The 114,002-nt window shown below is 38.8% G+C and overlaps 14 protein-coding genes across 19 annotated transcripts; 7 read left to right on the forward strand and 7 right to left on the reverse strand.

Annotated features, from left to right (window-relative positions):
- Window positions 1–6,993: 6,993 nt before the first annotated feature.
- On the reverse strand, window positions 6,994–21,378 carry LOC116252677 (dol-P-Man:Man(7)GlcNAc(2)-PP-Dol alpha-1,6-mannosyltransferase). 3 transcript variants are annotated; one of them, XM_031627109.2, is made up of 20 exons: window positions 21,268–21,378; window positions 21,114–21,199; window positions 19,437–19,478; window positions 18,349–18,394; window positions 17,242–17,328; window positions 16,746–16,801; window positions 15,634–15,751; window positions 15,147–15,205; window positions 14,760–14,831; window positions 13,297–13,351; window positions 13,068–13,171; window positions 11,797–11,868; window positions 11,221–11,307; window positions 11,064–11,131; window positions 10,289–10,357; window positions 10,103–10,191; window positions 9,558–9,660; window positions 8,019–8,084; window positions 7,637–7,730; window positions 6,994–7,468 (listed from the first exon to the last, which is right to left on the reverse strand). In XM_031627109.2, the coding sequence occupies exons 1-20, from the start codon at window positions 21,338–21,340 to the stop codon at window positions 7,388–7,390; spliced, it is 1,527 nt and encodes a 508-aa protein (XP_031482969.1). In that variant the 5' UTR covers window positions 21,341–21,378; the 3' UTR covers window positions 6,994–7,387. The 3 variants fall into 3 exon arrangements, with proteins under 3 accessions (XP_031482969.1, XP_031482968.1, XP_031482967.1); XM_031627108.2 differs by having other exon boundaries at window positions 10,109–10,191; window positions 13,293–13,356; XM_031627107.2 differs by having other exon boundaries at window positions 13,293–13,356.
- Window positions 21,379–29,326: 7,948 nt separating this feature from the next.
- LOC116253404 (probable WRKY transcription factor 12) lies at window positions 29,327–33,706 on the forward strand. Of its 2 annotated transcripts, XM_031628205.2 has the most exons (5): window positions 29,327–29,923; window positions 30,074–30,138; window positions 30,467–30,637; window positions 32,525–32,619; window positions 33,467–33,706. In XM_031628205.2, the coding sequence occupies exons 1-5, from the start codon at window positions 29,717–29,719 to the stop codon at window positions 33,469–33,471; spliced, it is 543 nt and encodes a 180-aa protein (XP_031484065.1). In that variant the 5' UTR covers window positions 29,327–29,716; the 3' UTR covers window positions 33,472–33,706. The 2 variants fall into 2 exon arrangements, with proteins under 2 accessions (XP_031484065.1, XP_031484064.1); XM_031628204.2 differs by lacking the exon at window positions 33,467–33,706 and having other exon boundaries at window positions 29,329–29,923; window positions 32,525–33,406.
- A 9,704-nt stretch (window positions 33,707–43,410) lies between these two features.
- On the forward strand, window positions 43,411–45,119 carry LOC116252126 (nucleoside diphosphate kinase 1-like). Its single transcript, XM_031626203.2, has 4 exons — window positions 43,411–43,569; window positions 44,051–44,099; window positions 44,178–44,409; window positions 44,744–45,119. Exons 1-4 carry the CDS (start codon window positions 43,519–43,521, stop codon window positions 44,856–44,858), a joined length of 447 nt encoding a protein of 148 aa, XP_031482063.1. The 5' UTR covers window positions 43,411–43,518; the 3' UTR covers window positions 44,859–45,119.
- Window positions 45,120–47,532: 2,413 nt separating this feature from the next.
- Window positions 47,533–53,898, reverse strand: LOC116253713 (uncharacterized). Its single transcript, XM_031628683.2, has 9 exons — window positions 53,303–53,898; window positions 52,276–52,370; window positions 51,358–51,426; window positions 50,394–50,509; window positions 50,240–50,294; window positions 49,348–49,468; window positions 49,228–49,275; window positions 48,443–48,537; window positions 47,533–48,353 (listed from the first exon to the last, which is right to left on the reverse strand). Exons 1-9 carry the CDS (start codon window positions 53,388–53,390, stop codon window positions 48,252–48,254), a joined length of 789 nt encoding a protein of 262 aa, XP_031484543.1. The 5' UTR covers window positions 53,391–53,898; the 3' UTR covers window positions 47,533–48,251.
- Window positions 53,899–63,689: 9,791 nt separating this feature from the next.
- On the reverse strand, window positions 63,690–66,347 carry LOC116252072 (peptide methionine sulfoxide reductase A1-like). The gene is made up of 2 exons (XM_031626117.2): window positions 65,689–66,347; window positions 63,690–64,092 (listed from the first exon to the last, which is right to left on the reverse strand). The coding sequence occupies exons 1-2, from the start codon at window positions 66,190–66,192 to the stop codon at window positions 63,841–63,843; spliced, it is 756 nt and encodes a 251-aa protein (XP_031481977.1). The 5' UTR covers window positions 66,193–66,347; the 3' UTR covers window positions 63,690–63,840.
- A 4,147-nt stretch (window positions 66,348–70,494) lies between these two features.
- Window positions 70,495–75,161, reverse strand: LOC116253730 (bax inhibitor 1-like). The gene is made up of 6 exons (XM_031628704.2): window positions 75,004–75,161; window positions 74,729–74,878; window positions 72,483–72,574; window positions 71,256–71,442; window positions 70,926–71,081; window positions 70,495–70,796 (listed from the first exon to the last, which is right to left on the reverse strand). Exons 1-6 carry the CDS (start codon window positions 75,097–75,099, stop codon window positions 70,743–70,745), a joined length of 735 nt encoding a protein of 244 aa, XP_031484564.1. The 5' UTR covers window positions 75,100–75,161; the 3' UTR covers window positions 70,495–70,742.
- A 2,462-nt stretch (window positions 75,162–77,623) lies between these two features.
- On the forward strand, window positions 77,624–82,269 carry LOC116253706 (vesicle-associated protein 2-1). The gene is made up of 9 exons (XM_031628672.2): window positions 77,624–77,806; window positions 77,939–78,010; window positions 78,902–78,972; window positions 79,417–79,498; window positions 79,614–79,729; window positions 79,811–79,963; window positions 80,086–80,112; window positions 81,620–81,694; window positions 81,854–82,269. Exons 2-9 carry the CDS (start codon window positions 77,962–77,964, stop codon window positions 82,001–82,003), a joined length of 723 nt encoding a protein of 240 aa, XP_031484532.1. The 5' UTR covers window positions 77,624–77,806; window positions 77,939–77,961; the 3' UTR covers window positions 82,004–82,269.
- Window positions 82,270–83,990: 1,721 nt separating this feature from the next.
- On the forward strand, window positions 83,991–84,626 carry LOC116253507 (classical arabinogalactan protein 9-like). Its single transcript, XM_031628341.2, has one exon. The coding sequence runs from the start codon at window positions 84,017–84,019 to the stop codon at window positions 84,473–84,475; it is 459 nt and encodes a 152-aa protein (XP_031484201.1). The 5' UTR covers window positions 83,991–84,016; the 3' UTR covers window positions 84,476–84,626.
- A 3,131-nt stretch (window positions 84,627–87,757) lies between these two features.
- LOC116252133 (uncharacterized) lies at window positions 87,758–92,467 on the reverse strand. Of its 2 annotated transcripts, XM_031626212.2 has the most exons (7): window positions 92,137–92,467; window positions 91,457–91,545; window positions 91,250–91,325; window positions 90,108–90,157; window positions 89,636–90,016; window positions 88,765–88,803; window positions 87,758–88,269 (listed from the first exon to the last, which is right to left on the reverse strand). In XM_031626212.2, exons 1-7 carry the CDS (start codon window positions 92,255–92,257, stop codon window positions 88,081–88,083), a joined length of 945 nt encoding a protein of 314 aa, XP_031482072.1. In that variant the 5' UTR covers window positions 92,258–92,467; the 3' UTR covers window positions 87,758–88,080. The 2 variants fall into 2 exon arrangements, with proteins under 2 accessions (XP_031482072.1, XP_031482073.1); XM_031626213.2 differs by lacking the exon at window positions 88,765–88,803.
- Window positions 92,468–93,194: 727 nt separating this feature from the next.
- Window positions 93,195–94,877, reverse strand: LOC116253007 (uncharacterized). The gene is made up of 2 exons (XM_031627694.2): window positions 94,266–94,877; window positions 93,195–94,111 (listed from the first exon to the last, which is right to left on the reverse strand). The coding sequence occupies exons 1-2, from the start codon at window positions 94,701–94,703 to the stop codon at window positions 93,428–93,430; spliced, it is 1,122 nt and encodes a 373-aa protein (XP_031483554.1). The 5' UTR covers window positions 94,704–94,877; the 3' UTR covers window positions 93,195–93,427.
- Window positions 94,878–98,948: 4,071 nt separating this feature from the next.
- LOC116253246 (protein INAPERTURATE POLLEN1) lies at window positions 98,949–102,386 on the forward strand. Its single transcript, XM_050077661.1, has 3 exons — window positions 98,949–99,018; window positions 100,921–101,039; window positions 101,490–102,386. Exons 2-3 carry the CDS (start codon window positions 101,030–101,032, stop codon window positions 102,347–102,349), a joined length of 870 nt encoding a protein of 289 aa, XP_049933618.1. The 5' UTR covers window positions 98,949–99,018; window positions 100,921–101,029; the 3' UTR covers window positions 102,350–102,386.
- A 738-nt stretch (window positions 102,387–103,124) lies between these two features.
- Window positions 103,125–108,080, forward strand: LOC116253052 (monooxygenase 2). Of its 2 annotated transcripts, none has more exons than XM_031627781.2 (6): window positions 103,125–103,524; window positions 103,875–104,021; window positions 104,752–104,811; window positions 104,976–105,138; window positions 106,321–106,549; window positions 107,344–108,080. In XM_031627781.2, exons 1-6 carry the CDS (start codon window positions 103,304–103,306, stop codon window positions 107,883–107,885), a joined length of 1,362 nt encoding a protein of 453 aa, XP_031483641.1. In that variant the 5' UTR covers window positions 103,125–103,303; the 3' UTR covers window positions 107,886–108,080. The 2 variants fall into 2 exon arrangements, with proteins under 2 accessions (XP_031483641.1, XP_031483642.1); XM_031627782.2 differs by having other exon boundaries at window positions 103,385–103,524; window positions 104,742–104,811.
- An 808-nt stretch (window positions 108,081–108,888) lies between these two features.
- Window positions 108,889–110,137, forward strand: LOC116253662 (RING-H2 finger protein ATL29-like). Its single transcript, XM_031628597.2, has one exon. It carries the CDS (start codon window positions 109,140–109,142, stop codon window positions 109,950–109,952), a length of 813 nt encoding a protein of 270 aa, XP_031484457.1. The 5' UTR covers window positions 108,889–109,139; the 3' UTR covers window positions 109,953–110,137.
- Window positions 110,138–110,351: 214 nt separating this feature from the next.
- LOC116253661 (non-specific phospholipase C2-like) lies at window positions 110,352–113,061 on the reverse strand. Its single transcript, XM_031628596.2, has 3 exons — window positions 111,892–113,061; window positions 111,114–111,287; window positions 110,352–110,889 (listed from the first exon to the last, which is right to left on the reverse strand). Exons 1-3 carry the CDS (start codon window positions 113,018–113,020, stop codon window positions 110,555–110,557), a joined length of 1,638 nt encoding a protein of 545 aa, XP_031484456.1. The 5' UTR covers window positions 113,021–113,061; the 3' UTR covers window positions 110,352–110,554.
- Window positions 113,062–114,002: the final 941 nt, after the last annotated feature.

Here is a 114,002-nt window from a genome sequence, read left to right on the forward strand (position 1 = left end):
TTTCCCTTGGTACGAAGGTGGAACTGCGCCGGTTCGAGAACTCCACTCAGTCAGATCTACCTTTATTAGATTCGATGTTAGTTGGACCTTTCTTAATTGGGTTTGGATTTGGATTTGGATTTGGACTTCGACTTGTACTGGGATGTTAGCTGCCAACTTTGAATATATCCGGGTCGGATCTTGATCGAATTGGTCTCCCATCCAGATCCAGTTTGATTAGTGTTTAAACCCATGTTACTTTACCAGGTTCGACTAAACGGATCCAGTTCAGGTCAGTAATGGGATCTTACTGATCCGATGACGTTTGAGTTAATAATTAATTGTTTGGAAACCCATGTTTGTTCCATAACGCCACAGAATAAAAAGTGAGTCACAAATATTTGTTTTCGTTTGGTATAATAGGAGGAGTTTGAAAAAAATACGGTAAAGTTTTTAAGAAAATTAAAAATAATTAAGAATTAGGGAAAAGTAAAATAAATGGGAAATTAATAAGACGACATCGTACATAAAGAATAAATAAGAATTAGAAAATGGAACAAGCAGTTTGACATTAGAAAAACATGAAAAAATGTTTAATTGTAAAAGAAACTGGGAAAAACAAATGACGTTTAAAAAAAAGATTTTTTTTTTTTTTTTTGCTTAAGAAACTCTGGCATGGTTACAACTAAATTCAGATCTTCAACTGCAGTGACAATGTTGAGCATATAAAAATGTCGTTTTACAATGAAAAAATCATCGCAAAATCGACAAAAAAAAAATTCAAGTTCCAATGCATTAAGAAGCATGTTTTATGTTTAATCGGCAGGGGGGCAGATGTAGGAGTTTTTTGTTGCAGAGATTGAATTATAGATTCAAAATTTTAACAAGGGCCGAAATATAAATTTTTATATTTTGAATATAGATTAAACTAAATTTTTTAAAATTTAATCCTCTAAAAATCGGAGGAGAGGCCATGGCTTTATTTATGACGCAGAGACCTTAAGCATTAAACTTGTTTATTCCCAAAACAATAACATCAATGAGTCGTCTTTACATAGATGAATGACATTTTATAAGTAATTAAATGTTGGAATAATAGATATACAAGTCCTTTTGTGGGTTCAATTGAAGCTAAACTAAAAAAGGTGGAGATGTCTGTGAAAACTAATTAATTCCCCTTTTTTTGGGAAGAAATGAGAAGGCAAAATTAAGCTAAACAAAGATGAGGGAGACCTTTATGAAAATTAATTGCCCTTTTAAATAAATCATTGATAGGTTGGGAGCAATCAATTCTCACAACTATTCCCTCCATAGTTGGTAAACCCATGACTCGGACTTAGATCAGCACATGACTAACGGGTCACAGGGTCAGCGAATTGACTCATTGACTCAGTCGAGTTTTAAATAACCTGAATAAGGATGAGTTAGGGCCGAGTCAGGACAAGTTAGACCCAGTCAGGGGCAAGCCAGCCCAACTTTGATTCATGGCTAGGTTTTTTAGCGATCCGAGCTGACTCTGGCGATTCTTGAGCCAACTTGGCGAGTCAGCCAACTATGATTGCCCCTTCCCCATATAATACTGGAAATTGTGGACTAATTAAGTTGGAGGCACATGATGTTGGGGTCCAGCATCCCCTTGGTCACTCATGACCTTGCACTCTCAACGCCCTGGTTATTGCTATACGTGTTTGATAATTTAGTTGATAACACACATGATTTGTCCTTTCAGAGCCACCCATCTCCGTGTCCCCATTGTTCTCAATCAAAAGATTCTATCTGTTTGTCCATAGTGCCACCCCAAATAAGCACTGGAACATGTTTGGTGCGGAACAAACCTGTCCCAGTGGACCCAAAATATAATCCAAGGCATGCATATATGACTGAATTCAAATCTACCTATTAGAATTTTTTGAAAGAAGATGCATGTGATCTGGCAAATTTTCTTTGGGTTTTTTTTTTTTTTTGTAGATTAAATTTGCAATAATTCGTTATTGCAAGAAAAGTAAAAGGTTAGGAAATTAAAACAGTAAAGAAGAAAATTCCAAGTGTTCCTTCTGCCCTTTGACTGTCCATTTAGGACCATGCCGAGTTTGACTGGGTCAAGCATTCCACGGAGCGTTCGAATAAGTCAAGCATCCAGTTTTGCAGCCAATCACATGCAAGCTAGGGGCCAAGTGGACGGCCTAAGATGGACGTGACAGCAGAAGAAACAAATGTTGGCCGTCCATCTTTTGATGGCTTTATCTCGTGTCCACTAGCTGGGACACATGACCGGAATGGGCCGATCAAGAAAATTGACCGAGCCCACAGAGCATTTAATGTCTTCCTTGCTTCTTTTCTTTGTTTTTTTTTTCTAAGGAGGTTGACTTTGACCGGCTTAGACTAAGCCCACCCTTTTAAGCCAAGTGGGTCTGATTCAATCACGCAGATCTTTAAATACTTGGCAAAACCTCAGTTAAATGATCCGTATAAATATTTTATACAAGTTAAAAGCCAAGTATTTGAGCATGATAAGTTAAAAGAATGCCCATTTTCAAAATTTTCCTAGGAAAATAGTTTCAAGTATTTAAAAATTGATTGGAAACATAAAAACTTTGTCAATAAGAAGGTTGAATAAGATAAAAGAAAACGAGCGCTTCAATACCAAGAAGATGATTTTACTAGGAAAAGGTGATCAAGTAGTGGTGCGTTTTATTCGCTCAATATTTTACTTGAAAAGTTGTGTTCCCAGAAGCAAGTGTTTGATCTTGAGTGACAAAGTAATAAAGAAAAGCTTAATACGAGGGTGGAAACATTGGAGCCGTGTATTAAATGAGTGGCCAAGGGCAAACTCATCAATATGTTATTCGAATATTCTACATCAATAAATAAAAGCGACGAATTTTTTAAACTATTATTCATTTTGTACCTACCGCACCCTGACATGCACATTTTTTTGAGTGAACCACAAAGAATTTGGTTTTTCTTTTTTCGTAAAAGAAATTTCTTTAATATCTTACAAAAAAGAATTGTTTACATTGGTTTGTTGGAGATTTCTCTGAACCAGCCCTAGACCTTGAGAACAAGAGGAAATTATTCAAACACATTAATTTTGTTGGTGAAGAAGCACAAGGTTTTCTTGAGGGGCAGGCCGACAGTCTAACATCTGAATCCGAGTAGAGTCAAACTGAATTCAAATCTAAAAAATACATGATGCAATTAAAAAATTTTATTTTTTTCAATGTAATTTTTTTTTTCATTGACCGGAGTGGGGCCATGGCCTAGGCGGACCGCCCTTTCCCTCCACCCCTATGAAGAAGTGGGCCTGTTCTGGTTGCCCTTAGTCTTTCAATGACTTTGATGGGGTGATAGCGAGTCGTGCTTGTTTGATGGACAAACACGGGTTGTCCTAGACAAACGGCCAAAGCGGCCACCATAGGCTTGTAGTGAGGGGTATTAGATTCAAAGCTTTACATGGCTTATAATAGCTAAAAGAAAAACTAATAATATTATTGAATTTGAAAGTCTTAAATGAAAGAAAAACAAATTTAAGCATATTTATGTCATACAACTAAAAGTAAGGTGTAATTTTGTGAATTTCATTTTAATTGGGATTAAGCTGATCATTACCAAGTGTTACATGAAAATGACAAGATTCCATATTGATATATGGGAATGGGTAAGCTTAAAGCTACTTTGGTTGATTTGATTGTCCTTTCTTTCAAATTTTATCATCTCATAGAAAGCAAAAACTTGCCACCTAAAGAGCCACCAAATTGCACTCTTATTTCAACATTTTTGAAACAAATAGAACCTGATAGAAATCTAAGGAGGCGTTGGATGACACCTTCCTCTAACTCAGTTTCTTTTTTTTCTTTTTTCTTTTTTCTTTTTTTTAAGTTTGATTTTCAAAAACAAGTTTTTTAATGAGCTTTTCAAATTTGGTTTGTTTTGTTTGAGTGATACACTCAAAAACCCTTTTTCTTTTTTTTTATATAACCTGAGAGGATTAGGTTTTTCACTTCCTTTTACAAGATCAGATTTTGTCAAAACCAAGTTTGAGAAAACCCAATTTTGATAGCAAGAGAAACCCTTCAAAAACAGGGTTTTGGAGAGAAAAATCTGCAAAACTTGGTTTTGGGATGTCATCAAGACCGCAAAGTAACAACAGACAAGAGCTCAAGTTTTATATGACAGGTTAAGATCTTTCAATTGAACATGCCAAGAGCTCCCATCACTTTGATTGCAAATAAGAAACAATATAAGCAAGAAGAAGAAACTTCAAATTCGAAGTCAAATTACGCTAATTCTTTGGGATATAGTGATTCAGCATGGTTTTGAGTTGCTTTCTTTCATAACTCTTGACACTACATGTGCTTATGTTTTTCTCTGTGTTGGGTTCACTGTCTCTCATGAACCTGCCCATACTGCTGCAAGATTACTGCTAAAGGACTGCACTTTCAAAGTGAATCTTCTTCAATCTGTGCCCAAATCATCCACTTTGTGCTATATGTCTCCTTGCTTCGAACAAGCCATCGTAGCACGACGGTGATGCCCATTACTTCTCCCACTAGGAAGCCAATCCTCTGCTTCCACATGCAAATTCGTCAAAAGTGTAAGAAAAGTCGACCTTGATATTCCCACCCTGTGTTGGAGTAATCCACCTCTCTTCGTATACAAGTTAAAGAAGATGGTGCAGTTGATTCTTCTACTCGGTAATCTGTGCCAATGTGCAAATGAAATGTTCCAAAACCAGAATGATGTAATTTACTTTAGTACTTCTTCTTCTTAACTAGAAGAAGTCAAAATGAAGACATATACTTCTGGATTTTGGAGAGAAATTCCTTGATCTACTTGGACCTTTAAAGTTGCGTGAGATGGCTTCTGTCAAACGCCAACTTTCTGAAGTTATCTACTGACGTCCCGTCATCTTTCCCTTCTTAGAGTGCTCAAGTTTGACTCGTATAATCCATGGCGTCAAGTCAAATTCCTGGTAAAATCTTCTCTCTCTAGCTTGGCAAGTGAAATTTTATGAAGATTCTCAACAACTTCCCACAACACATGCACGATTATGTACTACATTTACTTAAAACGGACGGTTTGAATTCTAAAAAGATATGGTTTGTTTGCACTAGCAGTTTATGAAAAATTTAGGATGTTGATTCTAAAACTTTTATTGCATTCTTCATCAGATAGTCTGAGTTATTGCCTAGGGAGTGTGTATGTGTGAACAAGGTCACAGAAAAAGAGGAAGAGAGAGAGAGAGAGAGAGAGAGAAGTTGAAAAGGAACGGTCAGGTAGGGAAAGGAGAGAACTAGTTGCTGAAAAGTTATGGCTGTCCAGGAAAGTGTTCATGCTGTCAACCCACATCGGTCCACCGGGCTCACTCGTTAATTTTTAATCGGAAGATCTCAATGAGGATCTTTTGCTCCAAAAGGGCCAAAAGAGAAAGTTCTTCAACTTTCGGTGTAGTTTACAAAACAGGAGGAGTTTTGGAACATGATCTTGTTAGTTTTCGGAGCTCTGGGACTAACATAGATGAACAGATTGAAAACCACATGAATCACTAATTTAATTAACCTGCGCCACGAATGTAGGTTATGATCAAGCAAACGGACAATTTACAAGGATAAGATTAGATTTTCTTCAACATGAGACCATTTTCATGCACGAATTTCTAGGCAATAAAACTACTGAAATACTCGATCTGACTAGTGTAGATTTCCTGAATAAATTTATCTTTTATCATCCACATGTATTGGTTCTGATTTGTGAAGATTCAAGTTGGGTGGTGTAGAACCTTTAGATACAATCACCACCTTCGGGAAAAAAAATTTTACAAGTAGAAGAATACAAGAAGAAGAAGAAGAAAAAGTGTCATCTTTCCAAAAGCGAAAATGACAAATGCATGTTGGCTTTATGGGCCTGGAACTCGTGCCACTGCCCAATTATACTTTACATGAAACCAGGCACGGGATCCTAGAGAGAAAATGTACATCTCTCTTTCCCCACTCTCTCTCTCTTTCTCTCGCTAGATGTGTCTCACATTTTGTTTGTCTTTATCTACTTTGAACTCAACTCATGGGGCGAAAATTGAGCCTTTTATAGTTTCCATAACTTAGAACCATTAGAGTGCATTGCATATGTTCTTAAGTGGAGATGAGCAAACAATTCAGATATGGTTATAGGGCTTGCTTTTTAGCAGTACTAGTCCAATTCAAATCCGATTTTCATGTATTTGGATAATTTGATTTGAATCGAAGCCATTTGAACAATTGTTGTCTCTTATTGCCAGCGATTAAATTGCAAAAAGTAGAGGTGTACCGAGAGGTGAAATCTAACTCCCTGCACCCGGTGTTCAAGGCTGCTTCAGAACATGGGTGGCTGTGCATGGCAAATTTTGAAAAGTGACCAACTCCAATTAATCCTAAAAAGGCGTGAAAGTGCAAAAATATTCATATGGCAAAGAATATGTACGAAAAAATTTATCGTTGTGCGTATTCAAGTGAACGGCTAACTGGGAAAAAAGAAAGGGAAAAAGGTGGAAGACGAGAAACATGACACAAAAAAAAATCGGATAGAAAAATTTTCACCAATTTCTTTTGTTGGTAACAGTGAGGGATGACAGGCAGGCCAACTCCATCTACTAATGCAACAACCACGTCCGAGCTTGCTCTTCCATGGACATAGAAATTTACAGAGTTACGAAGTTATAATGGTGAAGATCCACCTTGAAACGGAAAGACTGCAAATGGAATCCATGGATTTACAGAAGTTCACTGTCGAGGGCCTCTACAGGCCAAAAATCTGGTCTGAAAAATTACTCAATTCCTGGACATTTTCATTTCCACGAGAATGTCAGGAAATAGTTAAAAATAGAAACCAACGGAAGGTAGACTGCCAATGGAAGTTATTTTTTTAATAGTTTGTGATACATTTTTTGTGAACAGTGGACTACTCTCGAACATGTTGGCATACACGAAAGAATCAACATTGCCTGATATTGCTATATAGAAACTAAAATAACCAATAATATCAGAAATTGAAAAAGAAAACCAATTAGCACTAATGTAGTTTAACATGTTTGCGATATAACAATGATTCAATCAACAATGTACCCACCCATGGAGTCACCAACGAAAACCGCGAACTTAATAATAGCGGGAAAGGAATTAAGTTAAACAATTCTATTTCTGTATCGCTCTCCAAAGACACCAAGCTCTCAGGCTTCCAATAACTTGATATTTTCAAGGTACCATATAGAAACCAACTGCTGATGTGCTGCTGTTTAGAAATATTCGACACAACAGTTTGCCTCCTCCGCAAACCATATCTAACCTTGTAATTTTTAACAGAAACAAAAAGCTGCTCTCTGTCGATATCGATGCTTGATTCTTGTTACTCCAGACACTCGGGCAGACATCCATGATTAAACGCAACCAGGCCAATTTTTCATTTCAACATCTTGGCATTGTAGATTTCCATGTACGTATACCTTCGGTTGCATCAACTGTCCAAAACATGCAAATAAATTCATACTTGACTATGACGTACAATTCCACAGAGATGAGACTGAACAACAAACAAGCAAGTTTTCCCAAGTCGCGCGCATTTTCAGATGAGGAAACACCATGATAACTGAACAAACTAGAAAACAAGAAAGTGGCGTGGACTTTACCAGTATAATAGGTGGTAATGAGAACTGAATCTGCAGCCTTGAGAAGCCATCCACAGCAAATAAACACTTGAACCCAGGAATGCTTGAATGCCCACTGTGCATAAATTAAATGGTCAAGGGCTTACAATAGAAAAGGAACTGCTAGAAAAAATATGTCCAAAGTTTCTCTTTTTTTTTTTTAATTTTTCTCCTTGATGCCAGGGTGACTCTTTAGGGTTGTTTAGTAGGCATTTTCTAAGTCACTGCAGCAACTTGAACAACCCAATGCTAAAAGAAAGCTACTCTTTGGAAAAGGAAAAAGTGAACACAAAAGAAATTACATTTCTTTTGCATATGAATTTGCTTGTCGAGAATAAAATGAAACAAGTAAAGCTTAACTCACTTCAAAAGATAGGTGAAGTTTCCATGTTGAAATTCTTCAATGGTAATGCCTTCTTCTTTTGAGTACCTTTAGTGAAGTACAATCCCAACAAAAGCACATGAGGAAAGTAAACGAACTACAGGATACAACATCTCCTCTAACATTAGAGCGTAAAACCAATTCCACATAATATCTACTGATAAATGAATGGGAAAAACATGTCGACCCAAAGGATTTCAGGATAAGGCCATGTGGGCTGGTTAGGAGAACAGAATCTAGAGTTGCATAAAATGTCAATGGCTGCAATCACCATACATCAGCACTAAGGTATGTAAGTATGTAACAAACTTCTGTTTTTTTAAGTGCTTTAATATGAAATAGCTCAATCATAAGAAATAGATTGTAAAAAAGAGTATAAGGCATTCAAAGAAAGTAGGGTAAAGAAAATTTTGATATGTAAGAGAAAACAGGAACAGAGGATGAGAGAGAGAGCAGGGGAAGTTTCAACATTGGGAGTCCACAGATTGCACAAAGGGGAGGTATGGAGTTGCTCTTTCGCACCTGATCTTCTGTACTTTACATTTTACAGTTCCTTTGAAAGGCTCACACTGAAGTTGGTTATTGCTTTCTTTACTGATTGTGAAGGGATTTTTTAGGTTACAATTAATATTGATCTCTTAAGAGATGTTCAACGTAACCATGGACAAATACTGTTTTTAGGTTAATACTATTTCCTCAGCAAGCTATCCTTCTCTAAGAAAACATAATCATGAATAAGTATTCTTCGTCGGTTAATACTATTCTTTAGGCAAAAGAGAGAGAGAGAGAGAGAGAGAGGGCAACATAAAATACTTAGAGATGCAGTCCTTCCATCTATGCTGAAACCAACTGTGCATGTTCCTTGATAAGTCTCAAGGTCCAAGCAAATACAGGCTCTTCAAAGAGGCTGCTTTGATACAACTTAGAAGCAGGTGCAGCGGTGCAGGTGTAGGTGCAGCAACTGACAATTTGCTTTCTTTTTTGCTGAATCATAAATAGAACCGTAATTTGTTAATGTTGTTGTTTGTGGACAATTATACAGTTATATATACATACATACATATATACATATATATATATATATATATATACATATATATATACACATATATATATATATATATACATATATATATACATATATATATATATATATATATATATACTGAAACCATGTTCTTTTTGGTAAATACCATACCCGCACTCTGAACCTGTGTGACATAGCTGAATGTAGAAGGAACAATTTTTGACATTTTATCATAAGCAACAAACGTTCTCAAAGACGAGTCATACAAGTTTCTTTTTATGATTCAAGCATCACCATATCCACTAGAACGAAGGGATACAAATTGATAATAAAAAAAATTCTATCAACACAAGGGAGATTTTCAAAGGATTAAAAACAATGAGGAATCCTTGAAAAATCCACCAAGCACCATATATGCAGCTTAATATTAAAAATTCATATTCAGCATAAACTTGGCCAACAAGGAATAAAACACCAAGAAAGACTAAATATACCTCCATGGAGACTTGTTCTCACAAAATCGGGAAATTCCATTCATTGCTGCAAAAGAGTCTACATGAACCAAGCAATCGGCTGCCTTAGTCGAGCCATCTTCCACTGAAATAGGCATGAATAAAGTGATTGGAGACTGATATGATTATGGAGAAAGTGTAAAATTCAAGAAACAACATTAATCAAAGAATTCACGTATTAAATTTTTACATTTTAAGAAGAAAGGGGACGGAATTGAACCAGAACAAGTGGTGAACACTTCCAACTAGATGGGAGCATACCCCCACAAGCAAGTATGTTTACCAAATATGGCAAGTGGCTCCTTCAGGCCCTTCTGGCCTTCTCCCTCCCCTCCCCACTAACCCACCCACCCACCCCCCCACCACAAAAAAAAACACACACACACACAAACAAACTAAATGGCAAAATAACTGTAGAGATCAGATTACAAAAATATCCTTTTTTTGAACATAACAGAAATAATAAATTTATAAACATGTCAGATTAAAAAGTGTAATGTCTCTCAATAAAATGTCATGCGAAATACCTTTACCTATCTTGTGTAAAGACTTGAGGGCATAAGCAGCTGGATAGTTTGAATATGAAGCCACACTTGTGATGACTGAACATCCTAGACTAGATTCATCTTAAAATGTAAGTGAAAGTGATGAATATAAATATAAGCCAACTAACAAGATCATGTTATCTAATTATCTAAATGGCACTAACCAACCTGACCAGCAGGGATCCAATCAACATTAGATAAAGCAACTTCCACACATTCTTTTTCCTATTGATATGGCTGCAAAAATCAACTCGTTAAGACTGCTTCACTGACATAGAAACATGGTTCAGTAAACAGAATAGAGTATGGATAGCTAATGTCTCCCTAAAACTTAACAAGATTAAACATGTGCAGGCATGTGCATGCTCACAACATATGCACGGAGACACAAAAGGACCACAGAAAATTAATGATGATATGGGATCTCAAGATGCCATTAAAACATACTTTGCATAAGATTACAGTTGAGTAGACAAAAGCACAAGAAGAAACAAGACACAGACCATTACGTTAAGATACACTACTTATGACAGTTTGTGAAACTCAACACAAGTTTGCAAAAGTTTCAGCAGCGTACTCATGATTAACCTACCAAATTGTCACAAAAAAGAACTACAGCCTCCACTGATTGCTCAATATTTGATTCAAACAGTCCTAGCAGGACATGTAGCAAACTATAAAAATAATTTGTGTACTATGAAGGCATTTCTGTCATTCTTGCAACACTCAGAATTTCCTTTTAGAAGAATGGTTGATTTTATGCAGAATGTCGGACTTAGGTAGTTCAACAAATCCTAGATGGAAACTTCTCATGAGATCTTTCCCACACCCACAATCGCAACTAGAAATAAGTGTGCAAGTTTGCAAAAAATTTACTGTAAGTTACAGACTTTGCAGCTAACAAAGTGCAGTAACCATTAACGAAGTTGAACTTTTGACTTACATCCTAGCAGCTGCAACGGCTGCAGACAAGTTGAACATAGGAACTGATGGGATGATGAAACGGAGCTCCTGCCACATATTATAATACATAAACCACATGTATATAGTACCAATACAACTCAAATTATCTCAAACCATGCCTCAGCTAGCAAGCAAACCTTGTGTGGGAGCTTTGAATACAGCATCACAAACAAAAGGACTGGGAGACCATATGGCAACAGTCTCCGGTCAATCAGCATCCCTACCTGCAGGAAATAACCATTTTGTCATACGAGAAACAAGATAGTAGAGTGCCATGTGAAGGTGCTCTGGGTGTTATCAAAGAGTACCCCTACCAAGTTTATCACAGAAATATGCAAGGTTCAGCATGCAGTGGCATATATATTATTTTTATTAGTCAATGGCATAGCATCCTTTCCTCCAAAACATAGAAAACTTACAAAATAAAGAACCGTCATACAACAGGCTGGTTATTGGTTATCCTTGCTGACAGCTGCCCAAAAATTATAATGGGAACCCTATGCATTACCATTCCCATGGACCACCTACTTTTGATGCCAAGGAGTCAACCAGACAGAGATGAATCCACCATGGAAGTTTAAAAGGTTTCATATGCAATTCATATGATTCAAGCAGATTATACCCCAAAATTAAACATACCAATACAGTAAAACAGAAGAAGAAAATAGTATGCAGAAAAGAGCTGAAAGGGTTAGCTCGTCACTTGAACTTACCAAGCATAGAGGATATGCGGCAAGCATGGACCGAGGAAGAGCTGAACTGAAATACCAGTAGAACACATGAGTCTGAATGATAGTCCATGTCAAAGAGAAACATAGCTATGGTCAACGGTGATGTCGTATTTGGACAGGATAACTTAATAAGGGCATGTTGTCCATTAGTAGGGGTAGCAGAGGAATGTGTTGTTACATAATCACTAATAACAACAATAAATAACAAGGGACTATTATTAGTGCAGAAACAGAAACTACAACATAAATGTGTTCTGCATTAGACACGAAGAATAAACCAAATCTGTTTCTATGTTATGACTTTGATCTAGACAAAGACCAAAAAAAAGTGCATCTGTATCATGCATCAAAAGCAAGTACAAATAACAGAGCACACGCAAAGAAAAGGTGCTTCCTGAAAAGAGCCAAGTGCACAATGGAGATTGAAGAGAGCAAACTTCATTGGATCTCCTCACATGATATAAGTGGAATCTTAACACAGGTCAAATCTAAGTTAGCTTATACAGATGAAAGTGCATAATCAGACACACATTTACATGCTTTCGATTTTTCACTTAGCATATAATATTATAATGTAGACTCCCTCTTGCAAATTGGAATGTCACCACATTCCCAGCAAACAAAGGAGGATCAGGCACAAGGCATATTCAGTCTCATGATACTGCAACAGAAAAAACTCAAGCTAGCTACCTACCCAAGGAGAAAAACCATAGAAATTTGGTATCATTAAAGGCTAAAACAAGAAATTTGGCACTCCTGGCACATTTATTTTCGGGTTCACTAAGACTAGATAGTAAGCTGACAGAAACAGATACCAGTGATGGATGACATCCAGGCAGAGAAGATTCATAAGGGAAGTAAAATTGCCTCCAGAAAGCATAGAATTAAATAGACATTTTTATCGAGTAAAGAACATTGCAACCAGGATCCACTTACTAGTCAAAGAAAATTGATATTGCTCAACAGACCAGGCATTTGGAAATCAAAGTCCTTTATGAGCTCTTTGTTGTTTTCCAAGGAAAACCTATTTTATAAAATGAAGAATGTTCTGAAAATGAAAAGGTATTAGTTTTTGACCTCCACATAAGGTAGCATATCATATTTACAGTTATGTGGCACCTCACTTCAGCAAAGACTTAAAGTACTTGGGAACAAAACTGGCACCAGTAATGCGTGTCATATGTTCTGAAGCAAGAGTATAGCTAGATCGCATCTCCTAATCACTTTTAATTCTGCATTTTCATTAAGGATACACCCCATTCAGAACTTTTATTTAAGACTGAGTTGAACCAGAGGACTTCAAATTCAGGCCAGACAAGTCGCTGCCACATTATTGAATCAACCAACACTGAGATACCTGTGAAATTTGAGAGTAAATGGAAAAAAAAAGAGAGAGAGAAAAGGACAATTGGTTACTTTGAAATGTCTAGGAATGGAACGAGAAAACCTTAAAGGAATATCATTGATTTGATAGCAACCTACGCACAAAAAGCTTGTGACGATACAGCATCTGAATGCTTCCCAGAAGGAAACTGATCTGATCTGCCAGAAAATGCAGACAAAAGAATTGAGCATCAGCTATGGGCAAGATAGAAACGACAGTTATATGTAGGGCTGCACAACGAGTCGAGCCAGCTCGGGCTCGACTCGAACTCGCCCGGTTAAACTCGGCTCGAGCTCGACTCGTTTATAAACGAGTTGAGTTCGAGCTTACAATGAAACTCGAATGAGTAAACGAGTCGAGTTCAAGTTTTAAGAACTCGACTCGTTTATACTCGACTCGACTCGTTTATACTCGACGAGTAAACAAATTTCATCCCACGTCATGAAATTTACTAGATATTTTAAAAAGAAGGATCATATTTTATTTAAACGAGCTAATCGAGTTAATCGAGTCGAGCTCGAGCTCGACTTTATTTAATCGAGTCGAGCTCGAGCTTGTGTTAGGTAGCTCGACTCGAGTTCGAGTCGAGTTCGAGCTCGAGCTCGTTGAGTCGAGTCGAGCTCGAGCTGGGCAAGCTCGAGCTCGACTCGGCTCGTGTGCAGCCCTAGTTATATGCAGTCCAGAAAACAATTTAAAATCATGAATTTGAATATTTAAGGTCAGAATTCTCATACACACTGGGAACTTCAATGCTTCACACCTAAGAAAAACTTCAAAGTTCAAACTACCCTTCCCCCCTCCCTTCCCCAAGCGCTATTCTCCTTTCTACTTTTCTCTTTGGCATTTTCCAGTTGGAACTTTGAAAATGTTTAAATAGGGCGAGAGGAGTCTTTGACATCCTCACAAAGTTAAAAATGTGGGCATGCCAGCATGGAGTGCCTGTTCTAAATTCATAGTCACAGAAAATGCAAAAAAAAAAAAGCGATAAATTAATTGGCCATTTAAAACTTTTAAAAAACACGTTTGTTGAAAAAAAAACGTTAAAAATGCATTAAAAACGCGTTTTTTGAAAAAAAAACGTTAAAAATGATTTTTTTCGCATTTTTCAGCTTTTTTTCACTTTTTTCATTTTTTCAGTTTTTTTAATGTCAAACGTTTTTTTTTTCATTTTCTATTTTTTATTTGTTGCAAATCTACTTATCTTTTGATGTTTGAGTTATTAGTTTTTCACTTATTTTATTTTTCCCTCCTTTTTAGTTTTTTAAATTTATTAAAAATTTACCGTATTTTTCTCCTTTTTTTCAAGCTCGTCGTATTATACCCGAAAAAAACCTCACCGTTTAAAACTTCGAGACGTTATTTGTTACTATATATAAAGGCATTGAACAACATTTAAATGAAATTAACATGAAAAAACAGAAATGAAGCGTCACATGGAGACAATGGTGTAAATAGAATAACTAATCAGATAAAAGAGTAGCTAGACTAAGCCTGACTAATGTCTTAAACCAAAGTTTAAAATGAAAATGCTAAATATGACAAGTAACATTTTATTTCATACCAAAAGAAACTCCAAACCAATTGGACCTAAAAGCAGCACGATATCACATCTAAATATCATTGTTGCACAGACCTGTTACAAAATGCAATAGAACAAAAGTTGAGACAAGTATATTAGATAAGTACTACAAAAAATATAAAAGCTTTCCTCAGCATAGCTTCAGAAAAACCTAGACCACCATCAGACTAATCCAAAAAATTTCACTTAACCATGCCTTGTAAACTGAAACAAAGACCTTGAACCACACAATAAAAGCAACCAAAATAGAATTAACATATAAAACCTTTGTATTTAGATCTCCTACAGTCACTTAATCAAAATCTGGTTTTGATCTTCAAATCAGAAAGTAAATTTCCCCAAAAGACTGTGATATTTAAACATACATACCAGACACCTTAAAGTAGCTTTGAAGTTCCTCTTTAACCAAAAAGCATATGCCAAATTCACTGCAAAGACAAGAGCTTGCACCTTCTCAGATAACACATACACATGATAAGCAATAGGATAAAAGGATAAGCAATAGGATAAAAGGTTGAAATTAAATATAATAAGACAGAAGGGCAATGTAAGCAAATTACAGTTTCAGCAAATGAAAATGGAAAACCAACATAAATGTGCTACAGTAACAACTAACAACAATACCTAGCTACAGAAAACCAACATAAATGTGCAGTCTATGAAACTTACAAAAGCAATAATCCCCTAAAGATAAACAGTTACGTAAAATTGGAAAAAGCTAGATTATAGTCCTGTGGTCTTTCATGTTTGACAAGCATAAAACTCTCATTTAAAGCACAATTAGCACACAAAGAAAAATACTATATCAAATTGTGTGGTAGAAAGACTTCAACAACAGATAAGCAAAATAACAGACCTAGACCAAGGGCAAATATATTTGGAAGAGGCCGGGTTGAGTAATATAACAGATGAAACTGAGAGGCCGTCAGTATTGCAAAAAAAGCTTCAACTTGACTACCAAACTGCATTTTCACCTGTTCACATAGTTGACTAGTTAGAAAAATGGCAAGGATACTAGCACAAAAGGAAGTGCTAATATATACATGTGTTTGTGTGTGTGGTATCAGTCAACAGCAAAATTTCGGCACCAATTTCTAAAATGCAAAAGAGAAAGCTTCTTATCAATTACAAAAAATCTTAATAGGATATTGGGCATCTGTACTGAATTTTCTATGGTATTACATGCACCCATACTTCTATTAGAATGTCCACAATCAATTGCAGAAAAAATTAAACATGCATTTTCTTGTACCATATGGAGGTCATGATCTTAAAACAGACGGAGAAAAGATGACAGAAAGATGCGATGGCAGAAGCATGTGCTCATAGGAACCATCTGTACTGAATTTTCTATGGTAGCACATGCACCCATACTTCTATTAGAATGTCCACAATGAATTGCAGAAAAAATTAAACATGCATTTTCTTGTACCATATGGAGGTCATGATCTTAAAATAGACGGAGAAAAGATGACAGAAAGATGCGATGGTAGAAGCATGCACTCATAGGAACCATCTGTGTGACAAATTGAAAGCTTAAAAGGATGAAAAGGAAATGGATACTTGCTTTATATATAATTAAATAACATAATTTAAGACTAGAAGCCACCTTCCTATGTTGCAGCAAAAACCATAAGCTATGAATACAGTACTAGAAATGAGGCCCAGCTAGAAAACAACTATCAAGTAACATAAGTTATATGGAGTCAAAATTTAGGTTGCTACTGCAACAAGCAGTTTCGCATAGAGCAGAAAAAAACCAGATCAAACAAAAGCATCCTAATCAAGCTAATTAACTTTGTCCAGAAGCAGAAAACATGCTTACGAGGAAGCATGCAAACTTGCTGAGTTATAAGGATGGAAATTCTCTTTCACATGTAGAGTAACTTATAGAAAGATAAACAGCAATCACCCTGGCATGCAGATACTAGTTGAAAAATGATTAGGTTAAAATACATTAGCTCTCACCTGTCGGCGGAAAAACCCAAGTGTTGTCAATATGAAGCTACCCAACATGAGACGAACTAGAAATAAGTCAGAAGGAATTATTAGCTCCTTTATAGGAAAAAGAGTTCTAAACATATCCAAGCTTTCCTGAATACAAAAAATGGAGGAAAAATAAATATAGCTTGCTTTATAAGCTGACACCATCTAGCTATAAGCCTATAAGTTTATCACTTTATCCTATTGAATTTAAAGCATAGAAAGGCCTGGAATCAAGTTTGATAACCTAAGGAAGGAACTGCTACTACTTAAAAAGAAAATATAATATTGGATTCACGGATTTCTTTTCAAGCAAAAAGAAATCAGGAGACAAAGTGTACCCTAGCTACTTTAATTTTAGGGCAGGTAATTATAGCCAACAATTTTCAGGAGTTCTGAACGAAACAAAGCTCAATCCATACAAGGCATCATAAAGGACAACATAACAGAAACGGCATAATGGACTAGTTGAAAAGCTTACCCACTATCAGCCCATAAAGCTTTGGAAAATGAAAGAACTCCATTGCGAGAACAACTGGTGATGCCAAGAACGAGACAAAAAGAGAACCTATAAAAGTAATAAATAAAAACCTTGACACAGGTCGAACTAATGATGGAGTTATTCAAGATTCAGGAATCTTCAAGAATTTGAAACTAGATAATTTTAAAAAATAATTGCAACAACCTATCTAGGCCTGCTTGATAGATTATCAGAAGAGAAATAGAGAACAATTTTACAGCTTGCCAGTTCAGCAATTTATCAGGTTGAGAAATACCCTGTGGCAGGATCAGATGCAGCATGCAGTCATGGGTGTAAACACACGAGATCTTCAATAAACTTGGGTGCAGGGAACCAGAAAGGGCACAGACACACACAGCATAATGCATTTATATTTTACAATTATTTCATAAAAGAAAAATAAGTTTATAACCATGCAGGTACAAATATTATTACGTCCACACATTAGCTATCTACCGAATAACTACAGAACAAACTATAGGGGTGTAAATGGTTCAGATGCAGACAGTAAAAATAAATAGCAAATTAGAATTGCATCAAACCAGTAGAGCAAAAGAAAAAAGAAAACAAAATTTAAGTATCATATCCTAACTGATCATATCCCTGTTTGATTGGATTAACAACTTGATCTCTCCCTCAACTTTGACATGTGCAACAAAAAATTGTAACATTTGTCAATCAAGAGTTGAGCTAGAGTTCAAGTTTAAGTCAAGGTTGAGCCAGTTTTTCTATCTTAAACAAACTAAAAGCAGCCCAATCATCAGCTCAAACTCGCCTCATGACTTAGGACTTCTTGGAAGGAGTTATGTCAAAGTTTTCCCCAGTTGGCCGCAACAATCTTTATCCTACTTTCCATGCTTAAATGAAAAAGAGATGAAGCTACTGATATTTAATGGAGAAGAGGACCTTCATTAAGCATAAACAGAAGCATCATTCAGTAAAATTTACAGTTCTATTAGTGCAATGACCAACAATAGCAAATATACCAAAAGAGAGAAACATGAATAAACAAAAGGCGAAGTTCCTAGGTGATGCTAATAAAAGCTTATGTAAAAAAAATTGACTTACCTAAGAATGTACGGGGCACAACTCCGGGGAATTCAAAGTGATCATACTGTTGAGAAGAATTGAAAAAGAATCTTAAAGCAGATATTCATTATTTTCAGATGCTATAAGATTTAGAACTTCCAAAAGCCAAATATATCACCTAAATCTACTAGATTTGTACTACCACATGAACACCTTTCTAGAAGGGCTTTTCTCACAACATTCTTATACAAGAGCCAGTTAATTATTGAATACTTTACATAATTTATCATGTCGAACGAAAAGGATTGCACAAATGGAACCATCATTTGACAGGATAAAGTTATAAACCACTCTTGGCATGTTTAACTGGGCATAAATATCATTATTAGGTGGTAAAAATCCATTCATGAGAAAACCCTTTCTCATGAAATAGCCTTTGCCTTATGGAAGGAAAATGCAGCGGTCATTTAAGAAAACTGAGATTTGAGATCTTCCAGTGAATGAGTTGGTCCCAGGTGCAGATGTAAATGGATCCAATGGGGTGTTTTGTTGTTTTTAGTTGCAGTAATTGCAACTGGGTCTGGTTCCAAAACTGCCAGATAATTTAATTACTCGAAATCTGAACCTCTTGCACCACCACTTCTTTTTCACAAGGATGCTGGATCAACCTTCTATGAACGTTTGCAGGGGCAGAGGCAGGGAGGCAGCAGGGGCATGCCCACCCCCCACTCCCTCTCAGATTTAAATAAAATAAAATAAAAAATTTACATGTAAATTTTAAAAAATTTAGTTTAACCTACATAAAAGATTTGAAAAATTATATTTTGGCCCCTGTTAAAAGTTTGAAACTATAATGCAGCCCCTGCAACGAAAAATTTCTAGCTCCACTCTTGAGAGTTTGCCTCCTCCATACGAAATAAGGCCTCCTTCTCATGGAAAGAACTGAAACAGATGCTCTTAAGAATAACTTGATGATGCAAACTAAAGGAGGTGAGCATACAGTTGTCATGTAGTTTAAGGTCCATGATAAGATAGAGGTTTTCTTTTGTGGTATATGCAAAAATTGTGGCACTTTCAAGGAACTTGTCCTAATTATGATACATAATTTAAAGATACAAGGAATGTACCTTCTCCAAGTGATGGTGATGATAAATAATGTCGTGCATTGCCTTCAAAAGTAGCAAGCAGAACCACAATAAAAGAAAAAAATTCGGTTATTTACATAACAAACAGTATTGGTGTTGGAGTAACATGCAAACCCATGAAAAGTAAAACATCTGCTAGAAAAATGAAAAGGGTAACATATATACCACAAGCAATATCAGTCATCAATAGTTGCCATATGACGTAAAAAATTAGCACAAAGGTCAAGTCTTGGTTTCTGTTAATTACTGAAATTTTAAACATGCACAGCACAAACACAGATGCAAGACATGTCGTGGTTCCATACATATAGTTCCGTGTTGCAATCATGCATATCAATGGATGTGTATAAAAGGGCACACATATACATAGATACTTGCATTAAGGAAAATGATCACATTGATTGGTAATCGTATATGTTGTTTCATGTAGAGTGTAAATATTTCAACTCACAAAGGTACAAAACCATTGGGTAGAATTTAGCTATTTTTCATATCTTAACCCTTTGTAAGATAGGCTATGCAAATACCATCTATATGTAGGAAATTGGCTTGAATCATGTGAAGGATCTATAATAGGTTTTTTCTAAGGGTTCAAAAATTGGCACCTTGAAGTCATGCTTTTACATAGCAGAAGTATGATCCAGGAGAAGCGATGGTGTTATAAACATTTTACACTGCAATGGCATGTGCACCCAGGTTCTTTTATATCTTCCATTTCTCGATTTACTTCCCTGTAAGGTGCAGGACAAAATAGCCTATTTTTTCCTTTTTAATTTCACTCACGTGATAAGTTAATTTTAGGCAACATAATTGTATTCCAAGTAGCTTCAAATAAGTTTAATGATGGGCACATTTTGGACACCTGTTAGACTATTTATTCTTATAGACAAGTAAGTTGCTTCTATTCCATAGCGCCGACACTTTCGTAGCCAAAGAATTAGTTGAATAGCCCCACGATACCTAAAAATTCCACAACCCCAAAAATAATGCTACTAAAAAACTCACTGCCTCCAACATAAAAATATCTTGTTCCAGTGACCAGCATTTAGTTCTCTAGTTTATTTGATTTCAAGTCTTTTAACAATGCTCCATCCACTACTCCAACTTAGATTTTCCTTCATGATCTCTTTAATTCCATCATGCAATATAGAGAAAATACGTTCCCCGTTGGATCATCCATATGACTAATCTTTTCCAATAATATGTGGAATGCATGCATCTACTTGATCTCAAAAAGAATTTCTCAATCAAATGCCACACGACGAGCATAAGCCAGATGACTGAAACAGCGATACGGCGAATTGCTAGTAAAGCTTCTCCTTCCCCATTGAACCTGAACGCACTTATAAACGTCAATGACGATTTCCCAAAATGGCACGTTTCTGGAATTTACTAGTTACTTGGTCAGTCATCTTTGTGTTTCACAAAATGACTCGCTAGTTTCCGCATCACGACGTGACTTGACAAGTATACGAAACACAAAGATTTTTCATGTACTGTTTAATTCTGGTAAAACACTGTACAGTGATTCTGATTACACGATAGCTGAAATATACTCAAAATCCCAAATACAAACCTGCAAATGACTCGATCAAACCAAAAAACCAGACAAGGATGTCATCCTTCCTGAAAACCGAACCCAACAGTAGGAAACATTACCTGGACGTTGAAGCTCTCTTCGACCTTGGTATAGGGCGCCATGAGCACATGGAACGCAGCGATTGACGCCAGCAATGCATCCCACCCTGAACCATCGACGACTTAGAGAAGCCAAGAACCGGGCGACAAAATCGCGGGGAATTGATGAGCTTACCATAGTTTTCGAGGGCTCTCCAGATCTTCGTCCTCTGACGAACAACGGATGTTTCTTGCTTCCCCTTAGCCATGGCTGCCCCAAAGAAACGGTCGAGCGCGGGGAATGCGATCCCGCCTCCCGTACATATACCCGCGCAACGTTTGACGAATCGGCATTCGAATCGCGTCGTTGATCGAACCGGAATTCCAAAGATTCGGTTATTGCAGTCGAGCTTGATCCTGATCCGACCCATTTCAAGAACCAAAAAAAAAAAAATTCGCAAAAACAGGCTTAAACTGTCGAGAAATAACAAAATCAAGCACATATTTATCACCCCGCAGTAGCGGAACCAGAAGGAGCTTCAAGGAGGCATATACTTCTATATATCGACAAACTTTAAGGAGGCTCCAATCATGTTGCACTACAAATTGCAAAGTGGCTAGAAGGATTAAAAAAAAAAAGAAGAAAATAAGTGGGTTTTCAGAATTTTTGAAAATTCAAAGAGGCCGGGCCTGTGTCCCATGTCTCATTTGGTTATGCCCTGATATTCCCAAAATATTAAAAAAAATCATGAGCCATATCTTGCTAAAATAGAAGGCCATTTCACAAATTTGAATATAAAACTTAGAGATGAAAGATCCCATCTTATATTTTATGAAAATTTCAAAAATTCTCTCAACCCGCTTTTGATGCGTGCACATCAATTGGTTTCTTATCGTTTAAGGCCTACTTCTCTTATAATTCCAAAGACATGCATCTCTTTTTCTTTTTACCTGTCGTAGGCTTCAACTTTCATCACAACCACCCGAAAAGGGGAGAGAAGAGTTTTGATATCCAACAATATTGTTCAGATCTTAAGCTAAACAGGAGCAAGTTAACAGGAGCAAGTTAAATGTTATGCATATAACAAAGGACTATGAGTTATTCATAACTAAAATGCTCAGGGGCGGAGTCAAGCTAAGGGCCCGCAAAGGCCCCTGGTCTCATCTAAAAAAAATTTACATGTAAATTTAAAAAAATTCACTTATCTTATATAAAATTTTTTAAAAATGATATTTCACAACAAGTCAAAATTTAGAAATTTTAATTATTCCTTCTCATAAAAAATTTCTAACTTCGCCCATTTCTCTACTTGGTTAAATAAAGAACCATCTCCCTAAAAAGACAAAAAATGAAACCCAAAAAATTTCCCCACAAATTACTAAAATATCTCAACAGTAAAATGTGGGAGTATGTCTTCCCAGATTAAATTAGTATAACATGGAAAGCCTCTCCTTAAGTAAATTTTTTTTGTTTTTTTTCACTTAAAAAAGAAAAAGCAACCTCATTTCTTTCATCGTGAATTTAGACATATGGTAGCTAAAGAATGAGAGGGTCCTTCGATGGCCAGGCAGATATAACATGGTGAATTTTTGTGGCATTGTTCTGTATTAGTTTTGTTGATAGTTAGCAGGAGATGATGATTTGTAATTTCTTTTGAAGTGCAGACACTCTTTATTCTTTTTCTTTCTTGAATAAATGAAAGGGGAACTCCCCAGCTCGCTTTCAGCAAAAAGAAATGGGCGATGGTCGTAACATATTTAAGAAACGTTTGATGTCTCAGAATTTTCTGAATGAAATTTCCATCTCAACATAGAATTGGAATGTCAAATTCCAGTTCCAACTCTTCTTTGAGTTTGATCATATGAAATTTTGATTGTAGAATTAAAAATAACTTGTTCGATGAAAAGAGAATTAAAATTATAGAATTTAAGGCTTTGAACTCTTGCGGCCCAAAAAGAGACAAAAAAATTCCACAAAATTCTAGAATCATAATTTCACCCTTAAGGTGGGATCATAATTCTAGCATATAATTTCATAATCAAAATTCTTTATTTGATACCAGAATTCCCAGCACCCGTTCATGGGAAAGAATGAGAATAATGATCCTAGAGTTATTTAGATTCCAAGCGAATCAAACGGCCCCTAACAGTTACCTGAGAAACTCTAGTCAATATCAAGAAAGTCAGAAACAGGAGGGCTGTATTTCGATTACAACCAAAAAGACAGTCCCTTAAACAGAAGATTTCCCTTTATTAGATGTCAAATCCTTTGCCACAGACTCCAAACACCTTCTTGCGCGATAGAATCATCCAGAACTCACTGTCTACTAAATAAAACGATATACAACAGTTACACATCTATTGCTTTGTTCTGAAAAAATGAAAAGCAACATTCTATGGTCATTAGTTCCTTCGTTAACAATTGGTACCAAATATTCTCCCAAGCTGCATGGAATAATGTTAGCTACCAGGGAAAGCACAGAAATCATAGAATGGAAACCCGAGTCCTATGAATTAGCTATATGTATATATACTGTTCTGAATATCGATAGGCAGAAGATGCATGCATTTAGTGAACATGGTTTGTATCTAATCCCGCAAGCAAGTCAAGTGGATTTGGTACTGTAGATGACATGCATGTGACCAAGATCATGGATGTACACATTATTCTCAGGCTGGTCTGCAGTGAGTTGAGTCAAAGTCCATGAGATCTGAAAATGAAGGTCAGAGCAGAGGAGAGCAGTACTACTGGGGATGGTGCAGGAAGGTGGGGGCAATGGTGATGATAGTGTTGGCAGTGAAAGGAGGTTGGGGGGGAAGGAGAGAAAGAAAAGGGTCATGAAGGGGTTGAGTTGCTCATGATGACGCCTAAGGGATAGAGGAGGCAGGAATCAAAAGGAAATTTAGGATTAGATGTTGGTGGGGGCAGCCAGGCTGCACTCAATTGCCTTCCTGACTCTCATGCTGAAATACACAAAAAGCTAAAAGCGAAATGGCCACATGAACATAGGGTTCCAAAGGAAAAGGACAAATGTTTAATAATTCCGTCTCACAGTACACATGTAAAATAAGATGAAAGGGAAAAGGTGATCAACTTTTTTTGACTACATGGGCAGCGGTCATGTGGCACAAAAGTGATGGTTCTTTTTGGGGTTTCAGCTTGATCCTGATGAGGACTTGGGCAAACTTGGTTTCTTCAATGGAAGTCTTGGGTAGTCATTTAGATCAGGTGAAGCTGCACATTTAAAAATGTATATTTCAGTCAAGAGAAGATACTTAAAAACTTGATGGGTACTGTCTCATCTTCCCCCTTTTCTAGTTTCTCACCAATGCTGCTTGACTATAGGTGATAGAAGCATAGACCCACAAAAGTTAGCTTTATATATGTGGATTGTGCTGCAAACAAGGTGAAGGTAGACTTGATGTTAATCTAAGCAAGTCAAGGTGAAAACTATGTTAAATTACAAGACATACAACAAAGGCCTATGCATGCATGGTCAGTGAAAACTACTCATGACTTGAATAAATGCATAGTGTGATATGTGTTTCTTCCCAGCTGTTGGTGGCATTTGTAGCTCGTTATGCATGGTTATAACAATCAACCCCACATTAAGGAATCTCCTTGGAATTAAAAAAAAATAAAGAAAAATAAAGAAAAGAAATCTGCCACCCCACTTTTAGGGCCCATTTGTATCAAGGACTTTCTTTTGGATGACAAACAAATCTATAAAGATCTTCCAACTTGACTTCCATTTGGAACACCTTTACAACAAGGTGTGAACCGTATATATCCTGAGACAAGGAAAAAGGTAGGCCCAGCACACGAACCGACATTTGAGTTTGCTCAGGATCTCTACCAGATATTGTACAATTATAAGACTGGACTCGAACTTTTGATCTTCTGCAATTTGAAACTCCAAGGTCTAACCACTTAGTTTGGTGAATAAAAATCATGTTGCCATAAATAAGAGCGGATGATGAATCATTACCAACAATGAATTTCAGTTTAATCCTTTTCTTATTGTAAACAACGGTAGCATGATAAATATTTAGACAATTGATGAAAATTCTTGGTCAAACTACATTGATGATGGTTGTCTGACAATTTTATGCATTTGAAAAAGGAATTGAGACCCTTTCTTCTTTATAGTTATGCTTATGCCTAATCTTGAACTTAATAATAAGCATCACCTCTGATAATGGTGGCAGCAAATGCAGGGTTAGAACTTAGAAGCTCCCGCATAATGATATTGCAAAGTGCATAAAACCATCCAGTACTAGTGCTAGCTCCAACGCATTAAATTATTTCACCTATGGCAGCAAAAGTTGGACCTGACACTTTCAGTCTGGACTTCTCATAAGCTGAGCGAGCGAGAGAGAGAGAGAGAGAGAGAGAGAGAGAGAGAGAGTTCTGCTGCCAACCCAGCTTTTCGCCTGTTCTTCAAAAGCTTCAAAAAGGATAGCAGTTGCGACATCTAAAACAAGAAGAGCAGGGCGTGCTTCCAATTTGTTCCTTGAGTGTTTGTGCCGGATGAATCATGAAAAGGAAGACACCTGGTCTTTCAAAATATAGAAAGAAAGAAAAGAAGAAAGAAAGGCCTCCAAAGATCGGAACGTTCACTTTCTAGTTCCCCCTTTACCTTTTCTCTTTTCATTCTTCTCTAGAATGGCTCCGCAGGCGGGAGTAATCACTGCTTTTCATATCTATCTTCAAGTATTTACTATTATGTCATGACTGTATATCTTGTCACATGAAGCATATTCATGGCATTCACGGATCAAGGGAACACTATTAGCTACAAGCTAGTTCTCTTTTTCCAAGCCCTCTGTGTGTGTGTGTTACTCCAAAGAGATCATGATTCATGATCAGGTTGTATCATTGCATTCACGTGCTTCCTGATACCTGCATGAAGAAGCGTATGTTGGCCAGAAACTATAGAGAAAATCATATGAAAGAGTCTTTCCTGTTCTATGCATCATTATTTTATAATTTTGTTGGTAGTCTATTTCCTGGATTCTCTACTTTTCTGCATTCCAAGAGAGAGAGAGAGAGAGAGAGAGAGAGACTACATGTAACGAAAAGTAACGACTGTGAGGGATTTGGGAATCAATCTTTCGTGTGCTAGAGGCTATCACTACATGAATACACAGAAGTTAGATGAACAAGGATGCTGCAATGATAGTTTGGATGATCGTGCAGACACTAGAGTTACGAAGTAAAGGAACTCCATAAGGACAACTTGATGGGCTTCAGCACGAGCAAGAGAGGGAGAGAAAGATCGATCAGAAAGTTTCGTTCCTGCTCCTAATACTAACTAGATGTTAAGATGGCGTGAACTAGATTCTATAATGATGCGGATTTCCTTTGTCTTTCTTTTCGAGAACGCCCACATATTCTGAACTGTGTGTTAGTGAATATGAACGGCATGCTGAAAGGGTCTGAAGAATCTGATCTAGAAATTCTCTTAAACACATTGATTAATCTGTCATAAGCAGACTTACGCAAACACACGAGAAAGAAGTGTGATGGCTAACCATGTGATTTTCATCACCTCTTGTTTGTATAGCTCTAGCTTGGCATCAAATAGCTTCTCCAACTGTCACCTTTAGGACATTAATTATAAGATTCAGAACTCGAAATACTGAAAACAGCTAATGGCTCATATGAATGAATACATATGGAGTTATTATTAGTTTTTGAACTTTAGACTGATGGGAATCAAGTGCGCCCGCACACACCCACACAGACGCACAAACAGACACAGGGCTAGAGCAGCACTTCTGGTTGACACCATAGTCCACCAGAACATGTTTTGGGGTCATTCTTAAACCATTTACCTTCAACTATTATAAGCTGTAGAATCATGGGAAGAAAGTAAAGCTGTAGATATTTCATGTCCTGGGAATTGATTGTTATGACGTACTGATTATGATTAACTAAAGTAACATTGTACACAAGCATGCTAAATTAATATGCATGATTAGACCAGAAATTAGTTTTGCTGCTTGATCAAAAGTATGTGTACTATATTATCTATGCAGTTCAAAAACTACAATCTCTCTCTCTCTCTCTCTCTCTTTGTCCCCTTCGCGCACACACACACACGTATACATTACACGTCCTATGCCATGGACGGCAGGGGAATATTTCCTGACTCTTCTCATTGGACTTCTCTGATTCCATAAAAAAATTATATGCACATACCTTGCTTAATCACAAGACAGCCAATGAGAAATGTCAGAAAATATTCTATTATTCCTGAAGCTGTCCATGGGATAGAGGAATATGTACCAGAGTACTTGTGTGATTCGTTCAAATAATGAACTGTCACAAAGTAAAACCATCTTTCCACTCTCAGGGACCACTAAATTGTAAACAAAGGACCATGGAAGAAGACCTATCATGTTTCACCTTCATTATGTATGGAGCTTATGGTTCCACTGACGCAAATCCGGTTGCTCTTAAGACGAAAAGCTATTTCTCATTAGAAGTCGAACCTCATATCCAAAGCAGGAAAATGATGATCCTGTTTTTTATTACAGGGAAGCCGGTGCCAAGGATCAGCAGTACGCTTTAACTCCACTGCTTTTCTTGCTATTGGAAGAACAGAATAGACACGATTGCATCTCGAATTCATACATCGGAACGTGAACCAAGCGTCGGTTTCTAGCTTTTCGACAATAATGATCAGATTGGTATGGTATAATTGGCAACCAAACTGAGATAAATGATTCAATAGTTAATTCTTAGTGTAATTGCATAGTCTGTGCACTAACTACACCCTATCAGGATTCCAGGATTCAAAAGCTCCAGTTTCATCGACGATGAAAACATTAAATTCGGGGACTTGATGAGGCGGCACTTATTGGCAGATAAGAGGATCGTAACTTGATCCAGCAAATTAATTAGGTCCTATAACGTTAGAAAAAAAAAAGAAAAATCATCAAATCCTTCTAGCAGCGAAACCCATCAACGGATCACCTTGGGCATGATGCAATTGTTCAACTTCGATGGGTTCAAACTGCCTTGGGATATTAAAGTGATAATGAAAATCTTCTGCTTCTGAGCATCAGACACTCAAACTTTTTGAATGAATGAACCAATGGTTATCGGCTCCGCCTTGATCGAGTACCCCATTGATGAAGGATGCAATGAACTCGCCGACAGCACGGCCTGATCAAGGCTCAGTTGAAAGCATCGTGGCAGTCGACGAGCAGCGAGGGATTATTTGGTTACGCTGATGCATGTGAATCCCAGTTAAATATATATTGGAAGATTCAAGAAAACGGTTAATTTTCATATGTTTATATTAATGTCGACCTTTAAATTTTGAAACCTGACCTCAAACGTAAACCACATACTGTAAGCAGTTGGAGTCATGGGCTAGAGAAGAAGGCCTATATCGTGGCAAAGCCATCATGCCTGACCAATCAAGGTGATGCTCGGCTCGGTCGGCTGCCGGTTCCGCCGCTGCCGCTTCCGCCACCGCCACCGCCACCGCCACCACCACCGCGACTGCAACCTTGACAGCTGGCCTTCGTGGCTGCATGCGTCCTGATCGCGTGAGATGCCCTGATGAATGACTAGAATGATGGAGGAGCAGGCCCCTATACAGGAAGGACATCCCTATAATCCATCTTCTGGACAAACAAAGACAGACTGTTATAAGGGGCGGGTTTCTGCGGAACCAAACGAGGGAACCATGATTTTATGTCAAATCTGAGTATCAGAGAGTTTTTAGAAGATGGGCATCCTTTTTTTCTTATATTTATTTCCTTTTTGCCCCAAAAGCGATCAGAGGCTAACAAGAAGAAGGGCACCATACAAGCACAAACAAATGCACCAGCACGCGGACACGTACACTCCTTTGGAACAATTATGTCAACCCGACCTGCTTGGTTTAGAGACCTGCATCCTCTTGATCAATGTCTCGTACGAAGGCAAAATGTCGGTTATCAGCATACCATCATTTCAGAAGCAGAGGGAGAGGGAGAGAGAGTACAGAAGTTATGAATGATTCAGACAGTCAAAAACCATGGCAACAGAGAAAGAGAGAGCGAGAGAGAGAGAGAAAGAGAGACTTGTCTATGTGCGCGATTTACTTCTAAAAACACACATGAACACCATCTTGGTCTAAGACCAAGATGGTCAAAAATGATGATAATGCGTTCAACATACAAGAGAGAGAGAGAGAGAGAGAGAGAGAGAGAGAGAGAAGGGTGATGATGGGCATCCGTAAACAGTAAGACGATGGACTACATGCCTGCAAGCTTACTGTTTACACCTGCAGATCCAGAGCATGTAAAATGGCAAAAAAATTGTAAAGAAAGATAGAAATGGAAAGCTGGGAGATGAGACGACTGACAGACGATGGGGGGGCAGAGCGACCAGAAAGAGACATAAAACCCTCCACACTTCAGCATCCACTGCCCTCTCAAAGTGTTTTCATTTGCTATTGATAGGTTAACCGGTAGCGTTAGGAAGCAACCGTCCCTTTCACTCTTTGATAAACAACAGCCACAGAAAAAGACCACCACCACCACCGGCACAAAATCTCATCCTGCACCCACTAAGCTTCTTCCAGCTGCACTCACAAATTGCACCTCCCACATCACAGACCCAAAGCAAAGGAAGAAGAAGTCAAATGGATACTCAATTTGGATGGGGAGAATTCTCCAACAACCCATTTTCAACAAGTTCAGAAGTCCGAGCAATGGATGATGATCTCGACGACTCCCCTTCCCATGCCTTCACGTTTCCTTCTCAGATTCAGAGCCATCCTCCTCAGTTCCTTGCAGGGTGTTTTCTTCCTCCAATATCTGCTGGCTTCAAGGGGAATAATAATTACATGGTGACCATGGATGGGTTTGGTTTTGTTTATTTGTGATCACATCTGTAACATATATATGTCAACATAGTAATGGGGACTATATTATTTTCTTGGTGTATGGTGGGGTTGTTGATCATTTTGCGTTGGATGGTGGTTTTGAACTTGAATCAGGTGGGTTGCTCGAATCAGAAGAGTGGTAATGATCACATCTTCAATGTTGGGGATGAAAATAATTGGTGACTCTCTCTCTCTCTCTCTCTCTCTCTTAGATGACCAGCTTTAATCAAGGGTGGGTGTCTACCATCTAGATTTGAGACAAGATTGCATTTTATCAGTATGGTAGTTACTCTTTTGTTGAACAGGTCCCCCAAGAAGGAACAGATCTTGATCAAGCCGGCTTTTTGCACTGATTTTTATGTGTTTTTATGATTTAAAAACCCTAACTTTCCACTTTCAGCTTTAGCAACTGAGCTATACCTGTATCAGCTTCTCTCTCTCATTTGTCTCTCTAATTTATCTCTCCCTCTCTCTCTAACTGCACATGCGTACTGTGGATGCATACAGGTGGGGGGGCATGCCGGCTGCCGGCGAGAAGGCCGGAAACGTGAAGGTGAGAAAGAAGAAGAGAGAGCCCAGATTTTGTTTCCAAACACGGAGTGACATCGATGTGTTGGATGATGGATATAAATGGAGAAAGTATGGACAGAAAGTTGTGAAGAACAGCCTTCATCCGAGGTATGTTTCTTCTCCCTTTCTTTCCATGATGCTATGCATCCGTACCCTGGAAATGTTCAGTTCTTATCTTCATGAAGAGTGATATGTAGCCATTAGCACACGGGTTAGATTCATGTGGCTTCTTGCTTTATCTCTGTGTCAATAGTCATCTGTTGAGCCAACTAGCCATGCACTATATATCCTATGCCTTCATGCTTCAAGTCTCTCTCTCTCTCTCTCTCAGCCCCCATAAACTGCAAATAACATGCAGTGCTCAGGGATTTATGGTTGATTGAGAGGAACTCAACCTTGCAGTTGGATACTTCTCTTGGGGAAGCTCTGCATTTGGAGTTACTATTAGCTGTCGATCGACACCTTTACAATATCTGGACCTCATGCTTAACAAATTATTTATGATATATTGGCTATACTTCTCATTCCACTTGAAAACAGAACGTATTATTTACAGACGATGGTGCATGGAGCATATTTTGATTGATTCAGTGATAAGATGCTCCCAACAAAAGAAATTGCCCTTTGTCATCTGTTGATAGTCTTTTAGCGTTCAAAGCTAAATGTGAAAAAGCAAGAAATGGTTATGCTAAAGAATGTCTGCAAGTTTGCTGATGATCGCTTGTATTTCTCATGGTATCATGCCTAAATGCGATGCTGACTTGATGAAAACAGTTGTAGTCAAAGCGACGAGCCATGTTCGAGAACACGTGAATGATCACCATTTTTATTCTTACAATAGCATGAAGGTGTCAGCTCAGTTGTGACCAGAAGAAAAAAAGTTCAGTTATTTGAGAAATGGATGCATTTTATTTCCCTGAAAGAGAACAGTGGTCTGCATGCATGTGTTCGGATAAGAGATGATTTCCTAGACCTGAATAATGAGAAAAAATAAAGAAAGTTGGACTAAGTTATGCCGCCGCATGCAATATTCTTAGATGTTAATTCACAGGTACTGCACATTGTGTAAACCAAATGGAAATTTCTATGCAAGTCAAACTTATAAAGTGCCATCAAGTAAGTTTCTTTTCTGCACTTCTTTCTAGGGATCTGACTTGCCTGTAGAGGCAACAACCTTTCCTCTAAGTCCACAAGAGCTACAGTACTCACGAGGCAAGAAATTACTATGGCTTACGTTAAGGCATTTAAATTCAAAGAGATCAAAGAGTTTGATGCTTAAAGCAATATAATATCTTTTTACTGCAAGGCTGAAGCAATATTCAGGAGATGCACCTGGCGAGCAAGAGTAATGGTCCCAAACGAGGCTTTTTATTTAGAGACAACTAAGAACAGAGAACAAGTATGTTCTAGGCCCCACAAGTTCCGATGCATTCCAAAAACTCAATAGTCAGCAGCCTCATTATGAGAGGTAAATAAACAAATAAATAATAAGAAGGCCCTGCTCATAATATTTTATCTCGCATTTTGTGCTTTTGATATCCATATTATATGTTTTAATTTTACCTCCCAGTCCCCACAAGTTCCAATGCATCCAGAAAACTCAATAGTTAACCTCATGATTAAAGGTAAGTAAATAAGGCCCTACTTCTAATGCATCTGATGTTTTGTGGTTTGATATAATTTATATTATATGTTTTAGTCAGAGTCCATCAAAAATCCTTTCAAGCAGTACTAATTACAGAAGTTTTACAGTACTGCATCTCTTCTCCCCATAAAACAAGTATGCATAAAAGTTTTGTGTAGCATCATTAATAAAGTGAACAGTTTTGGAGAACCAACTGTTGCACCAATAGACGGGAAAGTGAGAAATGAAGTTAATAATATTGGTATTCTAGTTCTAAATTCAGTTTTGTTCCACCTGAAGTTATATCAGATAGTTTATCATCCAGGTTTTGCACTAATTATTTGACCTTTTTTTTTTCTTTTGTGTGGCAGGAGCTACTATCGCTGCACTCACACAAATTGCCGCGTCAAAAAGAAGATTGAAAGGCTATCAGAAGATTGCAGAATGGTGATAACAACCTATGAAGGTAGACACACACACACTCCATGCAATGACCTTGATTCCACTAAGCATGAGTGTTTTCATTCTTTATAGAGACGCTAAGGAAGAAAACCTATTTTGAGGCTTAGGAAAAGCGGATGCTGACTTGGTGTACGTTCTTTGCTATTACTACCATTATGAAAACTCTCGACTTCTAAAACTCTCACGATCATGAAAGTTTTGTGGTTATAATAGCAACAAGTTTATATTTATATATATTATAACTCTGTTCATCATGATTTGACTGTTTTTTTTTTAAATAGCAGCAAGAAACTGCACGCGGAATGTGATAACTGCAACCTCTAGGGCATATATTTACTTAGGCCACTTGCGCAAAAGGTGGCGCCCGTAAGATCTTTGACTGCCAAAGCTCAAACCAAGAATAAGCTGTTGAAAGGATAGCATCGTTAGTGACATGGCCTTTTTTTACATGACTGAGTGCTATTTAATTAAGGTTGCGTTTGATAGCTTGGATTCTTAGATTCGAAGCTACATCTGAATGTGATAGCTTCTTAGATTCCAGACTGCATAAAAATGTGTGTTTTGAGAGATCTTCAGTTTAAATAAACTGAGAACCTAATACATGCTACATGTTAAAAGCCATGAATTTAAGGTCGAACGGAAGAGGATCACTGTAGTGAAACAAACACAAAGGCTATTACAAATTCCTTGTCTTTCTTTTTTATTTTCTATTTTTTCCGTTTGGAAAATTGTGGGAAAACCATTGCTCAAAGGCATGAAGACTTTTAAGTGCTTCAAGATTTTTAAGCTTTGCAAAAGAGTAGCACACCTAACTTTTAGCCTTGCAGTATGATATTTCCTCTTGTGATCAGATTGAACTCTTGGGGATTTGCTTGGAATCTTTTGCTCCACGAGAAGAGCTTGACATGCAATGTTTTACTGCAAATAATATTTGGCATATATATGCACATTTAGCTTTCATGCATCAAACAAAAGAAAGTTGTAACAGCTTATAACTGTGAGTGGGTGTCAGCGGAGGACATACTAATGTTAACTGAACCACGATATGAGCTAAAAGAGAGAAGCCAATCTGACACTTTTTCTTCACGTTTGTTTGACATTGTGGGTGTGCTTGTGTGCATGCGCACGCGTCTGTTCAAGGTTTGTCACTTTACTTATCATCTGTAGAGCAGAAACTAGTTGTTGCAGTATAAACTTGATTACGCATTTCTTCCCCAATGTGAAACAAATAAGGAAATTAGTTCAAAAGCAAGAGTTATGATCAATAGAATCAAGCATGTCTCTGTCATTACTGCTCTCGCTCGGCTGGAAAGAGAACGAGAACCGTGCAAGGTGCACAACCTTGAGAAAAGCTAACTCTACTTTGGCCCACTTTTATGAGTACATGTCAAGCATATATATAATACAAATATGCACAGACCTGTACATCTGCAAGCATGATCACGGGTTGCCAGCTTAGAAGCATGGTGATTATGTCCACGATATGTTAGCATGCACATACATAACAACTCTCTCTCTCTCTCTCTCTCCACACCCACCCACCCACCCACCAACAGATCTGAATACAATTGATGTGAAACGGATTCAATTTACATATAGCATATACACTTGATAATTGACAAGTGGAGTTTAGGTTCATTTTCCTTGATCTTACGTTGATTATCTAACACAAGCTGCATGGGGGAAGTAACCGACCCATGACCTAACTCCTAAAGGTGTGGTTGTGGTTGGTCAAACAGCTCATCAATTTTCTACATTCTTTAGTTCTAAAATTTTCTCTTTTCGTGATCCGTAGAAGAGTTGGTATTGTGTAAGAATCAATAAGTATGACAATTGCTAGGCTACTATAGTTGTTACAAGTGCTTGGTACCATAATTGTTTATATATATATGTATATGAAAATTGAACCGCTACACAGTCTATTAACCGTTTGATCTTAAGAGATCAGTGGGTGTTTGCGTTAAAAGAAAAAAAGAAAAAGGAAGAAACAATAGGCGACAACCTGCCACCACCACAGAGGGGAGGCCGTCGCTTCGATGCCCAACTGCCTGTAAAAAAAAAATTGCTGCCTGAATGGTAAATTTTTTACCCAGTGCCGCCATGGACAACCAGTGGCAAAATTTTTTTCCGTGGGGACTGGAGGGAGACCTTCGCAGTGCCGGTGATCCCTACCAACCGACACCGGCAGTCTAGGTCTGCTGGCGAGCCCTCGGCCGGGGTCGCCAGTGCCGCGATGGGGAGGCGACGGCCTCCCCATGCGGTGCTCGTCGACGTTTAATTTTTGTCTTAAGTTTTTCTTTTAAATGAAACGTTGAAACTTTCGATGTGCTAATGTTTGTTTCAAGTTTCCTCTATATATATATATATATATATATATATATATATATATATATATATATATATATATATATATATATATATATATATATATAACTAGTTATTTCATTTCAATATACGTAAGTAAACATATTTTGAGGCATGCCATGTGATATATTTATCTTCTACTTTATTATTAACCATGTAGAATTCACACGTTACTAGGTCGGCTTTCAATTTGTACTAGATATGTGCAGACACTATAATTCGAGAACAGGTTTGGCCTTGCCTCAGTCATCTGCACATTTATTGCCAAAGATATCAGCTTTCTCCTGTTAGATGATGCAATTTTATCGAACCATGGAAGGCTTAGATCGATTGCAGCATTGAGTTGTGCGTTATCTATAATATCATAAGAGAGGGTAGCTAAACCTAAATCTAGGCTGTATCTAATAATAATTGTTTTTAGATAACTGACCATTATGATATCATTCAATTAATACAATTGATCAAAACAATGTCATTGCTTTGAAACTGAAATCTCTTGAGATTAAATTCAAAATTCGCCAAGTTCACATTATAGTGCATTTAATCCAATTCCCCGGGGAGACAATTATGAAAAATCATGATGTATATTTTGAAGAAAAGACTAATAATTTGTGCTAATGAATGTCTGAAACCAATCGGTATATTAAAACAGGTACACATACACTAGTGAGCGATCGATGCGATGGGGTTCGATTCAGCTACAAATATCAAAACTAATGCGTGCAACCATTAATTGCCTACCCTTTGCCGCCACATCCTTTATGTTCTTTTGTCCCTTCATTTAGCTAGGAACGCTAGCCATTATCTTTAGTGGGCCTTCTACACACACACACACACATATATATATATATAGAGGGAGACACCAATAGTAACACAATAGTTTATTGTTGGATTGACCAAGTAGATGAACACAATTGAGGAAGTAGGCAGTTTGGTCATGGCAGGGGCAGAAGCAGGTGTGAGCAATTGCCCACGTTGACTCTCAAAAAACTTATTATTTTTATGTTGATATGTCCGAGCAATTGTTCTTATTTACATATTGGAGCCCTTTAAAATTTTATAATTTTATACCTATCAGTTAGTGCCTCTTAGCCGGAAGTTTCGTCGAATTTCATGTAAGTAAATATTATAGATATCATAGGCTGGACAATTGGCCACACTGTGCCTATACCTACATCACCCTTGCAAATTGGTTAAACAAAAAAAAATCTAAAATTGTTATTTACTACACTCAGTCCTGGGACATTCTTTTGTCTCATCATGTCTTAAGGCATGTCCCTTGTAATGTTGAACAATATATAGTACGTAGTTACAGACTATTTGCGAAAGCGCCTTCCGTAGATAGAGCATGGATGTCAAGCATGATGAAGCTACAGTTCCACCTCTAGAGACAAAGATGTACGTATGTAAAAAGTGCCATTGCCGGTTTCATTCGTTTCAAGTACTAGGCGGCCATAATAGCCGATGCATGATGCAGTGAAATATGCAAAGGCTTCTTCGGCTACTTTAGGCCTTCTGCTTCTTCTTTTTCTTCACGATCATTTGCAGGTAGAGGTAGGTTAAAATCAATGTGTAGAGGCTTATTTCTGCCCACATTGTTGGTCGGCTGCATATACATTGTCATATATCCACCTAGAGCCTGGCCAGTAGGGAAACGTCTAACGCAGATAGAGCACTCATGGATTCGGATTCCGACCTGGATACAAGTTGAGGTGGTTGTGAATGCTTGCACCTATATAAGCAACTCCTAGGTAGAACTCACAGTCTCGTCCCTTTCCATGTATCTCAAGCATGGATGCCAAGCACGATGAAGCAGCAGTTCCGCCTCCAACGACGATGATATACGTGTGCAAAAAGTGCCATCATCGGTTTCGTTCGTTTCAAGCACTAGGTAGTCATAATAGCTGATGCAAGATGCAGTGAAATGGCTTCTTCGACTACTTCACGTTTTTTGCTTCTTCTTCTACTTTACAATCACCAGCAGGTAAAGGTAGGTTAAAATCAATGTTGAGAGACTTTTTTCTGCCCACATTGTTGGTCGGCTGCTTATGTATGGTCATATGTCTACCCAGAGCCTGGCCAGTCGGAAAGCACCTTTCGTAGATAGAACACTTATAGATCTAGATTTTGACCCAGATACAAGTTGAGGTAGATGTCAATGATTGCACCTATATAGGCAACTCTTAAGTAGAACTCTCAATATCGTCCCTTTACATGCAATTCGAGCATGGATGTCAAGCACGATGAAGCTATAGTTCTGCCTTCGATGATGAAAATGTACATATGCAAGAAATGCCATCATCGGTTTCGTTCATTTCAAGCACTAGGTGGTCATAGTAGCCGATGCAAGATGCAGTGAAATATGCAGAGGCTTCTTCGACTACTTTAGGTCTTGTGCTTCTTCTTGTTCTTCACGTTCATCAGTAGGTAGAGGTAGGTTAAGGTCAATGTGTCAAAGCTTCTTTTTGCCCATATTGTTGACCGACTGTCTGTGCAAGTTTGTATGTCTACTCAGAGCCTGATCAGTCGCGAAGCGCCTTTCGTAATTAGAGCACTCATGAATATGAATTCTGACGTATATACAAGTTGAGGTGGTTGTGAACAGTTGCACCTATATAGGCGACTCCTAGGTAGAACTCCCGGTCTCGTCCCTTTCTATGCAACTTGAGCATGGATGCAAGTACGATAAATGTGCAGTTCTGTATTCGACGATGAGGATGTACGTGTGCAATAAGTGTCATCGCCGATTTCGTTTGTTTCAAGCACTAGGCGGTCATAGTAGCCGATGCAAGATGAAGTGAAAAATGAAGAGACTTCTTCGACTACTTCAGGTCTTCTGCTTTTTTTTATTCTTCACGATCATCAGCAGATGAAGGTAAGTTAAGATCAATGTGCAGAGGCTTCTTTCTACCCACATTGTGTTCAACTACCTCTACAAGGTCATATGTCCACCTAGAGCCTAGCTAGTCGAAAAGCTCTTTCCATAAATATAGTGCTCATGGATCTGGATATTGATCCAGATACAAGTTGAAGTGGTTGTAAACGTTTGCACCTATATAGGCGACTCTTAGGTAAAACTCCAATATCGTCCATTTTCATGCAACTCGAGCATGAATGCCAAGTACAATAAAACTGCAGTTCTACCTTCGGCAATGAAAGTGTACGTGTGTTAGTAAGAAGTGTCGTCGTCAGTTTCATTCGTTCCAAACAGATGTAGATTAAGACCAATGTGCAAAGGCTTCTTTCTACCTACATTGTTAGTCGGCATGGTCATATGTCCACCCAGTTGGGAAGCGTCTTTCGCAGAAAGAGCTCTCATGGATCCAAATTATAACCCAGATACAAGTTGAGGTAGTTGCGAACGCTTGCACCTATATAAGCGACTCCTACGTAGAACTCTTAGACTCGTCCCTTTCCTACAAACCGAGCATGAATACCAAGCACGATAAAGCTGCAGTTTTGCCTCTAGCGATGAAAGTGTATGTGTACCAGAAGTGCCATCACCAGTTTCATTCATTTCAAGCACTAGGCAGCTATAGTAGCAAATGCAAGATGAAGTGAGATATGCAGAGACTTCTTTGGCTACTTCAGGTCTTATGTTTCTTATTCTTCTTTATGAAGTTGGAGGTATGTTAAGATCAATTTGCGGAAGTTTTTTTCTGCCCACATTGTTGGCCGGCTGCTTGTGCATGGTCATATGTCGACCTAAAGTCTGGTAAGTCAAAAAGCGCCTTTTTGCAAATAGAGCTATCCTGATTCTGACCTGGATATAAGTTGAAGTGCTTGTGAATGCTTGCACTTATATAAGTGACTCCTAAGTAGAAATCTCAATATCGTCCATTTACATGCAACTCGAGCATAGATGCCAAGTATGATGAAACTGTAGTTCTGCCTTCGACGACGAAGATGTACGTGTACAAGAAGTGTCAAGTTTCGTTCGTTTCAAGCATTAGGTGGCCATAGTAGTTGATGCAAGATGCAGTGAAATATGCAGAGGCTTCTTCGACTACTTTAGGTCTTGTGCTTCTTCTTGTTCTTCATGTTCATCAGTAGGTTGAGGTAGGTTCAGATCAATATGCCGTAACTTTTTTGCCCATATATTTGGCCGACTGCCTGTGCAAGTTCATATGTCTACCCAGAGCCTTATCAGTTGTGAAGCGCCTTATGCAATTAGAGCACTCATGGATCCGGATTCTGATGCAGATATAAGTTGAGGTAGTTGTGAACGCTTGCATCTATATAGGCGACTCATAGGTAGAACTCTCAATCTCGTTCGATCTATGCAACTCGAGCATAAATGCCAAACACAATGAAGCTACAGTTCCGTCTCCAGCGACGAGGATGTACGTGTACCAAAAGTTACATCGCCAATTTCGTTCGTTTTAAGCAATAGGCGGCCATAGTAGCCAATGCAAGATGGAGTGAAATATGCAGAGGCTTCTTCGGCTACTTCAGGTCTTCTGCTTCTTCTTATTCTTCACGATTATTACCAAGTGGAGGTAGGTTAAAATCAATGTGCAGAGGCTTCTTTCTGCTTACATTGTTAGCAACTGCCTTTGCATGGTTATATGTCTACCTAGAACCTAGCGAGTCGAAAACTCATTCCGCATATAGCGTACTCATGAATCTGGATTCTGACTCGAATACAAGTTGAAGTGGTTGTGAACGCTTGCACTTATATAGGCGACTCTTGGGTAGAACTCCCACTATAATCCCTTTCCATGCAACTCGAACATGGATGCCAAGCATGATGAAATTGTAGTTCCACCTTTGGCAATGAAGATGTACGTGTGTAAAAAGTGTCATCGCATGTTTCCTTCATTCCAAAGCACTATGCAGCTACAATAGCAGATGCAAGATGAAGTGAAATATGGAAGACTACTACAGGTCTTCTGCTTATTCTTCTTCTTCATAATCATCAACAGGTACAAGTAGATTAAGACCAATGTGTAAGGCTTATTTCTGCCCACATTGTTGGCCGACTGTCTGTGCATGGTCATATGTTTATCTAGACCTGACCAGTCGGGAAGCGCCTTCCACAAATAGACCTTTCATAGATCTAGATTCTGAACCAGATACAAGTTGAGATAGTTGTGAACGCCTGCACCTATATAGGCAACTCCTACGTAGAACTTCCAGTCTAGTCCATTTCCATGTAACTCGAGCATGGATGCTAAGCACGATGAACCTGCAGTTCTGCCTCTGACGACGAAGATATGCGTGTGCAAGAAGTGCCATCACCGGTTTCGTTCGTTTCAAGCACTAGGTGGTCATAGTAACCGATGCAAGACATAGTGAAATATGCAGAGGCTTCTTTGGCTACTTTAGGTCTTCTGCTTCTTCTTCTTTTTTACACTCATCAGCAGGTGGAGGTGGGTTAAGAACAATGTGCAGAAGCTTCTTTTTGCCTACATTGTTGGCCAGCTGCATGTGAATGGTCATATGTCCACCCAGAGTCTGGCCAGTCGGGAAGCGTCTTCCGCAGATAGAACACTCGTGGATCCAGATTTTGACCCGGATACAAGTTGAGGTGGTTGTGAACATTTGCACCTATATAGGCGACTCCTATGTAGAATTCTCAGTCTCGTCCTTTTCCATGCAACTCGAGCATGGATGCTAAGCACGATAAAGCAACAGTTTCGCCTCCAACGATGAGGATGTACGTGTGCAAGAAGTGCTATCGCTGGTTTCGTTCATTTCAAGCACTAGGCGGCCATAATAACCAATGCAAGATGCAGTGAAATATGAAGAGACTTCTTTGGCTATTTCAAGTCTTCTACTTTTTCTTTTTCTTCATGATCATCAGCAGGTGGAGGTAGGTTAAGATCAATGTGTAGAAGCTTCTTTTTGCCCACATTGTTGGCCGACTGCCTGTGAAATGTCATCTTTAGTGGGTCTTCCACTATATGTGTGTGTGTGGGGGGGGGGGGGTGGAAGAGAGAGAGAAACCAATCGTAACACAATAGTTTGGTGTTGAATGAATTAAAGAGATGAACACAATTAAGGAAGTAGGCAGCTTGATCATGGACAGCGGCGGAGGCAGGAGTGGGCAATTGCCCACATTGACTGCAAAAAACTTATTAATTTTATATTGATATGTGTGAGCAATTGCTCCTATTGGCATATTGGAGCCCTTTAAAATTTCATAATTTTATATCTATTAGTTAGCGCCTCTTAACTGGAAGTTTTGTCAAATTTCATGCAAGCAGATATCGTAGATATTATAGGTTGGACAATTGCCCACATTGCGCCTACACCTACATCACCCTTGTGTAAGCAAACCAACAAAAAAAAAACTAAAATTATCATTTACTACACTCAATCCTACCACATTCTTTTGTCTCATCAGGTCTTAAGGCAGTTAACAGTAGCTTTGTTCGGAAAAAGATAATCTAATTCTTGGTGTATATGTTTCCAGAAAACATGATCTAAGGACACTGTGTTCTTATTCTACGCAAAATGAAGTAAATTGGATGTTGTTCTTGTCTTCAACGACCATGACAAAATTACACTAAACAAGAACATGGACGCATTCTTAGAATCAATGTTGAGGCAAAATGTGTTTTAAGAACACAGTAACTTATTAAATTCCCTATTAGTATATATAATAAAGCGACCAATTCGATCACCTTTAATTTGGTGTTCTCTTGACCGCCCATGTGTTCTCTCAAACCTTTAAATATTACGGAAGTGATAAGAAGAAAAAAACAAAAGGTTCCATGAGTTTTACAGTTAACTTACAAGTGGCTGTTGGGACGCTCTTTGATGAAGCAGGAGCGTTGGTGTGGGGAAAGTTTCTAAGCATTAATATAATGTTTGATGGTGTGTAAATAGATTGAGTTGCATGTGTACCCAACAAGTATGTAAAAGATAATTTCTGATTTTTTTAATAAAGAATGCAGACATTTTAGACTTTAGACATTTTTTACAATCCTTTTTTCCTTTTAGAAGTTTTTTTTTTATTTTAATAGGAGTATTTTGGTCGTTGTTACCTTTATTTCAAAAAGGTTACCTTTTGGTTGAAACAATGACGCAAAGAAAGATGTATTGGGTGTACAAAACCACAACTATACTTATTGTTATTCTTTGAAAATTTAAAATTTATTAATAATGCTTGTTTTGAGAGATATTTTTAGCTTTCACCCCTGGCTGTAAATCTAATAATCTCCTCGCTCATCAACAATGAGAAAAGCTAATAAAAAATAATTGGTGAACTATGGGCGAGGGCCAATTTTCTTCATGCTTCAAACCAACTCCACTTTTTATATCGTGAATGTGACAACAATTAAGGGACAAGTTGAACCAGTTGTGACATTTATCCGTGCAAACTTGTTCCGCCGTTCCACCGATGGACTTCATTCCGGCCTCTTAGTTGTCGGTATTCTTCATTTTCTCATTTCAGACAATAAAGTTTTTTCTTTTTCATTTTCAAGTGGGCCGGATTTTTTTTTTCTGTGGTCGGACAGAATCAGAATATGCTCTTGTCATTTACTGTTTGAGTTTTTTTCGTAGTTTTATTCATCTAACTCTTGGCAGTTCAGCTCACCTTTACTCGTAAACTATAATAACAATAAACAATAAAATGAACGGAAAATTGAAGAACGTATCGCCGGTTTTCACGAGCGGGCCACCAAGATAAATAATTTATTACGTTTTAGCAGACCCGTGCTCCGGCCCACTTGCGGCGTTATGGGCCGGCGCATAGATTTGGTGGCCGGACCCCACCTGCTCAGTCGGGTTTCTGAAAAGGAATTAAAGCAGAATCCGTGGTGTCATACTGAAATCATCAGAGTCAGATTTTTTTTTGTTTTATATTTCTGCCTCTTCTCGAACCATGCCGAATTTTAAAGTACAAAGCGTCAGCGATTTTTAATTCTGAAATTTCTCAACCAGGCGAACTTTTTAGACTTAATTACCCCGGGAAGCCTTACCTCTTCAATCTTTTTTTCAAATCAATATGTTGGTTGCGATGTAACTATCTACTTAAGACATCGGTTTGAAAGTGTACAACACTTGAGGTCTTTATTTGGTGATTGTCCTAAGAATAAGGACTACACGAGAAAAAGATCGGGAACGTACCGTTTATTTATGAAGTTATAATAATAAAAAAAGACACACGGACAAGATATTCATTTTTTTTAAAATTTTCTTCTTATTAGAAAATTGCGTGCAGGGAGACCCGAACAGGGGTCTCGGTCGGGTCAAGAAACTGCATGATTGACATGGGAGTGATCCTTGCACGGGACGTCAGAGTATCGAACCAGGCGGGCGGCCATGGTTGGGGTTGTGCTCTTGGTGGACTTAGGTCGAGGTTGGTTGCTCCTTGGTTTCGAGACGTGGGGCCTGGCGCGGGGACAAAAGGGGAATATCAGAAAAGGAATATTCCTTCTCTGTCTAGGGTTGTGTGGTATATAATCACGCTTCCGTCCTCTCCGTTTATCCTTGCCCAGGGGAAGAGAGACGAGAGACAGATTGAGAGTGGGAGAAGAGGGAGGTACCGGCCTAATTAGAGATAGTTTCTTTTGTGTGGTGAAGAGAAATGGAGCAGACCTTCATTATGATCAAGCCTGATGGCGTCCAGAGGGGCCTGGTTCGTTCCTTGAAATCTTCTCTTTTCCTATACACTTTTTAAAATCTCTTTTTTGAAGCTTTTTTTCGACCATCATTGTTTTTCTAGGAGAGGGAAGGATGATTTTTGTGGCTTTAGCTAGTTGAAAAGTTGTACTTCTTTGTTTTTGTTTTTTCTTTCTTTCTTGATATGGTCAGCGTTGAGTTTTTGTTTTGATGGTCGTTTTTGGTTCTGTTGGTTGTGTATTCTAAGGTTTAGATGCTAAAATATGGGATTCAGTTTTATGTTAGTCTTTTCATATTTAGATCAATGGAATGGTTTTGATGGTTTTTTTTTTATCTGCCAATTTCGTGATTTTGTTTGACGAGATGATGGGTGTGGGTGGTTTGTGACTCTCAGTTGCCAAATGTCGTCCAAATATTTTAATCCTTGATAGCATTTATACCGGGGATGTCGGTCCATTTAATTTATTTGATTATTCTCTCCTTTTTTTGTGTTCCAGGTGGGAGAGATTCTTTCTAGGTTCGAAAAGAAGGGTTTCTATCTGAGAGGTAGAGAGTTATCTTCCTTCTCATCTTCCTTCACAAAATGGATGGAAATTGATTGGTTTGTTTCCATTTGATGGTTAGGGTTGAAGATGACAACCGTTGACCGTCCTTTTGCTGAGAAACACTATGAAGATCTTTCAGCAAAACCGTTCTTCAATGGGCTTTGCGAGTACATCACATCTGGTGCTGTTGTTGCGATGGTTTGGGAAGGCAAGAACGTCGTTACCACCGGTAGGAAGATTATTGGAGCCACCAACCCGTCTGATTCCGCTCCTGGTACCATCCGCGGTGACTTCGCCGTTGAAGTTGGCAGGTATGGCTTTATTTAATTTAGTTCTGTTCTCGTACTAATTTAGTCCAATTTTATGTATGTTTTTACTCAAGAATATCATACATTATGAGGAGGTACCTTTTAATCTTGGCGGTGGTGAAAAAAATGGCCTTCTTTTCAATTATTGGTAGGTTTGGATGTATATGAGAAAGAAAGTTTCGAGTTTCTTATTATGTTGGTGGTAGGCAGCTAACAGAGTAGCTTTTTCATCCGATTGAACACCATTCGATTTAAATCTGCAACTTCTGTTTTAACTTCAACCCGACTTCTGTAAGAAGCGTTTGATGCAACTATTTTCTTGATTTTACTTCCACAGGAACGTCATTCACGGGAGTGACTGTGTAGAGAATGCAAAAAAGGAGATTGCTCTGTGGTTCCCCGAGGGTGTGGCTACCTGGCAGAGCAGCGTCCATCACTGGATCTATGAGTAAAGCAGCTAGAGGAGAGGGAGATTGTTCTTGATAGCGTTGAGGTTTTTTTATGGAACTCGAGTTTTGAGTACCCGTCATCGTATCTGTAGCCTTTGTTCTATTAGGGATGGACCCCTTATATTTGAGTTTCTTGTTGTTGGTCATTGTTAGTGATCCCCATGTCTCTGGCTGCTTATGGATGATGAGCACATGATGATTCCTTCCATTTGCATTCTTCTCAGAGACCGTTAATTTATAATAAAAGCAGCTTTTTTCCGGTGATGAACAGCTTCTCTTTTTCTCCTGCAAAAGAGGGAGAAAAATTCCACAGAGACGCCCTGAATTCGTGTCAAGCGTGTTCACTGCACCATTCACAAATGGGTTACGAACTGCAAAATGGTGGAACTGGGAAAAATAGAAAATCCGCAATTTGATCCGAATTTACGAGCCGAAGAACCCAACATCATTGGTCGTGAACTATCATAAATTCGACTTGCAATTTGGAGTTTGATGATTTTTTAGGGGCTTTGGCATTCCATATCTTCACATGCAATTGGATTGTGGGAAACGACTTTCAAATAGTAAAATTTGCCGAACGAGAAGACCGTGGATATGATGAAATTTAAGGCTTTTATTTATCATGGAGGGATCGTACAAAGGGCGGGCAAGAGACTCTGTCATAAGTTTGAGACATGTCTAGCTTCAATGACATCACTGGTCAAAGAAATGAGATCTTGGATTCTCCTGTCTTTAATAAAAGCACCCTGGGACTGATTTATGATCCTCATAAAAATGTTCTGCATCCTGCAAGCCATCAATTTAGAGATAATTTTGAAAAGGCTATTGCACATGGCTGTAGGACGAAAGTCATCAATCATATTAGCACCTACAAACTTCAGAATCAGCATGATGATATAGGTGCTGTTAATGGATTCAACAACTAACCTGCCACTGACAAAAAGTTGGACATAGCCATGCTAATCTCATCGCCAACTATATCCCGCATAGCCTGGAAGAAGTGATTCGAGAGGCCGTAGGGCCAGCAGCACTCTCAGAATCCATGCTCATAACAACTTCAGTGACTTCCTCCTTAGAAACAAGCCTCAAAAGGAACGCATTCTCTTCCGCCGACAGCCATCGGGACAGGTAGATTCCCAGAGGCACTTTCATCTCGAAGGAAGGAAGAGAAGTAACTAGTAGCCTCTCTGAGAATATTCTCTTGACCTTCAACTGAAATCTGATTTATGGTCCAACATGAGAGAAAATTCCTTCGAGATCTAGCATTAACTAGAGCTTGAAAAGAATTGGTATTACGGTTCCCTTCAAGGAGCTATCTCACCTTAGATTTGTTCTTTCCACATGATGTCCACCAAAAGAAGAGCTCGTTGTAGCTCCATTTTGATGGCATCGTTGGTAACTGGTTTAGACATGATGCTCATCACTTTAGGAATCTTATGACCCATTGTGAACAATTTCTATAGAGACGTCTCACTCGCATTTTTCTCTTCTCTCCTTTTTCCTTTTTAACTGTATAAATGAACTCCAACTCCAACTATACCGTGCAGTTCCCTCTCTTTCCACTAATCCTTAAAGGGCCTAGCATAATTGGTCTCTTTCCACTAATCCTTAAAGGGCCTAGCGTAATTGGTCTCTTTCCACTAATCCTTAAAGGGCCTAGTGTAATTGGTCTCTTTCCACTAATCCTTAAAGGGCCTAGCTTACAGACTGACTGATAGGCTGATGAAAGCTTTTAGTTTGATTTGTATGGATGCTAGTCCAAATGAAAGCTTTTAGTTCGATTCGTGTAGATGTTATTCTCTTGGATGCTAGTCCAAATAAAAGCTTTTAGTTCAATTCGTGTAGATGTTATTCTTTTGAACTGTAAATGGTAGCTGAGGGGTATCTGGTTCTCCATCTAAATTCCAAAACAGTCATGAACTTTAGAAAAAAGAAAAGAGATAAAGCTTCAGGGTATAAAGGTTGATGGGACCATAAGAATTCATAACCGAGATGTCTCCCTCCCTATAGGTTGATGAGACCATAGGAATCCACAACCGAGATGTTGGTAATGAGGAAAACTACCCATTGATAAAAAAAAACCTTTCGGACTTATTGAATAGTTCGATCGATGGCCTACCTCACGGCCCAATACGTATTTGTCGGACCAGAAACCTGGACTAAGATGCTTCCTTCTTTTGTTTTAAACCGGTTGCCTAAACCATGCTTTGAGCAGCAACCTGACAGTTCCATTATTATGGTTTGGTAGTTACGACTCGACACTTTCCCTTAGTGGTTTGGCAGAGCCGACACAGGGCGACAAAATTATCTGTCAATATGGGGCCTGAATTGATCAAAAACTAATTTTTATTTTTTTAATACAAAAGCATCTTACAATCCCATACCATAAACATTTTGGTTCTTGAGGCCAACTTGGACATCAGTAGCAGAGTCTGCAACTAATTTGAATACTAGTTATGCTGATAACGTACCAATGGCAATCAGTGCAGGTGGAACGGTAGGGATGAACTTGGAAAAGAACACAGCAGGGATATACTTATCGATTAACCATAAGTTGCCATGGGTAGAAGAAAAAGAAGAACTACCAAGAGAAGAGAGAGAAAGGATCGTGATTTGGTATCACTCGTAGCAAACTGGCAGTTTCGCAGCTGAGGAATCCGCCAATAAAGAGACCACGGACAAAGAGATAGAACTCAGGCTTGATTACCAAATATCCATCAACCTTTCCGCTTTGAGATGGAATCATGGAACCGTACACATACATCATAGATTCTTCCTTAGAGAATAAGCAAATCAACAGGCCTTCCTTTTCCTGTTTACTTTTTGAAAATAAGACACGTGAGCAAGCTTCAGCAATGAAAATCGGTCAGTTCCAGTTGCTCTAGTGGTGTCCTACACCATTGAGTTGAAACTTGAAGCTGCATTGGAACCCTGGTTTCTGCAGATTTTACGACTCAGTTCCGACATGACAGCTGCACGCTCTCCCGTTCTTCAACTGAAAGGTTTTATCTAGGTTTCTTGCAGATACAAATATACTAGGCATTCTGAACTCTTGGAATTATCCTCTACCCAGAGAAATGATGCTGACTCATTTAACCGCATGATCTCCTACACACGGGGTGTACCCGGCGCCTTTTCTAATCAAGGCAATCCCCTAGGTAAATTGTCATAGGAAAAGGGCATCACTTTTTCCTGTGTATGTGTGTTTGTGCTTGCTAAGAGAGAGAGAGAGAGAGACAGACAGAACATGTTTTTTCGTTTTTTTCTTTTCTCCTCTTCCAGGCAACTTTCGACAACACTCAAACCCCGGAAGGAACAAAGATTTCAGACTACAGAAGAGGCGAAAGGGAGTGGATAAAGAAGAGGCCTTCTTAACAGTTGACAGACTTCCATTTGTCACTGAAGTAACAATCTGTAAGATGGCATGTCTTCAAGACGTCCTATGTCTTCAAGCAACAACTCCTTTTCTAGCTGTGCACGTGTGGCCTTCATAACAGACTGCACCGATGCAGTAAAATAAAACATCAAATACTTAAAAGTCACACAGGTTGCATATGGACACGGAATTCAAAAGCAAGGAAGCTTACATTGAAGTCCATGTATGTAGCACGCATGGCAAGCCACTGCTCGTCCATCATCTTGAATGCAACACAATATAGCAGGTCAAATGCCCATTCGTTCTCTGTAAAGCAAGAACATTCAATGTTAGCTATAGATATAAAATTCATCGAGTTCCTCTTATCATAATAGTTATCCTCTATATCAGATCTTCCATCGTCATATTTCAACTGGTTCCTAGTCATGTATATTTAGTTCGGGCTGTCATGAACCAATGGATGGACTGCCTTAGTCCCTTAGGGGTCGTTTGACAGTTAGAACATTATGTGAGTATTCGATGAATCTACTCCAAAACTTAGGCAGTTTTATGGAATAATAGAACTAGGTGTCCATGAATCTGCCCCCATCTTGGGGTAGGTTTACGAAACACTCACAAAGTATTCTATTTACCAAACGACCCCTTAGAGGTACTTGGAGCTCAAGAAGAGCCTTGTAGCGTCTTTAACAACGAGGATAGTTCCTTGGAATGTTTCAAAAGAGAAAGGCGAAACTCAAAAAGAGAAAAGGAAAATGAACCATTTCCCCCTCTTCGCAGCTGGAACAGGTTGTAATCTCAGAAGAATGAGCGACTCAAGAATGATTAAGGCATACTTTACAATGACATATAGGTAGGTACATATAGGAAGAAGGTTTTAATCCACTAGTGTAAACAGAGTTTATGGACAAAATGGAGAAGGTAGCCAACTACGGGAAAGTTGGAGAAGCCAAAGCGAGGGAAAAAGAATAGGCTGAAGATGTGTCTCCACATACGCACCTGAGAGTAGTTTTGCAAAGACCAATCCCACCGTGCTCTGTGGCTTAGCTGCCAATGACACCAATTCTGCATCAGCATCTCCAAAATTTGAAAATTTACAACAATGTCTGTAGTACAAACCAGATAGGAGGTCAAGCATCTGAATCAGCATAAAAGTAATGTTTACACCAGCTACTGCAAATGGATACTCCCACATAGCTCGGCTTCCATCCTGCTTCCGCAGAAGATCTTGGAAAGATTTCTGCATAATTCATTATATCATAATCAATCATCACCATCATTTGGGTAAAAAAATAATTAACAATCAATTAATTGCTCTCAAGGCTCTCTTTAGATCTACCTAAAATTATTGTGTGCAGTAAACAAAGAAATAATAGAACCAAGTCATAACTATGCAATTTGCTAGTCTAATCCGTTTACACAATTTTTTGGTCTGAAAATCCAAATATATCATATACTTCAGCTACAGAAATAATGTGGATAGGTCCGATAGGATGGAAAATGAGCCAAGCGAAGCCAATCTTTTAAGTTTTCTAGATTTGCTTCTCTGTAAAATAATGAGTTCGAGTTCGTTTTGTTTCTGACCAGCAAAGAACCAGCTTGCATTGGTCATGTCACATGCTTTCTACATAGTTCAAGCTCACAAGACTCTGGACAGCACACATAGAATTAACTTGTGAATTATTGATAACAAGGGTATGCTTGAATTGTGACAATTTGGAATTGGAATGTTAGGCAAGACAAGCTTACGACACAAAGAGAGAGCTAAGCTATTTTCCACATCCTTGATAAACTCAGACAAAACCTGCAATGTAAGGTTTATAAAACTAAAAAGATTGTAAACATTTTCATTATAAAACTAAAAAGATTGTAAACATTTTCAACTCCGTTTTTCCATTTGTTTTTTAGTAAAAGGGTATGAGATAAATTGCACAATGACAAATGCACAAATATATACCACATATATGAGCATGACACATATAGTATAAAAGAAAAGGAGGTTTGCACATACCGGATAAGTCTTTCCAAAGAACAATAAGTTTTCCAAAGATATAAAACCCCCACCCCTGCATGTTCAGTTATAATAATTAGACAAGAAGATAGTTTCAAAATGATCAGGTATGAAGGAAAACAAGCAGAGAGTTGATTACATAACAATGAGCTACCTGAAATCTGTAGATGGATCTTTTCCCTGCCAACCCATTTGCTTCCATTGATCTGACACCAGATCACGAAGTTCTTCCTTGGGAAAGGCCACAGACCACAAAGCCCTTAAAGCTTCCTGGATTCATCATATGACACTAATAAGATATGCAGACTAACTTTACGTACCACTTGCAACAATTTCAACATGTAGTGCGATGCTACATCTTAACCTAACAGTGACATCTCTGAAGAAAACAATATTTATTAATTCAAATAAGTGATGACAATGCTTTGCCTTCCCCAACATCCATTACTCTTATTTATTAATTCAAATAAGTGACTATAATATTTTGCTTCTCCAACATTCATTTACTCTCTATAGTTATTTAGAAGATTTCAGGAAAAAGGAAAACTGAAAGTGACGTTTTTATCTGAACTAACAGGATCCCCAGTAACTGAAGTTTCAGATGACAATGACATGACTATCTGATAGCAAGCTCCCCCACTCATACAACTCAAACGCATTGGACCATTCTTATCATTCCTTCACATTGAATTACAGCAGGAACAGGTTCATAGTTCACCTTTTCAGTTGATGCATCTAAGCAGAGCCCAGAGACTGTTCCAGCAATGAGCAATTTTTCTTATTTTTGCACCCAAAATAGTGAGCCTGTAATGAACTTAGCACACTCCATTTTGACAAATTTTCAAGAAACAGCAAAGTAAAAAAATGCTGAAGCAGCATGATGACATCAACTGTAATGTATTATCTCTTAGGCAAGATGATCTTGAGTTTGAAAGAGGACTCTGACAACCTGGCAAGGGTAGGAAGGATACTTGGACATTCCATGTGCCCATTACAAACATCGAAGTGAAATGCATGATCATACCAATATGCATGATTGCAACAACTATAAATAAATAAAGAAAAGTAAAAGTCCCTTACAAAAGAATTAAATATGGAAACAAATAGAGATGGATTACCTGATGTTCGGGCCTTGAACTATCATAAGTAACTTCTATCCTGTTCTTCAACCTGTACAAACACCCCTCCTGACCCAAAACAGTATTGTATGTGGAAGAGGAGTCCATAAAGTATAAGGAATATGTCAATTTCATGTTGAAAAATTGCAAATTTATTTCATGACTAAAGCTTCCATCCAGAAAGAAGCAGACAAAAGGACAATCAGTCTGCATAGCACAGCATACACACACAAACACAGATCTTGGCTGCGTCTTGGCAAAGCAACATTCACATAATAAAGGTTGGTTGTTTAAGATCAGGAAATCTAAGTTTAAAATTTTCTAAAATTGAAAATAATGAAAAGCACCAGAAATGAATAAGCATAGATATATCCTCACTTGATATATGAAAATAAATTAGACATGTTTACTTGAAAATGTGTACTTACAAACTCAAGCATGTAAAGGACATTATTTTTTAGTCTTTCAAAACAAAATGAAATACCCTTGAATTTTCTACCTAAAACAACAGTATTTCAATACATACATACATACATACATATATATATATATATATATATATATATATAGTGTGTGTGTGTGAGAGAGAGAGACACACACACACACACAAAGACATATATGCATAAAGATGTGTTTCTCAAGCTTGGGAAGCAAATGCAGATAAATTATCATGAGAAGTGAGTAAGTCTTTTCACCACAAAAATTTCATAATATGATTTACAAATGGGAAGGTAAAGATTTTTGGGTAGAAAAATGCTTTTTCTAGAGAGAATATGCCATAAATTTAAAATAACCAGGGCACCCTTTAACTAGATTGCTGCACGAGCTAGAAATGAATGGCTTTGCAGGAAAAAGGAGATACAGAAAACTAAATTAGTGTGATTACACAAGGTAAATAATAAGATTCAAGCGAGAAACCTGTAAAGGGGTCAGGTCAAAGGAAGCACGTGCATCACTTTCTCTTCTCTGCGCACAAACACATGAGAGACCTCTCCCAATCCAAGCTGCCGACCCTGCAATCACCAGAGCAACAGTAAAAGAACAACTATTAAATTTGGAAATCAAAGCTTCGATAGAAAGAGAAGAAGGCCGCACAAAAAATCGATATTGACATGTACTATGGTCACAAAACATTATAGCCATTTGCGCTGCAGCGGATGACAAAATCCTTTTCTAATCGATCACAAATACAACAGTAAGAACAATCATAACAAACTTGCAACTACACGAAAACACAACCGCTGCCTCCATAAACAAGAGTACTCTCAAAGCCGACATGAGACATAAAAGTTCTGAAATGACCCCGCAAAATAAAGACACCGTGAGACGGATGATGAACTAGTGAAGAAAAATAAGAGAATGGTTTCAACATTCACAGCAGCTTTTGGATGTTACACTGGGACTATCAAGATTCCGTAATCACCCAAAAAAAAAAAAAACGCATCAACTCTCATATAACTTACTTCGTGTGGCATTCCTAAACTCTCCAAAGAATTTTTCTATCAAAAAAAGTTCACCAATCGATATCCAATCATAGTATCTCATCAATGGAACAGCTAAATTTTTTCTTACAACAAGTTACGTCGTTCAAATTCAATCTTAGTCGTCACCAAGAAAAGCATTTCCCAGCAAGATCCGAACTGCTAAAAATTTATAGGTCCAAGAATGGTAAAGCATTCACAAGACTAAATCAGCGGCTACACTTCTTCCTGAACAAATTCAAGAACAGAAATTACAAGAACCCACTGGAAAGTTAAGTGCTTTTTCTTAATTATAAGCAAAGACTTCCAATTCATTACATAACATCTAAGTCAACGGAGAGAACAGAAGAAGAAATGCATTCTAAATCCAGCAAAATTCAAGGAAACTGAATAATGATACATCAGGGACACCAAAAAAAATCTCCAAAAAAGGAATAAGAAAAGAACGTAATGCTCATCCATACCCGAAGTAGAATGGCAGCCGCCGGTACCACGGTCGATCCCTTGAGGAATCCTTCTCACCGCGACGAACGAACCCCCTCGCTCGTCCATTCTCCCCTCCACAGCATCACCAAAAACTCCAATGAAACGAAATTTCTTTATTTCAACACTCTTACGTCTAACAGCGACACCACTACCACCATCACCACCCTAGCCGCCACCGTCGCCACCACCACCAATAACAACACCCTTAGGAAAAATTCCCTCCCTTCTCCGCCCAAAGAAACGCAAAGAATGACTCTCTAGAACCACTACAAAATGGCACCAGAACCACCGTTTCGCTTCCCGTTCCCGCCACGACGACAAACCCGCAGAGACTCGAGAGGCTCCCCTCCCTCCCTCGAACTTGGATCCCCGATGTCACCGTTTTCAAGAAGAAGAAGTCGGCAAACGAAGAAAAGCAACAACGTCGAAAAAGAAGAAGAAGAAGAAGAAGAAGAAGAAGGGAAAACGTAATCCTGGGAATTGCTTTCTGTTTCAGTTTCCGCGTCCGAACCTCTCTCTCTCCCTCTCCCTCCCTCCTCTCTGCAAGAGAGAGCGAAGTTGTCGTCGTTTCTCGTTATATACATCCACGCGCGTAAGGTTGGCGAGAAAAGCAGACAGACAGACGGGGCCATCAGAAACAAAAGACGAAAGAAAAGGAAAAATAAATTACTAAAAGCCGCTAGCTAATTTTTTTATTTTTTTTGTAGCACCCAACATTTCGGTTCTTACTTTATGCTGCTTGCCATGCCATGAGATCGAGACTTGAGAGACACTTCCTCAGTAATTGGTTACTGAATTACGAACTTGTTTACTCCAAGAAAATGATTAAACTTCATCTGATCATCGACTCTTTTACCTATTCATAACTTGGCAAAGATGGTTTTGTGCAAGGCAGAAAATATTAATTTACATTGTGGATCTTTGTTGTACACCAACCTTACCGGAAGACAACCAACAATCTTTTCTGAAGAGGCAATATAATAGATTTAGAAACATCTTGAGCTATCAGGTTTCCCAGATAGGAATTCATTCATTAGATATTGCCTTAGATATGTCTTTTGATGGCCAAAGTTGATCGAACTCATGCTATTTTCATTTCATTTCCGGCTACCAACATGTTCGGATTTCATCTTATAGATCTTATTACATAAGAAAAGCACATATCAAATTTCAATTTGATTTCTGATTACATGTTTTACCCCACCACTGGAAGAAGACTCGAAGGCCTCCCATTCCCAATTGGACCTTATACTTTTTCATATTATCCAATTTTTGAAGTTTTTACAAGTTGTGTTGCTTAAAGTGTAAAATCTTTCTTATTGAAATTTCAAAGAAAGATATGCCCTGAAATTCTCTACTAATTCATTCAAACCCATGTTTTATTTTCCCAAAATTCTGATTAACGTGATTACCGTTTAGCCCGTGATGTCCATGACTAAGATCTGGAGGGGACTTGGCGGCTGGGTCAAAGTGGGGATAATTTAATATTGACCTAAGTAAGCGTTGAACTCCTCTCAGTGGACCAAGTCTCCGGTCTAAGGCGTCAACTTTGTCGACGGGAGAAAGCGGCGCATCTTTCCGTCGCTCAGTCCTGTTTCCAGACTTGGTCCGATGCACGGCCGGAGTCATCAATGTCGCTCCGAATCGCAGCGTATCGCTCAATTCATATTCCATTTGTTCATGCAATATAAGGCCGATACATGTTTCGTTTTAATCTAAGTTTTCAAAATTTTTTTTTAAGTTTTGAAAAGCAAGAAAATAAGACCATATAGGAGTCTGGTTAGCTGGTGAGAGCGGATTGTTGCTTAGATATTCATGAGCACTACTCTTTTGGACTGGACCACCAAAAGGTGGTATGTGTTACTTGCGAGTTAGAACGAAACAACTATAAACGAAACAACTATAAGTTTACCCAAGCTTCAACGTAGCTCTAAACCCTAAACCGATGAGAAAAGAATAAAGAGTTTTGGCATCTCACCCAGACAGTAGGATTCTCTCCGTTTCACTCGAATGAAAATTATAGGATTCAAGAGGTTGCCTCAATTAATTATTATCTTGATCCGGGGCTAACCCTAGAAGATTGTGCTTTTATGATTTTGATGAAACAGATGTAACTGCATATCGGCATCGACATGTTCATTCGACAATTAAATCGTTTTAACAAAAAATTTCATGGTCTCAGGGGTTTTGGTCTACGTGATTGGGGCTAGTGCCTGGTAGGCGGTTAGTCGCTAGTTTAAATCTCAGAGCACTAGTCTCTTGTAAAAGCCCGCAAGGAAATGTCACAAGTCTCTTAGCCCTAGGTAGTTCATAACTTTGGCCTCCTTTTTTTTGAGCTTGTCATTGTCTTTTATCGCTTGGCCACCACCAAAAAAATATTTGATACACACTACAAGCTCAAGTTCATCGTTTTCTTATTTCCAAGTATAAAAACAAAGCTTGTTTCCCAAATAATCTATTGAATAAAATCAGTTTATATTAGTTAATGAAGCTCATACACACCACTCCGGCAGTAACCTCATTTCGCTGGAAAAAAGAATAAACATTTCAATATCCTATCCTTTGGTGCTTTCTAAGCAAGTATTATAATAATAGTCGAATGTATTTTATATATGAGTAACATGAAGAGCATAAAAAACACTGAGGACGCGAGGACAAACAATGAATAAGAAATGGAAAAAGGAAGAACTAAGAGACAAGCTTTCTGTTATGTAGAAAATGTGCTTTCTAGAAATGGGCAACCAGCTTCTCCAAGCTTCCGCCTCTTTAAAATAATTCATAAAATCCATGGAGGTTTTGGCTTCTAAAGTACGCACTTTTGTTCGTACGATAACTTTTTTTTTAATTTAAATTTTCTCAACTTTTTAAGTGCCAAAGTTTATTGCCATTATATAGTCAAATGTGTCGTGAACTTACTATTATCGTGCAAATGATTTTTTTAGTGTTAAAACTTGAGTCAGGAAATGCACAAAAATATGAATCATGCGCACATTCTTTGCAAGAATTAGAACCTTACAGATATGAAAATGATACAGGTGTGTTTTCTTCTCCTTATTCTAGGAAATTATCTCTTAACATACCTGCAAGTTATATTTAAAAAGATTGAATCAAGCACTCTGAATTATGATTCTTATGATTTATACATTTGGTCCAGTGCTCTACTGGTTGATTCATATGAGAGACCCCATAAAATTGCATTTTCATATGTGTTATTAAATAATGTATTTAAGGTGGTGCTTGATAAAAGGAACATATTGCTTGTTCTCTAACATGCATCATGTTTTTGTTGTAGAAAACATACCGTGACTCCAGTATTTGATTGTTAAATATAAAAACAACGTCCACTATGTTTCCAAACAAAAAACATAGTGTTTTTTGGAACACAAGTTTTACAAATATCCTCTAAGACACCTAACTGTATGGTATCCAATGCATTATAACATAAATAAAAGAACTTATTAAAGTAATTAAGAAATATGGCCCAAATTGTCAGTACAATTAACAAGAACATGTTCAAATTTTGAATAAATTATATTTAACCAGCTAGTTTACAAAAGTTTTATATATATATATGTGTGTGTGTGTGTGCACGTACCACCAAAAGAGGCGTGCATTTGTGAAATTTTCCAAACCCAAATGCTAAAGGAAGAAGAACATATGTGGTAGGGATGGAAGGAAAGTTATAATGGAGACTTTGGGAATGCAGCAAATATCTCGTGAGCTGTCGAGTTTGGCAGTTTGCTACAGTTGCTTGAAATTGGATAGTCACCTCCCTAACGTATAGGGACTCCCCAGATTCCAAGATACGGCGTGTTTGACAGCCTTGGATTTCATATCCATGACTGAGGACTTGGAGAGTAAACAAACACCAGATTCCATCGTTATTGGAAAATGAGGATTAATGATACGTGAAACATGGATTTAAGGTCCGAATAAGTGTAGATCTTAAGTCCGACTTAAGATCGATGAACCATAAGGATCTTTTGTTACATCAGCATGAATTTCAAATATTTAATCAAACGCCCCCTACGTAGTAGAGTGTCTAAAGTAGTATAATACTAACAATCACTACAGTAAAGTTTCATATACAGCAAAGTGAAAGAACAGAGAAGTATACATAAAAGTTGTACATGGCTAGAAATTTGATAGTTTGAGAGAGAGAGAGAGAGGAGACTGCATTAAGAATGGGCGTATTTCTGAAGTTTCCGAGTGCAAAAGGAAAGATGGGTGAGAACTTATGGAAAAGAAGGTTCGCCTTCTCACAGAAGGGACACAAAATTTCGTGAATTAGAAGGCTTAGCTACCAACTTGGAGACGAAGATCAGAGACTGGAAGCCATGAAAGCACACAAACACACGCTATAACAACGGCGCATTCAAGAAGACAACAGGCCAAAGAAGAAAAGCAGACTGCTGCGGTAGGTTAGGTTGCACCACCACAGCCCACCCATGTGGAAGCAACAACGCGGAGAGCCTTTTGCGGCCGACAATTTTTCTTTTCTTTTATGATGTGGGCGTCCCATCTTTCAACCCAAACTTTTCTTTCGTTTTTCCAAAAGAATCATCCTTTTCTTTCTTTTCTTTATCGGCTGACAGAATCTGTGGCTTCCCCACACTGCTAAGCTCCCGAATAAGTTAACACCCACTGTCCATTGTTGGCCAGAGTAGGTCCAACTGCAACTTCCGTGCTCTTTATCCAAACACTCGGCTTTGCAAGCAAAGTCAATGTTGGCATTGACAAATGAAACTGAGAGAAGACAGCAGGGAGAGATTTTCTAACTGCTGCTTCTGAGATCCGCAGTAACTGAGAAGATACTGAATTGGTAGTGAACAAAGCAGGAGGACTTGAACCTGAAGCCTTCTTTGATGCTTTGGGCAGTCCGACCTCGATTGTTTGGTCTGAAAAGAAACAAAATATCTGTAAGTTGGAGGAATTCAAGACCATGTCATCAAAGAAGAAGGTCTGCAAGTAACCTCCATGAAGAAGAAAAGACTTTCTTCCCTTTCGAACAATTTTAAACCTATAAAAGAAGCTGGATAAGATCAACATACGGATAGGACAGGGCAACCAAGAGAGATATTTTTTCAGTATTAGGTAGGCAAGACCACCTTTTTTTCTTCTCTTTTCTAACTCCACTAGATGATGTTTTCTGCGCTATAGTAACGGATAAAGCGAATTTATAGGAGGGGGGAACAATCAACCGCTCATAATGCACCGAAGTTTGATTATAAGTTAAGCTATCACATCGAATTGGTGTGAGTCAAAGACTCGGTCTTCGAGTGTGCAATAACAAAAATGTCAACAGGTTTAGAACAAATCTAAAGAAGAGGGAGGTCAAAGGTCGAAGGAACACAGATACTGCAATTTTGCTGCCGCATCTGCGTCGACATGCTGATGCAGACACGGGTACAACGACACTAAAAAAGTAATACTATTTTTTTTGTCTTTTTTCATATTAATTTTAATGCTTTCTACAGTAATTTTGCAGATTAATTGTCCAAAATATATCTTTCAACCGTTTCACATTTTTCTCACATGTTTTTCATTAATTTTGATATATATTGAGTGAATGGTACCTCTAACTATGGATGATTGAAAGAAAAACATGAAGAAAAATGAAGGAATTAATATTATACGACCAAAATGACCACCATTTTCTTCTCTTTGTTTTTTCTTAACCGTCCATCATATTGGATTAGAATGTCCTAATTAAATTGCTGAATTACTCTAAAAGGTTAAAGTCGCCATTCAAATTTTATATTATAATTTTTAAAATTACCATGTCCATACCAACTTTTTTGAACCCATACAAATTTGCATGTGACTTAGGCTAAAGTGCTCGACCTCAATGTATTCACCTTTTAATTTCGTTCATTATATTGAAACTACTTGTAAACAACATGAATGATCTCGCATTTACTTTTTTCCGACAGAGATTTCGCAAGCCGTTGGAAAGGGGAGGAAGGTCACATGGGGTGCTTGGGATGTGGACCATGCATGCAGTTTGGCATGATGCATTCAATCTAATGAAACCATGGACTTGGATCCTCTTGGCCTGCATGTGATAGTCATCATGTCTTTTTCATGCTTCCTCATCTCACCATCATGCATGATTTAGGGCCAAGTGGAAGAAGGAAACAGCTCAAATTTTCAGCAACAAATTTTCAACATTAGTAGTATTTGGTATCATGAAGACCATAACATACGTTTTGTTTTGTTGTTTTGGTAGTGCCAATTAGTTTTCAAGGCTTTTTTTTGTGAAACAAGCAATGAGTTTATTTATTTAATAGAATTCATAGATATACCATTGATTGTGCTTTGCTTTGTCTATGTTTTACAGGAGAAGGAAGGAAAAAAAATGACATTTTTCTTGTCTGTGAAGTTACGTACTTTGAGAGAAAGTTGGAGAATACCAACTTGATCAGAGCTAACCGCAACTAATTAATATTTTAGTTAACGGCAACCTAAACAAGGTCTATTTTTGAATTGCCTAATGTTCTAAACGTGAATTATAAGCTTCTATTGCGATATTTTCTTGGAATTGGTGTGGTAGGTAATGGATCCGTAGATCTTGGGATCTGCCACTTCTTGCTTTTCTAGCAACTAGAGAAACCTACTTTTCTCAAAACAAGAGAAGCCACTTATAGGGTGGGAGACCAGGTTGGGCTGATTTCACCTACTGTGAATGTGTGAAGGTCTTATGAATCTCAAAAGCGTGTTATTATCTCAAGCGGTAGGGTTCGGCACCAAAGCTGGTTATATGCACATGCATGTGCGCTATATACAAGCCCATGTACATGACACTTACCCTTTAGAAGGGGGTCAGAAGAATACATGTCATGCATTGGGGGCGGTATGTATGGTGCACCCCCTATACATAACCACCTCTTGCACAGCCCTACAAGAAAGGACATTTTAGAACTCCAACCTTATTGTTCATCTGTTTATGAACACCCGTGTGTGTATACGTTTTTGTGTGCGTGTGTCTATAAGTGTGTGTATGTATGTATGTATGTATGTATGTATATATATATATATATATAACTCTTATTTAGTACTTAGGAAAAAATTAAGCTTATGTACCTCTCAAATGTTACTCAATTTTTTATCATATGGATGTTATCTATAACATTGTTAATTTTATGAGAATCAGCCTTGATGATTAATGATTAAATCACCATCAAATCAACCCCCCCCCCCCCCCCCAAAAAAAAAAAAAAAAACAACCAACCCCCAAAAGTTGCTAAATTTGATTACTAAAATAGCATACATTTACATGAAACTGTGAATCAAAAGTTAGTCCTCATGTAGATCAAATTTGCATGGTCGAATTTGATTAAAAGAACTTAAAAAAAGAATGAGATTCAAAAGATACTTGCACATAGTTTTGCCTCTATGCTTTTCAAAAACTATACATCAACAATTGAAGGATTTGGTACTTTGGGAAAAGCAAACTTTTATGATTGGAACTTGACGAAAAAAAGGCAGCCTACCTGTATAGCTGATCCCAATTTACTCAAAGTTGGTATGGTGGGCCATTGGCAATCTTCTCTGATGAAGGCCAGGTTCCAGCTGCAAATTGTGTCACAGTTTGGATCTAACTTGTAGGGAAATACAAACACGTCGAATTCATGATGGGTTTAGGCATAATTGATCTAACAACCTGCGGGTTCAGATTTAGAGTTGTATCGAACTAGATTAACAAATTAATCCGGATTCAATTAGCTTCAAATTCATTTGCATGTAATAGCACACATATTTCAGTTCTTGACATCCAATCCCACTAAACAGATCTGAATTCACACATATGTGGTCTCCATATCTAAACCACTTAGATAATTGGGCATCCCTCTGGATGCAATTCAGCCTCCTTCTCGCTTTAGGAGTTCAAACTTTTCATCTGTGACCAGAAAAATTTTTCTGCCTCAACTAGATTCACTACAATAATTTCACGCTTTAGGGGCACCAAAAGAACGTCAGTAAAAAGGGGGGGGGGAGGAGTTGTCAGTAAAAGTTTCACTGACACAGCTTTTGGTGGAAAAAACACCAATAATTGCATGGACTGCATAAGAGGGGAGGGTGGGCAAGAGGCCCCTGTCCCTTTTCCCACATAAAAGTCCCACAATTCCAAGGACATAATGAAGAGAAGGAACAGTATGGGCAACCCAACACTTCCACTAGCAAAGTTGCCAACCCTCTTGAATTATTTATTCATGCAGGTGAGTCCCAAGGGAATCATTCATGCACATTGACAAAAAATTTTGTGCATGAATCCACCACTTGTTTGTCTCTGTTTGTAATTTCAACACCGAATTTAGAGACCTGTGTCACTGGGACGCACCTTTTTGAGTCCGTGTCGTTCGCGGGGTGTTTCTGAAAAATGCTGTACATCAGATAGTATGCATAACCATTATTCCACCGTTTCTAATGATCGAATATTTCTCTGAAGATTGCAACAGAACTGCATTTTTCACATTAAGAACTTCAACATCTTAAGTTGGTTAAGAAAAATCTAATGCCCTGAACCATTTTTGGCGTTGAATTATGAAGATCTGCCATGTGTTGCAGTACCACTAATATTTGAAAGCTTATTCCTCCTATCTCCACTTCTGATGGCCAGCACAGGTACCATTGTCTTTCATTTGAATTGTTCGGGAGAACTGCCTTGTCTGACTTTGGCCTTTGCAACAAGAATGTGTGATGTTCCATTAATTTTCTTAGTTGCCTCAGTTTAATTTTCCTCAAGAAACAGCTACATCAAGTCGTCAACTGCAGAAAGTGCAGCAAAATATTTCAATTTCAAATGCAAAAAGACCTGTAGATTTTGCCCCCAAGAAATTTGGTATAGTTGATTGAGCAAGCGGCTGGTATATATGAAGTTGGGCATCGTTTTGATTCTCGTGAGCATCAACCCTCCGTGCAAACTGAAGCAACAGGCAGGAGTATTAGCTTGAAGATTTTATGCTACTAGAAGAGCGACAAAATCTCTCGACCCAAGTGCGATTTCCCCAGTCAGGAACGCTGACCAGCAAATTCCACAAACACCAAGGCTTCTTCCTCGGCCATCAGGCAATGAATTTGTTTCGAAAGCATGAACAAGTTCATATTGGACGCAAGTTGATGAAGTTGGTCGATTTAGCCTTTCGGTCCCATCGAAATTTGGTCGGAGTCCTTTTGCATGATTGACGATAGTACAACCATTGTAGATCTTGCCGCGTGGGTATCACCCAAAAGTCCCAACCATGCATATAACTAAACATTTGAAAATTTTTTATGATACGCAGGTTATTCATCTCCAACTTCAAGATAAAGCAGTGCTATACTATTTTTACAATTTTCCTCCTTTTCTTTCTTGGGAAAGAAACAACAAGTTCCAATTTGATCATGAAAAGGAAAAACATTTCAAAGACACCGTTTTGGTCTTACCTTTCACTTCATCCTTCCCTTTGTATCTAAATAAATTTGTTGTTATCAGTTATTCATATTCATTTTGATTTGTTTGATAGAAAAAAGAGTAACATATGAAGCAATCCAGATTATTGTGTACACCAGAACAAAATAAATGGTATCATTATTCTTGGTTGGGAGGATTTATATCTGTGGGAACAAAAAGAAGAAAAAGAGAAGAATTTATTTGTATGGTAAAGAATTCGCCCATATCCGTTATTTCACAAGAAAAAAAAGGGTTATGTTGAATTCCAAGTATTTCATTTTGCCAATAAGATAGGGAGACTTACTTCACATTTGGAACTGCACAAGTAAGACACTATCATAGAGGGGGGGATGTGGTAGAGAAAAGGGCCCTCATCATATATATGAAAATAGTTATAGGCTATTTCCTTGTATCTTCTGCAATGATTGACATACTTTAAACCTGTGATTATTAGTGATGACCTGTGGACTCTCACAATGACACTTGGAATACTTGGTGTTCCATATGAAGCGTACTTGAGCAGTGAAACTTGCTGGGCTGACTGGCTAGTAGTTACATCAAACAGCAAAAGTCCATTTCTCCCTCTTTTGCTCAGGCTAGATGGCGGTGCCCTGCCAATAGAACTGCTCAGATCCCAAATGGATGGCGGTGACTTGTGCGCACCAATAATGAACAGCTCCATTAAGGGAACCAATAATTCCGCCTATTCCACGTTGCATCGACCATGTTGCTAACCACCACAAAACTGTTTATCTCATGAAATTTTATTAAGATTTCCCTAAACGAAACAGCTATTTACGAAGTCAAGCACGCAAGGTCCTCTGAGATTGTCCCCAAGCCACATTCTTTTCAATTTATCATTGTACCGCAGGCATAGCCAGCCTCTTCTTTGGGCTGCCATTTGACTTGCAAGACTAATCCAAAGAACCATGAAGCTAAATCCTGCAGATGATTTATTTTCTGTACACCCCAATGCATCTTATAAAACAGTAATGCACATTACAAGCCAAACTACATAAAAAGGATAACTCATTGATCTACAGCCGTAGCAGATACAAAGAGATTGGGTGAACAAATTGTCACTCAGCCGTAGCAACGGATGGGGTCATTGCAGCCCTTCTCTGCAGACTGCCTGAAACCAAAACGGCCACCTTTAGCAAGGTACTGCTGGTGGTACTCCTCTGCCCTGTAGAATTTTTTCGCTGGCAGGATCTCGGTAACAATATTTCTGTTCAAGATTTTCTGCTGCCGCTCCATCGACTCACGAGCTGCTTTCTCCTGCTCTGGCGTATAGTAGTATATTCCAGACCGGTACTGTGTTCCCACATCATTGCCCTGAAGCCAAAACGAAAATTCACAGCGATGAGCTTTGGATATAATCATATAAAAATGATTAGCATTGTGGAAATACTGTTCAGCCATTGCAAGAATAATGACCATAGTATGACTAGGACACGATCACAGAGAACCTCCAGATCAGGACTTCTATCTCACAAGTGGGGCGGTGTCTTCCACCCAAAGTAATTAGCAGGACGAATAACTCTGTTCATTAACCATCTAAACATAATGGTCCACCAAGATAAGGTGACTTTGGAATTCTTTTAGCTTCTATCTATAACTCAAGCAACGCAAATTGGTCAACTTTATCTACTAAGTCGTTTCTTGTTTCCTCTTTTGAGTGAACTACACTGTGCAAAATGGTGTAAACCTTTAAATGCATAATGTTTTATCAATCGACACTTCTTTAGATGTAGATTTACAGGTAAAAGCTAATGCTTTGAGAAAAGGGAGACAACAGAAGATTGATCACACTAGAATAAGCATATGGGTAACTGGCTGCATGCGTTGGGGCAAATGCACAATTCGATACAGATAGAGTCGTGTTCAAGTCAATAGATACCGGCACAAGCAGGGAATGGCCCTGTAGCACATGCAACCATGAATATAAGTCCAGTATCAATAACAGGATTTCATGGAGGAAAGCCAACTCCCATCCAGTCAATGTCGTAGGACCAGGCTACCAGCCAAGAAAGATAATTCAAAGATCACCAGTCACGTGCTGTTATTTCCTCCCATGCCCAACCCAGATCAAGTATACAGTATGAAAAATGTGATCACACTCGTGGAGCCGCTAAACTGCCAAGGTCTTTATTCTGTAAGCGAAATTATTACTACTTAGTCTCTCTTGCAGCCAGTGTTGCACCGACCATGACAGTTGCAGACGAAAGCATCAAATAAGCCCTCAAAGTTCCAAACATATTCGTGTCTGCGAGTGACATATATTGTCTGGTAAGATGAACTCCATCAGATTGGGTATCCTAGGACATACAATAACGCATAGGTTGCACTTGGCTAGTCAAGGATAGAAATCTTTATAGTCACATCTTTTGATGACCAACGTCCATCAAATGAGAAATTCTTTTCTTATTCTTAATCTTATGAATCAGTTTTCCAGGTTCAATCAACTGTCAAGAGGACAAGAAAACAAAGATTTTCAGCAAGTGCCAGAAACTTATGAGATGAAAGTAAATTGAGAAGCCCAAATAGAATTTCATCCACCACAACTACCTAATTTTCGAGAGAACTCTAGAAACACAAGTGGATTTTACGCTCCCATGTCCAACATACACAATAGCTCTTCAAAATAGATTCAAAGCCGCATAGAGTAGTACCAATAACCATGGAACGATTGAAGACGACCAGCCAAATAAACAAAATTCCTCCAGCTTGAAACTTTGCCCAAGAATCGTAACCAATCAGAACAAAACAATCAAATATAAAATCAACACATCATACCCACAAAATAAGGAGGAATGGCCACTCGAAATGAAGCATCCTAAATCGAACAAGAAGAAAGGAACCCCGCGAACAAATTCCCTCCCCAAAACAGGATCAAAGAAAACCAACATAAAATGATCGCGCGAAATGTACCTGGCGATTGAGGGTGGTGGGATCGTGGCGAGCCCAGAAGACGTCGAGCAACGTGTCGTAAGTGCATTCCTTAGGGTCATACTGAACACGGACGACCTCCGAGTGGTTGGTCATTCCGGAGCAGATGTCGTTGTAGGTCGGGTTATGGGTAGTGCCCTGGGTGTAGCCGACCTCCGTGGCCGTGACGCCGGAGACCCTCTGGAAGGCGAGCTCGACTCCCCAGAAGCAGCCAGCGCCAAACTGAGCGAACTGCTGCCCCTTCCTCGGAATGTCGTCGTCGGGGCCCTGGGCGATCGCCGAGGAGGCCTCCGCCGAAGCGGCGGAGGCCCTGGGGCTCCCCAGCCCAATTCTGCCCAGCCAATTCATGGCCACAATGGTGGTGCTTCTGCGATGGGTTGGGGATGGGAGGAGGACTCTGGAAGCGCAAGGGAGAAGACGGGAGGAGGAGAAAGGGCGGCAAATGAAAGAGGCGCTAGGAGGGGCGGCCAGGTGAAGGGCCACCATCGTTTCTCCGTCGATGTGCTGGATGGGAATAAAGGGAAGGAAGGAAACAACGGAGAACGAAAAGGGGCTGTTTCTTCATACGACTGTTCTAGAAACTACCCAAAAAGGAGAGCCTAGAGTTTCCGGTGGTCTTGCAGCGTGTGGCTATCCATGCATGACTCGTTGGCGCAATGGTATCCAAATATCTTGTTCTGCAACATAGAACATTCTATCAAGGGAGAGATAATTTTCGAAGGGCGACTGCCAACTAAATTCTAGATAGACGTAAGTTTAATTTATCATGTTAGGGGGCATAAGGAATGTTTAGATCAAAGTAATTGAGAATGAATCTTTTGGGCGATTTGGAAGCCAGAGCTACTCAACAGTGAGAAATCAAAATTTTCTTTTATCCCCTGTTTCCAGAGTGCAAAAGAATAGAAAAACCTTAATGCCAAAGATTTACGTCAGGGTGCGTGCAGACGTACGAGGGTGTATGTATTGTTAGGAACAACACAAACACTTCTCTCGCACTCTTAAGAGGGGGTTAAAACCAATAAGAAAAAAGATAAAAATTTATGTGGTTCGGAGCAATAATCTCCTACGTCCACGATCGCAGGGATCTTTCACTATTCACTCACAGATAAACACAGATATTCACAGAAAAGAAGAAGAAGAAAACTGCGGCCCTCCTCTCAACATAAGGATTAGGGCGAAACCCGCATTTGTACAAAATAACATGAATGCCCTTACAGAAGAAAAAATCTATTGGGGGCTAACGCCTCCAAACCCCCAACCTTACGAGTGTTCAATATGAATCAAGTTTCATACACCAACATGTATGTGCTTCTCATAAGAGGGTGCTGGTGCAATATCTACCTGCAAAATGCTAAATATTCAGAACTTTCTTAAAATTAAAGCAAAAAGTTTCTAGACAAGGCATACGGTTCCCTAAATAGTATGTGAACCACTTAGAAGAAATTTTTCCTACAATTTGCAAGAGAAAGGCATATTCGAGGTGTTCCAAACCAAGAGACAAGCATAAGAAGGCTGAGTAGAAAAGCTGGACAGATTTCAAAATCTCTGTTGGAAAGAATGCTCTAATGCTCGCGAGTGTAATGAATTAGCATGCTTCTGTCCTATGTATGCCAACATATTACATCTTGCATGGCTCTCTATCGGGCCTACAAAGTATAAATTTGGAGGTCTGTGAGGTTCAAAATTTATGACGAAACCAAGTCATGGAAGATTAATAACATTTGACTATTGAGAAATGAACGAGCACGCCAACAACAGGAACTTATAGTCTCTAACATCTATGAATTCATATCCAAAGCCTGCACATGAAATATTGGTATGGGAAATTTTGCATTAATCACCAACGATCAGTTATTTCCGTCCGTCGTTGTCTTCTTGATGAAAGGGTCTAGTAGGGAAGTCTGGAAAAGGAGAAGCAAACCATAGGAGTAGTTCATCAAGTCCCACTGCTGTGACGACATGGAAAAATGAATCTGTGATTTTTTCAGCACAAACCCGATTGGATCCAACAGCAATAGGAGGAGAAATTCAAAGAAGACTGAAATAAATTTCTTGATTGGAATCAGTTCCAAAGTAGTCAGCAACGCAAGTTAGAGAAAGAATGAAAGAATAATGAGACGCATACTGATCATTTACATGCAATGTCCCCGAACTTTCATCTATCATGCTCAAGGGCCACACTACACAGGACAGGCGTACGTAGAACAAGTAGGCGTTTCAGGATTCTACAAAGCAGGTAGCAGACATCGGCGCCCATTGATCCCCGAAGCTGGCATCGCTGCCAGAATCCACCAGTGCCAGCCGACTCAGCCTCTGCCGACCCCTGAAAGTAGCCATTCCCGACGGTGTCAGTCACGGTACCAGCCATCAGGCTCGTTGACCACACCCGGCGGGGTCTGTGGTTCAGGTGAGCCAAGTTGAAATTTATATGTAAGTTGTTAAAGTTCTTGAAATTTGAGGGAGGCCCAAAGGCCCCTCCTCTGGCCACCCCCAACGTGACTGACCCAAAAAACTTGTGGTCATTTGAGTTCAGCGTGATACAACAAGCTCGAGTTTGACTTGTTTAACTTAAACATGTAACAAGTTAACTCGATTAGCTCATTTAGTTGCTACTTGTTTAACTATTCTCTCGTTATAATTGAACATTCAATGTATAGTCGAACCAAATCAAATTTATACAAGTCGAGCTCATTTAGTTGCTACTCGTTTAACTATTCTCTCATTATAATTGAACATTCAATATATAGTCGAACCAAATCAAATTTATACAAGTCGAGTTGTAAAAACTAGAATTTGACTCGTTTAATATTTTGACCATACATTTAAACTAAAAAAAACGAGCCAAACTTGAATCAAGTTTTGACGGGCAATGTCAAGCAGAACTGACTGGACTCATTGTGCCAAACCCATTCCGGAAATGCCGCTCAAATGTTTAGTAAAGGGTCCAAAACAAGCCGAGGGGGTCAGTAGTTGGTGGTTCAAATCTGTGGCATGCGCTCCTTGCAAAAGCTGACGCTTTCTCATGGGATCCAACCCATTCAGATTCAGATTCAGGATTTGGCTAAATACATGAGAAATCAGATCCAAATTGTATCCATCCTTACACAATGAAAACTCCATATCTTGCAGACCGTAGGCTAAAGCTTCTCTAGGGTACAAACCGAAACCAGAGGCGTTGACACATGAGGTCAGAGCATCGAGCCCTGACCTCAGCAGTAAGAGAGGAGGGGAGCTTTACTTTAGATCCACATTCTTTGCACTCATATTCTAACAACGTAGAATATTATATTAAAATATTTATAATATATAATTATAATAGATATCTTTATAACAAAGAGAAGTATCGATTAAATACCCCAAGGCACCGATTCTATGACAGATCTCAACTTACTCTCTATTTTTGTGTCTACAACAATTGCAATGGTTTCTTTATATGATGGGCCCCAGTCTCATCAATTTATTTCAATCTTTGGATCATAGTACAAATTTTCATTTCATTTCATGGGAATGGTACGACATGCGGCTTTGGACTTCAGACACAAACCACAAATGTCAGTAGATTATCAAATGGATAAATCCATGTTTTTGCATCTACAGCTCAACTTTAATTTCAACGGGCCGATTGGATATCTAGAATATATATATATATATTATGTATAATAATGATATATCGAGATCATATGAATGAGGGTGATGCTAGTTTGAATGGGAAGAGATGTTAAGTTTGAATGGGAAGAGATGTTAGTTCCATCTAACTGATTGGATGAATGAATCCTAATTGATGATTTACATCGTGATAGTATTAGCGGATGAAAGTTACTTCCGAAGCCAAAAAAAACTCATTTGATGATTCTCTCAATTCCAATAGAATGAAACTCGATCAAATCTAGTATAAATTGGCAATCAAAAGAATAGAACTCATAATAGGTTCTAAAAAAATAAGTAACTTTTGCTTTGGTCCGTATCCTTTTTTTTTAGATTTGCTAGGATTTTTATTGGTTGGAACTTCTAATTATTTTGGTAAGAATCTGATATCCTTATTCCCATCTCAACGAATCTTTTTTTTTTTTCCAACAAAGGGATCGCAATGTATTTCTACAGTCTATTCATTAGCTTCTATTTGTTGTGCACAATTTCTTAGCGTAAATGGCCGTTATGACAAATTCGATAGAATAGAACGAATAGTGTGCATTTTTCGTTGGAGTTCTCCTAAAAGAAATAGTCGCTTCTTCTTTCGGTTTCAGAATACAAGTGAAACTTTCGGTTTCAGAATACAAGTGAAGGAGAGCCTTTTTCCTCACCGTGTCCTTTATATGAAAATTAAGGGCCGGAAAGACATTCCATTGACGTGTTTCGATGGGAATTTAACTCCACTATTTTTTGGGCGTACCAATTGAAGTACTTTTGAAATGAAACAAAACAATCGAGGAATGATGAGACGAGGGCGCGGGAGGGAGCTCCTACCAATTCCCAGGAGGATCTCATGGACAAACATAAAGAGCCCCAGCGCCGAATGGCATACAAAAGGCTCGAAACATAGCATATGAACAATTTTCCCTTTTACCAGGGAAAAGCGATCAGGCTAAAGGCAACAGAATACTACAAGTGCTGGAATTTCAACCCGCGTCTCCAACTTGACACCCTTCGCATATCCTATACCAATACTTTGCTTAAATTGGAATTTTGCTTGTACACGCAGTCTGTTTCTGTCATACACGGAGCACTGGTCTCAGGAACAAACTTGGCAGCCTAAAGTGGCAAAAAGGGAGATAGATTACAGAGCCAGTCTCAAGCAGTGAACATTCAAATTTCCCAGCCAGTCTCAAGCAGCGAAGGTTCAAATTTCAAAGTGTTAAAAGCCTTGTCCATGATATACATCCTTGTGCTCCGAAACAACTACTGCACCACCAACTTTGTTCCAAACAAAGGTCTAGTCAAAAGCCAAAAGAAGAGAGGAAAAAAAAAACATTCATACACATCTACAAATGCTCTGTGATGACCGCATTGTCGCTTCCATGCAGAGACCAAGAACGCTTTTAAGATCTTCTCTTCTTCTTTTCCTTCTCAGATCTTTCCGACGCATTCTTTGTCTGCAAAATATAAGTCATAATCAGTAGAAGAAAAGACCGCATGCAGATCTGCAACTCAAAGTTGTGAAACTAATCAAATCTCTTCGGTTTCCCAAAAATAATGCTTTGCAATTGAATCATATTTCTGACCATGATAATGACCATGCGGACAAAAACAGCAACGAAATCCGTGAAAAGATCCAATGAGTGCTTCATGTAGTCCATGTCCCCTCGATAGGCCCTCTCAATGATCTTTTGTGTATCCACCACCATGTATCCAAGAAAGACAAGCAGCCCAAAATAGAGCTACAACAAAGGAAAAGCAAATACTAATCAAATACGAGCAACCCACCGAAATAGCAGAATGATCTGCAACCTCGGTAAAAAGAAACTTGAAGGCAATGCATCAAGTAGCTTTACTATTGGAAGCAAATGGGATGTGTGTGCACATGTGAGTTGGGTAGGAGAGAGAGAGGATACCTCAAACTTGAAAGTGGCTGTAGAACCGCCAAAAATTGATGAAGCAAACTGCAACCAGAGAAGAATTGAGACGCCAGATGACAGTAGACCTCCAAGGTAGAGGTATTCCCTCCGTCTGGCAACAATTGCTGCTCCCGAAAAACAAGCAAAAGCGATAGACGTTCCCACAAATGCGCTCACTAGAATGCTACAGTAACAAAACGAGGAAACATAAGTTGCTATGACATCATAACCTTGGTAGAAGTAGGACCACACTGCCAGGACCACAGAACCACAAGCAAGCTCATATTAACAGGGTAAGGCAACTTGTGATTGTTTTTGTAAATAATGTTTGCAACTAAGCAAAATTTACAAATGATGCAAATTTACAAAGTACTTGTGAAGACGAAATTGACGCACCAAAGCCAAGTTGCTCTTAGAAACTATACGAAGCATGGTGACTCAAAAGCTGAAGACTAGAGTACACTTGAACATCAAAAAAATTCTGTCATGCAACTTTAAGAAAAGTTTCATCACATTCCCTCGTGAAGTAAGAAAACTATGATCTAACAACAAAACAAGCAACTTTATGAAAGCTAGCACTTCCCGACAGGACAGAAATACCGCTCGTATAAAATACAAATCATCCTTTCTTTCATGCAAACGAATTCCATATTTGTATAATCAGAATTTCTTTATAAAAAAAGTTACAGTTATACATATGTCATTCAGCAGATCAAGAAAATCACCAAAAACTACAAAAAACATAATTTGACCTGCCAACCTCAAACACCAAAAGATGCACCACAACCAATGCGATGTAAAGAAAATGCAAAGCTGCATAACAAATTGCAGATATCACAAAAAAGTATCTTCCAACAACAAGAACCACATTTGGGACGAACTACTCTAGCACATGGATTAGTTTATACACGCAGCCGCAGACAGAAGTATTAGTTATCAACACCATGCAGATGAAATCCAAAGCGGAATTCAATTCAAATAGTTAAGATGACGATATAGTGTGTGATAAACCACTGACAACTTCTTTCAGATCTTTCATCGCACAGATTATAAACAGACGTCACGTGATTTATTTTCCACAGACCCTTCTACGAGTAATAGAGTATGTCTAAAACCCAGCACAAGCAACAAATTCATACCCGATTTTACAAAGCCTTGGAGAGCATTAGGAAAAGAGATGCCTTCGACATATTATATACAACAAATACGGAAGTGAAGACTTACCTAGGATCAATTTGGATGACCACATCAATAAGGGGACCCAGTGTGGCACCTTGACACATAGCAGCAACCATCAAAAGGCCAAACCTTTTCCTCTGCAGCCACAAGAAACAAATTTCCTTTATGAAGAAGATAAGAAATAATAAACAAGAGTCAACACGTTATCATCATGAACAACCACATGCATCTGATCGTGAGATAAGTTTTACCTGGATAACCTATCATAAGGTGAAAATGGTTCACTTCATTTTAGGAACCATTCTTCCGGCTCACTTTAGGGAGAAGGATGATAACTATACAAAGTTTTATGTGATAAAGACACTGAAAAGCTGAGTGAAATTTTATTTGCATGACTGCTTTTAGAAATGTAAGAAATGAGGAAAGAGATATCGCCCTTCTCTCTCATGTTACTTTAAGCTGCCCAAAAGCTTATAACCAAGACATGACACAACCAACAAGACATCATTCTCCAAATTTCAAACCGAAAAGAGAAGGATTCCTCGCTTCACGGCCTACCCCCCTGTTTGGATGGAGGGAAGGAGAGAGAAAGGAATGGAAATGATACCTTCTCATGTGTTTGGAACTTTGGATGGCCAATTAAAGAGGAGGGAAAGGAAAGGAGTAGGAGTTTTTGTGTTTGAATACAAAGGAAAGGAAAGGAGAGGGAGGGAAAAGAAAGGATTACAAAGTGAATTTTCAATCCCTCCAAAGAAGGAGAGATTGGGAGGGAAAGGAAAGGCCGTGTGTTTTCCTTACCGGTTTGCCTTTTTATTATTTTTTTATTCTCTATGCAAAGCAGTAGTGCTTCTCTCTGTTGCAAGATGCCGTAATAGCCTAGTGGGTGCACAGCAGGAGCTATGTATGTTCTGCAACTAGTTGTTGAGGCACGCAATGTTCATGTGACAGAGTATCTACGAGACTGAAACAATCAGCCAAGTCTCTCTATATGCAGGCTAGCAGGCATGCCAATGAGTACATCAGAAAAGCAGCCTAACAGGCTGCCAACGAGTACATGAGAACAAGGTAGAAAGTTGCCTCGTCTCTGTCCCTTGTGGTCTCATGCCTCTTTTTTTTAAATTTTTTTTTCTATGTTTATGTATGTAGTGTTTTGGCTTGTTTGTATTACAGTTTACTTTTCTGATAAAAGAAGTAATATCATTTGAATAATCTGTAGTTCACCTCTTTTTTTTGTGTACATGATGCATATTTTTTAGTTACCCTCAAATTGAAATTCATATACTTTGTAATCACAATATTTGAGTACATAGCTTCCGCTTCTATTTTCCATACCACTCGTACATGCCGTAAGTTTTTTAATGTACTATTTTATTTTTTTAGCCTCAAAGAAACCCCACAAACCCCCAAAAGGAAAGATAAAAATAAAGAAATCCTAGCTATTGTACTTTATAATCGTTCGTTGTTTACAATTCAACATATTTTACTTTCTTCAAATCGATGAATATTTAACACAATGCTTATCTAACCGTGAGTCGCCCAATTCAACTTGTTGGGCAATCCAAGAGTGGTAAAACTATTTTTTATGAACATTGTAAAGTTTTTATCTACAATTATATTTTAACATATTTATTTTTTTAAAAAAACTAAAATTTTAAATATATTTCACAATTAACTCGTAGAAGTTGGGGTCTAATTTATAGACGTTCCTTACATTAGTATACCATTTTAACCCCACCATGACAATTTTGCCTCACTATGCATACTGTGTACTTAGCTCTAACCTCTTAATAGTGAAACTATATGATTCATATAGTTTAAACAAACATGGCTTTTAACAATTCCTTTCATTTCCTTTCTATCCAAACAAGCTTTTATAATCATCCATTTCCTCCCCTTTCCTTTCCTCTCCTTTCCCTCGCCATTATTTTCTCTTCCCTTTCCTTTCTTTTCTTTCGTATGCATTCATTTCTCTCTCTTTCCCTCCATCCAAACAAGCTGTAAATATCAACTTGTTTAGAAAATGAAAAAATAAAAACACAAACTTCAAGGCCGAATTCTCACTCTAGCCCATGAAGAATAAATACAAGTAAACGGCGAAACAAGCTAAAGAAAGACAGTTCTTTCAAAGAAAAATACAAACACCGGAAAGCCCAAAATCGTGCATAAGAAACCTAATTGAGGAAACCGAAACAAGAACAGAAAACAATCGTAGCCACTGGGTTACACCGAATAAATCCAAGAAAGAGAAAAGAAAAGAACGGATAAAATAGGAGGAAGGACCAAAAGTATACCTCTAGAGAAGGATAGGGAGGAGTCGAAAGGAGCCAGATGATGCTTCCCGTACAACCAAAGAACGTCAAGATGCCTCCGATGTTCCACAGAAGGTGGAGATAAACCCCCACTGCCGAGGCCATCAACGCGCAGCATAGTGAAAGATAAACCTATTAACATACGCCCCCGAAAACAAACAAGAAACAGAGGATCAAGGGACGGAATTCTCTTCTCCACCAACGAAATGAGAAAAGAAAAGAAGGGAGGAGAATTCAGGCGAGTCATCGGACTTTACCTGCTTGAGATGATTCTGAACGACCGGTGATATCTGCCTGAGGTTCTTCAGCGAGCCGGAGGACCCCGCCGGAAAGAACGATGCGAACGTCGACATTCCGATCTCTTTTGGGTTCTGATAATTTCCTTCGAAAAGTCTCCCGCGGGGATATTTGTAGGGTCTTGGGGGTGACAATCATTTCCCATTTCTGACCTTATCGAGAAAATGATTCCCCTCCTTCTATTGACGTTTTTGTTTAGAATTAAACGGGACGAAGCCCCATGCTCGTCATTTCATGGTCATCGTGTTAATGGCGGTCCATGGAATTCCATTTCGTATGAAACGCTCTGGAGTTCTCTAGACGCTATCCGAAGGATCCGATCCAGAAAGGGCACGTCCCACTCCCTTCTGAACGAAGAAAACTAGAAAGCGCGGCATGGAAATCGAGAACCTTCCCACAACCCTTCCCAGACAGAAGCTCCAAGCCCAAACAAAATTTGGGATTAAATAGTTAGCCCCTCCGACCTACTGGTCAACGGTCTTAATCCAACAAAATCTTCTCTCATGATCCATGAAATCAATCAGCTGCTGTCACAAAATACACAATTTATGATGATTTTTAATGTTGCTAAACATGAAAAAATCATTCCATGATAGATAGAGGTTGGCTGGCTAATTTCAATATACATATATATATATATATATATATATGAAAAAAACTGAAATCTAAATAAAACCATATAATAAACAGTTAAAAGAAAAAAAAAAGATTATCAATATTTTCGTCATTTCTTATTAATTTACTTATTTTTTTCTTTGTTTTTCTTTTAACCATTTGTTTTAAATTAACAATTGTGACTGATTCTGAGATAACTAGAGTCGTCATTCACTCGTATATAAATGAGTTATCTCTCTCTCTCTCTCTTTATATATATATATATATATATATATATATATATATATAAAAGCTGAAATCTTCCAACCATTTTGAGTTTTGTCCTATCTAAGCTACGCTTAGATCTAAGAGGATGGGAGGTAACGTCTAAACTTACTTAATTAAAAGCATCTTTATTGGATGTGTCCACACTTTTTAAAATAAGTGGATCAGTTTAGAAAATTGCAAGTCAAAATAATAAATATGTAATACATCAGAATAGACTCGAATTAGATGCAACCTTTATCATATATATTCAATTTATCTGATGCTTACATGTTCGGATTTAAATACAAATGAAGAAATGTTAATGCTAAACCTAATTTTTAATTTCACAATTTGAGTTCAATCCAAATTCAACCTTCATTTTCACATCCAAATCCGAACGACATTATGATACCTTAAGGACCGAATTTCGAAACTTATGAATACTGGGTATACGATATTTATTTAAAAGCAGATCTAAATTCGACTGGTTATTTATCTAAACCCAAATTCAGATCCAATCTGTTTTCTTAGTTGGACGCATACCCAATATTTTTGAAGCAGTTTGGTCTGATATTCCACTTATATCCATATACAAGGTCAGGAGTGTATTACAAAAACACTAAGATGAAAGTGACTAATGTAAAACTTTGAAATTCATGTCAATCGTATCAATAGGCATATGAAAAGGACTTATTTAATGCTATTAAAAGCCAAGTCACTATTTTGATCCAACACAAAAATAATCATATTATTTTTGCAGTCCCAAAAAAAAAAAATAATGTGATAGCTCAACCCTAGTCGGGCCATCAATTGGGTTGTTCGAGTGGATTTAACTCGATTGCATGTGAGTTGAGGCACCTCAAGACGGCCGAGCTTCGATCCAAAGTCGTCAGATCCAAAATGAAGTATCCAAACCTAGATCCAAGACGATCCATAAGTGCTATTCCTTGACGTCCTGAGGGCCCCATCTTGTAGTCCAACATCGTATCTGTCATGCATTTGCGAGAATAAAAATCAAAGCAAAGTATCTAGAAATCCAAATCCAAATCCAAAAGGCCAGATCAGGTTCTCGAACTGCTTCCAAGCCCGTGGCCTTAGTAGAGGTGAACACAAGCCGAGTCGAGCCCGAGTTCAGCCAGCTCGAACTTGGCTCGACCCATGAAACCTCGAGCTCGATAATAGCTCAGCAAAAGCAACTCGAGCTCGACTTAGCAGTTATGTGTTGAGCTCGAGCTCAACTCGATTAAAGCTCGACAAACTCGTTTGAATATATGCCTATTACTTTGCCATAAATCTAGTTCGACTGTCGTTTAAATACATGGCCACACTCTAAGATTGATTTTATCTCCAGCCTAAATGCATGCAGTTAATTTGTCAAATGATCTAAGTAACATTGCTTGTTGAGTCTAAAACTCTAAATAACTTGAGTTGTACAAAGTCAAGGTAGAACAAGTTCAAACTTTTGCCAATAATGAGGTAGCCCTCGTTTTTTGATAGTTTTGAGAATTGTGGAAAAAGGGAGGGACCCAAACTGTAAATTAATTTTTGTCTGGTTGTAGTTATTCCGGAGGAGACCGTTAGCCCCGTTCGCGCGCGTCTCTACTTGTTGCAACTGCCAACTGGCAAGCTGTTGGTATCCACGAAAGCTCCCATCCAATAGAGATACGACACGTCGCGAGGGTCAGACATTTCTGACACTTCCTCCCTGGTGGCTCCTATTCCTCAGGGGAAGAAAAATTGAAAGAGAGTTCACCTTTTTTTCTCCTTAGAGAAAGAGAGGAGTCCTTCCTTTTTAAGGGTTCGAGTGCGAGGAGTGGCCGTGAATTCCGAAGCTGACCGCCGAAACGGGGGGGCGCTCCTCTTTTCCCTTACCTGAGCGGCGTCGTCTTTTTCTCCTTCTTCGTAAGGCCCCTTTTTTCTTGATTTTTCCGTTTCCTTCTCGGCAGTTTTTCTGTTTAATCGGCGATTTCTCGTTCAAACGAGCTCTTGAATGCGGAAAATGGTGGATTGACTGAAAGTCTTGAATTTGATTAGGGTTTTGACGCGCTTCTTCAGCTATGGGAAGCCAGATGGTCTCGATTTTCCCCGAAGAGCTTAGCTTTGCATGTAAGTTTTAATGTTGAAGAACACTTTGTCTGTCTTTTGCCTCTCTTTTCCTTGTTTCCCCCCGAACTCTGCGTATGTTTATCAAAGATTCTGAGGAGCTTTTGTGATATGACCTTTGGTGCATGGGCTTGATCGACGAGCGCCTTGCGACATGTAAATATTTTCGTAAAAGTAGAAGTTTGCTTCTAATGATCTTTTTACTGTAGACTCCTTTTGTGTAAAGATATGTTATTTCTTTGCCTAATTGAGCTTGCGTTTGTGAGACCAGATGCGCTTCTTTGTCCTATGTTTAGGTGTGAGCTTGAATGCTTCTGCATACTTGTGAAGCAAACAATTTGATTGATTGTCTTTTTTGGATTTGGCATTCATGAAGGACATTCTCACGGCCTTGATGTAAGACGTGCTATTATCAAATTTGAGGCATCATCAAAGTTGTTTACATGAGCTCCGATAAAATGTTCAGTTTGACGTGCCATTCGTCTAGGTAGTTCAGTTTGGCATGGACATGCACCGCACCCATTTTAATGTAAGACCAAAAGGAATTTTACGTCATTTACCAGCTTAGACTGTATAGCTTGAACAGAGTCTTGGTTCATTCTAGCGACTATAAACGATCTGTTATAGCTGTTGGATGAGTTGTAATTGTAAGAGAAATGCATAAATTCCTTATATCCTTTAGTATGGAACCCTTTGATTATCTAGGTTTCAGTGCCTGGTGCGTAGTAATTGGCAATGAATTTGCTAACTAGCCAAAGTTATGGCGCTTAAGTTCTTTCTAAATTATTTGGCTTACCATGGAGATACCTGAAATTCGGATGCTTTGATCAAAGGCATAAGCAGTATTTTATCTTCATGACTGACTGAGCTTAATCTCTAAATGGATATTGACAGTTGAGCTGGACAAGCAGAGCTATTGCAATCTAAAGCTAGTAAACAACAGTGAACATTATGTTGCTTTTAAGGTACTAATAAATCTACGGGTGAAGTAGATTGTTTCCTTTACTATTTGCAATTTATATGATCAATCTCTGCTATACTCCATCATGTTTACCTTCAGACACTAACAACCGGCACATCTGCTAATCAGAAGTCAGCGGTCATGAAGGTTAACACAAGCATCAAATTAGCTCTTTAGAATCCAAACTTTTTTGGCAACATGAAATATGAAAGAAATAGTGTATCTAGTATTTTCAATGCTTTGTAGGAACTAACAAGTAGAGAACATACAAAACATAGTAAATAGCATTTTCTCTCCAATTGTACAAACATTAATCATATAAACTTTTTTCTTGTAGCTTTTCAGCTTGAAAGCATCCAGTACTAATTTATGATGCTTCTCTTTTTGCTTATTATGCATAACCATTGCACTCTAGTTACGGATGCTAAATTGATTTTTTTTCCAACAGATCAAGACAACTGCCCCAAAAAAGTACTTTGTGCGTCCCAATACTGGTGTAATACAACCATGGGATACAGTTGTAATTTTAGGTAATGAAACTTAACACGGCAAAGATTTTGGTTGTCTTTTTTATTCTGGTTTCTAATAATTTTCTGTTGTTGCTTATCCATTCTTTTCATTTTGCTTGTGGCTTTCAAATTCAAGTCACTCTTCAAGCACAGCGAGAATATCCACCTGACATGCAATGCAAAGATAAATTTCTTGTACAGAGTGCGAGGGTGCCTCCTAATATAGACCCGGACGAGATTCCTCCTGAGACTGTACGCTGTTTCCTTCTTCCATAAAGACTCTGTTGCTGTTTTGTTTGTCTTTGCTGGATGTCATGATTGTGTCTTTTACAGTTCAACAAGGATAGTGAAAGAAAGGTGGAAGAATGCAAGCTTAAGGTTGTTTACACTGCTCCTTTGGCAAATGGTCCACGAAGCTTAGAAGACCATTTGCTATTTCATTCATCAATGTCACGGAGCTCAAGGCATACTGCTGATAGTAACTCTGTGAGTTCTACCTACTTTGACTTCACCATCTAGATGCATAGAGCCCCTTTCTCTTCTCTTGTATAAGTTTCTATGTACTTTGATTGATCTCATGACCTTGGCTTTCTGTTTCTCCATTCCAGATGCACAGTGTTGGAAGCTCTGAGGAGGTGACAATATTTTTTTTCTTGCTTGCCTTTCTTATTGGACGGATTTTTGTGCACTATTGGACTATTATATGTTATTTCTAAAGCTTTTGCATATATTGTTTCATGTGTCTGGATATTCAAGAACTACATATGGCTCTGTTAAAAGCTGATGATTGATTTGAAGGTGGTAGTTCTCAAAGTGTCCTCTTATGATGGTTCCTCTGGTGAAAGTGAAACTCAAACATGCAGTGAAGAGAACTTTCTTGTTTTTCATGCTTAGGTTGATGGTTGCACTTGATATGCCAGGCATAATGCAAACTTATCATTCTACTTCTGACTTCTTGATGCATCTCTATGTGATCTTACACATTGTAATACGGCATTCTCCTTTGGGTCCTGTTGTCTAGGTGGTCTTCCAATTTTAAGCTTACTTGTTTCCAAAAAATGAAATATGTCCATGAACTCGATGCACAACATTTGGATCTCCCAAGCACCCAAACTTTTTATTCAAAGATGAAGTGACTTTGAAGTCTACATACGGATGTGGACATAGTTGATTTACATGGAAGAGATGGAGCTTAATGTTTACAAGAATCCATGGCTTCAAACAGATGGGTCCTAAGTTCTTGGGACCTGATTTAGATGCTATGCTGCTCCCTTGCTTGGACCTTTGTTGTCAGAAGTTTCCACCTAGCTTGGAAAGTTGGCCCGGGAAAGCAGAACTAAGTTCTTCAGAAAACAATTTTTTGAAAAAAAAAACTTTTTTCGTTTTAAAACTATTCAAATTAACTTCCAATTTCCGCTTCATATCGACTCAGGAACTTTCTTTTTTTCTGTTGACTTCCTGCACCATTTCTTAATTATGCTTCCGCATTGCAACCTTGGTCTTGACAATGTTCACATTTTAGGAGAAATGAGTACCTACAAAGTGCAAGGCTCATGATTTCTAGGAAATGAGAAGTGAAATTGGTCATCAACCCCAATTACCTGGGGAAGAAGCCCAATTCACAAACTTTGGATTCCATCCATTGCATTGGCAGCCATTTGTTACACCAATTTCTAAGTGATTCTTTGATGACTTTCATGATAGCAACATTGAACATCTGAAAGCTTATATTAATGTATATGATATAGTTCCTAATACAGCTCTGAATTTTGTCCAATGGTCATTACTTCGTTGCACAGCATGCATTTTTTAGCTTCCACAGAATAGCAATTCATGCCTTTCGATGGTTGCTTATTTGCCTTCACTATGTTATGTTGCCATATCTATTGCAGACCACTAATAGCACTTACCCGTAACTTTATGTTTGTAGCATGATGTAAAAGAAGTTCCTGCATTTTGTCACAAATAATACGTGTCCCTCTGCTTTAATTATTGGGAGCCGTTAATTTTTAACAATGCAATTTCTAAAGTAGGGTACCGTTTGTTCTGTCACATTCCTTATGTATATACAACTTTTGGTCTCAATTTTCTTCATGGTGGATATTTTCTCTTCTATTTCAACAAATGCTGCTGTTTTTTCAGAGTCAGGCCATGATCCACTTGAGGGAGGAAAGAGATGCTGCTCTTCAGCGACATAGGAAGTTGCAGCAAGAGCTGGTATAAACATGATCCATTACCTTTCTGTTCGTTCCCTTTTTTTCATTGTCCAATTATAAGTCCGCCATACCATGTGATGAACTACATTTTCATTTTAGCAGCTAATTGAATAGCGTTTTTTTGCTCTAACAACTGACTCTTTATGATGGATAATTTTAGGAGATGCTGAAGAAAAGCCAACTCCAGAGAAGAGCAAGTTTCTCATTAAAGTTGATAATCATGGTCGGCCTTGTAGGAATTTTGATTGGGTATATATTAAGCCTTGCATGCTCTATACGTTCTAGTGAAAAAGCACATGATGAGCTATGAAGTCTTTCCAAGTTTCGAAATCAGCCTACATGAAAGGGGAGGTATCATACATCCCCCTTATATGTTTTTGGTTGCTTATGGTTCTTCCATAATGCAACTTTTTCTTCTTGTGAGCAAATGGGTTTTTTCTTTTTTTTTTTTTCTCACTGGATGTAAATTTGCGTTGTATTTGATTGATAAATTTGCTTCATTTATGTAAGTCAAATGCCAAATAACTTCTATTATGTAAAGGAAATATTTATGCGACAACAGGCGTCTTCTATACAATCTGGTTGGCATATCATGGTTCCAGGTTGTTTTCCTAATCCAATATGGTTCATGTACTCACCACAAATGCAAAATTTTGATCCTTGATTCATGTATTCTATCACGAAAATCATATTGGACTATAAAATGGTTCTTATGGCTGCTGTAAGCTGTTAAACCACCATGAAAGTGTTTCCTGAAAGATAAACACATTAGGCTAGGATGCAACTGCTGTAAGCCGTTAAATCACAAAGAAAGTAACCCAAAGAAAAAAAGGGATTTGTCCTAAAAGCTGCGGATTTGAAGGGTGCATTTGTCAATTACAGCAAGACGGGGACGACAATATCAGCCTTCTGTCGGTGAGACCTTTTCCTTTTTTGCACTTTTTTGTATCTTCAACAGACAAAGTTATCAAACACACAAGCAGGCTGCTTAATTGCCTGAACATGGTGCCTTCCTGACTTAAGTATGTGTACGCTTTTAAAAAAGGAAAATTAGAATGACAAACTTTTTCAAAAATTACAGATGATATCTAAAAATTCCTCGAAAGATGACTGGTCCCTTATACTGGTTGTGGTTTGCCTCTGTCCTTGACATGCCAAAATCTTCACACACACACACTCTCTCTCTCACACACATAACATATTTTTCTGTGACTTTTCTCCTTTTCAGAATTCAAGTTCTCTCTTTTTCCTTTGGCGCAAGCACTTTCTCTTTGATGAGATTTTATTTATGAAATTTTTATGAAAACATACACAAGTTTTGATAGAATAAAAAACGTGCTTACGTTTTAATTTGTATCATTTAGCCACATATATTGTATAGGAAATAGGTGGTTCAATCAAAGAATTCACGCCTAACCATATTTTCCTTATATCAATTAAAACTGGACCATGTTTTGCTATTTTAGCCCTGTGGCGAGCGACACAAATCCCTTCACCTCCTTTAATTTGGAGGCTTTAGGCCACCCACCAAGCCAGGCATTACATTCCCTTCTGGGCAGCCTTACAACACCCATTGCTAGCATCGAGGTACCTAAGATCATGAGCTCCAAGGATTTCAATATTTCATGAACTTGGGTAAACATCAACCTAACAAATAGCAAAATTGTTTGAGATTTTTATGACCTTGGTCACGAAGACAAACAGAAACTAGTTAAATTTTTATTCTTCAACAGTGGCCATACAAACAGAGGCAAGTGGCCAGAAGATATCTTATATATCTTGCTCATGATCAAAGATATATAAAGCTAATAGAACTGTCATGCATTTCTATGATTGTTGATATTTGTAAATTTAAAATTATAGGGGACCCCTGCCAGGCATGCATGACAAGAAACAAATCCTTGAGTCTGGAGGTTAGCTTGTCTCCACTAGAAGGTGTTTAGATGCAACATGCACCTTAGGTGGAAGAAACTCTTATTTCCAGCACTACCAAATTCCTGATCACCAAGATGATTAAAAAGAAACCCAAAAAAGGAGAATAAAATATGCTAAGAAATGGATTTAATGACTGGCTGACAGCAGACATGACAATGCTACAAGGAAAAAAAAAAGAGTCAAGAGGGCCAGCCTTTGGTAGCAATATCATTGTTAGGTTGGAAATTATTCATCTATAGGTGCATTATATTTTGAAAATCATAAAATATGTCATTTTGGTTAAAACTTGAATTCCTATTCCCTAGCTCCTTCCTATCATATATAACGCCCTCTGGCCTGTTCTCTCTTCCCACACTCCTGTTGAAACCATCCAAGTCTCTTCGTAGCCATGGCCCCGAAGAGTGACATGCTTGTGCTAGCCGTTTCACTGGCATTGCTAGCGTCTGCCATGGCTCAGTCCCCTGCCCCTGCACCAATTACATCCACTGCAAGCCCACCTTCTGCTACACCTCCGCCTGCTACACCACCGCCACCAGTAGCATCACCACCCCCAGCCACATCTCCTTCTCAGGTCCCATCACCAGCGCCGTCAGTTACACCACCACCTTCACCTCCTGCTCCCAGCATTGCACTTCCACCAGCCTCCCCAGCACCTGCATCGGGAGCTCCAGCACCCACTCCAGGTGGCCCTGCCCCTACCCTTGGCTCACCTGCATCCTCTCCTACGGCCACGGCTTCACCTTCTCCGGCGACGCCTGTATCGAACCCCGACAATTCTGGTGCCTTCGCACCATTTGCAAGCAAAGCAGTGCTGGTTCTAGCAGGAGGGTTCATGCTACTTGTCTAAGCCAAAGCCTCTCCCCCTCAATGTACTGCTGTGCGTTCTTTTTCTTTTTGGTGGCCTGCGTTTTCCTTGTGTACTTGTTGAGCTTCGGACAATGGGTGATGTAATTCTTGGATGTAACTATTTAGTTACTAATGTACTTCCCTTTCATTCATTTTGTTTCACAATCAAAGAAAATTGAGCAATTGAGGGCTCTCAAGAGGTCATTGTTCTAGCTATTATACTCACACCTAAGCCTGATGAGAAGGATCGATCCCCTACGCCTCTTACCTTCATATTCAAAATTGGCACTCATTTGAAGATTTGTTCTTTGTACATTGTTTCAGTCTCACTGATTCACTTTAGTCCACTTAGTTACGATCTCAAATTGCTGAAATCTTATTTACGTGCCCACATTTCCATTAACTGAAATTGCATGCGCGTGTTCTAGCAAATAGAATTAATGCACAAGTATGGATTTTTCGATATGCTTTCTCCTCTAAAACGATCTTAATTTTGTTGGTGCAGACCAAAGCGCAGTTGGACATTATTCACTTTCCTTGATCAATCTGCAAAAACAAGAAAACCAAAAGCTTATACCATGAACAGTGAACTAATGAACTGCACTTAGATCGCAGACCTCGTCACGCATCGATTGGTTCGCATTTCTAAATGGATTTGATGTCATCCAACCATTTTCAATGAAAGTGGTGCACCCAAATGGAAAAAAAGAACATTGTTGACGCTGATCACAATGGCAAGTGGCAACCAACATCCATTACCAAAATGGTGGTGGAGATTTTAGTTGGTTTGGCTGATTATATAATCTGCTGCCGATTTTTTAACAAGCCTCGAAGATTGTGAAGCCAGTAGGCCGGCGGCTTCACATTAAAGCCAGTATAAGGCTTGACGGAGAAAGACTATGAAGCCAGCAGGAAATTTAGAATCTTGTAGGATAGCGAGCGGAAAATTATTTTTCTTAATGTTTTTTCTTTAGGAGTTGTTGGTTGAGAGATATATTTCAATGGTGGAACCATGTGACGTTGATGAGTTGTGGTGAGGGTGGCGGGTAAATAGGGACAACAGAAAGAGGAAGGACAGAGAGAAGCACATGGTCCATTCCTACACCAGCCATAAACTAGTAGTGTTTTAGCGAACACCTTGGATCTGTCCTCTGAAGATCAAGCTACTTTAAAGGGCCAAAGCTTGAGATGCTTGATATATATATATATATATATATATATATATATATATATATTCTCTTGGTGAGGTATAGATTGCTAAGAATACGAATAAGGATTCTGATCTCATGTAGACTCCTCAATCTTTTAAAATAAAATTTGGGAAAATTTTCTTGTTTTCTGACCTACCATGCAGATAATTTGGAAAGGAACCGTATGTAATTATGCTAATAACAGCCACACTATTTGCAAAAGCTGTAACAAGGGCCTGAAGAAAACTACTCCCATAACCTGATAAAACTAAGAAAGTTAGCTACAACTGCAAGAAGATAATTTAGTAAAAGAGGGTAACATTGAAATAAGTCGCTATTTTTCAGGTTAAGGGAAGATCATTTTAGGCCCTTGTTGCTTCTGCTCTATACTTTATGTACAGTGAAAATGTAGGCCTGAAAATAAGATTTTCCTAAAATTTAGAGATAACGTATATGTATATACGTACATACGTAAATACTAGAGAAGCATACAAGTTCTCAATTCTCATTCATGTCGGTTGACATTATTGAAGGCTTTCTCTCCCAAGACATCAGCTGTCTCTCTCTCTCTCTTGCTTTTGTATATATATTTATATATGGTGGTTGCAGGAAGAATCTAGGTCGACTCTTTTTGTCGTCTTCATCTCGTCGGCATCTTCAATTCTTTAACTCGTCATTAAGGACGGATATTTGATCACAGTATGAAGAAGTCATGAAACAAAGGATGGCAGTAGCGATTTTGATTTATCAAACTGTGATTCTTGGTTGCAGAGATTTGTTCTTCCAGTGACATTTGCAGATCACATGCAGCAGCTATTTTGTTAGTGTAGCACATAATTGTTACTATATTGTAGTTACTACTTTAATTCAACGGAAGATCTTATAAAATGTGGCGATCACAAGGCAAAGCAAACATGCCATCAAGGATTGGTAAATTTTTTTGATATCACATGCTCGCACGCATTGCTCCAACGCACAGTTGATAGAGTAGAGGACCCATTAACATGATTGATCCCGTGCTGATATCGTCAACAGTGTCCGTCTTTGCAACTGATGGTACCAATGCATAATGGCGGTTTCTGCCATATATAATCACTAATTGCAGGGACCCTTACCTTGAGACCAGCTGGCGAAAGGCCCCTTTCGGTTATCGTGAAGAAATATACATAAAAATTTGAAGGCACCCACAGAGTTTTTTGTTCCATTTCGGGCGTTCATGGCGAAGGGCAGTTTTTAATGTTCTTGGCATCCATGTTTGACAGAGCATGCTCCACAGAACACCTTATTTTTATAAGAGGTGTTCTGCGCGACAATCAAATGATATATAAGAGGAACGTTTGATTTCTCGTTATTGGGACGCAGGAGGCAGGACGCTCGGGAAGACCGATTTCTGACGTCCCAAAAACAGGAAGATCAAACGTAGCGCCGTTATAGGGGCTGCTTTTGTGTCACCAGTGGAACAAGTGCTCCACTAAATGCATCCGATGTTCCCGTTATTCCACCATCAGATGTAAATTCCACAGGCGGTGAACCAAACGTCCGGAAGGAAGGTACCAAGCCATGGAGTGATGCATTTTGCCTTGAAGCAAAGACATACTTAAGAAACCACCTTCTATCGACAATCACAATGGGCCCAACTCTCCAGAAATTTTCTATTTCTGGCGATAATTTCCGGCTATCACCAACATTGCGAAGGACAACATGAAGCCTGATGTTATGTTTTTGTCCCCATACTTACCAGTCCCCCTCGTTTTCATGTTGCTCTTAATCAAATCAGACTCTATAGATAAGATTCTCAATTGGTAGATCTTAGAATAGAAACATATGAATTCGGGTTTTCAAATTTTGACAACAATAGAAGATTGTTAATTACGATAAATTTCAACCTGCAGGGTGGATTGCGGCCGTTTGAAGATTGGGTTTCACGAAATCAACTATGTAGGTAAGAGATGGAGTCCAATTTGATCAGCACAACCTGCAATAATGAAATTTTGAGAGCGGAAATAAAGATAGAACTGGTAACGGGGATGATTCAATCAGGCGCAGGATCGCCTCTGTGCTCAGTAGGTAATGGGGGGATCAACCATCCATAATGACACATGAAGGCAACGGTCCTTTGAATTATCTTTCTTACACAACAGCAGGAAGATGCTGCTGATCCTTGGAAGCCACAACGGAGGTTCAGTTGGACATTTTCTACATGAACGGCATCAAACCGAGCAACCTTTCTTATAATACATTTTCAAGACCTCATTGATCCTTGAAGGCCATACCAAAACAAGAGGAATATAGAGTACAACTTAGACTGAAATACCAAAATTTTTTTGTATAATAAAACAAAAACGGTAGCATGGTGCTTTGATGGTTGATCTTCTATCTGAAAAAGACAAAACCTCATATTATCATACACTTTGTTTCATCTGCTGGACCTCCGCCGTCGTCTCCGGCATTCAAAGCAGTTGTTACAGGTGGTATGAAGTTCCACTGCTCTATTTTTGCTTCCCTGGAACTTTTCTGGTGAAATATTAAGCTCTTGGATCAGAACTTGGCGCAGCTTCTCATTCTCTTCAGTGAGTTCTTCAATGAGTCTTTGGTGCTTCAATAACTGAAACAAGGTGCACAATATATTGAGAGAGAGAGTTTGATCTCAATAAACATATAAATGCTAAGACTCCAAAAAGGCATAAAAGATTTAAGGCACACATGATATACATGCGTTGCTTAAAGCAGCATTGTTACACCTAAAAACAACTTGAACATGCAAGCACGTTAATGATAAAGGCCTCCAGCCTAAAAAACAACAGAATGAGAAGCAAAGCATCAAAACAATGTTTGATGCACACAAAAGTTCAAGAATAAGATCATCACAGGCATCCAAGGGAAACCAAGCAAGGCAAATTAATGCATGCACAATGTGCTTACCTGGAAGAAATATCATTTTGATAGCCCAGCGATCAGGGAAATCAAATTCACGTTGAAATATGCATGAGATGAGGACTTGGATAGGTTTGCACGGTTTCATGCAAAATAGACTTTACAAACAGCAAAACTTAAGTTTAAGTTGGCAAAATAAACCGTGGAAAACTTCTGTTGAACTTACCACTTGAAAGGCATTGTTCTCTAACTGTAATTTACTTGCCTGCAAGATGCAGAATGCCTCAAATAAGTTATAAGAGCATATATCAAATAAGGCAGTGGAGAAAGGAACATATCTTCAGTTTATAGTACTATCATACAGAAGATCTAAACTTATCCGATGAAAAAAAGGTGATATAATCTATGGGAAAGAAGAAGATCAAGTTATGACATGAGCTCCAGGAATTGAGGCAAACAAAGAACAGCCCATCCTTACTCTTCTTTCCAGGAATTTCAAAAATGAACTGAAGCCTCAAAATCTAAACAATAAATAGCAACAGTTATGGATGCGGTAGCCTGCACTCCAGTTCTGCTGTCAGAAATCTATATTGCTACGCTATATAACTTGTGAATTATACATTCCTAATCCACCCCTATTAATTAGGCCAGCAATGTGGATGAGATTTACGTCACTGAAAGAGCAAGTCACATACACTCTACCATATTAATCTCACAATGCCTTTGCAGTTCAAATTTAGGCCCCAAAACAACGAAAGTCTGATACAAGATGATAAGTCAGGTCAGGTGGAGAAAATAAAGAATAGCATGCATTCTCAACCAGAAAAAGAATCACATAGCAGAAATTAAGAACAAAAATAAAAGGAATTAGCATAGCATCAGAATCATAGAAAGTAGTAGTGCTAGAAAATCGGATTCCATCCATACCTTATCTACCTTTACTACATAGCAGCAGTGAAATGTTTTGGCTGTCTGCTAATTTCATAATACCCTAATTAGGAGTTCGTTTTCCAAATTACCCCCTCCAGAATATCTGAGAACAGCTATCCTAATAAGGCTGCGTTTTTGTGGGCTCTACTTCTATCGATTGTGCTTACCAATTCATTGAGCGGCAATTCCTTATCATCTTGGAAAAGAGAATTATCTTGATAATTGCTGACGACTTTGCTAGTATTACCACCAAGAGAAGCTTTCGATAGATTGCCTATCTCATCTTGAAAAGAAGAATTATCTTGATAATTGCTGATGACTTTGCTAATGTGACCACCAAGAGAAGCTTTGGAGAGATTGCCTGTCTGGCCAACTGAACTTTGTTCTACATTTTCTGCAGCTCCAGAAACCATCTGTAAGACATTTCCGCTTCGAGTTTGACCTCCTAGATAACCCATATTGCTCTGCAATGCTTGTGAGGCAAGGTTTTGGCCCGCAGAAAATCCAGGAATACCTCCTGCACTCTTCATCATCTTAGCAATCATTTGCTGGCAAGTGGCAAAAACATCAAAATATGTTAGATAAACTGATAGAAAGAGTATGCATGCCACCATGGGGGAAGAGAATGCACTAATCTACCTCAAAACGAGATTGAATCTGATTGATCACTCCAGGCTTCAAAGCAATGCCTGTCATTCAGATACATGACTGTATTACAGGTCTATTATGCAAGAAGCACAATTGACACTCATCAATTAATGGCCTTATTAACTTCATAAAATAGGCAATTTTTAAGATACTGTGCAATCTTTTTAGTGAGACCATATGGAAACAGCTTCCCTCAAAAGATCAATATTTGGTCAATCGTACATATCTGAATGCTATGAAAGATTAGAAATAACTTGCGTGACTGAAGAAGTTATGAAAGGTTATATCTGCAGCTTTTCAGTTTACAATTTAACCCTTATTAGTTTGTGTGTTTATGTGTACAACTAAATTATATGGTTTCGATGTGTTTGCATGATGTGAACATGGTGCCTACAGATAATAATTTCATATTCATCAGCTTCCAAAGCACCATCCTTTCAGCCAAAAACAAAGCAGAGCACCAAGCCTTTCCTTTCTTGCTGCAATAAAGCTTGGTAACTAAGTTTGGAATAAGAAAATTAGCTCATATCAAGTTTGGCATTAACTCCTTCCAAATTTTCTCTAGTAGGAAAAAGATGGGGATAGGTCCCCATGTTTTATTCGAAATAATAAATAGCAAAGTATAAAAATAGTACTAAAATATGAAATAACTCAAAGAAGACAAATCCCAACTCTGGGGATGGTCTGGCACAGTAATGCAATCTGATTCTTGTTGTTGACAGTAACTAGGATTCTTACAGGTCACCCTACTGCAACACAACCAATCAACCTATATAGGGAAATTTTGCATTTCAACAACCTTTCTTTAGAACAATGAGGAGTTTTGGCTATTAGAGCTTCACCCCTTATTAATGGAGAAATAAAAGAATCTTAACTGAGGTTCCGTTGTCTATCCTCAAACATACAAATTTTATGCAACTGAACCAGTTTGGACTTCCAATGACAGCACAGCCACAAGTTAAAAGTGTCAAAAGGATTTAATCTCCAAAATTAAACATTCTTCCAGTAATTCACAAATGCTGTCCACTATATCAGAAGATTATACTTTCTCATGGCATTAATAAACCATCTACACCTCCATGAAAGGAGAACTATTAACGTGTAGATGCTAGAAGATTATCGCGGAGAAATACCAACACCAAAACCATGACCAATGCCAACTCCACAGCCCACGCCAGCTTCAATGTTCTTCATTCCCAACCTTCTCAACTGAATAACAAGGATAAGGACAAGTAACCACCAGTCAGATATGATTTTTTTCTTTTTGTTAAATGAATAACATAACAAACAAAAGGGTAACTTAAACACCACAAGGTCGGGTTGCTAAAAAGGTGTCTTACAGCGCTGTTCACATGAACACCAACGCCAGAAACGGCATCAGTTGCACCCCTCGTGGCGCTCATTACTTGGCCAACCATTGGAATTCCACCTGATACAAACACAAAAGATTAAGCTGTACGGATTTTCTAAATGCGAACATCTGAGTTCCAGAAAATGTCCCAGGAAAATGTAGTGAATAAAAAATGTGGAGCCATGGACGTCCATAGCTATCTATTTTCTTGACCAAAAAAACTATCTCTGCCATAGGAGTCTTCAACTCAGTATAAAGTATAAACACATGAAGTCAGAGTTTGGAACTTAAGAATGCAAGCAAAGCTCTAACAGAAACAACTTGCCAGCGAGACTCGCCCCATAGGTGATAGGCCATTAAATATATGCACATAGATCTGAAATACGGTTAAAAAGACGCAAGAAAAAATTCAACAATGAGTATAAGACACGCCGACGGAAGCATCACCACCATGCTGGGTTCACTAAACTTCCCATTAAAGAACCTACCAACAATTTTTTTCTTGCTTCAATACGTGCTAAACACATCCATAACCGCATTAGACATTAAAGAGCTATTTTCTTAGCTCACTCTTCCCAGATTATCTTTTTTTTCTCAAAGGAAGAAGAAAGAGAAGAACACTTCGTGCGCGATGCAGAAAAAGAAAAGAGAGAAACGTGAGATTGGTACCTAAGTTTATGGGACGCCCAACTCCGATACCAATCCCGCAGCCAACGCCGAAGCCTGTGAAAACCTGGCCCACTTTGAAACTGAAAGGATTCTCCAACACCAAGCCTCTTGAACCCTCCATTGGGGACAGAAAATAGTATCTGTTTTGCTTGTTTGCTTCTTCGTTAACTGACTAGTTCTGACCTCGCTACTAATGGCGGCGAATTCCCATGGCCGTTCCGAGTAAGAGCTACAGAAGCTATTTATTATCTGAGAAGGCCTCATCGCAACCGAAGGGGAAGCAAGAGGGAAACCAACACCTGAGCCGCTGCGCGGCTACCTAACAAAGACGCTGAGGCTCTCTCTCAAAGACCGTGCGGTTTGGGGATCGGTTGGTGAAACTGGTTCGGTTCGGTAGACCTCAACCGTATCGTACCAGTCAGGCCGGTACATCAACTTAGGAGCGTTAATAGTTTAGATTTAAATCAGAAACCCGATCGAGGTCAATAACGTAACTTTTCGCCACTTTGAGTCTCAAATGCCACAAAACAGCGTTCAATTGAAGCTGCAACAGATGGATGGCCTACTTGCTTTTCACACATCTAATCTTGTTTTTCCCCCTTTGAGGATGAGAAGCAGTGGCAATAAGAGAAGAACCTGAATCTATATTCCAGTCATGTCACTTAACGGCCGGAGCTTTCCATGTTGTTGTCTTAGTAAAGGATGGTTTTTACGGCTTGCTACTGGCACATTATGTCTTTGTGGGCATCCTCTATTGCATCCCAATTCCCAAGAATCAGGTGAAGTTTGGTGTCTCCTCTGCCGATGCTTTCTTCCTTCAACTTTAAAGTTGACAGATGAAGAAAGTTTAAGCTTTCTCTGTCAGGAATTTGATTGCCTGTGTCTAGTCATGTGGACAATCTTTACATGAGGTAAAGGTTATTCGGACGATATAATAACAGATCCAGTAAGCGATGTGGTCCTTGAACAACAATAACAAATACATATTGGTAGCTACACTTCCCAACCAATACCAACTAACGCGATGCAATATAAGTATCTGTGCATTTTCCACAATGGGTGCCAAGTTTTCGTTTCGATTCATCACTAAAATATAGTGTTCTACACAACTACCTTGGACTTACAGATCAGGAGAATACATGAAAATAAAATGATGGCAGGTGCACACTCAAGCTGTGTATTTGAACTTTGAAGCAACAAATTCTGAAAAGAAAAACCAAAGAAGGAATCCCATTCCATGACTCGCAGAAACCAACAAATTCAGGCCCATGCTGAACTTCTAAGTAAGCGTCTAAATCTTGTTTTGGGGAACAGTGACACCAATGAACCTATCAGAAGCACTGTCATCGTTGCTACCCATGATGATAACAACCCCTTCACCATGAAAAGGCTCTATCAGATATGAGACACGCACTGGTTTGCTGTTCCCCTGAAAATCTACTTCATAAGGGCTTAAGGCATCCCAATTGGTGGCTGTCAACCCCTTACTGATGTCGCTCTGTTCCTTGGATAAGCCTTCAGAATCCTCAGCAGTTAGGCACAAGCTGACTTTTTTACTTCTCTTGTCTTTAGAGCTGAATAATGAGAACGCTGCTGATGCTTCACCTGCATAATTCTGCTTAGCTTTATCATAACATAAAGAAGCAAGAACCTCCAAAGGATCAACATGGCCAGTTACACATCTGCCATCTTGCACAACCATAGATAGTCTCTTCATGTTTGCAGCAGACAGCTTAAAAACTACAGTTTCATAATGAGGATAACCGCATGGAGCATTAAGCACGTTGGAGAGAATAGACTTCCTTATGATTGGCCGGTAAAACAGTGGAAGTTTTGAGGGATCATTGCTCTTAGGAGCAAGCTTTAGGTGATGCTCTGACCAAGTTTTGACGAAGTTTGTGAGGATTAAGGGGTCTGCAACGAGGAGGCTGCAGCTAATCCCAATTGAGAATTCTTCTCCTTGGAAATTGGTCACCTGGAAAGACAGCAAAAGGTCAAACACCAAGTCAATTACAAGCAGCTCTGTAAAGCTTATGCAAGTCAGGCAGGAGCAAGGATCTTCAGAAAGTTTGTTTATCATTACAATTACCAGGAATTTGTCTATCTGTCTCACCAATTTGAACAAGTACCTGAACATAACACAGTGGGGAGTTCTGAGGATGATCATGGTCCACATCCTTCCAGTAAGCAAGTTGTGCTTCCATATTCTTGTTATTGGCCACACCCTCTTGCCAGTCCTTCAGCCTGCAGTTTGCCTGCGCAGACACAAGCCTAATTCCTGCATCGTTGCACTTCACAGCGTAGTGGTCCTCGGCATCAACCCGACCAGCGAGAACAGGCAAGTCAGGCAGTGCATTGGTAAGGGACTCCTTGATCCAACCTCCTAGAATCAATGCATCCTTGTCTGGCTCCCACATTTGTTTGTAATAGAAGATGATGCTTATGTGCTCTGTGAACAGCTCCCTGCTGCTCCTGCCACTGAGATCGATCAGGTGCCTTAGCCCGGGCTCAGTTGCCTTAGCCGGCACAACTGTTTGCATTGCTTGCATCTGCAGATCTCCTGCCATGGTGTTGGTCCTGAAACAAACAGCTGCTATACCTGCAAATTTCTCTGGTACTTGTTAGTGCCTCTAGTGTCCATGGGCCTTTATTTATTGATGTAAGGAGGGTGGGATTGAGCAATGAAAGGCGGGGTTGGATACAACTACTATGGAGAACTGCGGACCTACATTGTTAGCCAAAAATCAAGAAGAAGAATATGGGAAAAAACTCGTTTGGTGTTAATTTGGTAACCTTCTCCAATTGGCATACTAATTTCCAAAATAAATGCTCTAGTTGGTTGATGTTGGACCACAGCAAGAACATAGACCAACCCATAAATGATGCTCATCTACCCATAAAGTGATTTCCAATATTTAAAATCGAGCATTAAGCAGAGCTATCAATGCTTCAGATTTATGTCATTCGACAAAAACAGATGGGTAGAGAGAGATGAGCGCACGAAAAGCTTGTTCCATAAATTAGTCAGGTCGGTTGATGAACATTAATCGCAACCATTTTTGACCAATATCTCACTCTTAGTTAATGAGTTTTGACTAGTTCAGATTGAGTTTGATTGTTTAATTTGCTCGTCTCATTTACCATGTCCACATAAAACTTCAGCATTAACCAAATGAAGCTTGCTCTTCCGCAACAAACCATGACCTCGCACCCTAAACAAAGAAGAAACCCTCCATGACCTCATGCACAGAAAAGGAAGCAATAATTTTATTAATCAAGAGTATGGTTGGTTGATCTTCATTCTGGAAAGTTCACTGTTTGACAAATATATGTCTATAGTTAAGGAGTCAAGTTAGTTAGATCCCCAACCTTATCATGAATACGAGTCTTGTTATTATAGTTCTTCCAATGAATTTAAGGGACCTGGATATAGACCCAAGTGGGGTTTATACTTTCTTTCACAATTCATGTTTGTGGATCCAACTTGTCAGGTATAATGAGAGGAGACTACGAATTAATAATCCGAGAGCAGAAGAGGACCCACATCCCCGTCTTATCCTTGTCAAGGAAACGTGTAAGATTCATGAGCGCAGATTTGTCCTTCATCTAATCAGAAAATCTCCTCTCTCTCTCTCTCTCTTTATATATATATATATATATATATATATATATATATATATATATATATATTTATTTATTTATTTATTTATTTATGAAATGGGCTAGAGCGAGTGCGGGCCCCTTTTGGTTGGTGGTTTGGTAGACTTAGGTTTGAAAACATTTGAGGAAGAAGGGAGTCTAACACGCACAAGTAAATCCTCTTTGCTTGTGGGTTGCACCAATATGGATATACGTATATATACAGCGAATGGTAGAAACCAGATTAATACGTCAACGACAAAAACCAGGCCCTTTTAAATATGATATTTAATGTGCTTTTTTTTTTGAAATTTAACATTACTAATATGATCTTAAGGATAAGTTGATGCAATATATATTAAGTTAATCATTTTTTATGTTTTAATAGTGCTTTTATAATAAGAAAATATGAATGGCTCTCATAGCATCAAAATTCTGATAACGAAAAAATTAACATTTTTCATAAAACAACTTGATGTAAACTTTAAAGCATGTCTTATATCAAATTAGTTTTTATAAATATATTAGGATGTTTATATTTTATTTAAAATATTTTTTTAACAAAAAAATAATGGTTCTCGTTTTTATTTCTGACCTAAGTGTGGTGTGTGTGTGTATATATATATATAAGTGAGTGAATATGAGTGAGTGAACGATAACTAAGGCTGTTAGTGTAAGTAGATGGATGGTTAAGAGAAAAATAAAAATAAAAAAGTGTTAGTTAATATTAGATGACAAAAATAACCATCACTTTTGACAAAAATAACCATCACTTTTTTCTCATTATTTTTTTCTTAACCGTCTATCATCCGTCTATCATGTTGGTTTAGACTGTGTAGATTTGATGGCTGAGTGACTCTAAAAAGTTAGAGTCACTATTCAATTTATATATATATATATACCAGACTTCTCAAATTTGTGTTAAATAAACCAAGTGTAGGTAGCGGTTATGACAAATTCGATAGAAAAGAAGGAATAGTGTGTATTTTTCGTTGGGGATTTCATGGAAGAAATCGTCGCATCTTCTTTCGATTCCGTATAAGAGATATCCGTTCGATCAGAATAGAAGTGAAAGAGGGTCTTTTTCCTCGCTGTGTCCTTTATATGAAAATTGGGGGTCAGGGAGACATTCCATTGACGCGTACCGTACCGATGAGAATTTAACTCCACGAGAAATTGAACAACCTCCTAATGTGGTTATAAATACTAATTTAATATAAATTATATTTCAATTCAAGTTATTTTTTGTAAAAGAAAAATTTCTACTATCAAAAATTTTGATAATTATAAGAGCCGGTCATTTTTTATTATTAACAAACATTATTAAAATAAATATGACAAACTTAGTATACTTTATTTCCAAATCACTTTTAAGATCATATCTATAAGGTTGAATTGCAAAAAAACTACTTTAATAATTAATTTTTATGGCTGTCGCTGTTGTTCCTTACCCTAAGGTATGTATCAATTTTCATATATATATATATATATATATAATTCTGAAAATATTATTATATTAATATTGATTGAATCATATATTTATATGAAAGTCGAGAGTTGTTGTTTTTGTGTACATGTTTTTAGATTTGGCCTTTTTCACATTTTAAGTGTTCTTCTTTGAGATAACAGAAAATAAAAAATTTAAGGAAATAAGTGACAACTTTCATGGCTGAGAAATTGCTAAGTGGTTGCATAGTAAGCGAAATACAATACCTGCATTCCAATTCATGTGTAGTTCAATTACACACATAATTCACTTGTGGGGAACTTTTCCTTTCATAAAACACGTGGATTTGACAAGCGATAGCAACATACATGATAAAAGTTTTCTTGAGTAGAAGTTTCGAAAATATGACACAAAGAAAATTTTCTTGTCAAATGTGGATAATTGTCACGTTTGACAAGGGAAGTTTTCTTTTTTGCACACATATTACGTAAAAAGAGCCACATTCTTTCGAGCCCACAACCGCTAATTAGCTAGCAATGTAGACTCGAAAGATGCTTCTCATCTAAACAAGAAATTCTTATTGTTAGAGGGAAACAAGAAATTCTTTGTTGTTAGAGAGAGAGTGTTTGATGGTTTGGAATTTTGATTCAAGAATAAAAATTTTAGAATCATAATTTTTTCTTAAACAGGAATGGAAACAAAATTGGATGTTTTACTTTCCCAATTCTAAAGACAAAATATCTTGTTTGTTTAATAATGTTATTTTTTTTAAAAAATCAATATTTTGAATTTTAAAATTTCATCATCCTAGATATATTAAACGCCTCTAAGGGAAGCTTTTCTCCTACAACCAAACATTTAATGGTGTCTCTGAATGATTGACGTGTGCATTGATGGCTGGCGGGCTTGGACTCGAACCGTGCCTGGTTTCTATAGGTGAGGGGTCAAAGCTAGAAATTTCTGGCTAATAATAAATTTTAAAAATCAATCATGTAAATGAGTAAAATTGCCGTAAAGTGTCAATATTAAAATAATTGTTTAATCTCAGTCTAAGAAAATAACTTTCTTAATCTTCTTCTACATTGGAAAAAAAAAATTGCATGTCTTGCTCGCGTCCAGTCCTCTTGATTTTGTTTTCGCATGAAGTTTGCGTTTGACCATTCATTGTTTCAAATGCTAATTGAATAAAAAATGGGTCTGAACAGCTTGTTCAAGAATCATGGATCAGGTCAAATACTAATTGGCATATAATAATTGGCGCCACTTTTATGCTTAAACACAGTTGAGCCTGGTAGAAGTGGCTGGAACTCGGCTCATCATTTCCAAATGGAGTTAATTTGCAACTTAAGCTTAGTAATGGAGGAAAGGGCGAGGGTTTCGGCTTTTTTGGGAGGAAAGGGCGAGGGTTTCGGCTTTTTTGGTAGGCGATATTTCTAAAAAAATATTTAGTTTTTTTTTTTCTAAAAATGTAAAAAAAGGCAAGGACACTCCACTTCATTTTGATCTTGTACCACCATTAGAAGTCGCTTTGCTAACAATGATATGGGCGTGAATTTGTCTTAAACATGCTAACCAGAGAGACGAATGTATCAAACGCAATCAAGTCAAGATAAATTTGCCAATGACCTTAAATCTTTGGAATGCATTGGAAATAAGAAAACCCACAAATTTAACCTGAACTCTGATTGCAACTCGACCGCGGCACCAACTTCCTGACGTTATTTTTCTGAAGAAGCAACCGGCCCGTTACCTCAAGAACCTACCTCTCTCTCTCTCTCTCTCTCAACTAAGTCGAGGTACGATTTTCTTTCTTTCATTCTGAGAGGCTTCTAGTTTTCGTCCGTTTAAATTCCTGATTATTATTCGTGTCTGTTCGGTAATGGCTCTAGAGCTTGCATTGTATACTTTAGTTCCTTTTCTTTTCTCTTCCCTTTTATATTTATGACATTGGCTACGATATAGTTTTACATGTCTTCTCAGTTCTCTCAATGAACAAGGAGCTATCTGGTCTGTGCTCTAGTTTCTGTGATTTTGGGGGATTAAATAATGAATTATCTGACCTTTTTGGACGGTCACCCTCTACTCGAATGAATTGTTTAATGACTATTCCTAGATCTTTTTGCTCTGAGTGCTCCACCATGAAGATGACCTTTTTGCAAGATCTTGGGCGCTGGCATACGTGTCCCTTGACGATAGCAACTATGGTTTTCTGCGAATTAATCGGTAGTAGATGTTTTCTTGATCGTCATGATATAAAAAAGGAATCATATGGCTGATTATCGTCTCACTGGCGTAGATTTTCTCTGTTCTTGTTTCACTTCATGTTGTTTCTTTTGCTTTCTTTTTTTCAGCTCTTTTCCTTTTTATTTGTTGGCCATTGTTGGCGTTCCTGGAATCCCTCTTGAAATCTAGTATGTTCTTGAAATCTTTATGTTGATGAACTATGGAATCTGTTTTCCCTAGCCTGCCCATTTTTCATTGTTTGACCTGGGGCACCATTGAACTCAGTAGATATAGACGTAGCTGAAAAGCCAGTACTTGTATGTTTAAGCTGTTATTTCTATTAGGAACACGACTTTATTCCCCCTTTATTGATTTATCATAGTAGGCAACAACATGATGGCAAGCTCAAGCTATGACCTCTTTCATGCAGCATTTCTTCCGTGCATTTTAATTGATGTATTATGAATCATTTATGATTGTTTTCTTTTACTTACGTGCTACATGAGCATAAAGATGCAGGAAATCTTTTAGCTCGTACTTCCGCTGTATTTCTCAATACGACAAACTATCGAAAGAAAAGGCTTGAGGGAGTTGAACTGATTGTCCTCATTATTGATGTAAAGAAACGAGTGAACGCACTGCACTTTTTCTTTTTAAATATGATGAAAACATATCCAAACTTACAAGTTAGGAAAACCTTGAGCTATAAGAGACCATAGTTTTCATTCGTTACTTGCAGACTTGCATTAAGTTTAAAACTTACATTTGTTCGTTACTTTGTGTTTCTGTGTCATGTTCCCATTCGAACAGTGGAAAATTACTAACGAGGCAGAAAACATGATTTGAGCATACTCTGCCCTGAGTTGGAATCTACAGAGGAATTTCCAAAGATTCACTGCTCTTTAACTGGAAGACCGTCTATCCTGGGCAAAATTCTTGTCGTTAAGAGGGTTGAAGTAGTTGGTTAAAGCTTTTGTGTGTTAAAGCTCCTGGATTTTGTACGCATATTTTTTTGTCAAAACCATTGCCATCCTTTTTGGAGGATTTAAGTTGATAAATTTGATGGTTTCCTTGTTCATAGCGAAAAGGCATTTTTGCAGAACTCAGTCTCTTCAGAGATTATTTTATTCTTCGACTTTTCTTTCACCTAAATGGAAAATGGTCATATTAGATGTTTTCTAGGATGAGGAGTTCATGGTAAATTAAATTTCTTGATGCATGGAATGCTTACCTGTCGAATTTAGTAATACAAAGGAAGCAAAGTCATTTGCAGAGCTTTGAAAAGTGTATGTTTCGCCATTGAAATTTCTGTAATTTCTTTAGTAGAAACTTGCAAAGCATTTTTACTCATTTCTTTGTGCACTGCTAATCTTCCAATATTTTTTTATTTTTCTTGAGGATAGATTTGATTTTCTGATCTTTCATTTGGCTTTGCCCTTATTGCACGTAGAATAACTGTTGCTACCTAATGGCAGAGTGTCACTTTGCATATTTCTCCTTCATCAATTACTTGAGATCCAGTTGTGCCCAAGGGGCCAGCAAGAGAAACGAAGGGATCTCGAAGTTCATTTCCCTGCCCGAACGATGAGAACAGGTTCATTTATGTGCATCTTATAGAACTTACACTTTGCACTGAGATAATGTTTGTTACTTATTGCCGATACACTCAGATTTCGCCACTTAATTTGAATATCAGTTCCTGCTATTCTTATGTGGGGATGGCATATCTAGCTTGGGTCTCATAAAATTTATGACTCACTTCTTACACTAAAATATTATGCACGAGTTGCCATTTGGACAACTGTGTAACTCATACCACGGCGTGTATGATGGAATTATTGTCAAACACCAATAAGAAACAGCACCTGCACCTTCAAATTATGCTCTCTAGAGTTTTGCATGGTTAATGAGTTTCATCAAGGTAGCACCTTTGGAGGAGTAGACCATTTCTAATGGCACATGGTAGAAGCCTTCACTTGATAGGAACGGTTTTCGTCTTATGTGTGTGGGAAGGAAATTAATTATCTGCATTTGCAATGGGCAGGTGAAAACAGGAAAGCAAACTCATGCGTCTTCAAGGACTTTTACTTAGAATGGCTCCAGGACCTCAAAGCCCTCCTTCCTCTGCTACAGCAGGCCATAGATTCTGCTGTAAAACTTCTCAACTTTGAGGTACCAGTCACACACACTCGCTTCAAAGCAATGACATCGTCACCAACCGAAGCACTCACAACACATGTCCAAATGCTTCATCAACACTTCCAGGCCTACTTCAATGCCCTTGACCATGCTGCCCAGCAGGATGTCACCCAGGTTCTCTGCCCTGAGTGGCATAATTCCATTGAGACACCATTTCTCTGGCTCGGAAGTTGGCACCCAGCTGTCTTTTCTAATCTTCTCCGTGCATTTATATCTAAATATAACAACATGACCCATGGTTCTGTCAGCTGCATGAGCAGTTTCACACGAAGTGACCAAAAAAAGCAACAATTTAGTTTTGCTTGGACTCATCCTTCACCAGAACTCTTCGAGCACATGGAACAGATTGACCGGGGACTGCGGCTCATGATCCCAGCAATCTTGTCACGGATGAGGGATGTGCAAATCAGCTTTGTTGGACGCATAGGGTGTGACTGGGTGACCAGTATTAGCAGCAGCGGTGGAGAAGGAACTGTGCAGGAAATGGTTACAGATATCGCTACAGAGAAGCTGGAGGAACTGACTAGCATTTTCGTTGATGCCAATAGACAAAGGGGGAGCATCCTGGCCGAGATCATTGGTGCACTAGACATTTACCAATCAGCTCTCTATCTAGAAGGCCTGGCAAAGTTTATCATTGGGTTCAGAAGCCCAGAACTGGTTCATGACATGGAACACTCTAAGCTCCCTGTTTCCCCACATTGACGGCATACATTCTTTTCATTCTCCACTTCTTTTACGAGTCCACTGCGCCCTTTTGGGCCCGCCTTTCTTTTTTTTTTCTTCTCTGTGTTGTAACATTACTGCTTTTTGTATTGGACCAAGCCAAACCTACTTGCCTTCTATTTTTCCATCTTTTAGAGTTTCATCAGTATACACATGTATGCAGTGTTCCATCTTGACCAATCGACGCCATCTTTGGCTGTAACCTGCTAAGTGCTTCGTTCTACTTCCACCAAAAGCAGTTTTGCTAATGCCCATCAATGGCGAAAACTACATCTTCGCTATGGATATAAGACGTGCTTGTAGTTTTAAGTTTTTCTGATACTTCCGGTTGGTTCCCTTTTTCTGGATATTTAGTTCACTTAACGGTAACTTGGTTACTGGTAATTTGCCAAATGAGAATTGATTCACTTAGTTTTCATTAAAAAGATCGGCCTCTCAATATTCTGCGACCAGGACCTTAAATGCATCCTGGTCGAGGCCCATGGGATCTGCTAGGAGTTGGGCCGGTTGGCACCCCAAACTTTGGAAAGGCGGCGTCTCTGTGTTGCACCTGCTGGAATTGGATAGTCCAAATCTGGATCCGCGGCATCCGTAAGAATTGTTAAAAGAAACAGAGAAGACGGAAAATACAACGGAAATCGTTAATTATCTGCTGTCTCAAATTATTGATTAGTAGGTTTCCAAGTACTTGTCGTTTGCAAGTGAATCAGATTTTGGTGGCAATAAATCACCCCTGGCGGAGAACGCCACTAGAGCTTGAAGTAGCGAACTTGTGGCTATTCTTTTTCGTTTTCGTTTTCGGCTGCCTAGAGACGAAATGCCGTCGTAGCCACTTGTTTTTTATGGTCGGTTTGAAACCGTGCTTTTTAGCAATTGGCCTATCCGCCTTGAACAGTCTCTGCGAGTCGGCAGCGTGGTAACACGAGCAGCTGAATGGCAGCTTGTATCGCGAGGCCGTCGTCGTTCGCGCCCTCGGGCGGGACAGTGCTCAGGCCGCGGAGGAGTGCTGCTAACCGTGGAGGTTTCAACAGCAATTATGCAGGAAGGTCGAGTTTGGTGAGGGTGGTTGGTTCTTCCCAGGACGTTAGAAAGGAGAATGTTGTCATTGTGGGAGCCGGAATTGCTGGACTTGCCACTGCCTTGGCTCTTCAAAGGTCTCTCTCCCGCCCCCCCTCTCTCTCTCTCTCTTCCCCCTCCCCCAAAGCAGTTCATGTTTCTAATTTGGTGTTTGGATACTGGGGATTCGTCTCTCCTTGTGTCTCTATTCGCTTGTATTCGAGCATGTGGGCTGTTATATGCCTCAAGTGATGTGCACTGCCGTCCAAAGAAATTGAGTTTGTCTTCATTATCATGATAAAAGTGATTCGTAGGTGTATTTTTCTTCTCTTTTTCTTTGTTTGTTGCTCTTGCTTATTTTTCTCCCCTCGACTCAGGATAACAGATGATTCTTTGGTTTCGTTGGTAGTTCTTGAAATAGGGTCTGATTCATTTTCTGAATTTACAGGTTGGGTATCAGATCTTTGGTGTTGGAGCAGGGTGAGTCCCTTAGAACTGGTGGGACTTCCTTGACCCTCTTCAAGAATGGGTGGAAGGTTCTAGATGAACTGGGAGTTGCAGATAGTCTCAGAAGCCAGTTCACTGAGATTCGAGGGTAATGGTTCAAGAACATGTTTTCTTGATTCAATTCCATGGCTTTTCTACGTATTTCTCCTTTTCATGTTTTCTGATCTTCTAGGTAAACACAACCTTATCAGAATAATAAGCAGAAATAGCATGTGCTAGTGGTGACAGTTGTGAATGAATGATCAAAATTTAGATGAATAATGGATGATGTGATTTTATGTCGTAGGAACAATGCGTATTCTCATGAAATATCCTTTTCTTATGTGATATTTCAATGTGTACCGTTTCTCTCCTTCTGGTCCAGCTGTTGGATAAGCACAAGTCAAACTGGCATCTATAGTTACCACTTCAATTAAAGTGTTCTACTTCTTCACTATGGTGTGGCAGCAAGTGTGACATATGTGCGAGTGTGGATATGAAACTCTACTTTTTACAGTGTAACTTAGGTCATCTATGCTTAAATTCTTAGTCAAATTTTTTATTTGTATCAAAATTTGGTAAAAGGATTCCTATTTTGTTAACTCCTATATTTATCTGCTGGAAATTCTGTCCATACCCGAACTCAAATCCTAATGTTTCAATATGCACTGCTTGAAGTTGCTTTGGTTTTTCACGACAGATTCTAAAGGATAAATACCTCCCATTCCTATGTTCATTACCTTATGAAGCTAGTTTCAGTTTATTTGAAAATAGAAGTAGTTTTCATGATTATGAATATCGTTATTTCTAAACTATTTGATGGGATCAGGTAATTGCAGGATGGTTATTAAATCTGAAGAGGGCAGAGAACTGAGAAATTTTGACTTCCAGCATCTTGGGTAATTTTAATTCTTCTACAGTTAGTCTTGAACTTATTAAGAGAGAATAAGTTATATGAGTTCTATTGTCTCTTGCAGCTTATTGTTCTAAATGAGCTTTTCCTTTTATCGTGTTAGTTTCATGTTCTTTCATAACTGACATCATGAAATTTTATTCATTGCAGCCAAGAAGTACGTGGTGTGGAACGAAGGGTCCTTTTGGAAACTATGGCAAGTCAGTTGCCCTCAGATGCTGTATGTTATGCATCTCGTTTGCAAGCTATTCACAAAAATCATATGGGTGAAACCTCCCTTGAACTTGAGGATGGCACAAGATTAGCCACAAAGGTTGGTCCCACTCGACATGATGACAAGAACAGAAAGGATCTTGCTTAGCTCTGCATCTTTTTTGGTCTTGATGATTATTTCTATGGTTGTGCCAACATCTTCATCTTATTATCATCTAAAAGATGAACCTGAGAATATGAAGTAGCTTCATGCATGACACTTGTGGTTGTGCCCAGGCTTATATGGTATGCATGATCCAAGCACTCTAGGAAATATAGTTTGGATGTCCTCATGCTCTGCCTACCTGGTTCAAGTACCTTTCCGTGAGAGTGATAAACTCACGGAATCCAATTTCTTTTTTCCTAGAGTGAAATATCAAACTTCCAACCAATGAAGAGAGATATTGATATGAATCATTCAGAAACTAGTACTGTAGATTAGGCAATGAGTTCTCATGTCAGAAGTGACCAATTCTGCAAACTGAACTCCCCTAGCACTAAACAAATGCCTTGAAACAAAGGTCGACTTAGTTATATAACTCTCAGACTTCTGGCAACTTTTTCTTGTTCCTTTATACATGTAAATAAACTGTGTGGTTTTGGTATATGAATGAAATTGTTATACTCAAACTGCTGGACGATATTTATTTTAGCCACTGATACCGTCATTTTTTATTCCAAGGGGGTAAAAGTATGCATGTCAATGTATTGGTATATAATAGTTAATTTGCATTACATATTTATAAATTAGGGATTCTGATTTGTTTGCTTTTTTCTCCGGACGTATATCATGCTTGTGATAGCTTACGGTGCACCTCGTTATAATTTCATTTCCTTGAGTTTATTTGACTTTGTTTTATCAAGAAATATTTTGCCTTTCATTATATGGTAAGGAATAAGGGACATTTAACAAGATTACAGCAACGCTGATTGGTCAAAAAATAGAAAATAACTAGCACAGCCTGGCTGACAGTGCATCACTGTGTATGCGAGCTTTCTCATTCCACTCAAAGTTAAAGTTCCACAGATGCAAAAAGCATTGTTGTCCTGAAAAGAAGAGTTGTCAATGACAACTAGGAAAGCTGTCCCCTGCACCCAGTTCGTCTGTAAACTATAGCCCTATGTATCAATGCATTTATGATTAAACTAGTAATAATGCCATCTGAAGCTCTGAACTACATATTCTGATGACATATGCAACTTCTGGACAATACACCAATATCTGTAATATAACTTCTCACAGGTGTTAATTGGTTGTGATGGAGCACGCTCATCAGTGGCAAAATGGATGGGATTCTCAAACCCATCATATGTTGGACACTCTGCATATCGTGGCCTTGGGATGTATCCCAATGGTCAGCTATTTAATCCAAAAGTTCACTACATCTATGGGAGAGGCTTACGTGCTGGTTATGTTCCATTATCGCCCATGAAAGTATATTGGTTCATCTGCTTCAACAGCCCATCACCAGGTAGCTTGTTGAGTTTCTTTTTCTCATCCTTCTGTAGCTTCTACAATGGTGAGTCTGCAACTTAGGCTCAATTGCAACTTGAGTATGTTGACTCCGACCCTGCAGTCATGGTCTATGTGACATGGACATGACAGAGACAACAGAAAATGCTGTTTATGTTTAGCTTTTTGACTTACAAAGCCAACATAACATGGGAATGAATCTGCAGGTCTGGCTACAGTAATCATTTATTCTTTTTAATTTTCATCTGAACAAAATGAAACTCGTTAGCAGTATAGGAAAATAAAGCTAATGCACAATATAAGCTGTTTTAACGGCAAGATCTCACCACGAGAAAACAGAGAGCAAACCAAGTGATATATACAAAAAAAATAGGGAAATGTGGCCTCGGGGGTATGTTGTCTGTTGGTTTTAGTAATTTGGAACTTCCAGGTTGAAAAAATGGAACTGTAAACCGATCAGGAAAGCAGATCTTGGAAAAACGTCTGGCAATTGAATCAATTCAATGCAGTATGGTGCTGCATCAGGGAATAGAGGAGAAGTCGTTCCCAGACACTTGGAAAAACTAATGCCATATGATCGTAAAGTTTATAGTTTATACTTGTATTGGGTCAAGCCATGGAGACTGGGAGCCAGTTTGTTCTGTGTTTCTACAGGTCAAGTCTAGTCTCACGGGGCAGTTACACTTTGTGTCAAACCATAATCAAACACTGAAATAATCTATTTTTGTATCATTGTCTTGCGATAGATTTATTGACATTGTGGGTGTATTTTGTGCATGTTAATATTAACAGTCCCGAAGGTTAAGGATCCATTACTACTTAAGAAGGAAGCTTTGGATCTAGTTAAGAATTGGCCTGGAGAGTTGTTGGATGTGATAGAGAGAACTCCTGAAGACACAATTGTCAGGACACCACTGGCAGACCGGTGGCTATGGCCATTAATCAGCCCACAGGGCTCATCAGATGGAGTGGTGCTGGTTGGAGATGCATGGCATCCAATGACACCCAACTTGGGCCAAGGTGCGTGTTGTGCATTAGAAGATTCAATTGTTCTAGCAAGGAAGCTGGCAAGTGCCCTTGCGCATGGCGATGCAGGTTCTGCACATGTGAACGAAGCATTGCAGGCATACACCAATGAAAGATGGCGGCGTATTTTCCCGCTGACGTTGCGCGCCAACCTCGTCGGCTCGCTATTGCAGTGGGAGAATCAAGTGGTATGTGCCATTAGGAACAACATAGTCATTCCTAAGCTGGTGAAGCTGGAACCTTTGCTGGAGCACACAAATTATGACTGTGGGTCTCTGCAGACGACTGAAGGCCTGAATGCTGGCTAGTCTACAAGGCTCTGCTATACTGAGAAGTTTGCACCACGACAGTGGAATGTGCTTTTGTAGTACAAGCGTGTAAATCTTTCCTACGTATTTGGTACTATCATTGATCTGTAAGGGAACATATTTGTTATACGAAAGGGGTCTATGCAAAAAAAAAAAAAACAAGTCTATTTACAGGAAATCCACGCAATTTAAAAGTATAACCTGTTCCTTTAAATATCATTTTGAATGCGTTAAAATACTTCCTGCATTTGCCCATGCATTATCTGCTGATCTTATCACTATGTTTCTATAAATGTTGAGTCTCGATATCTACATTGGCTTTTTATTTAATTATTTATTTTGCAAGGAAGAAAATCTACGAGATATTCGCTCGACCGGATTTTATCGGAAACGAGATGTATCAGTATTACCTGGGAGGAAAGGCAGACAGATCTTGCCAGCTGTCCGCACCTCAAAAACGGCTCAAAACTACTCTAACTCATCACATAACATCCACCCTTGCCACTAAATTTTATTACATTAACGCCCTTCGCATGTTTAAGGGGGTTGGATTTGAGTTATCTATATATCCGTTTATCTATCACAGGAACGTGGGAATGTAAATGGATCGGATCGTTTTTTCCTGTATCGAATCCAATCTTCGACCTGTTTTTGGCACATATTTAGCTGTCACAAGTCCGACCCGTTTGCTAATATATCCAATTAGGCATGGTTATGCTGAAAATGCATGGGCACACCTAGGGCCTCATCAGGCCAGATTGTCATGAACCAACTTGGACCATGTCAAGCTCATAGTCGATGCTGAGTTTAGGTTCTAGCTAAAAGCAAAATATGTTGATGTAAACAAAAAAAAATACAAGTCAAAATGGTAGAATAAAAAAATGCAAACATGTAAGAAAACACAAAAAACATGGATTTAAGGGTATAATAGTGAAATGTGACTCGTATTAATGTGAAAAATATAAAATGTCTTGAGGAAGTAAGGATTAAAAGAATAGCGAGAATGAGTGAATTGAGAAGCGAAAGATTGATTGATAGGAAATTAAAGTTTTTTGTATGAAAAATATGAGTAATCTTTGCGTGATGGCGTTCTTGAAATTTCCTAGAGAATCCGTCTGATTCCAATCAGTGAAATGCGGCGGCAACGGACCGAGTTCGGCCTCCATGTTGTCGCCCGACGACTCAGGCTGACCGGACGTATTTCTTGCCAAAGCAAGTCCATCAGAATTCCGGTTCCCCGCCCCGTCTTCTCCGATGACGCCGGGGAGAGCGCACCACCACCTCCTCCTCCTTTCTTTCCTCGTCTTCGGTTCCTTCTCGGCTGTTTCCGGCGATACCAACTACATTCGTCACCGTCACCTCTCGCCTGCGTCCGCCCCCTTGCCGTCCCTCTTGACTTCCACCTCCTCCTCCGACGCGCCGTCCCGCCTCTTCGTCACATTTGTCCTCGTCGTCTTCTTCATGCTCGGTTTCATTTCCATCTACCTCTGCCGCCTCACCATCGACCTCGTCATCCTGTCGTCTCCGGGGCACCACGCCCAGGCGCACGGCAACCCCAGCAGCGACTCGGACGAGCCCTACGACGTCGGCCTCCACCCTAAGCTCATCGCCTCGTTCCCCATCTTCCCTTACTCTGCGGTGAAGGAAATCCGGCCAGACTCGCCAAACCTCGAGTGCGCGATATGCCTCTCCGAATTTGAAGGAGAAGACGTCTTCCGTCTGCTTCCAACCTGCGGTCACGGCTTCCATCCGGACTGCATCGACGGCTGGTTGGTCTCTCACTGCACCTGCCCTGTCTGCCGGTGCAACTTGAATTCCGACGTCGAGGTGCGGTCGACGATGCCGGTGTTTGCGGAGATACGGCACGGCGGGCGGCTGTCGTTCAAGGAGGAAGAAAGCAGGATGCTGATGCAGTTTCACTCTGCACGAAGCAGCGTCTTAGGTCCTGGTGCTGGTGGGCAGATGGCGGGGGGCAGTCGGCCGGAATCCTCTTCCTACCGACGATTTTCTGGCATGGTTGCGGGGAATTGTTTAGGCGATGAGGAAGCCGGCGTGCCTCATCGATAATGGCGCCGGGGAAGGTGCTCCAACCTGTGAATATTTTTGCCCTTTCTGTTTTCACGAGAAATTGTATCTGAAAGAGTTCAGATTTTGTTTATTGATATCGGACCGTTGATCCTCGACAACGGACGGCCGACAAAAAAAAAAAAAAAGAACTCCGATGACTCATATTTTTCAGGATAAACATAAAAGAGCGCTCTGAAGGATCATTTCTTGATCCGACGGTCCACTGTCACTGTAGTATTCACTATTAATTACATTATATTAGTTTATCGTTACACCCAGCATAAACAATCTTTTTTTAAAAAAGAAAGAGATTAGATATTTCTCCTGCTAAGTCAAAAGTGTTGTTGTTTTCTTAAACTCCATTTTTCTCTTCTATCATTTTCTCCACCTCCAAAGGTGAACGGGTTTGCAGATATTCCACAGATACAATATATCATGCGACTTAATGTCCCATCATTCATTGATGGCAATTACAGAGGCAGTATATTGTGATTTATTACACATTAACATGATTCAGTTCAACAAATACCATTTTTGATACAACACAGTGCAACGACGGGAAGGAAACAGTAGATGCTACAAATTAATAAGAAACCGAGCAACTAAGAATTGTTGCACACAAAACAAGCAAACACTTTGTTGATGAAGGTCTTGGATTTTGGCTTCTTGAGAACGTGGACGGTGACGATCTCCGATTCGTGCATCCCATTTTTCCGGCATTGATCATAGGCGTCCAGGAACACCTTCATGGCTCCTTGGACATACTCTACGGCCTGACCAACGGTCATGTCCTCCACCAACTTGTCCGGATAAGTGTCCTTCTTATGGTCGCCGTTCAGCTGGGCTGCCAGTTGCACCAACTCTTGCTGGAATTCGCTGAGCTTTGCATCTTCTTTCGCATCTTCCTTTCTCAGCTTTACCGGCACCGGAAGTGTTTCTGGACAGTGTGATCAAATTAAACATTTGCACCCCTCTTTATACACTTTTTACTATAAAAATTGAAGAAAATTATGTGCCATAAGCTTATATTTGAAAAAAGCTTTAACATTATATGGTAATGATATTGATATGTCTACATATATAATGTATGGCATATAATATCATGGTGACCTTATAATATGGAGGTTTCATGTAATTAGTGAAAGAGGAGGGACAAATTACCTGGGCAGTCATCCCTTGGAGTTGTTCTTGTGAGAACAAGGTGGTCGAAGGTTCCAGCCCAGGCGTCGCGCTTGGTCAAGAAGTCTTTGAGATTGAAAATCTTCTTGACTGTGGCAGGGATGGAGGAATGCTCGAACTCAGACGAAGGCTGTGGCCCCGTGGGTCCATGAACAACTGCCAGAACAAATTCCTTTTACTTTCCTCCTCATTAGAATATATAAAAGTGGATTCTCAAATCGGATCACTTTTCTCACCTTTTTGGTTAAAAATGCTTAAAACATGACAATCTTAGAAGCAAATAAACAAAAAAAGTTATTTTGTTAAGAAAAATGCACCCAATTAAGCATTGCACAGATGAAAGAAGAATCAGACTAATTAATGTTTGATATATATTGCTTATGAATAAGCATTAGAAGAAGGTAAAAGGACATATTAACAACAATATTGATTTCGAAATGCAAAAAACCACATGATTTTTACCATATAAAAAGTCTATATGACTAACAATTTCAAAGAATAGAATGCACAAAAAATTGATGCGCTGCGCAGATAGTCCATGTGACATGAACAGAAACCAAATAACCAATCTATGTTCACTGATAAAGAAAGTCATGATAAAGAGCAAAAAAGTTTCACTATAATTGATGCCCTAGAAAACCAAAGACTCGTCATCCCAGCTTAACTTTGGATATGTTGGTTGCAACTACCTCCCCTTGCTCAACAACTTCCTTTCCCTGAAATTCCTGCCAGAAGATGAATTTCAAAATCCAGAACTTACCAATTCCCTTCTCAATCCAAGGGGAGATCATGATGGTAGGGACGCGGACTCCGAGCCGGTCGAACCGGAAATTGTACGGCTCCTGCCCGACGATGTCGTCCGGGCTCGGCACGCCCCGGACCGGCGTGGGCACATGATCGTAGAAGCCACCATGCTCATCATAGGTGATGATGAAGAGGATTTCGTTCCATTGAGGGCTGGATCTCAATGCCTCGTACACTTCCTTCACAAATTTCTGCCCTTCCGCAACATCATGAGAGGGATGATCATCGTTTCCAGGCAGCAATTTGAGATCAAAGTACCTCTGCTCAACCACCACATAGTTTGGGAGCTTCCCCTCTTTGCAGTGCCTCTTGAAAGTTAGGTCGAACTGGTGAAACTTGGGTACGTACTTCAATTTCCTGAGGTTTCTATAGAAGAGGGTTGAGGGTGGGTACTGGTAGTAGATCCCGAAGTCGAATCCCGCCTCGTCCAACGACTCGAAGATTGTTCGCTGCGGGAGGCCCTCGACCAACTTCTTCGTCTCGTTGCTCATCATGCCATGCGACGTCCCCGAGTGCACGTACAACCGGTTCGGCTGCGTCGATGCCGGGACGGACGCGAACCACCGGTCGCAGACGGCAAACTCCGAGACGAGGGCCTTGTAGACCGGTACTGCATTGGGAAGAAACCCATTCATCACGGTCTCGGACATGCCCTTCTGCATCGACTCGGCCTGCTGGGCGAAGCCGTTCATCGGCGGCGGATCGGCTGAGAAATCGGTGTTGTTGCCGAAGACTTGCTCCCGGATGGCCTGGAAGGAGTGGCCGGGGTCGGGGTCGACGTACTCGGACTGGTCCCCGAAGTAGACCTTGGCCGAGTCGGGCTGGGTGGTGGAAAGTGGGTTCCATTCCTGGCCAGTGACCCCATTGATCTCTGGATTCAAGGACTTCATCCATCCAAGCATGTGATCAAAGGATCGGTTTTCCTGGACCAGGACGACGACGGTCTTTATTGGACATGGCGGACTAATTTCAGTAGACATTCTCTCTCTCTCTCTCTCTAGATCTCTGTGGCTCTGTAAGCTGCAAGACAATGAAGAAGATGAGTGGGATTTAAGGTTGGTGTCTTGGCAGAGAAGCACACGCATTGGAGAAGCTAAGTTGGGAGCATATTCCTGGATAAACTCTAACCTAACTGGCTTGAGGAATTTGGCTAAGTAGAGAAAGCAATATTATAAAAGGAATATGGAACGTACAGTTAATTAGCCAAATTTTATGCGATGAGAAATGACTTGTAGATCTGAGCTTCACCTAACTCAAATAAGCTGCAACATCTAAAAGAACAGCTAATCTGCACATGCACACACAGTTCATAGTATAGATTTATCTTTTAAATATCCAATGTTTTAGTTATTTCTTTCAATTGTTGCGTTTCAATGGACGCCATTTTGGCACTTTGTTAATGGAAGTAAATGTTTTACTTAGTTGGAACAGCGAGAGCGAACGCGAACTTTGACATGTGCCCGCTTGAAAATTAAACCAATATAAAATGACAAAATTAGGTTTCTAATTAGGTCAATTCTGCCAAAAAATATATATATATCTCAACTAAGCTACTGAGAAATATTGATTAAATAACTTGAGAAGGAACTCAACGACTACCAACTGAATAATGCATCGGGAATTACAAGAAGGTTGGACCCCATATTAATATCGTCATCTGGGTACTATATTGTCGATCTGTCATAAACCACCCCACAAGGTAGAGGCGTGCCTTCAACGCATTATGTCAGGATGCTCTTCATCTTATCAAAATCGTGCATGTAGAGAGTTTCGGTGATTACGAAAGGCCCCGAAGGACTTCCCCTGTTTGCTGGATTTCATTAGGGTTCGGAATATAGAAATCAAAATCAAGGGCCGAGCTAAAAATTTTTCATACGAAGTCTAATTATAATTTTAAAATTTTGACGAAATATAATTTTCAAAATTTTTATATAGAATAAATGATTTTTTTTTAAATTATATGTCTTTTCTTTTATAATATGAAGGGGGGGGGGGGGGGGCAAGGTCCCTACGGCTCCGCCTCCCCCCTTCGCGCCGCCCCTGATGAAAATAGTTGAACCCATAGAT

Source organism: Nymphaea colorata, chromosome 4, assembly GCF_008831285.2.
Source record: "Nymphaea colorata isolate Beijing-Zhang1983 chromosome 4, ASM883128v2, whole genome shotgun sequence".
Taxonomy (NCBI): Eukaryota; Viridiplantae; Streptophyta; class Magnoliopsida; order Nymphaeales; family Nymphaeaceae; genus Nymphaea; species Nymphaea colorata.

Bases quoted from the DNA above. Each gene is read 5' to 3' on its own strand.
- LOC116252072 (XM_031626117.2), bottom strand. From the start codon at position 66,192: ATGGTGGCCCTTCACCTGGCCGCCCCTCCTAGCGCCTCTTTCATTTGC. The intron at 64,093-65,688 runs GTACATTTCGCG...TTTTGGCTTCAG, and splicing joins CCACCACCCTCAATCGCCAG to GGCAATGATGTGGGAACACA.
- LOC116252677 (XM_031627107.2), bottom strand. From the start codon at position 21,340: ATGGCTAAGGGGAAGCAAGAAACATCCGTTGTTCGTCAGAGGACGAAG. The intron at 10,358-11,063 runs GTAAGTCAAAAG...TGATTTTTGCAG, and splicing joins GCCGTTGCAGCTGCTAGGAT to CCATATCAATAGGAAAAAGA. The intron at 7,731-8,018 runs GTGAGTTAAGCT...ATTTATGCACAG, and splicing joins AACTTCACCTATCTTTTGAA to TGGGCATTCAAGCATTCCTG.
- LOC116253706 (XM_031628672.2), top strand. From the start codon at position 77,962: ATGGGAAGCCAGATGGTCTCGATTTTCCCCGAAGAGCTTAGCTTTGCA. The intron at 78,973-79,416 runs GTACTAATAAAT...TTTTTCCAACAG, and splicing joins AACATTATGTTGCTTTTAAG to ATCAAGACAACTGCCCCAAA. The intron at 79,730-79,810 runs GTACGCTGTTTC...TGTCTTTTACAG, and splicing joins ACGAGATTCCTCCTGAGACT to TTCAACAAGGATAGTGAAAG.
- LOC116252126 (XM_031626203.2), top strand. From the start codon at position 43,519: ATGGAGCAGACCTTCATTATGATCAAGCCTGATGGCGTCCAGAGGGGC. The intron at 43,570-44,050 runs GTTCGTTCCTTG...TTTGTGTTCCAG, and splicing joins ATGGCGTCCAGAGGGGCCTG to GTGGGAGAGATTCTTTCTAG. The intron at 44,100-44,177 runs GTAGAGAGTTAT...TTTGATGGTTAG, and splicing joins GAAGGGTTTCTATCTGAGAG to GGTTGAAGATGACAACCGTT.
- LOC116253007 (XM_031627694.2), bottom strand. From the start codon at position 94,703: ATGGCAGGAGATCTGCAGATGCAAGCAATGCAAACAGTTGTGCCGGCT. The intron at 94,112-94,265 runs GTACTTGTTCAA...CTGTCTTTCCAG, and splicing joins CCCCACTGTGTTATGTTCAG to GTGACCAATTTCCAAGGAGA.
- LOC116253052 (XM_031627781.2), top strand. From the start codon at position 103,304: ATGGCAGCTTGTATCGCGAGGCCGTCGTCGTTCGCGCCCTCGGGCGGG. The intron at 104,812-104,975 runs GTAATTTTAATT...TATTCATTGCAG, and splicing joins TTTGACTTCCAGCATCTTGG to CCAAGAAGTACGTGGTGTGG. The intron at 105,139-106,320 runs GTTGGTCCCACT...AACTTCTCACAG, and splicing joins GCACAAGATTAGCCACAAAG to GTGTTAATTGGTTGTGATGG.
- LOC116253730 (XM_031628704.2), bottom strand. From the start codon at position 75,099: ATGTCGACGTTCGCATCGTTCTTTCCGGCGGGGTCCTCCGGCTCGCTG. The intron at 72,575-74,728 runs GTATACTTTTGG...TTGTGGCTGCAG, and splicing joins CTCCCTATCCTTCTCTAGAG to AGGAAAAGGTTTGGCCTTTT. The intron at 71,443-72,482 runs GTAAGTCTTCAC...TTGTTACTGTAG, and splicing joins GTCATCCAAATTGATCCTAG to CATTCTAGTGAGCGCATTTG.
- LOC116253713 (XM_031628683.2), bottom strand. From the start codon at position 53,390: ATGGACGAGCGAGGGGGTTCGTTCGTCGCGGTGAGAAGGATTCCTCAA. The intron at 49,469-50,239 runs GTATGTGCAAAC...TGAATTATGCAG, and splicing joins TCTTTGGAAAGACTTATCCG to AAATCTTTCCAAGATCTTCT. The intron at 48,354-48,442 runs GTAAGCTTCCTT...GCATCGGTGCAG, and splicing joins CTACATACATGGACTTCAAT to TCTGTTATGAAGGCCACACG.
- LOC116253662 (XM_031628597.2), top strand. From the start codon at position 109,140: ATGACGCCGGGGAGAGCGCACCACCACCTCCTCCTCCTTTCTTTCCTC.
- LOC116253404 (XM_031628204.2), top strand. From the start codon at position 29,717: ATGGATACTCAATTTGGATGGGGAGAATTCTCCAACAACCCATTTTCA. The intron at 30,139-30,466 runs GTGACTCTCTCT...GGATGCATACAG, and splicing joins GTTGGGGATGAAAATAATTG to GTGGGGGGGCATGCCGGCTG. The intron at 30,638-32,524 runs GTATGTTTCTTC...TTTGTGTGGCAG, and splicing joins AAGAACAGCCTTCATCCGAG to GAGCTACTATCGCTGCACTC.
- LOC116253661 (XM_031628596.2), bottom strand. From the start codon at position 113,020: ATGCGTGTGCTTCTCTGCCAAGACACCAACCTTAAATCCCACTCATCT. The intron at 111,288-111,891 runs GTAAGTTCTGGA...TTGTTCTGGCAG, and splicing joins TTGGATTGAGAAGGGAATTG to TTGTTCATGGACCCACGGGG. The intron at 110,890-111,113 runs GTAATTTGTCCC...CACACTGTCCAG, and splicing joins TCCAAGGGATGACTGCCCAG to AAACACTTCCGGTGCCGGTA.
- LOC116253507 (XM_031628341.2), top strand. From the start codon at position 84,017: ATGGCCCCGAAGAGTGACATGCTTGTGCTAGCCGTTTCACTGGCATTG.
- LOC116252133 (XM_031626212.2), bottom strand. From the start codon at position 92,257: ATGGAGGGTTCAAGAGGCTTGGTGTTGGAGAATCCTTTCAGTTTCAAA. The intron at 91,546-92,136 runs GTACCAATCTCA...TGTTTGTATCAG, and splicing joins TGGGCGTCCCATAAACTTAG to GTGGAATTCCAATGGTTGGC. The intron at 88,270-88,764 runs GTAAGTTCAACA...ACCTTGTTTCAG, and splicing joins AGAACAATGCCTTTCAAGTG to TTATTGAAGCACCAAAGACT.